The sequence below is a fragment of the Lithobates pipiens genome, unplaced genomic scaffold (assembly GCF_037356315.1).
Source record: "Lithobates pipiens isolate NorthernLeopardFrog02 unplaced genomic scaffold, aLitPip1_a1.2 Scaffold_1, whole genome shotgun sequence".
NCBI classification, from domain to species: Eukaryota; Metazoa; Chordata; class Amphibia; order Anura; family Ranidae; genus Lithobates; species Lithobates pipiens.
In genome coordinates, this window is record NW_027507685.1 from 53,009 (window position 1) to 197,187 (window position 144,179).

At 44.3% G+C, this 144,179-nt stretch overlaps 2 protein-coding genes across 4 annotated transcripts; one reads left to right on the forward strand and one right to left on the reverse strand.

Annotated features, from left to right (window-relative positions):
* The first annotated feature begins 26,531 nt into the window (after window positions 1-26,531).
* On the forward strand, window positions 26,532-34,431 carry LOC143987900 (olfactory receptor 6M1-like). 2 transcript variants are annotated; one of them, XM_077487070.1, is made up of 2 exons: window positions 26,532-26,590; window positions 32,560-34,431. In XM_077487070.1, exon 2 carries the CDS (start codon window positions 32,584-32,586, stop codon window positions 33,577-33,579), a length of 996 nt encoding a protein of 331 aa, XP_077343196.1. In that variant the 5' UTR covers window positions 26,532-26,590; window positions 32,560-32,583; the 3' UTR covers window positions 33,580-34,431. The 2 variants fall into 2 exon arrangements, with proteins under 2 accessions (XP_077343196.1, XP_077343204.1); XM_077487078.1 differs by having other exon boundaries at window positions 26,534-26,553.
* Window positions 34,432-51,368: 16,937 nt separating this feature from the next.
* Window positions 51,369-79,603, reverse strand: LOC143928101 (epimerase family protein SDR39U1-like). 2 transcript variants are annotated; one of them, XM_077453153.1, is made up of 6 exons: window positions 79,443-79,603; window positions 77,534-77,640; window positions 75,733-75,815; window positions 73,091-73,212; window positions 66,325-66,480; window positions 51,369-51,908 (listed from the first exon to the last, which is right to left on the reverse strand). In XM_077453153.1, the coding sequence occupies exons 1-6, from the start codon at window positions 79,456-79,458 to the stop codon at window positions 51,490-51,492; spliced, it is 903 nt and encodes a 300-aa protein (XP_077309279.1). In that variant the 5' UTR covers window positions 79,459-79,603; the 3' UTR covers window positions 51,369-51,489. The 2 variants fall into 2 exon arrangements, with proteins under 2 accessions (XP_077309279.1, XP_077309529.1); XM_077453403.1 differs by lacking the exon at window positions 66,325-66,480.
* Between the last annotated feature and the right edge of the window lie 64,576 nt (window positions 79,604-144,179).

The window sequence follows — 144,179 nt, forward strand, 5'->3', positions numbered from 1 at the left end:
AAAGAGTAACTCCACTTTTGTTGAGGAAAAAACATTCCCCTCTGGGTGATCTGTGTACATTGCAGGGATTTTAACAAACTTAGAAGAAATAGCTTTTTCTCGGTGTCCACATTCAAATTGAATGTTAATGGGAGTGACTTTATAGTTATCAATCAGCTGATACACTTTCAGGGTTCTAATGAGGAAAGTGTCAGGGACTGCATCGCTCTAGATGTGATTAATTCTTTGGTAGTAATCTATCCACAACTAAAATGTTTGTTGCACAGGATACGAGTATGGTCCAAATCGGACTTGTATCATAGGGCAGACTTCTGTGAAAATCAGTAAGATAACCACATAAGTAGAAAATTCAATTTCTGGGGATTGTTCCTTAGACCATCTGTGTGCAGAATGCTTCCAGATTGCCATATTGTATTGCATTTTACAGAAAATTCCAGTGCTGCAGATTGGAAAGGTAATTTTTATCAATGTTATATTACAATTAGGCTTATGTTGCAATTGTATATGATATATTACTTTTTTTTTTTGTGATATTTTTTTCAAAAAAGTGGAGTTACCTTTTAAATGAAGTTCAAATTATGGAAAAACTAACTACAAATGTCTATAACATGTTAAATTAATTAAATGCAGTCTGGAGTTTCTGGGACGCGTATTTGCTAAAATGTCGCTGATACATCCCCAGGTCTTTGGCTGGAGACATTGACAGCAGATGGCTTGCTCTTCCTCCTTTACCTTTTTTTCCCCTTTTATTCACCATCTTTTTTTCTGACAACCTTATTCCTTATCTGTATTGTCTCTACACAGGGTTCTCTAGCACTGCTTGACTGAATGCAAAGAAAACACTGCAGTACTGGTCATGCCTTTACTCTTTAGTTATTTATTACAGAGCCATGCATTTATGCAAACTTTACAGTGCTTTGAAAAAGTATTTATATCCATTGAGATTTTATACATTTTGTCATGTTACAAACAAAAACGTAATTGTATTTTATTGGGATTTTATGTGATATACCTACACAAAGTGGCCCATAATTGTGAAGTGGAAGAAAAATGATAAATGGCTTTCAACATTTTTTACAAATAAATATGTGAAAAGTGTGGCGTGCATTTGTATTCCCCCCACTGAGTCAATACTTTGTAGAACCACCTTTCACTGCAATTACAGCTGCAAGTCTTTTTGGGTTTGTCTCTACCAGTTTTGCACATCTAGAGAGTGACATTTTTGCCCATTCTTCTTTGCAAAATAGCTCTAGCTCTGTCAGATTGGATGGAGAGCATCTATGAACAGCAATTTTCAAGTCTTGCCACAGATTCTCAATTGGATTTAGGTCTGGACTTTGACTGGGCCATTCTAACACATGAATATGCTTTGATCTACACCATTCCATTGTAGCTCTAGCTGTATATTTAGGGTCGTTGTTTTGCTGGAAGTTGAACCTCCGCCCCAGTCTTTTGCAGACTCTAATGCCTTGTACACACAACGGGTTTTCCCATCGGAATAAACTCTGAAGGTTTTGCGTCAGGATTACGCAGAAACTGTCTTGCGTACACGTGATCACACCAAAGTCCGACCATCAAGAACACAGTGACGTACAGCACATACAACGGGACTAGAAAAAGGAATTTCAATAGCCACTGCGCCACCCTTTGGGCTCCTTCTGCTAATCTTGTGTTAGTAGAAGTTTGGTTAGAGACGATTCAGGCTTTTCAGACTTCAGCTTTTTCAGATCGTTTTACTGTTTCTCAGTTTGTGCTTGTGGGTTTGCATCTGGTTTTCAGTGCTTGCAGTCAGTTTGTATCTGTTTTTCAGTGTGTTGTTATCCACTCGTTGCTGATTTTCAGCTCGCTCTTCACAGGCCTTGCTGTTCTTCAATGCGTTCTGTTAAATTCGTTCTGACCAGCCGACCTTTTTGAAACCATGTTGTGGGTACGTACTCATCGTACAGTTCGTGCTGTGTGGGGGCTTGGTGTTGGGGTTTATACTTTGACCCAAGTCCAGTCTTTGAACAGGGTACGGAGGAGTTCATGGACCAAGAATTGGTTACTTCGGCATGACCAATTCTCTCATATGCCTCTGCTGCGTGAGATCCAGGAGAATAATCCTGATGATTTCAGGAACTTTCTTAGGATGATGGACCCCATTTTTCACCATCTGTTGGCTTTGCTCACCCCTTATATTAATAAGCAGAGGCTAGTTGCCACCTTGTGATAGTTGACCTCAAGTTCTCTACAGGCATCTCCCCCATGCTCTGGGGATCATTATTCCAGAGACCTGTTCTGCTACTATTCAGGTCCTGCAGAAGGACTATATTAGGGTAAGTTTTCTCCTTGAACATCACATTATATGTATTTAATGTTTGCTAATGTATTTTATTAATTTCATCATTCCCTAATTACCATGATTAGAATATGCTGTGAATGTCCCCTTTGTCCTCATGCATGCTGTGAGCTTTTAATGCTCCTTTTTTTACTTTCATGCATATTTGCCTTCATTAACCTCCCCGGCATGCTATCGTGGATACATATACACCTATAGTCTAGTCCCTTAACAATGTATTTTGTCAGCTCCATTGTAGTGCTTTAGCCAATACACCCCCTAAAATGTGTACAAATGTTATGTGTATCCTTAAATTGTGCTGGAGGCTTTTTTTTTGGGCTCCCAAAGTCACCTCAAACCCTCCCCCCCTAAAAATGCTTATGATATAAGTGGGCCTTAGATTATTGTCTTGAAATACTCTTTAAAAAAAATGTTATACTGATGTCGGCCAAGAATGCTTTTGTTTAATCTGCTTACAATGTTATGTGCAAAAGTAATTATATATTTTTTTCTGTTTTGACCCCACAATTTCCTTCAAGGCCACAGGAATGGCAGACTGTGGCATCCCATTTTGCCAACTATTGGGACTTTCCCAACTGTGGAGGGGCTATAGATGGGAAACACGTCCACATTGTGCCACCACCCCATTCAGGGTCTTACTATTATAACTATAATGGGTTTAATAGTATAGTGTTAATGGCGGTGGTGTCGGTAACACTATGAGTTCCTCTATGTGGACGTGGAATGGCCGGATGTCCTATGGAGGAGTCTTCACCCAGACGGAGCTTTACCAATGTCTCCAGACTGGTGGCCTGGCATTGTCACCTGAAGCAGATAACGTCTTTCTTGCTGATGAAGCATTCGGCCTGGGCGAGCACCTGATGAGGCCATTCCCCCAAAGGACGGTTTTTAACTACCGGCTGGCCAGAGTGAAAAGAGTTGTTTAGAATACCTTCGGGATAATGGCCAGCTGGTTCTGCCTGTTTCTGACAGCAATCCATATGGTGGACTACAAAATCAACCATATCGTCCTATGCTGCTGCATATTGCACAATTTTTTAAGGAGAAATGCCCAAAATTATATTGCCTCAGTTGGGCCTGAGGCCAGGCTTCCTATTAATCCCCTGACGGACCTGGATACTGGCCGCACTGGCTTGGCCCCCCAAAACGCCTTTGAATTTGGGAAGAAATATGTAAATTATTGTATGGGTAGGGAGGCCATTGCTATGCCAGACAATGTCTAAAAAAGTTTTTTAATAAAAAAAATCTGATAAAATCTTGATTTTTCTTTATTGCTTGTGTTTGTTTTTGGTTTGTCTCCTAGGTTTTCCAAGTGCACTTGTAGTGCCAAGTGGATTTTCCTTTAGTAAATAAGCCCCATTGTCACTGTAAACACAAAATTACTTCAAAAACTGGTATTGACCATTGAAATAAGAATCCACACATTGTTGATGAGCAAAGTTTTTACTCTGTGCACATTCACACGTGTGCGTTTTTAAATTTATGGGTAAAAAAATAGTTTTTGTATTTTTTCCATTTTTTTTTTTTTTTTAGTTATTTGTTAAAAATAATTATGTTTAATAGCATATACGTAACATAGAAAACTCTGGAACTTACATAGTTCAACGTAGAAAACCAGAAGGAAATATCAGACATTAGAGTATGTCTGAAATGTCTAGATATTGCCTTCATCAGATGGGCTGATGTCACCCCTGTAAAGGCCAAATTTTGAAGATGCACACAATTTGGGAGTCAAAATGGGTATTTCCCTCTTGGGGATCAATGGACTTGTTTTGGGGGTGCAACCCCTTCTTCTCACCTACTTTATTTGGGAGGAAGGGGTTTCACCCACAAAATGCATACATTCAAATCCCCTGATGGCAGATAGCACATGTTGACACACTGTGTGCATCTTTAAAATTTGGCTTTTATTAATTACAAAAAAAAGTGTTTTTAGAACAATAATTAAAATGTTTGCATTTTGAAGAACTTTTAAATTCTCCCCAACACATCAGTCATGTTCTTCATTTGTTGTTCAAGAAAATTTAGTTTGTTTCTTATGATGTCGATTTCACGATTCCACGTTATGATCATTATTATATCATACAGGATTTATATAGCACTAACAGTTTATGCAGTGCTTTACAATTTGAAGGTAGACAATACAAATACAATACACTTTAATACAGTAGGAATCAGAGGGCCCTGCTCTTTAGAGCTTACAATCTAAGAGGGAAGGTCAAGAGAGACAGGAGGTAATAACAGTGGGGGGTGTGCTGATGGAGAAAATACATTTACAATTGTTAGGTGGGGCCAGATAAGCTTCTCAGAAGAGATGAGTTTTCATGGATCGTCTGAAAGTGGACAAAGAGGGCGAAAGTTGGGCAGATTGGGGTCGGGTATTCCAGAGGATGGGAGAGTCTCTGGCGAAGTCCTGGAAGAGAGCATGGAATGAGGTGACAAGGGTTTTAGAAAGCAGGAGGTCTTGGGAGGAGCGAAGAGAACGATTAGATTGGTATTTTGAAACTAGGTTAGTGGTGTAGCTGGGGGCCAGGTTGTGAATGGCTTTGTAAATTATTGTTAGTATTTTGAATTTAATTTGTTGATTGAATGGCAGCCAATGGAGGGATTGGCATAGGGGTATAGCAGAAGCCGAGTGGTTTGTAAGGTGGATGAGCCTGGCAGCAGTGTGCATAATGAACTGAAGTGGGGATAGCCTATTTAGAGGTAAGCCAGTGAGGAGGGAGTTACAGTAGTCAAGGTGAGAGATGACCAAGCAGTGGATTAGAAGCTTTGTGGTGACATTGCTTATGAAGAGGCAAATATTGGAGATGTTGCAGGGGTTGAAGCAGCAAATTTTGGATAGCGATTGGATGTGGGGCCGAAAGGTTAGTTCAAAGTCCAGGATTACACCTAGAAATTTGGTGTGAGGGGGACATGTTGATGGTTGAGCAGTTGATATTGCCGTAGAAATCAGGGGAAGTGGCACGTGAGACAGGAAATATCATGAGCCCAGTTTTGGATAGGTTGAGTTTGAGAAAGTGATGTGACATCCAGGCTGATTTGTCTTTTAGTAAGTTGGTGATGCGTGAGGAGACAGATGGAGAGAGTTGGGTGGTGTGGAGAGATAGATTTGCATGTCATCAGAGTAGAGAGGATATTGAAAGCCATGGGAGGCAATCAACTGACCCAGAGAGGTGGTGTAGATTGAGAAAAGGAGAGGTCCAAGAACAGAACCTTGGGGGGACCCCAATGGAGAAAGGAAGAGGGGAGGAGGGGGTAGAGTTGTGACACTGAAGGAGCAGTGGGATAGGTAGGATGAGAACTAGCGAAGAGTACAGTCACGGAGACCAAAGAAGTGGAGTTTTTTTGAGGAGGAGGGGGTGGTCCACTGTGACAAAGGCAGCAGAGAGGTCCAGGAGAAGAAGTAGTACAGAATAGTATCTGTTGTTTTTAGCCATTAGTAGGTCATTTGTGAGTTTAAGGAGACTAGTTTCTGTGGAGTGTTGAGGGCAAAATGCGGACTGAAGGAATAATGTCCTGGATTAGGAGTTGTGCACTTGCACTTGTGAAATTTTGAGCTTGCTCTTCCACAACCAGCAAATCACCTAAAAATTTTGGGAAAACATGTATTATAAATATGTAGGCATACATATATTACCTGAAGCTGGGGTGTCAGACACTCACCTGTTGTGGTGACAAGTTCGCCCACTTTCTTCCTCCAGATCCTCGGGATGTGGTGTTTTTTTTTTTTTGGGAGTTCCCCTTCTTTGTCAGGTGGGGGGTTCCTGGTGTCCTCTGTTGAGTGGTGTCCTCCAAGTCTTTTGCCCCCTATGAGAATGAAACAAAAGGTATACTTTAGCACACAGATATAACCCAAAATTTGCGTGCAGATTCTTCACAACTTTTGTCATGATTTTGTCCTTTCTCACATTCGGGTTGGTGTACGTTCCATTCTTGCCATCATAGTTGCTCCTCCTCAAGATATCCACCATCTCAAGAAAGTCCATATTTGTAGCCTTAAATTGTCGCCTCTGGGATCGGGACGTTTCTGCCTCCGGGCTTTCCTCCTCCTTGTTATTATTCCAATTAATAACAGACACCTTCTCTGTCTCCGTCATGTCACTCCTACTGCGTGCCGAAGAGGGGCAGGGGATACACAAGAAAGAACATCAGGGGCGGGCAACGCATGCCCAGTGTATATAAATTAACGCGCGTGTGTCGTACGTATGTTCAGTGTGCTGTGGAAGGAGGACGAACGTTCTAACGAAGGTAAAATCTTAACTTTGGTACATCAGTAGCCTATACTGCTTCAAGATTGAGACCTATATTGGGATAAGATTATGAGAGTTTAGGCTGACATTAGTGTTTTTGTCTTGTGTATTGTCTTACAGAAAATATGAATTACTTTAATGACCCAGAATTTATGGCCAGTTTCACTGACAATTACAGGGAGATGAGGAATTTGTGGGAGGTGAAACACAGCTTATATTATAATAAATTGGCTAGGAGGTCAACGCTGGAGAAACTTCTGGAATTTGTGAAGACTCGGATTCCTGATGCAACCATCGTGTTCTTGGAGAAGAAAATTGGGATCTTGAGGAACATGTATAAGAAGGAGCATAATAAGATCCAGAAATCACTCAGATCAGGAGCATCAGTAGCGCAAGATTTTGTCCCCAGGCTGTGGTACTTCAACAAACTGCGGTTTCTGGATCACCAGACTGAAGGCAGGGAATCACTTTCTACCCTTCCCTGCAGCCTTCCCTCCACCCTTCCCTCAACCCCAGCAGAGGCTGACGAGGAACAACCCGGTGGATGTGCCCAGCTGGAGCCAGGTATATTCTTTTTAGATATATTTATTGTCCTAATATTAATGATGTTAACTAGATGTTATAATTGATAACAAATTAATGATTTAAAAAAAAAAGTGATGTATACATATCAATAGACAGTAGGGGCCAAAAATGTTTGGGAGAAGAATGAAAAATGCTGGGGTCAGAATGATCGATGTCTTTTCTATTTCTTAACATTCAATTTGCAAGTCATGAGCTGAAAATTGTGTGTGATTGATGAACCAAAATCTAAAACTATGTCCCTTTTTTATACACAGGATGAGCTCAGCCAGGAGAAGGGTCTGGAAAGTGGCAGCCAGGAGGAGGCCCGTCCCCAGTGGCAGCCAGGAGGAGGCTGTACCCAGTGTCAGCCAGGAGGTGGCTGGGCCAAGTAGGAGCCTCACTCAATCCTAGGGGCCTTCCCTCATTAGGGAAGCAAGCACTGTCCTCAGGAGCCCCCTCAACACTGAAGAGGCCTAAGAGGGCCAATGCCTCCTCTATGAGGGAATTATTTATTTTTGAGGCCCTTCAGAAGGGGTTGAGGGTCCAGCTGACTGAGAACAGCCACATATATTAGCAAGCCCATCCTCCTCCTCCTGCCACAAGTCCACCACCAGAGGCACAGCCTCCAAGGAAGGCTGTAGGGAAGTGTGGAGGGAAGGCTGAAGTGAAGAGAAGAAAGTGATGACCTGGCTTCAGTCTGGTCTGACAGAAGACACAGGCTGTTGTAGTACTACAGCCTGGGGACATATATGTCATCTGCTGCTGGTCCTAATCTCTGGGATTCCTGGCCCAGATTGTGCTCCAAATTATATGGACTTCTCAAGCTACCAATTTTCTTTTCCACAGACTTGATGTGTGCCCTGGGGGCCAAAAGGCTTCGCAACTTCCAAAAGTTTCTCCAGCATCGCCTCCCTCTTTATTTTGTTACCCAGAATAAATGGAGATTTTATTTTCTGAAAATACTTGCCTATGTGTTTTTCTACAAATATAACAGTTTGTTTGTGAGTAGGCAAGTACATTTCTAAAAGACTATTTCAAATTAACAAGGGACACCAACCTCCTTGAGGTTAATAAAAAATACAAGATAATGATGTTATTGTGGGAACTTGACACACAAAAAATAAAATTATATATGGAGATCACTAGAAAAAATTTTTTCAATACCAAAAAAAGGAGATCTTGATGAAATAAAAAAAAACAGTGTGTCAGTGAAGAGTGAGTATAGTGTAGTGTGAGTATAGTGTAGTGTCAGTGTAGTCTGAGAATAGTGTAGTGTGAGTGTAGTGCTTTGTTTAACAGCATTACATTACATTTAGTGTCTTTTTTTTTTTTTTGTCCCCTGCCTACCCCCTTTTTTTAAATTGTCAGCTGCAGTTTTTCTTTTCGATGCTGGTGTTCTCCCTTTTTTATTTATTTATCTTTTTAATAGCTGATCAATTTCTGTCAGTGGCAGTCCTCAATTTAAACTGCACCAAACACTATTTTTCATTCAATAAAGTGCATCTAATCACCCATTTCCTAGTATTTATTAAATGTGGGTAATAAGCCCCCAACCCCATGTCATCATGTATGTAAAACCAACAAGCAGAGGCAAAAATTCCCATGCCACTATGAAGGGGCCAGCAGCGCCTGTGTCCACAGCCAAAGGTGGAACGTGGTCTGCCCTCTAGCAGGGCATGTTTGTCTCTGTTTAATGATGTTGCCCATGCTATCCAGCCAAAGCATGCAGAGGAGGTGGTGGACTGTCTATTCTGCTTCCTTGTCCACAGCTACTCCTGCCATAGCCTCACTATCATGCACGGAGGAGTCAGCTGAATTATTTGAACACAGTGTCATAGACTTGATTCTTGAGAATGCACGGTCATTACTTGATTCTAATGTTGGTTCTGAGTTTGAGGAAGGGAGTAACATGAGCCTATACAGAGGGGAGAACATTAATAAACAACAAATTGGCAGTTATGTTCCCCCAGCCGCAGCATATTGCCAAGTTGGCTCCAGTGATGATTAGGATGGAGGGGATGATCATGATGAGGTCACTGACTTGACCAGGGGCGGTCTGATAGAGCAGAAGAGGAAAGTGATGGGTAGGCAGAACCCACAATGAGACAGTATGTCCTCCAGAGGCAGCCATCATGGAACAGTAGGGAGCAGCCACCCTATTCCATCAGAATTGAATACTCTTATCTCCCGGCCCACTTCCCACAGCTCAGCTGTGTGGGTTTTTGTTAGAACATGTGCAGCAGATCACACTGTTGCAATTTGCAATCTCTGCCACAAGCAGATCAAGCGTGGCAAAACACCAGCCATTTGGGTACTACGTGCTCACAAAGGCATTTAATACTCCCACCAATCAGTCCATTGTCAAGAGCACCTGAAAGCTACATAAAAAAGGGACATGCTTCTTCTCCTCACTCTGTATCTCATGATGATGACCTCTTAGTAGCCTCCACTGACAGGGATGATGGTATAGCAAAGGGTGTCACAGGTCCTTGCAACAAGTCTGCCAGCAGAACAAAACTAGCTGTAGAGTATAGCAGGCAAATTTCTCTGCCCCAGCTGCTGCAGCGGGAAAAAAAATACACCCCCTGCCACCCACATGCCCAGCTTCTAAATTCCAGCTTGATCATATTGCTGGCTTTACAACTCCTGTCTTTCTGCCTGCTAATTCTTTGAATGTAAGGCCATTCCAGCTCTGTACCATCACAGGGAAAGCAAACAAACTGAGAAATACTGAACCCCCCCCCCCCCCCCATCAATTGCAGACTCACTGTGCCTATCATATGTAGCCACTTGTGCCCATTAAACGCAGCCACTTGTGCCCAAATGCAGCCACTTGTGCCCATCAAATGCAGCCACTTGTGCCCATCAAATGCAGCCACTTGTGCCCATCAAATGGAGCCACTTGTGCCCATCAAATGCAGCTACTTGTATCCAGTATATGCAGCCACTTGTGCCCAATATATGCAGCCACTTGTGCCCATTAATTGCAGCCACTTGTGCCCATCAATTGCAGCCACTTGTACCCATCATATGCAGCCACTTGTACCCATCATATGCAGCCACTTGTACCCATCATATGCAGCCACTTGTACCCATCATATGCAGCCATTGAGCCTATCATATGCAGCCACTTGTGCCTATCATATGCAGCCACTTGTGCCCGTCAAATGCAGCTACTTGTGTCCAGTATATGCAGCCACTTGTGCCCAGTATATGCAGCCACTTGTGCCCATTATATGCAGCCACTTGTGCCCATCAAATACAGTCACTTGTGCCCCAGCAAATGCAGCCACTTGTGCCCTTCAAATGCAGCCACTGTGCCCATCATATGCAGGCACTTGTGCCCATTATATGCAGGCACTTGTGCCCATTATATGCAGCCACTTGTGCCCATCAAATGCAGCCACTTGTGCCCATCAAATGCAGCCACTTGTGCTCAAATGCAGCCACTTGTGCCCATCAAATGCAGCTACTTGTATCCAGTATATGCAGCCACTTGTGCCCAATATATGCAGCCACTTGTGCCCATCAATTGCAGCCACTTGTGCCCATCAATTGCAGCCACTTGTGCCCATCAATTGCAGCCACTTGTGCCCATCAATTGCAGCCACTTGTACCCATCATATGCAGCCACTTGTGCCTATCATATGCAGCCACTTGTGCCTATCATATGCAGCCACTTGTGCCCGTCAAATGCAGCTACTTGTGTCCAGTATATGCAGCCACTTGTGCCCAGTATATGCAGCCACTTGTGCCCATCAAATACAGCCACTTGTGCTCCAGCAAATGCAGCCACTTGTGCCCTTCAAATGCAGCCACTGTGCCCATCATATGCAGCCATTGTGCCTATCATATGCAGCCACTGTGCCCATCATATGCAGGCACTTGTGCCCATTATATGCAGGCACTTGTGCCCATTATATGCAGCCACTTGTGCCCATTATATGCAGCCACTTGTGCCCATCAAATGCAGCCACTTGTGCCCATCAAATGCAGCCACTTGTGCCCATCAAATGCAGCTACTTGTATCCAGTATATGCAGCCACTTGTGCCCAATATATGCAGCCACTTGTGCCCATTTATTGCAGCCACTTGTGCCCATCAATTGCAGCCACTTGTGCCCATCAATTGCAGCCACTTGTACCCATCATATGCAGCCATTGTGCCTATCATATGCAGCCACTTGTGCCTATCATATGCAGCCACTTGTGCCCGTCAAATGCAGCTACTTGTGTCCAGTATATGCAGCCACTTGTGCCCAGTATATGCAGCCACTTGTGCCCATCAAATACAGCCACTTGTGCCCCAGCAAATGCAGCCACTTGTGCCCTTCAAATGCAACCACTGTGCCCATTATATGCAGCCACTGTGCCCATCATATGCAGCCATTGTGCCTATCATATGCAGCCACTTGTGCCCATCAAATGCAGCCAATTGGGCCCATCAAATGCAGCCAATTGTGCCCGTCAAATGCAGCCAATTGTGCCTGTCAAATGCAGCTACTTGCTGCAATAGGATGCCCTGGCACTTTGGCCTATCAGGAAACAGGTCTGACGACCTGCCTTTCTCACTGTCGGGGAGGAGCGTTAGTGTGAAAACAGCAAAAATTTATTCGCTATTGTCACACAATTGGGTGGTATCAGGGCACACTCTCTGCGCCCTGAGCCATTCCCTATTTTGAAGCCTATTAGAGCCTCTGGCTCTAATCAGGTGCTTCAAAAAGTACCACCCCCTCCCACCCCCGCCATTGGAATCCATGCGTACGGCGTCCTGAAAGGGGCTGGGTGCATGGATGGGGGGGGCGGCAGCCATGCGCCCACAATGCACAGGCCACCCCTGCCCCATAAGGGTTGAAGGGGTTATTCAACGAGTCAGGCTAAAAGATGCCATGCAGTGCTTCAGCTGGTCTGTCTAGGGAACAGGAGCCACAACAGGTCAGAGATTCTTTCAGCTCTGCAGGAGCAGGCCCAGAGGTGGTAACGCCACGGCACCTTGAGCCCAGAATGGTGGTGTGCAATAATGGCACTAACCTAGTGGTGGAGAAGGGTGCCGCCTAAGTGACGCACTTAAAAAAAAAATTTAGTCCTCAGTGCCCAGGGATGTCAGCTTCAACACCCGATTGGCAGCATCTGCATCATATGGTGGGAGATTATCTAAGGGCGAAAACAGACATGGAGAGCTTTTCAATAGATGATACACTAGGTTACTGGGTCATGAGAATAGACACTGGACAGAATTTGCCCAGTATGCAATTATGCTGCTGGGCTGCCCTGCATCCAGCGTTCTTTCCCAAAGGGCATTTAGTACTGACGGAGGTTTTCTGACAGATAAAAGAGTGTGTCTGTCCACAGACTTTGTTGACTGGCTGACATTTCTCAAAATAAATCAGTCCTGGATTAGCAGCAGCTATCAAGTCCCTGATGCCAATGTCGCTGATTAAATATGTTTGGGGTCTGGAATCTCTGCAGGACTGTCTAGGCTGCCCAGATTTGTGGGTGTTGATTTTTTCTAGAAGAAATTTTTTGGTATAGGTTTCACGGGCACAATTAACACCCAGGGACCAATTTTTCCACACCTGTTTGACAGGTGCATATAATTCAAAATGTTTACAGCAAGGCCAATTCTTTCTTTTAATCAAGACTACCTCTATAGGGTTATGGTGTGAAGGCACTACCAACACCCAAAGCCCAATTTTTCCCCACCTGTTTGACAGGTGCATATAATATAAAATTTTTTGCAGCATGGCCAGTTCTTGCTTTCATCAAGACTACCTCTATGGGGTTATGGTGTGAAGGCACCACCAACACCCCAGAGGCATAGATCTATGCGTTCCTTTAAACCATACCAAAAAAAGAAAAAAGGAAGAAACTTGTCCGACTTGGAAGCAGTTTCAATGTAAGAGAGCTAGAGTTAAAGTACAGAGGAGGTGATAAGAAGAGGTTAGGTGTGAAAGAAGACGGGAGGTGGAGGGGGGGACTAATAGAGGGGTATGTGGAAGGGTAAGAGGGGTTGTTGGGGTTGTTGGCATGCATGTCATCAAACTTAAAGTGACTAAAATTAGACCATTAAGGTCAAGCGAGAGAGAAATAAATCCTGTTCAGCAAAAAGATTATACATTTATATGAAGTAATTAATTAGAGGTGTTGGAATGGCAGTCTTTTGGGGTCTTTGACATGATCTCTTTGTAGCAGGGGGTGGACATAAATTTTATCCAAGGGGCCCAGATTAATTTATGTCGATTAGATGTGTCTCTGGTATTATGGGTAATATCTTCCATGAGATGAACCTCGGCAACCTTTTGCAGCCATATTTTCATGGGATTGTTGAGTGGCCCCAAAGAGTCGGTATTAGAGCCTTAGCCATGTTCAGCAGGTAAGGGATAAGTGCGCGCTTATATGTGCCAATAGAGTCTTTAGTAGCGTGGAATAGGATGGTCCATGGGTCATTGAGAAAAGAGATGTCTGCGATTTGAAGTATTAGGTTGAGGATATTGGTCCAGTAGGGACGGATGATTGCACAAGTCCACCATATGTCTGCATGAGTAGCTTTGTTCCCACAGTTCCTCCAGCACAAAGGGGAACTGGCGGGGAACATTTGATGCAATTTGGATGGTGTGTAGTGCCACCTGGTAAGTAACTTGTAGTTAACTTCCGCCATTTTTGAGGCAAGAGAGGAGACATGAGCCAACTGTAAGACTTTGTCTTTTTTGCTTATCTGTGAGGGGGGAGTTCAGATCCGTTTCCCATTTAGCCAAGAAGGTTGGATGAGCAGGGCTTTGAAGCTCGATGAGGGCTTTGTAGAATAGCGAGATGCAATGTAGAGGTGGGTCTTTTTGGTTGAACACTTCCTCAATGTTATTGAGGTCTGGTAATCCTTGTAGAGGTTGAGTCCGGAGGAAGCGTTGCATTTGATTAACTCTCCATTTGTCAATTTGTCCATAAATGTGATTATTTTGGAATGAAGAATGTCAGAAATCGGCTTAAGCCGCGTACACACGTAGCCGTCTGTCCGACGTACTTAGTTTGGCGGACTTCCCGCCAGACTGTCCGTCGGACTTTCCGAACGGGCTACTTGCCCACACACGGCACTATTTCAGCGGACTAATACGGCGGACTTAGTACGCCGTACTATCCGCCCTACTTTTGAAATGAACGGACTCGCCCACACACGCGGAGGAAAGTCCGCTCATTTTGAGCGGGTCTCCAGGTAGGCGGGGCCCGCGAAGGAGACGTCGCTGGCCCCGCCGCCTGGTATGGACTTAAAGGGGAACCCCAACGCCGAAAAAAATCGGCGTGGGGGTCCCCCCCAAGTCCACAACACACCCTTGTCCGAGCACGCTACCCGGCCGGCCAGGAAAGGGGAGCAAGCGAGCGCCCCCCCCCCCCTCCTGAGCCATACCAGGCCGCGTGCCCTCAACATGGGGGGTGCCACCCCAAAGCACCTTGTCCCCATGTTGATGAGGACAAGGGCCTCTTCCCGACAACCATGGCCGTTGGTTGTCGGGGTCTGCGGGCGGGGGGCTTATCGGAATCCGGGAGCCCCCTTTAATAAGGGGGCCCCCGGATACCAGCCCCCCACCCTATGTGAATGAGTATGGGGTACAATGTACCCCTACCCATTCACCTGTAAAATAAAAGTACAAAAAAAACACAACACACGAGATAAAATACTTTATTGCACAGCTCCGGGGGTCTTCCGTCTTCGGGGGTCTTCTCGCCGGACTCCTCCGCTATCTTCTTGTAGCTCTTTTGCTAGCGGAGGAGTCCGGCTTTCTTCCTCGCCGCCGGCCTCTTCTTCCGACTTCGGGGGTCTTGTCCCCCTCTTCGGTTCTTCTGCCGGGCCACCGCGCCTTCTTATAGCTCTTTTACAGGCGGTGGCCCGGTCTTCTGTCGCCGCCACCGCCTTCTGTTCTTCTCTTCTTCTTCTTCAGATGTTGCCTCGCCGAGTCCTCCGCTCACAATGACGGGGACCGGGCACGCGGCGACTTATATAGGGACAAGGGACGGGGTCTTCGGTGGATGTCACATGGGTTCATGTCACATGGGTTCATGTCACATGGCGACAGTCCCAGCATCCTCCGGGACTGTGACATCGTAAGGGGGCGGGGTCACCATGTGACATGAACCCATGTGACATCCACCGAAGACCCCGCCCCTTGTCCCTATATAAGTCGCCGCGTGCCCGGTCTCCGTCATTGTGAGCGGAGGACTCGGCGAGGCAACATCTGAAGAAGAGAAGAACAGAAGAACGGAAGGCGGCGGCGGCGACAGAACACCGCCTGTAAAAGAGCTATAAGAAGGTGCGGTGGCCCGGCAGAAGAACCGAAGAGGGGGACAAGACCCCCGAAGTCGGAAGAAGAGGCCGGCGGCGAGGAAGAAAGTCGGACTCCACCGCTGGCAAAAGAGCTACAAGAAGATAGCGGAGGAGTCCGGCGAGAAGACCCCCGAAGACGGAAGTCCCCCGGAGCTGTGCAATAAAGTATTTTATCTCATGTGTTGTGTTTTTTTTGTACTTTTATTTTACAGGTGAATGGGTAGGGGTACATTGTACCCCATACTCATTCACATAGGGTGGGGGGCTGGTATCCGGGGGCCCCCTTAAATAAGCCCCCCGCCTGCAGACCCCGACAACCAACGGCCAGGGTTGTCGGGAAGAGGCCCTTGTCCTCATCAACATGGGGACAAGGTGCTTTGGGGTGGGGGGGCCAGCAGCCCCCCCTTTCCCAAGGCACCCACCTATGTTGAGGGCACGCGGCCTGGTACGGCTCAGGAGGGGGGGCGCTCGCTCGCCCCCCCCTTTCCTGGCCGGCCGGGTAGCGTGCTTGGACAAGGGTCTGTTGTGGACTTGGGGGGGACCCCCACGCCGATTTTTTTCGGCGTTGGGGTTCCCCTTTAAGTCCATACCAGGTGGCGGGGCCAGCGATGTCTCCTTCGCGGGACCCGCCTACCTGGAGACCCGCTCGAAATGAGCGGACTTTTCTCCGGGCGGGAAAAGTCCGCTCATTTCAAAAGTACGGCGGACTGGCATACACACGGCCGGATTGTCCGCCGAAATGCGAGTCCGGCGGGAAGATTGGAGTGTAACACGGCATTCTAAGTCCGCCGTACTTTCGGGTCAAAAAAGTATGCCGGAGGCTACACACGGGGGGATTGTCCGGCGGACTTGAGTTTGCCGGACTTTTCCACCCGCTTGTTTGATCGTGTGTACGCGGCATTACGAGTATTGAATTGGAGAAGGTGGAAAATGCTGACATTAAATTTGGGAGTTAGGTGCAAGGTTGTTGGATAAAGAATAGAATGTCATCAGCATAAGCTGCATATTTATGAATTCTATTGTTTACCTTAATGCCATGTATGTTAACATTAGGACTAATTGTGGCCAGGAAAGGTTCTAAGGTGATGGCAAAGAGGAGGGGGGATAGGGGGCAACCCGGCCTAGTACCTTTGTGTAGGTTAAAGGGGTCACTCAGTATTCCATTTATGCAGATTTGTGCAGTGTGATTGGAATAAAGGGAGGAAATACGATGGAACATTTTAGGACCTAATCCAAAGTGAGGTAGAGTCATCTTAAGATAGTCCCAATCCACCCTATCAAAAGCTTTTTCAGCATTGGTGGAAAGGAGTAGGGTGGATTGGGCACATCTAAGTACATATTGGATCAGGGAAATGGTCCGTAGGGACTTGTCGTTGGTTTCTCTGAGGGGTATGAAGCCAGATTGGTCTGCAGAGATCCATCTGGGCAGTGAAGGATTTTAACCACCTCAATACAGTGCACTTAAACCCCCTTCCTGTCCAGACTAATTTTCAGCTTTCAGCGCTCTCACAGTTTGAATGACAATTACTCAGTCATGCAACACTTGAAACTTGCGTCCTTTTTACCACACAAATAGAGCTTTCTTTTAGTGGCATTTAATCACTAGTGTTTTTTTATTTTTTGTGCTATAAATAAAAGAAAATTACATTTTGTGAAAAAAAAATGCCTTTTTCTTTGTTTCTGTCATAAAATTTTGCTAGTTAGTAATTTTTCTTCATAAAATTTGTCCAACATTTATACTGCTACATATCTTTGGTAAAAATAACCCATATTAGTGCATATTATTTGGTCTTTGTGAAAGTTATAGAGTCTACAAACTATGGTGCCAATCACTGAAAATTGATCATCTGATCAGGCCTTCAGTACATCAGGTGTATCTCATTTCTTGAGACACTAACAAGTCAGGAAAGTACAAATACCCCCCAAATGACCACTTTTTAGAAAGTAGACATTCCAAGGTATTAAGTAAGTAGCATGGTGAGTTTTTTTAAGTTTTTATTTTTTCCCACAATTCAATGCAAAATAAAGATTTTTTTTAATTTTTTTAATTTTTTTTTTTTTACAAATTTGTCACATTATCAGGTTATTTCTCACACACAGCATACGCATACAACAAATTACACACCAATATACATTCTGCTACTCTTCTAGAGTATGGTGATACCACATGTGTGAGACTTTTACACAGCACCAACATGGAAGTAGCACCTTCAGGCGTTCTACGAGCAAAAATTACATACTGTATCTCATTTCACAACCACCTATTATACTTTTGAAGGCCCTGGAGTACCAGGACAATAGAATTGCCCATAACATTACCCCATTTCGGAAAGCAAACACCCCAATGTATAATCTATGAGGCATAATGAGTCTTTTGAACGGTTCATTTTTTTCCAGAAGTTTTTGGAATATGTGGAAAAAAATGAAAACTCATTTTTTTTTTTTTACACAAAGTTGTCAATTTATAAGATATTTCTAACACATAGCATGTATATAGCAAAAATTACACCCCAAAACACATTCTGCTACTTTTTCTGAGTATGGCGATACCACATGTGTAGGACTTTTACACAGCCTGGCCACATAGAGAGGCCGAACACTGAAATAGAGCATAAATTACACATTTCATTTCATTCCTACCTATCACACTTTTGAAGGTCCTTGAGCACTAGGACAATGGAATTACCCACAAAATGACCCAGTTTTGGAAAGAAAACACCCCAACGTATATTCTATGAGGCATGGGCTGCAAATAGGTACTCGGGTACTCTGATGGGCTGCAGATAGTTACTAGGGTACTTTGATGGGCTGGTGACAGTTACTCGGGTACTCTGATGGGCTGTGACAGGTACTCTGGTACTCTGATGGGCTGTGACAGGTACTCGGGTACTCTGATGGGCTGTGACAGGTACTTGGGTACTCTGATGGGCTGTGACAGGTACTCGGGTACTCTGATGGGCTGTGACAGGTACTCAGGTACTCAGATGGCCTGTGACAGGTACTCAGATGGCCTGTGACAGGTACTCAGGAAGTCTGATGGACTGCGACAGGTACTCAGGTAGTCTGATGGCCTATGACAGGTACTCTGATGGCCTGGTGAAAGGTACTCTGATTGCCTGGTGACTGGTATTCGGGTACTCTGAAGGGCGGTGATAGGTACTCAGGTACTCATATGGACTGTAACAGGTACTTGGGTACTCAGATGAACTGTGACAGGTACTCATATGGACTGTGACAGGTACTCATATGGATTGTGACAGGTACTCAGATGGACTGACAGGTACTCAGGTACTCTGATGAACTTTGACAGGTATTCAGGTACTCATATGGACTCATATGGACTTTGACAGGTACTCAGATGAACTGTGACAGGTACTCGGGTACTCAGACTGACTGGGACAGGTATTCGGGTACTCAGATTGCCAATGGCTGTTTACCAGCATCGGTGATGAGCAGTGTTCCCAGGAACACGCCGCCACCCACGTGCACACTCGCCGTGCACAGTAGGGGTGGAACCATCTGTGATCTGTGACCCAATGGCTGTTCACCCCCCTCGGTGGTAAACGGTGTCTCCGTGACACTCCGCCACCAAAGAAACAGGGATGCATGCGCACGATCGCGCACATTCCCTGTTTAAATGGGAGGCCCTCATATGGCCTCCCGCCACAAGAGCCACGCCGCCTGGCCGTCATTTGACAGCCGGCGTTCGGCAACCAGTTAACATCAATATTTAACAAGGAAATTGACCTGCAACTGCCACAAAGGGTGGGGTCCTTACCGGGTTTGGGGATAACGGATATGTGGGCTGAGAGGGATTCCTGATGCAAACCTGAGGAGTGGGTAATTGAATTGGCATAGGCTGTGAGACGTGGGATTAAGATGTCGCTAAAAGTTTTATAGTATAAGGGCTTTTCCTGAGGGAGAGGATTTCAAACCGCTATTAAATTCTTCGTTGGCTTCCATTTTTTTAAGGACCGATCTAGGTAATTGAGGTAAACTAGTCTCTTTCAGGTATGAGAGCAAGCGACTGCGCTTCTCTTTTTGAGACAGAGAGGAAAGACCATTTTGCACAGTATTCTCTGAAGGCTTTGGCAACGTGCGGTGGAAGTTTAATTTTAGGGATAAATGAGTTAGATTTCTTTACCCTAAGGGATCTAGCAAGTTGTTTATCAGGTTTATTTCCCCATTCATAGAGTTTTTATGATATGAACTGGAATTTTCTTTTTGTATCTAGGTCAAGGAGGTTTTTCAATTCCTTGTGTTTAAGTGTGAGGGCTTCAAGATATGTGAAATGTTGAGTGAGTTTGTGTTGTTCGTCGAGGTCGGTTATTTGTTGCAAAACCTGTGAAATATGCTGACCAAATATTGTGTTAGAGGATAACATAGAGATCTTCGTTTTGGTTAGAAAGGAGAGAGTCGTCAAGTCTCCAGTTATAGGATCGATGCGTTAAGGTAGGGCATGTTCAGACACATTGACACAGGGGCGTGATCTGATAAAGTCGCAGTTCCTATGCTAGATGATCCTAAGAGAGGGAAATGAAAGTAGTCTAACAAGATATTGTCTATTCTGGAATAAGACTGATGCGTTTTGGAGAAATGAGAGAAATCTTTTTCTTTGGGGTGGAGTAAGCGCCAGACGTCTATTAGCTGGAGGTCAAGAAGCCTCTTTTTGACAAATGCCAAACGTTTGAATGAGATGTTGGAGTGGCCCTGGGATGTGTCTAGTGAGGGGTCAATTGGCACATTCATGTCACTTGCGAGGATAATTACACCTTTGGCGAATTGCGATAATTTAGTAAGGGTATGTAAGAGGAAGGTAGGTTGGTTATGATTAGGACAATAAACATTTGCTAGGGTACACTGGGTGTGTAAAAAGGAAAAATAACACAATAAGGGAGCCCTTAAAGCTGCATAACCCATAAGTATACAAAAAACACAGGAAACAGACTTGTGGGAGGGTGGATTGGGTGGGGTCCTACACCTGCAGACAATGGACAAATCATGCAGATACTTTAAAATCCCACAGCTCCCAGGAGATCCTGAGGTGTTCCCTGGTAGTGCTGTCATACACTAATACAAGACTGATGGAGTGCTTCGTAAGTGCAGCTTTTGGAATGATTCTGACTGGGTAATCCTTGTACTTATGTGACACCCATTCATTTACTAACATTGCTATTTACCCACACAAAATTATTCTTTCGTAATATAACCATAATCCTACTCCCTCACTTTATGCATATAGCATTCAGTGTCATATCACTTGTGTTTGGCACCTTGATCCATCTCACTTTCACCATCTGATTTAATTATCCCCCTTTTTCCTCACACACACATACACGCATACACGCATGCATTATCCCCTTCACACTCATCTAGTTGCCCACACTTGTCACTTTACACTTCCAATATTTTGTTGTTTCAGTTTTCTTTTTCAGCACGTATGGTTTTGTTTTGTTTTCACTTTCACACCCCTCATCAGTCTCCCTCACATCTTGCATTTTCACTTCACCTGCCACATCACCACACCCCATCCCTCACCTACCTTGTTTTCACTGTCAGCTAATCCCTCTTATAATCAATATAACCAACGAATAAACTATGCCATGCTATGTATAACTAGTTTAATTCTTCTATAATATGAATCCATTAATGATCAAGTAATAATAAGTCTACAGCTGCCAAGCACTTTTATATACTCCCTCTACTATTATATTATTTAATGACGACTTCCCAAAAGTTTTTTTTGCATGTCCATCTGCAGGTGTTTTACCCCACCCCCCATCCTCCTCTCTGGGTCCCAAAACGTGGCCCCCTGTAAGCTCAGTGGACTATGCACCCACCCAGAGGGCGCAGGGGGAACATGTGGCAGCGATGGGATCACTGGACGGCTATAATCCTGCAATGTCGGTTTGTGCGACACATCCTCATGTCCTCATCCACCCACTGGTAACTATACCTCTATATGCATGGAGACATAATTTCGCTTAATTTGAAATACTATACACATATATATATATATATATAGTGCCTTGAAAGTCTTCGGCCCCCTTGAACTTTTCAACCTTTTGCCACATTTCAGGCTTCAAACATAAAGATATAAAAATTTTATTTTTTGTGAAGAATCACCAACAAGTGGGACACAATTGTGAAGTGGAACGAAATCTATTGGATTTTTGAAACTTTTGTAACTAATAAAAAAATGAAAAGTGGGGCGTGCAAAATTATTTGGCCCTCTTGCGTTAATACTTTGTACAGCCACCTTTTGCTGCGATTACAGCTGCAAGTCGCTTGGGGTATGTCTCTATCAGTTTTGCACATCGAGAGACTGAAATTCTTGCCCATTCTTCCTTGCAAAAAAGCTCGAGCTCAGTGAGGTTGGATGGAGAGCGTTTGTGAACAGCAGTTTTCAGCTCTTTCCACAGATTCTCGATTGGATTCAGGTCTGGACTTTGACTTGGCCGTTCTAACACCTGGATACGTTTATTTGTGAACCATTTCTTTGTAGATTTTGCTGTATGTTTGGGATCATTGTCTTGTTGGAAGATAAATCTCCGTCCCAGTTTCAGGTCTTTTGCAGACTCCAACAGGTTTTCATCCAGAATGGTCCTGTATTTGGCTGCATCCATCTTCCCCTCAATTTTAACCATCTTCCGTGTCCCTGCTGAAGAAAAGCAGGCCCAAACCATGAGGCTGCCACCACCATGTTTGACAGTGGGGATGGTGTGTTGAGGGTGATGAGCTGTGTTGCTTTTACGCCAAACATATCGTTTTGCATTGTGGGCAAAAAGTTTGATTTTGGTTTCATCTGACTAGAGCACCTTCTTCCACATGTTTGGTGTGTCTCCCAGGTGGCTTGTGGCAAACTTTAGACGAGACTTTTTATGGATATCTTTGAGAAATGGCTTTCTTCTTGCCACTCTTCCATAAAGGCCAGATTTGTGCAGTGTACGACTGATTGTTGTCCTATGGACAGACTCTCCCACCTCAGCTGTAGTTCTCTGCAGTTCATCCAGAGTGATCATGGGCCTCTTGGCTGCATCTCTGATCAGTCTTCTCCTTGTCTGAGCTGAAAATTTAGAGGGACGGCCAGGTCTTGGTAGATTTGCAGTGGTCTGATACTCCTTCCATTTCAAAATGATCGCTTGCACAGTGCTCCTTGGGATGTTTAAAGCTTGGGAAATCTTTTTGTATCCAAATCCGGCTTTATACTTCTCCACAACAGTATTACGGACCTGCCTGGTGTGTTCCTTGGTCTTCATGATGCTCTCTGCGCTTTCAACAGAACCCTGAGACTATCACAGAGCAGGGGCATTTATACAGAGACTTGATTACACACAGGTGGGTTCTATTTATCACCATCAGTCATTTAGGACAACATTGGATCATTCAGAGATCCTCGCTGAACTTCTGGAGTGAGTTTGCTGTGCCGAAAGTAAAGGGGCCGAATAATTTTGCACGCACCACTTTTCAGTTTTTTATTTGCTAAAAAAGTTTAAAATATCCAATAGATTTCGTTCCACTTCACAATTGTGTCCCACTTGTTGGTGATTCTTCACAAAAAATTAAAATTTTATATCTTTATGTTGGAAGCCTGAAATGTGGCAAAAGGTTGAAAAGTTCAAGGGGGCCGAATACTTTCGCAAGGCACTGTATATATATAATTTTTTTTTTTTTATATTGTCCAAAGTCTCTAATTAGATATTTTGACATTTCCCTAGAATATAAATCCCCCTGAAGAGACCGGAAATCGCAAGGGTCGAAATGCATCGGGGTTTTTCATGTGGATACAAATGTTCTGAATACAATTGGCAAACCATGCCTGTACATAGAGTTTTTTTGCTATGAGTGATGTTCCATGTTTGTTTTTGTCGCACTACCTATATGGATGATGTATTATTGTTCATTTGGAATTACTGTTGTCTGTTAAATAAATTTTTTTTTTTTTTTACATCAATTATTCTCACACCAACTCTCTGCTGCTAAAAAACCCCTGGGGAAATTTCCTGTGTTTTTTGGGTACACTGGGTGTTACCTAGAAAGCCCCTAAGAAAGAGAAAGCGACCATGATCATCCGCTAACATATCTGAACAGCAAAAGGGTACACATTTACTGAACCCAATGGCCACACCTTTGGCTTTGTTAGTGTCTGAAAGACTATAGTACCATTGAGGAAAATGAGGGGAAATCAATTTGACAGATGTTAAGTGCGTTTCCTGAAGAAAAGCAATAGAGCATAAAGATTTATTTCATTTCACGTAGGACTTGGTGTCGTTTTGTGGCCATGTTTAGACCGCTAACATTGTATGAGGTAATTGCTAGTGTAGCCATTATACCAGTGGCGTGTGACCCTTTAGCTTATTCAGTCATGTATGCCAACAAGAAGGGGGGAGGGGAGATAAGTCCTTACATTTAAAGAGCACCTGTGATTTCAGATCCATTAAAGCGGTAGTAAACCCGCAATTTTTTATTTTTTTTTTTAAACCTGCAAAGCAAAAATGCATAATGAGCTAGTATGCACCGCATACTAGCTCATTATGAAATACTTACCTTAGAACGAGGCCCCGACATCTGGCCCGATCCACGCCGAGGGAGCCGACATGCTCCCTCGGCGTCTCTTCCTGGTATCGCGGCTCCGGCGCTGTGAGTGGCCGGAGCCGCGATATCGTCACTCCCGCGCATGCGCGCGGGAGATTTCAGTCCGGCCGCACGAGTGCTGCTGGATTTTCACGGAGAGAACCCCCTTGTGCGCATGCGCCGCTGCAGTCAGCGGCACATACCGAGGGGAATATCTCCTAAACCGTACAGGTTTAGGAGATATTATTTTTACCTACAGGTAAGCCTTATTATAGGCTTTCCTGTAGGTAAAAGTTAAAAAATCGACCATACTACCACTTTAAGGTCCCGCCTGCTGCTGCCGCCACGTCCCTCACCTTGTTGTGTCACTACCACATCACCAGCTGTCCCATTAAAGTGAATGGGACCGTCGGTGAGTCAAAAGCAAGTCAGAGGAGGAGCCACTGCGGGACAGAGATGACAGTTGCTCTTTAACCACTTAACAACCGACCCATAGCCGAATGACGGCTACAGGGCGGTTGTTTAACTCTGGGAGGCCGTCATATGACGTCCTCCCAGAATTCCGCTCTCGCGCGCCCCCTGGGGCGCGCACTCGAGAGCATCCGTGGCCGCCGGGTCCTGTGGCTCATCGCGGCCGTTTACCACGTGATCGCTCCATCAAATGACGGAGTGATCACTTGTAAACAAACCCTCCCTCTCTGTGCCGATCGGTACAGCGGAGGGGGAAGAGATCGGTGTCAGCAGCGATGTGGGCTGCATCTGCAGTGCCCACATCGCTGCTCACCGAAAATTAACCCCTCAATTCCCTGCCAATACTCTGCAATGCCAGCTAATACCCTGCCATTACTCTGCAATACCCTGCCATTACTCTGCAATACCCTGCCACACCCGCCAATACCCTGCAATGCTCTGCAACACCCGCCAATACCCTGCAACGCTCTGCAACACCCGCCAATATCCTGCAACACTCTGCAATGCTCTGCAACAACCGCCAATACCCTGCAACACTCTGCAATGCTCTGCAACACCCGCCAATACCCTGCAACGCTTTGCAACACCCGCCAATATCCTGCAATGCTCTGCAACTCTCTGCAACTCTCTGCAACACCCGGAAACACCCGGCAACACTTGGCAACACTTGGCAACACCCGGCAACACCCGGCAACACTCTGCAACACCCGCCAATACCCTACAACACTCTGCAATGCTCTGCAACACCCTCCAATGCCCTGCAACACCCGCCAATACCCTGCAATGCTCTGCAACGCAATACTCTGCAACGCCATACTCTGAGATACCCAGCCATAGTCGGTGATACCCTGCAATACCCAGCCATAGACATCCCCCCGCCCTCCGGTGCTTCTACCGACTCGCCAATACGATCAAAGCCAGAATCCTTTTTTTTTTTTTTCAGGCTTCCCAGCTTAGAGGTGAGATGTGGGGTCTTATTGACCCCATATCTCACTGTAAAGAGGACCTGTCATGCCATAATCCTATTACAAGGGATGTTTACATTCCTTGTAATAGGAATAAAACTGATCAAAAAATTTATTTTTGGGGAAAAAAATATAAAAAATTTTTTAAAGCGCCCCTTTCCCCATGTGCTCGCATGCAGAAGCGAACGCATACGTGAGTTCCGCCCACATATGAAAACGGTGTTCAAACCACACATGTGAGGTATCGCTGTGAACGTTAGAGCGAGAGCAATAGTTCTAGCCCTAGACCTCCTCTGTAACTCAAAACATATAACCAGTAAAAAAAAATTTAACTCGTCGCCTTTGGGGATTTTTAAGTAGCGACGTTTGGCGCCATTCCACGAGCGTGTGCAATTTTGAAGAGTGACATGTTAGGTATTTATTTACTCAGCATAACTTCATCTTTCACATTATGCAAAAATTGGGCTAACTTTACTTTTTTTTTTTATTATTATTTATTTATTTATTTTACGCACAAAACTGTTTTTTTTTTTTCCAAAAAAAGCATTTGAAAAATTGCTGCGCAAATACCGTGCGAGATACAAAGTTGCAACGATCACCATTGTATTCTCCAGGGTGTTTGCTAAAAAAACATATATAATGTTTTGGGATTCTATATAATTTTCTAGCAAATAAATGATGATTTTTACATGTAGTAAAGCCATATCTTTTTCTACACAAAAATATGAATAAAAATATTTAGGTGTACAAAGGTCATTATAATCAAAATGAGTAATATGTTTGACCATGTGACGTTGTCTTGAAAAGCCAACAAAGACATCAAGGCCAATAATTAGCTTTAAACATCCCCAAATGGAGGACATTCAAGCTTTTTACTTGCTATACATCTCTCAAATGGTAAATGTTAGAATAATGAATCCCATGTGTAAAGATTTATTATAGGCTATTATTATTGTTGTTAAAGAAGGTAAATTATGTACAGGTTTGATTTCCCAGGACCTGAATTAAAATCATATAAATAAGCATAGGTAGAAGGTAATCAGAATATGCTTTCACATTATGAATATTAGCAAAGGTGGGAACAAGAGAAGCCATCAAGAAGAAGTGGCAGTGTATGTAAAAGTGAGATTTTAGATGAGGAGAGAATGGGTTGGTGGAAGGGAGCAGTAAGAGAGCAGGGAGAGTAGTTAGTATAAATCAGGTCTGGATTCATGCTACATGTAGTCCTAGGCAAAGCAATAGCTTTAGGATCCCCATAAATAACTAATTATTAAAAATAATAGTAGACTAATGCCCATTTCACAAGGGGCGGACTCTGTCAGAAGTCCACCTACCCAGCGGGGAATATGCCCACTGATCCACACTGAACAGACGGATGGCTGGTCTGTGTCTGCTCCGCTTATACAGAGCAGACAGATACAGCTGACTCTCCTCTATGGGTGGTTGGATGTAAATTGACCACCTGTCCGTTTACACCCAACTGCCATCTGATCTGATACGCTAGACAGATGGGGAAAAGATCCCCATCCGTCTGTTATCAGATTGGATGTTGGTAGGTGTAAATAGACATGTCCATTTACATCCACCACTCCATAGAGGATAATGGAGGGTCCGAATAGGACCAGATCGGTCTGCTCATGTGAAAGGGGCCTATAGCTACCTGCAAGTACCTTTACTAGTAAGCACAACGTTAGCAGTTAGTGCTTCTGTCTTGCAGCACTAGGGTCCTCAGTTCAAATCCCAACTAGGACACGATCTGCATTGAGTTTGCATGTCTTCTTTGTGTTTGCATGGGTTTTCTGTGGGTACTTTGGTTTCCCCCACACCCCAAAGACATGCTGGCGGGTTAATTGGCTCCTGGATTAATGTTACATGGGGCTCTATGCAGAGCAATAGCTATGGTATCCACATCAATACCTGATTACTGATGTATATGTACAATATGTAAAGTGTTGTGCAAATTTGTTGCCATTTTATTATGACCTGTAAGAATAAGTAACTAAATCCTTCCTGGACACTTGGGAGATCTCCAAAACTGTAATGGAAATTTGTAGGTTCTGTACATAATTGTATTCTATTTTATATGTATTGCACAATGCCCTCACTGTGCACACGGCACTAATATTGTTTTCAGTACATGTTTTGCATTCTTTCAAGTCCTGATTAGAATTAGCCTGCCTATGTAACGCCCCTTGTTACCATAAACGTACAATTGTAATATTAATGTGATACCTACGTAATCATGTGTATAAAAACCTTCACATGCGTCATAATAAAGAACGGTTATTTGGAAAGATGCTGAGCGTATCTTTTGTGTCTGTTCCCTACTGCAGTAGTTAATATTAATTTGGAACCACTAATCAATATGAGGATAGGAGTTGCCTATCTATAAAATATCCATTTCAACTTTGCCTTTTACTTCAAATTTGAGCTCTGGAATATCCCTGGTCTGTAAACCAAGACTGTCCTTTGATTGCCATGACAGACAAAAAAAGAGACTTATCCTCTAAAGAAAGAGAGAGACTGTTCTCTATAAGGTTCAGTTCACACTGGATGCCGATGCAACTCCCAGCAGGGGTCTTGTGCTTCCTGGTTCACCATTTCAGGTCCGATTTCAGCCCGAATTTATGGCTGAATTCAGAGCTGAAATGGAACAAAAGATGCACAGGGCTCTGTGCAAATTTGCTCCGGAGCCTCATCGGAGATATGTGAACCAGCTCCATAGAGAGCCGGTCACATTTTCCTGCTATTGCGAATTTGATGCGGGGATTCCACATCCAATCCACAATAGTGTGAACCAGCCTAAATGCGCCCCATCATCAGAGGGAGAGGCTGTCTAGCTGCATAAGAGAGAGGGAACTTCCTTGCACAGTTCTGCCCAACAGGTGAAAGGCCCAGTAAACCAGTGTGTCTTTATCAAGGCCCATTCTCACCTACTAGACCCCAGAGAGCTACCTATGTTGGAGCAGAAAAAGAAGAGTGACTGAAAATATAATGATCTAAAGGAAGCAGGGTTGAAGCACATTTGGGATGGAACAAGGGGGCAAAGGAAGAAGGAAAATAAGAGCAGATCTGGAAAGCAGGGTCAAGTCTTTTGCAGGATAGAATACAGAGGGGCTAAATTAGATGCATGATGGAGCGCAGGGGGTGGAAGCAGGATGGGATTAAATTTAGGAGGGGGGTGGCCCACATTAGCAGTGATTAGCAGTGGAGGCTTCTGCCCCTGGGACAGTTTCCTTTTACATTGGTAGTTCAGTGGCATGATGAGCTTATGACAACCCCTCAATCAGCAATCCCCAGAACTGGTGACCAGCACAGTGGCATTGATGCAATCTTCCGTCTCCATTTTGGCAGTTTCTGTCAGAGTAATGACGATTCTTGTCTCTTATAGGATCCCCCAAAATGATGACAGTAGATGAAAGTGGAGAGTATTTCCTGCTGTGCTTGTCATTTGATTTCTGTTTGCTAGTCTGTCCTCCCCCAGCACACTTTCAAGCACACAGGCTCTCAGGCAGGCCCGGACTGGGAAAAAATAGACCCGGGCATTTTAGACTGGGCAGACAACTTTTCCAGGGACCGGGGGGGGATTTGGTAGACATTCGCGGGGGTGGCTGGTGTGTCGGTCCTCCACACTGTAATGTGCAGGGACACGGTGATATAAAGGGAACTGCACTGTAAAGGGGCACTGCAATGATTACAGTGCAGCCCCCTTTATATTACAGTGTCCCAGTCCTATTGTGGCCATACAATGCTAGTACTGTCTGTCTCCTATTGTGCCCACACTGCCCAGTGACACTGACCTGCTCTCTTTTTGGTGGTGCGGTGCAGTGTGTTTCTCTCTCTGGTGGTGCGGGAACAGCATGGCGCTCTCTCTCTGGTGTGGTGTAGTGTGGCGCTCTCTGGTGGTGTGGTGCAGCGTGGCGCTCTCTCTCTGGTGGTGCGGTGCAGCGTGGCTCTCTCTCTGGTGGTGCTGGGGCTATTAGTTCCCCAGCACAGTCCTCTCTTTCGTTTTTTATGTCTCCTGTAGTAGCTGCTACAGGCACTTCTGCTTGTTTCCAGGTTTTTCTCTGCCTCCCCCCCCAGCAGTGTGTAGTCAGCTCCCTGCTGAAAACAATTGGGCTACCTTTCTCTGGGACTACATTTCCCATGATGCCCCTCTAGGTCTCCGATTGGCCCTCTGTTGTGGCCAATGGTGAGGGAAGCTTTCTCCTCACATATGCTGCCAACAAGAGAAGGGGGGGCGCGAGCGGGGGGAATGTCTTGACAGCAGCCCCGCCCCTTGCCTCACCGTGCGGACACCTTGGCTGGAGGAGGAGGAGCAGCCCCTGGGATCAGAGAGCGGAACTGTCAGCGCGGCGCTGAGGCTGAGCTGTGTTTAACCCCCCTGGCGGTGTTCCCGAGTCTGACTCGGGGTGGATTTTTCATACCAAAAGCGGTATCCCCGAGCCAGACTCGGGACTGCATCGCTGGATCCAGGAGGAGGTTTACTTACCTTCTCCCTCGGATCCAGCGTTGTCTCCCCGCTGTACGAGCGAGCCGTGTCTCGCTCGATGCATTACATCGCCGATCTCCGTGCCCTGCGAGCGTTGCGACGCACGGGCACGGAGATCGGCGCCAAATTCAAAAAGTGAAACAAACAGTAAACATACAGTATAATGTAATCTTACAGATTACATTGCTGTATGTAAATATTTCACATCCCCGTTGTCCCTAGTGGTCTGCCCAGTGTCCTGCATGCAGTTTTATATAATAAAAACTGTTCTTTATGCCTGGAAACTGGAGATTGCCCATAGCAACCAAAACTGTCACTGTACATCAAAAATGATTTTAGACCAGCTAGAAAACAGCGATAATAAATTAGAATCACTCTCAGAATTGAGCGATAGCGATTTGTGGGGAGATCCGTCATCAAATACTGAAAAGTAATGACAGCGACAATTCTGCAACTGAGTAAATTTCAGTGTTTTTGATTTGATTACATTATTGAATAATTTTTATTAGTGTTATATTATTATTTGGTACAATTATTTATAATTATTTATTATATTATAATTTATGATTAAATTTTTCAAACTTTATCATACCCGGGATGTCTGCTAGACTCTGGTTTGGACAGATTTAAGAGAGTTATTCCTAAGAATTGCAGGACTACAATATAAAACGCCAAATTTTCATGCAAAATAATGGTACCGCTTTTAGCACCTAAAATCCGAAATAATCGTACCGCCAGGGAGGTTAAGAGAGACACACAGCTCAGCCCATGCAGCCGCCAGTTCTGCCGGAGGAGACACGGAACGGCCGCATAGCGGTAGCGGCGAGCGGCGGCCATGTCCTGTGTTAACCATGTTCAGGCCGCAGTCGCTGCTTAACTTCCCGCTGTGTGGCCTAAACAGCAAAGTTCTATGGAGCGGGCGGCCCCGGCCCACCGGGCAAATGCCCAGTCTGCCCTATGGCCAGTCCGGGCCTGCTCTCAGGCATATTTAATGGAAACTAAAATTACAAGAAATCTGTGCTTGTGTGAGCGTCACTTGTGTATTTTTTGCTTATCCTTCCTTCAGTGTTTGCAAGTACCAGTTACAATAATAAATAGCGCTGTTTTTATATACACTACACTAAGCCGGATCCTTTGTTCTTTTCCCTTATGTTTAATAAGCTGATAGTGTATCTCCTTTCTGGTGGTTGAACACTGAAGCTGGTTCATGTATCCTTTGGAATCTCACTTTGTGGTCACTGATTTATATGGACTTTTTTTATTTTATTATAGATTTGCACATTTATTTTACTTTCACTTATAAATTCAGTTAATGTCACTTGTTATTGATTTTCCCTATGGACAGCACAATAAAATGTAAAATGGAAAGACAAAAAAGTAGTAGTAACTATTAATTACCAGTTCAGCCCTTATAAGCTTTTCATTCCCTTTGTCCAAATGAGGTGGGGGACCCAACACAATATTTTGCAGAGGAGCCCAAACCTTAATCAGCACTGGTTGGAAGGGATGCAATACAAGCTGGGTTTTACATGATTTGGAGGATAAGCATAGAGCCCTTTGTAGAGATGCTGTGAGGAGGAGAGGTGTGGGACTGACTGTGCTCAGTGAATGACAAGAGTCTAAACTGACAATACATGGATTGAAATTCTCTTCTGTACTGGCTAAATTTTGATCCATGTGTGGGCTATCTGGTTGTACAGAAGTTGAGCTATTAATCGACTTCTGTACAACCAGCCTATCTGGTTTTTCCCTATAGCCAGCCATCCTGATCATTGTATCCTGCCAGCAGGGAAGGCTCCCCGCTGTCAGACTGCTAATAGCTCAGCAGGAGTTATTCCCCCATCCACATCAAATGTGTGGAAGGGGAAATAAGTTCTTTTTTTTTTTTTTCCTTTTTCATTCAACCTGCTGGTAGAACGAAAAAAAAAAAAAATCAATCATGTATGGCCTTCCTAAGCTCTGTGGCTTTGCATGCATTGTCTATAAAACCCAGGATACATAACTAAGATCTCTAAGCCCTTGTACACACGGTCGGACATTCTGATGGAAAATGTCCAATCGGACCGTTTTGTCGGACAATCCGACCGTGTGGGATTCATCTGACTTTTTCCGTCGGAATGTCCGATCAACAAAGTTTGAGAGCTGGATATAAAAAATTTCTGACAACATGATCCGATCGGACAAAGTGCCACGCATGCTCAGATCTAATTCCTAGACCAAAGCTATTGGCTATTAGCCTGAACGTAGTCCCGTCGTAACTAAATAACATCATCACGAACGATCGGATTTTCCAACAACTTTGTCCGACTGTGTATGCAACACCAGTTTCTGACAAAATTAGTTGGAAAAAATCAGACTGATTTCGTTGTCGGAATGTCCGATCGTGTGTATGGGGGCTTATAGTAGTGGTAAAGATATTTCTGCTACTAATACATTTCTATTTATAATTTGACAGCATGTTAGCAGGCTGTTAGCTACAAAGACTGCAAAGCATACCCTTTATTTTTTTATCTTTTTTAAATCAAGCTTTATGTTTGATTTCAGAGAAAGTAAAGTGTTAGAATTTGATCCTTTTCTTCTTCCCTGCAGGACTACCTTGTCATTCAGCTGATCATGCTGCCCATTTATGCATTACAAGGCCTTTCGAAAACTGAGTTTGTTTTATCGGACAAAAGAAATATGACTCTGGTGACAGAATTTATCTTGTTGGGTTTTATGTTTTCCTCCCACCGAGCAGAAATGTACTTTTTCTTTGTAATTCTATTTATCTACTTCTGTACAATGGCTGGGAATCTTCTGATCCTCACTTTGGTCTTCTCTGATCAGCGTCTACGCAGCCCTATGTATTTCTTTTTAAGTAACCTGTCTATTCTGGATATTTGTTTTATCAATATCACTGTCCCTAAAATGCTGCAAGGTTTGCTGCCTGGTGGAAAAAACATCTCATTGGTGGCTTGCCTTGCACAGTCCTTTTTATTCTTCTTAGTGGGAGTAAGCAATTTCCTTCTCTTGGCTGTTATGTCTTTTGACCGCTTTGTAGCTATATGCCACCCTTTGCATTACTCTACTATCATGCACCAACAACTATGTGTAAGGCTTATGTTTGGCGTATGGATGGGAGCTTTTTTCTCCATAGCAACCTCGGCTATTGGAATGATGCGATTATCATATTGCTCCAGTGTGTTAAATCATTTCTTCTGTGATGTCATGCCTCTACTCATGAATGCTTGTGTAAATACTGATGCTATCCAGCTGCAGGAAATCATCACATCGTCTATTATGTTGCTAACCTCTTTACTCATCGTGTTTGTATCCTATGCAAAGATAATGAAAGCAATTTTAAAGATTCACTCAGCTCAGGGAAGACAAAAGGCTTTCTCCACATGTTCCTCTCATGCCCTGGTGGTGTTGCTGGCTTATGGAAGTTGCATTTTTACATATGTAAGGCCAACTCAAGGCCAGTCTCCTGATTATAATAAAAAGGTGGCAATGCTGACCACTGTGGTTGTTCCACTTCTTAATCCTTACATATACACGTTGAGGAACCAAAGAGTAAGAGAGATATTGAGAGATAACTTAACAAAATCTGCCATTCTAAAGAAACTGTGAAATATAGATGTATATCATACCCTAGGACACATTTTGTAAGGCAAATGACCCAGCTGTGGGATCTTCTGTTGTTGTCAGCATTACCAAGGACCCAGCTGTAAAATTTTATAGCTGAGTTCCACTCAATGTATCAGGAGTGCTAACAGCAGCCTGTATGGGAAATTGGCAGCTATGCCCTACAAATTAGGGCCTGCATCAATGAGCTTGGAGCTTGTATCATTGGCAACCGTTTGAGATGCTTCTTAAATCATTAAGATTCATTTATAGGTGCATTTGACCTGCCTCAAGTAGGCTTTGCATTCCCGTACAAGAATGCGAAACTCACTGGAAGCTGTACAAAAACAAAACAAAATGAACAAAAGTTAACAACCAGTCTCCTTGTGTAATCTGTGGGTTTTGACAGCCAGGTACCGCTTTGTATATTGCAAACACAGAAAAAAAAAGGCTCAGTTTCACAGTGCTCATTATGACAAATGCACACTGCTTTAAAGGAGTTGTAATGCATTGAGATAACAACCCTTCTGTGTGTAGGAGACTCCCCAGCACCCCTTAATACTTATCTGAGCCCCATCTATTTCCAGTGATGTCCACAAGTGTCTTAGCCGTCTGGGACTCTCCTCCTGATTGACTGAGCAGCAGCGCCATTGGCTCAATCAAAGTCAGTCAATTAGAAGAGAGAGGGGCGGGGCTCCGTATCTGAATGGACACAAGGAGTTGTGACTCGGGTTGGGTGCTCCCATAGCAAGCCGCTTGCTGTAGGGGCACTCGACAGGATGGAGGGGCCAGGAGCAGCGAAGAGAAACCCGAGAAGAGGAGGATCTGGGCTGCTCTGTGCAAAACCGCACAATGGAGGTAAGTATAACATGTATGTTTTTTTTTTTTTTGTAAAATCTTTTTTATTGAGTTTTTTATTGGCATACAGACTGCCCACGTGCGGGCCAAACATTACCCACATAGGGGCACATTCCTGATGTGGCAATGGGCCACAACAGGGCACATCATATAACAGTCTACCTCTGAGGCAGCAACAGACTGCAACAGGGCAGAGCAACACAAGCTTAATCATGCCTATCTAAACCCCAATGTTGGGAGAGGTTAGCTCAGGAGATTCTGTGCACAATGGTAAAATAACAGGATAATGTGACATAAGAGTATTTGGGTCAGTCTATCCGCATACTAAAATCCCAATGTTAACCTAGGGGTTGTTTACTGCATCAGTTGCCGTAGTGTCATCGTCCAACCAGCAGGACCACACCTTCTCAAATTTTTGCGGGCAACCCCTGCCCGAGTAGGTGGCTTTATAAAGGGGCAAACTGGCGTTCACAAGGTTTTTCCAAAACTTGAGAGGGGGGGGGGGGGTCGATTGTTTCCAGTGCATAGCGATGAATTATTTCTGCTGTGTATTGTGATCTGTTGGTGTAGTGTTAGCTGTGTGCTGGCTGTGCACTCATCATCATCATCATCATCATCAGTGTCAAATGATTATTCTCAGTCACATGCTGTGTGTGTGTTCTTCAGTAGGGTGTGCTAGAAATTTTACTGCACATTATAGATATTTAATACCTGGCCAATCAGCAGGCCTGGGGAGCTTGCTGTGAATGCTGGGAGAGCTATTAAATATTTGAGTCATTTCCTGCTTTCTTTCCCTTGAGAGTATGTCTGTGTGATCCACTTATCTAGGCCTCAGGGCCCAGAGGTATGGAGTGTTGAGGGATCTCCTGTCATGGGAGGTGTCCCTAAGCTGCTGGCTGAGATGAAGTACTACTGGCCATTGGGGAAGCAAAGCTGCGGTTGTCCTACCACAGCGATGGCAAGTGACCGACCGTGCTGGGAAGTACCACATGAACTGTCCTACTGCTGTTCTGCCTTGTACCCTAAGACTGAGAATACACAGGAACCTCAGTTAACCAGGAGCCACATTTATGAGATGTATTCCATCCAGCAGAGTTCTGTGACAGAAGGATTGATATTAGTGAGAAGACCATGTATGTATGGGACCAGAGACTGTGTATTGTTAATGGAATCCTCAGGTATCCTGTGTTCCCTCCACCCATCTTCCCACTCGTCATGCATGTTCATTATTAAAACATCTAAAATGTATTCAAAGTGACTGGTGCCCTTAATTAATCCACCACCACCTGGAAAAAGGACTTTTACCCTGAGAAGGAATGTGCTTGGGACATTTATCACCAAGTGGATCTGGGACATTCACATGTACCTATTGGGTATCAGTGGAGCCAAATGTGCCAGGACTGGTTAACGATAGCGTTACACATAGTAAATTGCAGGCAGACATAATTGATAGGTGCATAGAGTGGTCATTGAGCTATAAGTCAATGCATGATGACAAAGGCATACATTAGCTATATAATACTTATACATTAAATGTACAAAGTAGAAAATGCAAACAATTCCGGTACAAAACAATAAGACACATATTTCAGGGTATATTAACTTTAAAGAAACAGATATAAGGAAGGTAGATAGCATAACTGTCTGTCAGATGACACTAGGCCCACCCCTTTTTCTATTTGCCAAGCATATGATTAGCAGAGAGCAGGTACCATTTCTGCATACTGGGCTGGGCTTGCCACTTTTGGTGGAAATGTGCAAGCATGGTCTGCGCAGTTTGAGTGATGGGGCGCAATTTGGCCTTTTTTGCCCATGTACACCTCCATCCATCCTCTCAGATATGTTGAATCTTTTCCATTTCACAAACAGCTAAACCCTCTTTTTAGTCTGCAAGTATAGACGTATGCTTGCCTACTGAATATGTCTGCAATCTTCGCCATGTTGTTTATGATCTAGAACAACAGCTTAAACCCAAATGGCATGCACTAACAATATGTTGCGTTTTTCAGCTGGATCAAGTAAGTCATCTCATCAGTTCATCAAAAGCTTGCTGTTTAATGGCAATCCACTTCAACAGAACTATCTTGTGGGTTAACTGTTGCAGGGGTTTACTAACAGTTGTCATATTTGGCGCAACAAATTCTAAATCCAAGAAAACAACTGTCAGGTACTCACCAGGGCCGAGTTGCTGAGAGCGGCTCCACTTGCAGCTGGGTGCACAGTACCCCTGAGGGTGGAACAGTGGGTACTGGGCACGGGTCTCTAGCAGGTAGGCGAAGCTTGCTGGAAGGTCTTTTGGTAGGAGAGAGACCCGTGCAGGGTGGATTTCACACTGGTTGGAGCAGGCCCGGCTGGCGCGCAAACACCTGGAGCTAGAGATGGAGCTTGAAGCATGATCAGATAAGGAGGCTGGGGGTCAAACACAGGAAAGTCTAAACAGGAACGAAATCTTGAAAACAATCCGGGATCGTACACAGTGGTCAAGCAGCAGGCCGAGCATCAAACACAAGGAGCAGGCAAAAACAGGTCCAGGAGGAAGCCAAGGGTCAAACACCGATTTCAAGCAGGTAGAGAAGTCCTTGAGGCAAGCCGAGGGTCAGGTGCAGGAGAGATTCGAGAGTAGTCAGGTCAATCCGGGTCACAACAGTTAGGCACAGGAAACACAGGCAAGGCAAAGGAACACTGGAGCTGAAAAGACAAACCAGCAATGACACAGGAAACAGAGCTGCCTTTTATAGGCCTGCCAGGGGGAATCACGTTGTGCGCACAACCGTGCGTGCAAAGGCCTGCTGTACCGTGTGTGCACAAATCCGCTTACTCACGCACCCTTATGCGCAGACCCGCTGCATTGGCAACCCATGTGCGCAGTTCTACCCCGCAGGCGCACAGGGAAGCGCTGACGCTGGCAGGGTGGATTTCTGTTAGTCCTCTGACAACAACACAGAAAAGTGATGGCATTCGAATTTGCCTGTTTGTTTTTTCCTTTTTTAAGACATATTTTGTATTTTTTTTTATAGATCTATGTTTGTCCCAAACATGTTTGAAGCCATTTTCTGTTGACTGTCTCACTACCTCTGCTGAAAGTTTTTTTTCCAAGCTTCAACTACCCTTTCAGTAAAATAATACTTTCTAAGATTAGTTTGTAATTTGCTTTCTTCCAGTTAGTTTGAGGTCATGTCCCTGTGTTATTGACTTTGCTTTCATATTAAAAAAAAAAAAACTGTCTTCCTGAACCTTATTCACCCATTTGATGTATTTAAGAGCACTTTCACTCTGAGGCGTCGGCTGTAAATGGCCACTATTTTTAGCTGCACTTTACCGTCGTTTTTAGCTGCGCTTTTAGCGGGGCACTTAACATTGATTTCAATGGGCATGGGCGCTTTTAGGAACGGTGTATACACCGCTCCTAAATCACCTCAAAGATGCTGCTTGCAGGATTTTTTTTGTTGACTCCTGCCAGCGCACCGCTTCAGTGTGAAAGCCCTCGGCCTGGGGAAAACCAAGCTGTCATGGTGCACGTTGGCACCAATGACAAAGTCAGAGGCAGATAGAGTGTCCTAAAGAACGATTTTAGGGACTTAGGAGCTAAATTGAGGAAAGGAATCTCCAAGGTAGTATTCTCAGGAATACTACCGGTACATTGAGCCACACCAGAAAGGCAGAGGGATATTAGGGAAGTAAACAAGTGGCTGAAGAGCTTGTGTAGTAAGGAGGGGTTTGGATTCCTGGAGGACTGGGCCGACTTCTCAGTCGATAACTGGTACTATAGAAGGGACGGACTCTGCACCTAAATGAGGAGGGTGCAGATCAGCTAGCTGGGAATGAACATGGGCAAAAAGTTAGAGGGGTATTTAAACTAGGCGCTGGGGGGGAGGGTCCAGAGGTAGAGATAGGCAGCACGGAACATATTCCAGAGGGTTGTACTGGGGGCATTAGTGGTAGGTTGACCAAAGGTAAGTATAGTAGCAAGTCCTAGTTGCAATCTTGGAACACCCAAAAAGAGGATAATATGTGACCCGTCTAAACTACGTGGCATGTTCACCAATGGCAGGAGCCTGGCGGACATGATAGGTGAACTAGAGATACTGTTGTACGAGGACAAAGGGACTTTGTCCCGAAATACGTTGGGTTGATTGGACCACGTGGGAATATAACATCAAGTTTTATTCAATTTTGTGATTGATTTTTGATATTTTGTATGATTTTGTAATCTGCATTTTTGTATATCGTTTAATAAAATTCTATGTGTTTTAAATTTTGTTGCCTTTAAAGTCCCACACCATTGGGGGGTATTTCCTTTTCTTTTTGGCTACTTTAGGGATGTTGGCAACTTTTTTGATATAGTTGGATGTTTCTTTTTATGTTCTGTTGTACGAGGAGGATTTGGATTTTGTGGGAATTTCAGAGACCTGGTTGAACAGCTCTCATGATTGGCTGGCAAACATTATACCTTTTATCGCAAGGATAGAGAGGGTAAAAAAGGGGGAGGGGTATGTCTATATATCAAGAATAATGTACAAGTGAGTGTGAGAGATGACATCACTAAGGGAGCTAGGGAGGAAGTGGAATCCTTATGGGTAGAGCCCCAAAGGGATGAAGCTTAGGGGAAAATAATACTGGGAGTATGCTATAGCCCCCCTAACCTGAGGGAGGAAGGGGAGACAGATCTCCTATCACAATTTGGATTAGTAGCAAGTATGGGAAGTGTTATCATAATGGGGGATTTTTAACTATCCAGACATAGACTGGGCGGAAGGAACCGCACATTCATCTAAGGCTCACCAGTTCCTGAATGTCTTGCAGGACAAGTTTATGGGTCGGATGGTAGACACACCAACTAGAAAAAAAGTGTTACTGGATCCACTGATTACCAACAATACAGACCTGATCACGGATGTGGAAATATGTGGCAATTTTGGTAACAGCGATCACAGGTCAATTGGCTTCAGTATAAATCACACAAATAGGAAAAATATGGGGAATACATAGACACTGAATTTCAAAAGAGCCAACTTCCCTAAACTACGAGCCTTGCTAGAAGGCATAAATTGGGATAAAATCTTAGGAACAAAGAACACGGAGGAGGGATGGGTTTGCTTTAAGAACATATTAAATAAGGGGGCATTAGCCAATGCATCCCATTGGGTGATACATTTAAAAGAGAGAACAAAAGTCCTGGGTGGCTTAACTCCAATGTAAAAATGCATATAAAAGCAAAGGAGAAGGCCTTCAAAAAATACAAGGTTGAGGGATCATCATCAGCATTCAGACTTTATAAAGAATGCAACAAGAAATGTAAGGGTGCAATAAGGACGGCTAAGATAGAACATGAAAGACACATAGCAGAGGAGAGCAAAAAAAAATGCCAAGAAATTCTTTAAGTATGTAAACAGTAAAAAAGGAAGACAGACCATATTGGCCCTATAAAGAATGAGGAAGGACACCTGGTTACAAATGGTGGGGACCAGCAATTGCCAGCTTCTACCTTGCTGCACTTCTTGTGGATAGGTACAATGTTAGCTGTCTGCCAGTCCTAGGGAACTTATCCCGCTAGAAGAGATTGATTAAAAAGGTCTGTTAATGGCCTAACGACTATACCTTGAAGTTATCTTAGAACTCTGGGATGAATACCACCAGGGCCCATTGCTTTATTAAGATTTAACCAAGCCAGTTCCTCTGCTACCTCTGTCTTTAGAAATCCAAAAATGAACTGTCATTACTAGAACCAATATGATTCCCCAACTTGTGGTCAGTACAATTTTTTTCTGAGAAGACTGAACAGATGTAATTGTTTAAATAGTTTGCTACATACAGATCTTACTCAGCTTTAGTGTTGTGGCCAGTTTTCATTGTATTGTTCCCATTGTATTTTTTTCTTTCTATCATTAATCACTTGCCTACTGGGCACTTTTACCCCCTTCCTGCCCAGGCCAATTCTCAGCTTTCAGCACTGTCACACTTTGAATGACAATTGCATGGTCATGCGATACTGTACCCATATGAAATGTTTATCATTTTTTTACACAAATAGAGCTTTCTTTTGATGGTATTTAATCACCACTGGGTATTTATTTTTTGCTAAGCGAATGAAAAAAAAAAAAAGAAAATATTGCAAACAGGTAATTTTTCTCCTTCACTGATGTGTGCTGATGAGGCGGCACTGACAGGTGACACTGACGAGGAGTTACTGGTGGGCACTGATTGGCAGCATTGGTGGGTACTGTTGGGACTGCACTGATAATCACAAGCCAGTAATCGTCTCTCTTCTCCCCTCCTCATGCTGTCATCATGAAGAAAGGAAAGCGGATACCTGGATCACATCCTGATCAGCTGTCATTGGACACAGCTGATCACATGGTAAAGGACCACTGTGATTGGCCGAGTACGAAGAAGAGGGAGCGCGATCATGGACAGACATCATATGACAGCCTTCCGGCTCAGTAAGGCCATGCTGTAGCCGTCAGGGTTAATGTATCTAAAGCCATTTGCTCCTCTTTCTGTGCTTTGGCATTACTTTGGCCTCCTTTTGTCTATTTTTATATTCCTCTCTGTCAACTCCCATTTCCTTGAATCTTCTAAATGCTGATTTGCTTTCCTTTACTATCCTACTTACCTCTTTAGTGAACCATATTGTTTTTTTCTTCTGTTTATTCTTGCTAACTTGCTGTAAAATAATCTAGTTGCCTCTAGGATGGTAGACTTTAATAGTGCCCACTAATTACTCCAACTTTTCAACACATTTTTTTGAAATTTCCCCATTTCAGAAAAATGTGTCCATTTGAAATCTAAAACTTTTGTTTTTGTATATGATTTTTCAGTTCTGTTTAAATTGGCTGTAACAGGCATTAGAAATAGCTTTGATTTTACTAGGTTTTGCCAGCTAAAAAAAAAATCATGAAAAATAACAGCGTGGGGGTCCAACCAGGCCCTTGGGTCTAATATGGATTCAGAGGGGACCCCCCACGCCAACAAAAAAAAAAACGGCATGATCAACATCCATACCAGACCCTTATCCAAGCATACATTCCGGCAGGTCAGAAAAGGGAGGGGGATGAGCGAGCGCCCCCCCCCCCCGAACCATACCAGACCGCACGCCCTCAACATGGGGCCTGGGGAATGATGGGTCCGCCGTGACATCATGAGGTGGCGGGGCCTCTGGATGACATCATCCGATGACCACGCCCCATCATCATCTAAGAAATGCTTGACATCGGCGCAGACAGATCAGCAGGACGCAGCATCGGAGGAGTGTCAGGGGTGGGAGCGGCGGCAGAGGAAGAACACCAGACAAAGAAGACCAGAAGAAGGAGAAGCCTGGAGGAGGAAGAAGTGGGGAAGAAAACAACATTTTTAATAAAGGACACTACTTTTTTTTTGGTGAATTGGTAGGGGTACAATGTACCCCATACTCATTCACATACGAGGTAGGCCGGGATCTCTGGGCCCCCTTGTTAAAGAGGGCTTCTGGATTCTGATAAGCCCCCGACCACAGACCACCGACAACCACCGGCCAGGGTTTTCAGGAAGAGGCCCTTGTCAACATGGGGGCAAGGTGCTTTGGGGTGGGAGGCGCAGAGCCTCCCTGCCCCAAAGCACCCACCTCCCCATGATGAGGGCATGCAGTCTGGTATGGTTTAGGAGGGGGGGCATTGGCTCGTCCCCTCCCTTTCTTGACCTGCCGAGCTGCATGCTCGGATAAGAGTCTGGTATGGATTTTAGAAATGTTGGAGTGGGGGGTCCCCTCCGAATGCCTAGTAGACCCAAGGGCCTGGTATGCACCTAGCAATTTTTTTTAAGCTAGCAGTTCTTTTTTTTTTTTACATTCAGCTCTCAGCGGAGAAGCCTGTTGACAGCTGATGACTCATCGGTTGTTAAGGACACGGCGGCCAGCTTCCTGGCCCTCTTCTTAGCAACCAGCTATATACAGGGTAAAAAAAAAATATATCAAAATCGTGGTAACGCGGTACTTGCGTTTTGGATGTGAGTCCATTGAAGCCTATTACATGCAAAACGCTGCATTTTGCAGGAAAAAAAAGTCCCAGACCCTGTCCAAAAACGCAGAGGCACAAAAATGCATTAATGTTCCATAGGAACCCATGTTAAAAAAAACTCCCTGCATTTCTGAAAAATGCATCAAAAAACGAATTATTGTGACTTGAGCCTTAAAGTGGTTGTAAACCCTTACAGACCACTTTAACCTACAGATAAGCCTAGATTAAGGCTTACCTGTAGGTGCAAGAAATATCTCCTTAACCTACACGGTTAAGGAGATATTTTCCTAAAAACGAGCACCAATTTCTACGGCACATGCATTCCGCAGACAACGGTGCAGGCGCACTGAGCATGCCGTTAGTGAAGGCATCATGCCGTCACTGATGGCTCCCGTGCGCATGCCCTGGATTGACGCCATCGCTGCTTCGGCCAGTCACAGCGCCGGAGCAGCAATACCCGGAAGTCACTCCAGGAGATATGGCGGCGACGGAGGAGATGAACAAAGGTTGCTTCGATCTCAGGTAAGTAATTCATGAGCTAGTATGCTATGCTCATTATGCCTTTGTCCTGCAGGGTGTTTTTTTTTGTTTTTTAGAGTTTGCTTCCTCTTTAAGCACTCTAGTAATGCTCGGGGCCTCGATTATTTGAAACATTAGTCGTTTATGACTCTAGCAGCTGGGATTAACTCTGACGATAGCCCTATTAAAATTCTTATTTAGTGAAAATCTTTGCTTTATTTATCTCATGTACAAAATCCTCAAGAGCAGGATTTGGATGCCTTCTTCTAATCACTGCTTGATTAAAAAAAATCTCACAGCCACACAGGCACATTAACACATTGCTAACAAATACCACAGCTGCTAAGCAGGTCAATCCCTTTACTAGTTTATAAAGCATTCTGTGTGAATTGTGATTATCTGTTCAGTGGACTGGATTTCAGTGGCAATTACAGGTATGAAAGTGTAATAGAACAGGAGCACTGCACTTGGCCTGTAGATATTTTAAAAGAGTGAGATCTAAAATACATGAACTTTAATTCTCTTAAAGAATGTTCTGTGCAACAGGGGCAATGAACAAGCAACAAGTAAATATACTAAATTGTAGGAATAACACCCAGAAAACTGAGAATAAACAACAAAACTGAACAATGTAGGTTGTTAATGCTGGTCTTACCTTCTTTAAATGCTAGTTACCTTGCCAAATAAACATGCCCTTGAATGTAAGCATAGTAAGGACCAGGCCATGGGAACCTATTGCTGACTAGATCTGCTCTAACCTAGCCAACACGTATATTGTGAAAGATAAAGTTACGCCGAGTACCCAACATGTTACGCTTCAGAATTGCGCCCGCTCGTGAAATGGCGACAAACTTGCACCCTTAAAAATCTCCCTGCTGCAATTTAAAATTTCTACAGGTTACATGTTTAGCGCCACAGAGGAGGTCTAGTGCTAGAATTATTGCTCTTACTCCAACAATCGCGGCGATACCTCACGTGTGGTTTGAACACCATGTTCATATGCGGGCGCGACTTATGTATGCATTCGCTTCTGTGCATGAGCTTGGCGGGATGGGGCACTTTCATTTTTTGTTTTATTGATTTTACTTTTTATTTTTACTGTCCTTTAAAAAAAATGTTTGGGTCACTTTTATTCCTATTACAAGGAATGTAAACAACTCAAAAAGCATTAAAGGAACTCTTAAATATGAGATCTGGGGTCAAAAAGACTTCAGATCTAATTTTTACACTAGAATGCAATATAAAAATAATAATAAAAAAAAAAAATTGCCCTTTAAGAGCACTGGGTGGAAGTGGCATTTGATGTCACTTCTGCCCTCCGAGGCTATGGAGCCAAGCAGGGGCCATCTTTCCCTAACTCGGCATCCAGGCAGTGAGGGGGAAGGACCCGATCATCTTCGCTCCTACCGGCGATAGTGAGACCACTTATTTGAAAGAGGATCACCGGCTGTTTTTAAAAATACAGGGGTTATGGCAGCTAGCTGCTGCCATAACAATATTTAACGTCAAAGTAGCAACATATAACAACAGCAGGCGGTCCTTAACCACTTTAGCCCCAGAAGGATCTACCCCTGACCAAAACACATTTTGCAATTCGGCACTGCGTCGATTTAACTGACAATTGCGCGGTCATGCGATGTTGTTCCCAAACAAAATTGAAGTCCTTTTTTTCTCACAAATAGAGCTTTATTTTGGTGGTATTTGATCACCTTTTCGGTTTTTATTTTTTGCGCTATAAACAAAAAAAAATAAAGGGACAATTTTGAAAAAAAAACAAAGGCACTCTTTTTTACTTTTTGCTATAATAAATATCCCCAAAATTATATATATATATATATATATATATATATATATATATATATATATAAAAAGTTTTTCCCTCAGTTTAGGCCGATACGTATTCTTTGACATTTTTTTTTTTTTTTTTTACCAAAAATATTGCAATAAGCGTTTATTGATTGGTTTGCGCAAAAGTTATAGTGTCTACAAAATAGGGGATAGATGTATGGCATTTTTTATACATTTTTTTTTTTTTAACTCAATGTCGGAGATCAGCGATTTTTATTGTGACTGCAACATTATGGCAGACACATCAGACAATTATGACACATTTTTGGGACCATTGACATTAATACAGCGATCAATGCTATAAAATGACATTGATTACTGTAAAAACATCACTGGCAGTGAGGGGGTTAACCACTAGGGGGCGGGGATGGGTTAAGTGTGTCCTGGGGGAGTGTTTCTGGCTCGGGGATAGGCTAGAAGTGACACAACACTGATCGCTGCTCTCGATGACAGGGAGCAGACGATCAGTGTCCTGTTACTAGGCAAAACGGGGAGATGCTGTGTTTACATCGGCATCTCCCCGTTCTTCAGCTCCATGACACGATAGTGGGTATCCCCACGAACATAGAGTCCGCGGGTCCCACGGGCAGTCAGGGATCGTGCGGTGCGCGCACGGGGGGAAATTCAAAGTAATGTACGGGTACGTTACTTTGCCCAGCCATGCCATTCTGCCGACATATATACAGGCGGCGGTCGGCAAGCCGTTAAGTGGTTAATGTGTACGGCTTTCATAAGAGAAATATCAGATACGAAAGACTGCGCTGATCAGAAAAAATAAAAAAAGCCTGTCTTTTTTTCGTTCATTATTTGTATCCTCAGTTCCGGAAAACCGGATGATCTTTCGCCAAATTTTCAGTGTGTACCCCACACACTGTATTTTCTTACAGTCTTAAAGTGGAGGTCTGCCCCTTTAAAAATTAAAAGATAGCTGCTGTCTTAACAGTAGGACACTTACCTGTCCTGGAGTCCAGCGATGTTGGCACTGCAGCTAAAGTATTCCATCAGCTGTCTAGTGCTTCCGCCGCCATTGCCGGTAAGGGAACCCGGCAGTGTAGCCTTTCAGGCTTCACGGTCGAGCCCCTACTTGCACACGCGCAAAGCAGGCTGCACTCTCTCCCTGGCCCTGCAGAAGGAGAGGGAGGAGGAGGGGGACCGAGCTGCTGACATACTTCGCTGCGGGCCAGTCTCCCAGAAGTAGTATCCGCTCCCCCCCCCCCCCCAAGGTGCCAAATGTGGCCCTGGGGGGGGGGGGGAACAGATAAGCAGACGTTCCATGGTTGGGTGGAACTCTGCTTTTAGCTCTCTCTTTCTCATTTGGCACAGTTGTAGAGGAAATACAATTAGCCATCACTACTATGTAGACAATACATCAGCAAACTGGTGTACCTGACACTTTGGGCTCTGCCAGCGCTCCAGATGGCTAGCCAGTAAAAAAAACACTGCAGGCTGCATGTAGATGTGGTGCTCTGTGGACTGGATATGATCACCCAGGTGCTGGTAACTAGGGATTGGCTGCTGGTATGAAGATTTGTCAAACAGCCAAACTAAATTGATGTTTTGTCAAGTCATAACTCAAGCAAAAGAGGGAGGTGAAATATTAGAAACAGTATTACTACTGCTAATAAATGTCACCGCTTTCCCTCAGGCTGGTTGTAAAAAGCTGGAATCCTAACTATGTCTCTTTCTTGCCCTTTCAGCTGTCAGAGAACTCTAGCTGACAGCGAAATATAAACAAAGGGGCAGGGATTTATTTGGGTCTGGTATGGGATTTGGGGGAGCATGCTGGGGTCTGCCTTGGCATCCATACCAGATCCTCATCAAGGATATGGGTCTGGTATGTATTTTTTAAGTGAAACCCCATTTTGTGCATGAAGGTCCCATATTAACACCTATATGAGATGCTCATCTAGGGTAAGGGTATAGCTCAAAGAAACCCATGGCTGTTTGCGGTCATTTAAATTTAAAGCGGAGTTCCAATAAAAAAAAAAAAATTTAAAGTCAGCAGCTACAAATACTGCAGCTGCTGACTTTTAATAATCGGACACTTACCTGTCCAGGGTCCAGCAATGCGGGGGAACGAAGCCCCGCTCATCTCGTCTCCTCTCTGCAGCGCTGCCACAGCTGGGCACGAGCTGCTCTGTGACTGGCTGGGCAATCATCTGGGACCTGTGACGTGCCCCAGATAATTGGTGAGAGGGAGGGGGGGAGTGGTGATCTCCCTTCTGGCACTGTGGTGACCCAGGAGGAAGTGGGAGCTGGAACCCGCTAAAAAGGTTTCCGCCCGCCACCCCCCCCCCCCCAAAAAAAAAAAATGACATGACAAATGTAGCATGTCAGGGGGTCACCTTCCCTTAAAGCGGAAGTTGCATTTTTGGGTGGAAATCTCCTGTAAACGTCACTTTTGCTGAGATAAGTTGTAAACATCAATACAGATGTGCCACTTTACAGGCACATTAAGGGCATTCCTAGTCATGTTATTTAGAAAAAAAATATTTTTAATGTTTAGTGCATCATTTGAGCATGTTCTCCACCAAATATAACTTTTTTTTGCTTTGGTACAAGTTCCCCAGGGCAATGCCCAGCCTCCCCCCTCCCCCGTGTTATTTATTTGACATACCCTTGAAAATGCACATCACGGTTTAAGATTTGTCTCCCATTTCAGTGGGGTTCCGATTCGGCACCTGAACTTATGTGAATATTTGCTGAGCCTGCCTCAAGCTGAACTTGAATATATTTATGTAATTTCTGCTGGCAACCCTGCTATAGTCCTCATTGTGTCTTTGTTTGCAAGCAGAGGTCTTGGGTAAGTATAACAAAACCTGGTTGTCTAAAATGGGAAGAAGACCTGCAAGTGGAGTTGGATCTTGAGAATTGGCACAAACTAGCCGGAAATACATCTGGAACATATATTAATACTTGCTTTAAAGAGGCAAATTACAAAGTGCTACTTCGATGGTATATGGTCCCAATGAGATTGGCTTCCTACATCCCAGGAGCCTCTCCACACTGCTTTAGGAGGAAGTTCCCAAGATGGTTCCTCCATATTTGGCGAGAATTCCCCAAAAGTCCTTTGATTCTGGATTCGGGTCTACAATTTTCTCTACTCATGAATGGGCACAGACCTTAAATAGAATACAGAAGAGGCCTCACTGGGCTGCCCAATTTAGCTCTGCGGTGCGTGAGGAAACTGACCTCTTGCCTTTTTGGTGGCCCGTATCTCAATACGTAGAAATCCCCTGTGAAACCGTTTGACCTGATTAAGGACATGTATGCATTACCTAAAATTTAGCAATAAAAAACTACTGGAATGAAAATCGGGTTTTCCAATAAAGTAAACCTGTGACATTTAAAACTGATGAATAAAATGCGTAGACAGCCATTACCTTTTGTGGAAGCCAATAGAATCAGTAGACAAAGCAGTAGCAGTAAGTATTGGCAACTAAATTTAATTGCAAATCTGGACTTTTACTGTAACACAGCTGACAACAGCAGCAACTGCTGACACTTTCATTTTGTCACTGTTACAAATTCTGCAAAGCATGGTGCTTTGCCACATGCTTAACAATCCAACACCTTTTAAAGAGAGATAAAAGGGAACAGTCACATCCAGGAGAAAAATCCTGCTGGCAATTTTATGATTGTTTTTTGTCTTTGGTATCTTCTGCCATTTCTGGCGTTCTATTTCTGACAATATAGCACTGTCCATTGTCATTGAATTATTTATGTTTACCTTCACTAATCACAATTTGATAAACACTATACAGCAGAGGGGGGCAATAATTTTCCCAAGGGGCCACATGAGAGACCGGTACTGCTGTGGAGAGAAAAACTTAATTAGGCTCTATATTATTTTGGACTTGGGAAGGTCCGCAATTACATAAACATATAGTAAACAAAACACCTGCCATTAGGAATAAAAGGTACGACTGCTACCTACAACTGCTGTACCACAGTTTTACGGCCCTCCCAGCCATACTGTAAAACAACAGCCAGACAGGGCTGTTCACGTGCCATGACTTTGATGCTTTGCGGCTGTGATGTTCTTAACTTGGGCTGCAGAGTTTGACAAGCAGCACCATTCGTCATGATCATCCATTTATTATACATGATTTATATAGTGCCAACAGTTTGCGCAGCACTTTACAATGTACATCTATTTACATCCGTATCAATCAACATCCGTTTTTTGAAATGGATCAAAGCTCTATTTTCCTTCCGTTAAAAAAACGGATTGCACAAAAAACGGATGTAAACCGGCAAACTATCCAGTTTCCATTGGTAAAGGATGTAAAAAACAAAACAAAAACACTGACAAATGGATGAGCAGCTGATGAAAAACGGATGACTACTTCATCTGTTTTAACGTGACAACTTATGAAATGAATGGTCCACATGTGTGAAAATGGCCTTACACTAGAAGAACTTGGCCAGGTAGCACAGTGGCAGGAGAGAATCAAGATGTCTCCTAGCCGATGCTCTCCCACCAGAACTGAGCCTCACTACTGTACCCTTTAGGCTCTCTACTTTCAGTTCTTGAAGCTCCCCACATGGACATCTGTCAGCATGCAAGCTGACAGGCTCAGACAGGCATGCCGACATTTTTTTTATTTTGCTCTATGACAATACAGTTGAGAATACAGCAGAACTTGAAAGCTTGTCTCGAATAAATGTTAGTGCAGATAAAGTATTACCAACCGTACACAGCTGTGTTGTAAATCTACTAGCGAGGCTACAATTGCTTTTCTTTGTGAAAATACACATGGCAAGCAATACCTGGCAAAAAAAAAAAAAAAAAAAAAAAACAGTGAAGTCAGCTTCTTCTATTTGATTTCTCTTTGTAACCAAATTTGGCCACTGTTCAATTAGGCTATTGAAAACAGTCTTCGGTGCGTTTTATGGTAAATAAACAGAAGGTTACGCCATTCCACTTAGCAGCCTTGATTAGAAATTCTTTGTACAGGAAGTAGTTTGGTGAAGCTACATTAACAATAATTTGGGAAAATTAAGAAATGGTATTACCTATTCCATTCCTCTATACGGACAGCAATTTTATTTCATCAGCAATGTCGTTATCAAATTATCACAATTACAAAGTGCAATAGTGCCTCCTCAAAGTAAAATATTTATTCTATGTGGGAGTATCTATATGCCTATCATTGACAATCTGTGATTGCGATTTTGGACCTAAGTCAAGGAGCACATGGGATGGAAAGAGGAGTTATGAATTTACATATTTTATTTAAGTAATAAACATGTACAAACACATTGTTAAAGAAAGCCAGGATGCACTCAGTATGTAAAGAGCTGGAATTGCACTTTTTTAACCAGACATAGGATTAATTGTAGAAATAATCTTTTTAAAGGAAATAAAATTACTGCTTTAGCATGCATTTACTACAATATAAATTACATACGTCTTGCAGAATACAGCTGAAGGCCAACCCTAGGCAATTTTTTCATTTGTTTTGGATAAAGTGGCACAGGATTGGAATCTCAAATTTTAATTTTAAAAGGTATCTTCCAGTTCGACGCTCGCAAGCCTAATTTTTTTTCTTGTGACATCTTTTTAAATCTGCAGCTTTTAATAAAATAATAGCTGGGAAACTTGTCAAGAAAAACGTTTTTTTCAGGCATATCCTGTTATAAAGTAATATTTGCTCCGTCCCTGTCTTCTAATAGCTCTAATACATCATTCCCCTGTCACAAGTGCTTCTGGTGGAGACTATGCACATCTGTGCTAATGCTCTTGATAATATGTAGCCCCACTGCAGTGCATTTATGAAAACAGAAAGTGAATGCTAGGAGGCTGGAAAAAATGAGCAGCACTAAGATGGAAAAAAAAAAAAAAAAAAAAAAGGGGATGAAAACAAAAGTAAACTTTTTATTTTTAAAATCAGAAGTACAGCCAAAGCTTTTTTGGCTATACTTCTCCTATAGTATCTCCACACCTGTGACAAATTTTCAGCTAACGCCCACTGTCAGCAAATGTCACTCAGCAGGTCCAGACTGGGAAAAGATCCTGACTTTACAGTTGGAATTCACCCAGATGTGTGGACCGGCAGCTGGCTCAGCTGCACTTTGAGAGACTAAGCCAGCCACTCCCTCCCCTTCTCAGCCCAGTACTCTATGGAGTGCTGGAGGGGCAGGGCAGATAGCAGCAACTGACAATCATGGCTCTCTGCTCAGGGCGGGGAACTGGGTGATCAGTGGTGTTTAATTGCTCAGTTCTCACTGTAGAGGCGGCGGGGGACAGATGCAGCATCGACGATAGATGGAGTTTTTTGTTTTGTTTTTTTAAAGCCTTACTTCTCTTTAAGGATAAAAAAAGGCAATTACTTCCGATACACAGTACTTTAGCAAACTGAATGTCTTGAGGTAAGGGTTTACTGCTATTTAAACCTATTCTTTGTTTAGGGTGGCAGGCCCTTGCTAATTGCCAGTGACCAATCAGCAGCAGTTTTGGGAACACAAGCTCTGCTTCTTTGCGCAGGGAATTAGAGGGCAATTGCCAGCGGACAGTCTCCAAAATAACCAAGAAAGGACACAGACCTAGAAATAAAAATGTAATCTCGAGTCATGTAAAGCAACCAGTCACCCTTTATATGCACAGTACAGCTCTCTTTTTAATAAATTTGTGATGACAAGTCACAGTTCAATATTGCACAGTATGACTGTTTAATCAACTAATGTAAATAGTCTTTCAGCTCAGGAGTTCAGCAAGTGCAGAGTCAAGATCTGGATATAGGAAGGTAAATCCACTTTGTAGAGTCCTCTCTGGGACAACTCTCTGCCCTTCGAGTAACATTGGAGCTCTGTCGTTTCCCAGTAGCAGCTGCACAGCAAAGGCTGGTGTGAAGAACAATGCAGGACGTCTCAATGCCTTACCCAGGGCTCGAGTGAAATCAGCATTAGTATCGTTGGCTGAGGAAGGAGACACTGCATTTAGAACTCCACCAACACCTTCTTCTTGCTCGACTGTGTGACATAACAATCTGCATAGGTCATCAATGTGAATCCAAGGGAATGGCTGCCTTCCAGAACCTACAGTACCACCAAGACACAACCGGAAAGGCCACAGCATGGTGGGAAGGGCACCCCCATTGCGACCGAGCACAACACCTTGTATAAAAAAAAAAAAAAAAAAAATTAATAAAACAGTACTCAATCAACTGACCACAATCTCAGTCTGATGGCTGGTTATCAGTATAACCAGGAGCCAAATGAGAGTGAACATTTCTCATCAGAACCTCTGTTTAGAATCTCAGAGAGTCCAGGGCATAAAGATAAATGAAGTAAAGGATAGCATGTAGATAATTAATTTTATTAAAACACATGGAATTTATCACTTATTACCACAAACTAAACAATGCTACTTAAGCTTCGAAAATGGTATTTAAATAGGATGCATTGCCTTGAGAGATTTTAAAAACTCATCAGAATTTAAAATATTCTCTCATAATAAACATCTAATGTGATAAAATGTTTATATGCAGGGGAACAGTGTCATCTGCTGTTAATAAGGTATACTGCACACAGTTTTGACTAGTGTGCTTTTTTTGTGTCTTGTATAACTCTAAGCCCTTGTACACACGGTCGGAGAATCCGTCGGAATGTGTCCTATCGGACCGTGTTGTCGGATAATCCGACTGTGTTTAGTATGCATCGGACTGATTCCGTCGGAATATCCGTCGGACCAAGTTTTCCAACTTGCTGGAAATATTTTCCGACAAACTGCTCCGATCGGATATACTCCGATCATGTGTAGAGAATTCCGATCGGACAAAGTGCCACGCATGCTCAGATCAAATTCCTACATCAAAGCTATTGGCTACTAGCCTGAACCGAGTCCCATCGTAACGAAATAACGTCATCACGTTCTGAAAGATCGGATTTTCAGACAACTTGGTCCGACCGTGTGTATGCAACAGTTTCGGAAACAATCCGGACAAAATCCGACGGATTTGGTTGGCAGAATGTCAGACCGTGTGTACAAGGGCTAAGTCTACACATTTCTAAGGTCTAACTTTTTTAGATCAAACTTGTTTTATGAAAATTAGTGAAAAATGTAGCGCTAATAACACAAACCATATGTTCATGTTGTAAAATAAAATGAACAATTAGAAATATTTTTTATATGTAGTTACTAATTAATAAGTCCAAAAAAAATGTTCATCAAAAAATAGAAGGAACCGCTACATAAACCGATCAGACTCCAGATGGATAACCTCAGCAGATATATGGACTTCTTTAATTTGATAACATCAGAAGAATGGTATAAGTGGATCTGCGTGTCATCAACACCAGATCGTATGAGCATATAAGGCTCTCAATCAATGAATTTTTCGTAAAAAAAAAAAAAAAAAAAAAAAAAAAATGGGACTTCAATTATAGTAAAGACTTCTAAAACAACTTTTTCTTGCCCTTTTAAATACAATATACAGAGCCCTAAAAAAGTATTCCTACCCCTTGAAATTTTCCACATTTTGTCATGTTACAACCAAAAACGTAAATGTATTTTATTGGGATTTTATGTGATAGACCAACACAAAGCGCCACATAATTGTGACGTAAAAGGAAAATGATAAATGGTTTTCAACATTTTTTTACAAATAAATCTCTGGAAAGTGTGGGGTGCATTTGTATTCAGCCCCCTAAGTCAATACTTTGTTGAACCACCTTTCGCTGCAATTACAGCTGTAAGTCTTTTTGGGCATGTCTCTACCAGCTTTACACCTCTAGAGAATTACATTTTTGCCCATTTCTTTTTGCAAAATAGCTCTGTCAGATTGGATGGAGAGTGTCTGTGAAAACATACATTAAACGCAACAGTATTTCTACAAACTCTACAGGACGGCACACCCGAGAGATGAGGGGCACCTCCCTACAGGAAACACAATCAATTGACAGCTTGTTATAAGTCCCCACCCATCCCCTTGCTCCTCAGTTTGTAACAAAGTACCCCTGAAACCAGTTAACAAAGGCAATCATTCCTCCTAGGTACGCTCCACCTAGTGTTCAACAATTTTCCCTCCTCCAATGGGCTGGAAGTAGTCCTGCTGTCCTAGAAGGTTCGTAGAAATAACGTTACCGTTAAGTCTAACGTAGATTTTCTCCTATCACCTTCCAGGATGTCAAACCTGAGAGGATAATAAAGTAACCACAGGCCTACCTTAGGGTGGGACCCCTGCCTGCAAGGCCTTTTTGACAAATGCCAGCTTTTGAACTCCACTCCATAATGCATGATGAAGGTATTCTATCTGGATCATGTAACTAATCTGCAGGTCTACTGCACCGAAGTCTCTGCCTGCTCTTCAGATGCAGGATCTAGGTGGAATGTAACTACTTCAATCAGAGACTTGTTCTGTGAAACAAGGAAATAATTTTGCATTTCTGAAGTGCAGCAAACTCGAGCTTTATAAAGGAATACAAAAACAGGAAGACACACCCAGTCTTTACTGTTGCATTTTCGGATGTACAGTCACCTGTAGAGCAGAGAAGACACAAACAAAACTTAAAATGTGCTACGATGATGTGAAAACGAGAAGGGACAGTAATGAATGGACAATTGATTCAAGTCTCTCTTGAGATTTCACTGAAGTGGCAAAAAAACTAAAAACTTAAAATTTTGTGTATTTCTAATGCTCATTAAGATACCTTCATATAACCTAAGCAAAGAGAAAGGACACAAACTTCAAAATGTGTGCTTCTGATGCTCAACAAGGCACGGTCATACATCCAACAGAAAGGACACTAACAAACGTCAATCTGGTGTTTTTATGCGCAACCAAGATGAAAAACAGACGACACAGACACCTTTCACTGTTGTGTATGCCTGATATTGAAAGTGTTATGGTCATATAACCAACAGAACCGATACTAATGCATGTTGTCTATTTCTGATGATCAAGAAGATGCAGTCGCATAGCCAGTATGACAACAGAAAAGACACATGCATCCTACAGTGTTTTGTATCCCTGGTGCTGGACCAGGTACAGTCATAACCGGCAGAGTGATACTAACACACTTCAACATTTCTGATTAGCAACAGTGTACAGTCACATAACCCACAGAAATGTCACCAATTATAATTCAATATTGTGCATTTATAGTGAGCCATAAGATAATCATAACAGAAAAGACACAAAACAAAACTTCCAATGCTCAACCATGCACAGTCAAAACAGAAAAAAAGACAAAGACAACTTATTGTTGTGTATTTCTGATGAGCAGTAAAACCACCAGAAAAGACACAGACTTCCACATTGTGAGTTTCTGATGTGGGGCCAGACAAGCATAATCTAGCCTAGGCATAGCCTGAAATCCAGATACTAAACACTTCACACAACAAGTCTGAGGAGTGTGACTATACAGTAGTGGCAGCTGTTACCATACTACTGCATAAGTATGAGTTGGTGTAGTTAGCCCACACACAGGTGGGAACGAGTCCACGCCTCCCAAGCATCTAAGGTCTTAACAAGCACAGACCCTGAGATTAAGTCATCCTCAGGAAGAGGTGATTAGGGCTGCAACTAATGATTATTTTCATAATCGATTAGTTGGCCAATTATTGTTTCGATTAATCAGTTAATAACTTTTAAAAAAATGTGGTGTATAATTTAGTTAATATGTAAAGTTTAAAAAAAAGGCAATTTATTCTTAAATATCTCTATATGCAGTGGTGACTATAAATAACCAACTATATGGTTAGGGAGCAAAATATCTAATCCACTCTGAGAATAACAGACAGAAGAGATATACTGTATATATTAGAGGGGGTATACTGTATATACTATTAGAGGAGAGATATACTGTTTATACTATTGAAGATATACTGTATATACCATTATAGGAGCGATATACTATATATACTATTAGAGGGGATATATACTGCATATACTATTAGAGGAGATATATACTGTATATACACCATTAGAGGGGATATACTGTATATACCATTAGAGGAAAGATATAGTGTATATACCATTAGAGGATATATAGTGCATATACTATTAGAGGAGATATACTGCATATACTATTAGAGGAGATATACTGCATATACTATTAGAGGAGAGATATACTATTAAAGGGTCAATCTGGTGAATATCATCAGACTCATTAACTTTAACCCCATTTTGTTACTGGCCGATTAATCGATTATGAAAATAGTAAATCGATTAATTTCACAATCGATTAGTTGTTTCAGCCCTAGAGGTGATCACAATCGAAAGCCTCATACACATGATCCGATTGTTGGCCAACTGAGCGTCTGATTTTTGTCCAAAGGGCGTGTGCCAGGAACTTGTCTTGCATACTAACAGTACACAATTGTCGGCAAACAAACACAAAAGTAGTGGCGTACTACGAGGAATTTCAGCTCTTGAGCGCCACTCTTTGGACACCTTCTGCTAATTTTGTGTTTGGTGAGCATTGATTCTGAGCATGCATGTTTGTACTTTCAACTTGTGTGTGACAGACTTGTGTGCTGCCTATATGAAAATCTGACAACAGATCGTTGTCCGCCAAAAATTTACTAGCCTGCCATCCAACATCTGTTGGGCAAAAGTTGGACAACAATTGTCAGAAGAAGCATGTTAACGGTCAGATTTTAGGCCAACAATCTGTCAACAGACAATCCTCTGTCCACAATCAAGTTGTGTGTACGAGGCTTTAGCCTGGAGGCAATGAGACATCTGTAGGGCTTCACACTAAATACAGGCTAATCTATGTAGCTCTAGCAGAGAGGTTTGAACCAGGAACTTGTCAATTAAGGGTTGCAGGATAGCATATTATGCTTCTCGTTCAGCCAACAGGTAGGCTGTAGCCCAAACTACAAGAGGTCTTGATTAGCTCTAATGCCCCATACACACGGTCGGACATTTTTGATCACAAAATCCATCAGATTTTTTCAGATGGATTTTGGCCAAAACTTGTGTTGTATACACAGTCGCACAAAGTTTTCGGAAAATCCGATCGTTCGGGACGAGGTGACATACAAAACATACAATGGGACTACGTAGAGGCCAGTAGCCAAGAGCTTTTGTCTCCAAATTTTTTCTGAACATGCGTGGCACTTTGTGTGTCGGAATTCTCTACACACGATCGGAAAAAAGTCTGATCGGATTTTGTTGTTGGAAAATTTTAGATCCAGCTCTCAAACTTTTTCCGTCAGAAATTCCGATGGAAAAAGTCCGATAGAGCCCACACACACGATCAGATTTTCCGACAACATAATCCGATCAGATTTTTTCTGTTGGAATTTCTGACCGTGTGTATGGGGCATTACACACCGATAGATATAGCAGCAGTGTAAAGAGGAAATAATAGGTTGGAACTTGTTGGGATGTTACACTTAACAAGCAACCCCCATAAGGATAATATGTTGACAAGGGTACCCCTTGCTGTGCCTCCCCACCCTATGGGTAATATTTAGGAGGCAGGCTTTTAAAAGCAAAAAAACTCTAAATGAACCATCTTCAACCGCTTTATAACCCTTTAGGAATGTTAAGTGGCAGTAACAACCTGCAAGGGACTCTGTGCCTAACAGGTCACACCTCTTCACTAGATTTACCCATATTGATGTACTATATCAGAGCTTATAGTGGAAGGTTGGTAAGATAGTTTTGCAATAACCACAGCATCGGAGTTACAAGCAAGCTGTGTACATTGGTCTAGCTGAAGCTTCTGAGCTATTTGTTCCCAGACACATGGGAAAGGATAGTAGTACCCTGAATTGAGGGAGTCCTATCTCAATGCCCCAAAACCACCTGGCTGTTATTAGGGATTCTGCTACTAATCTCCCAAGGCAAAGGGAAGTACTCACTGCCTGTTGCCTTTCCCGTTTTTTGCCACAGCCACAGGGCTCGCTTTCCCAACCTTGGGGTCACATAGGAGGAGGGGAATAAAGGCCAAAATCACTGCCTTCCAAGTAGTTGTCCCACCCGGAAAGCTGCAAAAAATAGGCTCACACTGCACCAGCATACATACACATACAACTCTTGGGATTCACACTTTTTCAAAAGGGAAGAGGCAAAAGCCAGGGCCATAAAAAGCTAGTTAGTGGCTAGCAGACAGCCTTGCTCTTCTGTTGTCCCCTTAGGGTTTTTGAGCTCCCCTCAGGGAAGGCACTTACCAAGTCCCCACTTGCGCTTGCCTGCAGCCACTGGCAATGCCTTTCCCTCCATCAGGGGTGGTTTAGGCAGTCACTCACTCCGCTGCACCATTTACTCACCCAGTAGCGATCTGGTGCCTCCTGGAGTGCTCTCTTCAGCTGCCACCTGGGTCAGCGTTTCCTCCAGCGACCGCAGCCGCCCTCCCTACCAGAGACTAGAAATCAGGCTCACCTGCAGGAGGAGGAAGACAGAGAGCCAGAGACTGCTGAGGGTTTCACAGTGGGGTTTCACACTTCCCTGGGACCAAATCGCTGCTACCATTTTGGGCTGACATGTGAGAGAACTAGAAGGCAAGTTTAGCCCTCCCTATGCCTGCCCCACAGAGGAACCATGCGACCATCCCTAGTCATCTGGTAAAGAAAATAAGAAAGATGCTGCTGTGTTTGGGAGAAACACAATCAATAATGAGGACCAAGGGGAAGGGACTTATAACAAGCTGTCAATCGATTGCGTTTCCTGTAGGGAGGAGCCCCTCATCTCTCAGGTGTGTTCGTTTTCTGCTACACATAGCGTTTTGCTTTTAGGACAAAAAGTTACATTTTGGTCTCATCTGACCAGAGCACCTTCTTCCACATTTGCTGTGTCCCCCACATGGCTTCTCACAAACGGGACTTTTTATGGCTCTGTTTCAACAATGGCTTTCTTCTTGTCACTCTTCCATAAAGGCAAGTTTTGTGGAGTGCTCGACTAATAGTTGTCCTGTGGACAGATTCTCCCACCTGAGCTGTGGTTCTCTGCAGCTCCTCCAGAGTTACCATGGGCCTCTTGGCTGCTTCTCCGATTAATGCTCTCCTTGCCTGGCCTGTTAAGTTTAGGTGGATGGCCATGTCTTGATAGGCTTGCCGTTGTGCCATACTCTTTCCATTTTCAGATGATGGTTTGAACAGTGATCCGTGAGATGTTCAAAGCTTGGAATATTTATTTTTTTAACCTAACCCTGCTTTAAACTTCTTCACTTTATCCCTGACCTGTGTGGTGTGTTCCTGGGCCTTCATGATGTCGTTTGTTCACTAAGGATCTCTAATAAACCTCTGAGGTCTTCACAGAACAGCTGTATTTATACAGAGATTAAATTACTCACAGGTGGGCTCTATTTACTAATTAGGAGACTTCTGAAGGCATTTAGTTCCACTAGATTTTAGTTAGGGGTATCAGAGTAAAGGGGCCGATTACAAATGCACGCCACACTTTCAGATATTTGTAAAAAAAAAATGGAAAACCATTTATCATTTCCCCTCCACTTCAAAATTATGTGCCACTTTGTGGTGGTCTGTCACATAAAATCCCAATTAAATACATTTATGTTTTTGGTTGTAACATGACAAAAATGTGGAAAATTGTAAGGCACTGTAAGGCCGCGTACACACGGGCGGACTGTTCGCCCAACTTAGTCCGCTGAACAGTGTTTCAGCGGACAGTCCGCTCGTGTGTGGGCTTCAGCGGACAGTTTCAGCGGACAGTCTGACGAACAAAGTTTTTCGGAATTTCCGTAAGACAGTCCGCTGAAACTTGGTTTCAGCGGACAGTCCGCTCGTGTGTAGGCTTGTTCGACAAACTAAGTTTCGCGCATGCTCAGAAAGGATTTACACGGCGAAGGTTGCATTGCAGTGTATTGGACGTCGAATTTCTCGTCCCGTCGTACGTGCCGTTCACGTCATCGCGCACGCTTTCAGCGGACTGTTCGTTCATCGTGTGTGGTCAAGTCCATTCATGCAAATTTTGAGCGGACTGTTTGTCGGATTGTTTGACGAACAAAGTTGGGCGAACAGTCCGCCCGTGTGTACGCGGCCTAAGAGTACAGACATGTAACCAGATTGGTGCTAACTGCAGCTTCTAGCAGCCAAGTTACATAGTTAGTCAGGTTGAAAAAAAAGACACACGTCCATCTAGTTCAACCAATAAAAAAAAAGTGGAAAATTATAAATATAAAAAACACAATAATAACAACAACAACAATAATAAATACAATCCCATATACACACAATCATGTAACACACAGTTGATCTAGAGGAAGGCAATAAACCCCAGCAAAGCATGATCCAATTTGGTCCAGCATGGAAAAAACTCCTTCCTGATCCCCAAAGGGCAATCAGATATTCCCTAGATCAACTTTACCTATAAATGTTAGTATTCAGTTACATTAAGAAAATAATCCAGGCCTTTTCAAAGCAATATACTGAGCTGGACAGAACCATGTGCCATCACCAAGTAACGTGGCTAATGTTTACATTAGCTGTCACTGAACATGTCGAGTACTGTATTGCACTGCTCTGTAATGCAAACATGTAACCAGAAGGGTGGTGACTGCAGCTTTCAGCAACCACATAAGATGTCTTTTTTTACATAGTATGTTCAGTGACAGCCAGAGCACCATATTGCACTGTTCTATAAAGCAGATATGTAACCAGATGGGTTCTGACTGCAGCATTTAGCAACCAAGTAAAGTGGCATTGTTTACATCAGCTGTCACTGAACATGTTGGGCACTGTACTGCACTGCTCTGTAATACCTCAATATATACATATGCCCAGAGCTAATGGAGTTCAGCAGCTCAGTCAGAGCCAATGTAAACAAAGCCACCATTTGAATAATCGGGGAATGACAAGAGACTTGCCATACCCCAATGATCTTTACCAGTAAGCCCTGGTTAACACTGCTGATTTGACATGTCAAATCGTACCAGCAACTGCCAGCAATGGCACCATCCTAAGCGGTGCAATGCTGCATTTGCGGCGCCGCACCAAATTTCAAAAAGTAGTTTCTGTACTACTTTTTGCAGTTTCGGGCTGCAATTTACATTGACATCTGTCCAAAATCGGGACTGACATGCGGGAGTGAAATCGTGCGAGTTCAGCTGAACTCGCATGGCTTCATTCCCGCAGCTCAGTGTGAACCTGGAAGACAAAAAAAATCTACATTATCTGAGAACACTAATAATTGTAGGTTTTTATTTAACCTGTAGTTTGTCAGGGCGTTTATTTTGCATTGTGATCTCAAAATTGTTACATAGTAGGTGGGGTCGAAAAAAAAAGACACAAGTCCAACCTATGTGTATGTCGTTCAGGTGCTTATCTAATAGTTTCCTGAAACTATCGATGCTCCCCACTGAGACCACCGCCTGTGGAAGGGAATTCCACATCCTTGAAGCTCTTACAGTAAAGAACCCTCTACATAGTTTAAGGTTAAACCTCTTTTCTTCTAATTTTAATGAGTGGTCTCTTCCGTAAAAGTTTTATCACTATTGTGGGGACACAAGTACGGTATTTGTAAATTGAAATCATATTATATTTTGCATTGTACTGTAATTGTGTTGTCTCCCCTATACATTGTAAAGTGCTGCGTAAACTGTTGGCGCTATATAAATCATTAATAATAATAATAATAATATCCCCTCTCAAGCGTCTCTTCTCCAGAGTGAATAAATTCAGTGCTCCCAACCTTTCCTCATAACTAATATCCTCCAGACTCTTTATTAGCTTTGTTGCCCTTCCTTGTACTCGCTCCATTTCCAGTACATCCTTTCCGAGGACTGGTGCCCACAATTGGACAGCATACTCTAGGTGCGGGCGGACCAGAGTCTCGTAGAACGGGAGAATTATCGTTTTATCTCTGGAATTAATCCCCTTTTTAATGCATGCCAATATTCTGTTTGCTTTGTTAGCAACAGCTTTGCATTGCATGCCATTGCTGAGCCTATCATCTACTAGGACCCCCAGGTTCTTTTTCTTCCTCGATTCCCCCACAGACTCTCCCTTAGTGTATAGACTGCATTCATTTTTTTTGCCACCCAAATGCATTATTTTACATTTTCTACATTGAACCTCATTTGCCATGTAGTTGCCCACCCCATAAATTTGTTCATGCAAGGTTTTCAAATCCTGTGGAGAAGTTATTGCCCTGCTTAGCTTAGTATCATCCACAAATATAGAAATTGAACTGTTTACCCCATCCTCCAGGTCGTTTATGAACAAATTAAACAGGATTGGTCCCAGCACAGAACCCTGGGGGACCCCCACTACCCACCATTTATCACCTCCCTCTGAACTCGCCCTTGTAACCAGATTTCAATCCATGTACTCACTCTATGATCCATGCCAACGGACCTTATTTCGTACAGTAAACGTTTATGGGGTGCTGTGTCAAATGCTTTTGCAAAATCTAGAAACACCATGAACACAGGCCTTCCTTTATCTAGATGGCAACTCACCTCCTCATAGAAGGTTAATAGATTGGTTTGGCAAGAACGATTCTTCATGAGTCCATGCTGATTACTGCTAATGATACCGTTCTCATTACTAAAATCTTGTATATAGTCCCTTATCATCCCCTCCAGGAGCTTGCATACTATTGATGTTAGGCTGACTGGTCTGTAATTCCCAGGGATGTATTTTGGGCCCTTTTTAAATATTGGTGCTACATTAGCTTTTCTCCAATCAGCTGGTACCATTCTAGTCAGTAGACTGTCAGTAAAAATTAGGAACAATGGTCTGCCATTTACTTGACCGAGTTCCCCAAGTACTCTCGGTTGCAAGCCACCTGGTCCCGGTGATTTATTAATGTTAAGTTTCCCAAGTGTAATTTTAATTCTGTCCTCTGTTAACCATGGAGGTGCTTCCTGTGATGTGTCATGAGGATTAACACTGCAGTTTTGGTTACTGAAGCCCCCGATTCCCTTGTGAAGACCGAGAAGTATAAATTCAATACCTTCGCCATCTCCCCATCCTTTGTAACCAGATGTCCTTCCTCATTCTTTTTGGGGCCAATATGGTCCGTCCTCCTTTTTTTACTATTTACATATTTAAAGAACTTCTTGGGATTTTTTTTGCTCTCCTCCCCTATGTGTCTTTCATGTTCTATCTTTAGCCATCCTTATTGCACCCTTATATTTCTTGTTGGATTCTTTATAAAGTTTGTATGTGGAGGATGATCCCTCAACCTTGTATTGTTTGAAGGCCTTCTCCTTTGCTTTTATATGCATATTTACATTGGAGTTAAGCCATCCAGGACTTTTCGCTCTTTTAAAATGTATTACCCAATGGGATGCATTGGCTAATACCCCCTTATTTAATATGCTCTTAAAGCAAACCAATCTCTCCTCAGTGTTCTTTGTTCCTAAGATTTTATCCCAATTTATGCCTTCTAGCAAGTTTCGTAGTTTTGGGAAGTTAGCTCTTATGAAATTCAGTGTCTTTGTATTCCCCTTATGTTTCCCATTTGTGTGATTTATACTGAAACCAATTGACTTGTGATTGCCGTTACCTAAATTTCCCTGTATTTCTACATACGTGATCAAGTCTGTATTGTTGGTAATCAGTAGATCCAGTAATGCTTTATTTCTAGTTGGTGCGTCTACCATCTAGCCCATAAAATTTCCTGCAAGACATTTAGCAACTGGGGAGCCTTGAATGCATGGTTCCCGTCTCCCAGTCTATGTCTGGATAATTAAAACCCCCCCATTATGATAACACTTCCCATCCTTGCTGCTAATCCAATTTGTGATAGGAGGTCTGTCTCCCCTTCCTCCCTCAGGTTAGGGGGCCTATAGCATACACCCAGTATTATTTTCCCCTTAGATTCATCACTTTGGAGCTCTACCCATAAGGATTCCACCTCTTACCTAGCTCCCTTAGTGATGTCATCTCTCACATTCACTTGTACATTATTTTTGATATATAGGCATACCCCCCCCCCTTTTTTTTTTTACCCTCTCTATCCTTGCAATAAAGGGTATACCCTTGAATGATTGCCAGACAATCATGAGAGCTGTTGAATCAGGTCTCTGAAATTCCCACAAAATCCAAATCCTCCTCGTACAACAGTATCTCTAGTTCACCCTAGATTGTATTTTGGTTTTGTTTTTAGTTTTGGATAGCGTGTGGTGTCCCTACTGGGCAGATTTACCTTCCCTACTGGAGGTTTTAACCATTCCCCACTCAAAAATAAAAAATAAAAACTTTATGTATACTTTTTAGTATTCCTGATAACCAAAGGTTAAGGCTTATATTTAGATTATCACATTTAGGTACAAAATGGAGTTTAACCACTTGCTTACTGGGCACTTAAACACCCTTCCTGCCCAGACCAATTTTCAGCTTTCGGTGCTCTCACACTTTGAATGACAATTACTCAGTCATGCAACACTGTACCCAAATGAATTTTTTGTCCTTTTTTTTCCCACAAATAGAGCTTTCTTTTGGTGGTATTTGATCACCTCTGGGGTTTTTATTTTTTGCGCTATAAATGAAAAAAGACCGAAAATTTTGAAAAAAAACGCATATTTCTTTGTTTCTGTGACAGAATCATGCAAATTATTAATTTCTCTTCATAAATTTTGGCCACAATTTATACTGCTACATATCTTTGGTAAAAATAACCCAAATTAGTGGATATTATTTGGTCTTTGTGAAAGTTAGAGAGTCTACAAGCTGTGGTGCGAATCGCACAAAATTGATCACATCTGATGTACTGGTGGACTATCTCATTTCTTGCGACCCGAACAAGTCAGGAAAGTACAAATACCCCCCAAATTACCCCCTTTTTGGAAAGTAGATATTCCAAGGTATTTAGTAAGAGGCATGGTGAGCTTTTTGATTTTGTCATTTTTTTCCCACAATTCTTTGCAAAATTAAGATTTTTCTTTTTTTTTTCTCCACAAAATTGTCATTGTAATAGGTTATTTCTCTCACGTGGCATGTGTATACCACAAATGACACCCCCCAAAAAATTCTGCTACTCCTCCTGAGTATTACAATACCACATGTGTGGGACTTTTTCACAGCCTGGCCACATAGAGAGGCCCAACATGCAGATAGCGCCATCATGTGTTCTAGGAACATAAATTACACATCTAACTTGTTGACTATTTATTACACTTTTGAAGCACCAGGACAATGACACGTGACACTGATGACAGATGGCACTGATACGTGGCAATAATGACACTTATACGTGGCACTGATGACACGTGGCACTGATGACAGATGGCACTAATATGTGGCACTGATGACAGATGGCACTAATATGTGGCACTGATGACATGTGGCACTTATACGTGGCACTGATGACACGTGGCACTAATACGTGGCACTGAAGACACGTGGCACTAATACGTGGCACTGATGACAGATGGCACTAATACGTGCCACCGATGACAGATGGCACTAATACATGGCACCGATGACGCGTGACACTGATGACAGATATTACAATACCACATGTGTGGGACTTTTTCACAGCCTGGCCACATAGAGAGGCCCAACATGCAGGTAGCGCCATCATGTGTTCTAGGAACATAAATTACACATCTAACTTGTTGACTATTTATTACGCTTTTGAAGCACCAGGACAATGACACGTGACACTGATGACAGATGGCACTGATACGTGGCAATGATGACACTTATTCGTGGCACTGATGACACGTGCCACCGATGACAGATGGCACTAATACGTGCCACCGATGACAGGTGGCACTAATACGTGCCACCGATGACAGATGGCACTAATACGTGCCACCGATGACAGATGGCACTAATACGTGCCACCGATGACAGATGGCACTAATACGTGCCACCGATGACAGATGGCACTAATACATGGCACCGATGACAGATGGCACTAATACATGGCACCGATGACGCGTGACACTGATGACAGATGGCACTGATAAGTGGCATTGATGACACGTGACACTGACAACAGATGGCACGTGACACTGACAGGTGGCACTGATGACAAATGGCACTAATACGTGGCACTGATGACAGATGGCACTATGTGGCACTGATGACACGCAGCACTGATGACAGATGGCACTGATGACAGATGGCACTGATGACAGATGGCACTGATGACAGATGGCACTTTTTACTTTACTTTTTTTACTTTTTTATTTTTTTTCAGCTCAAGGCAGAACGGCTGCCGCTGCAGCCGTTCATCTCTCCCCTCTCACACTGTCTGTGTGAGGAGGGAGAGCGGCGCTGAGAGATGATCTCATATGTTTACATATGAGATCATCTCCCATTGGATACGCCGATCACGCTGTAAACGGCCGCTGTGATTGGCCGTTTACAGCGATCTGTGTTTGCCTGTCCCCGGGGGACACGGCGAACACAGAACTTCCGCGATGCGCGCCCGCGGCGGCGCGCATTGCGGAAGTAAACATTAGGACGTCCAGGGACGGCCTCCCGGACGAACGCGCCTGCTCTACGCCCGTCATTCGGCTATAGGGCGGGCGCGAGGTGGTTAACAGAATTTACATTTTTTCCAAATAGGAGTACAGTTTCCTTACAGACAAATGATGTTTTCTAAGATTAACTTTATGGACTTTCAACTTTTTTGTATTTTATAAACTTCTGTTTACATACCTGATCGTACTTTTGTCAGCTGTGTCACAGATTTGCCATGAACTAGTGGAGGCTCTGCTACATCCTCCCAATCCTTTACCAGACGAGAGAGAAAGTCAGCATCTCCTCCAGGGCTATTCTCTGTATACTGTTGTGTCTGATTTGGAGGATAATACCCTGTAAAAGTACAGAAGATCAGATTTGCCAAGGATTCTATAAGCCCTGATCAATGAGGGGTTTCTACACCACTGTTCCACTAAAAACAGCAATGCAATGCTGCCATTGTGCCTAATATACTGCTTTCTTAGGGTCCACAGAGGAAGTAAATGGCTACAGTGCCTTCAAAATGTATTCACGCCCCATGAAAAATTTTCCACATTTTGTCATGTTACAACGAAAAACATAAATGTATTTTATTGGGATTTTAAGAGGCACATAATTGTGAAGTGGAAGGAAAACGAAACACGGTTTTCAACATTTTTTTTTTTTACAAATAAATATGCGAAAAGTGTGGTGTATATTTGTACTCAGTCCCCCGAGTCAATATTTGTAGACCCACCAATTGCAGCTGAAAGTCTTTTTGGAGGTGTCTCTACCAGCAGGGGTGGACTGACAACTCATGGGGCCCCCGGGCAATAGGAAATTATGGGGCCCCCAGGCAATCCGAGATTATGGGGCCACACAGTATACAATCACACACATATACACATACATGTACACACCGTATACACAGACATGTTTCTATTGGCCGAGAAAGTACTGGAGAGGTGGGGCAGCTATAATCTCAGGATTTTTAGACCAAAAGGATGTCGGTAAGGGACATTTCAGAGACAGATGTAAAAAATAAATAAATAAATAAATAAATAAATAAACACCACACAGATTTTTACATACTGTCCCTGGTTTTACTGAGGCTGGCAACCCTGATGCGGCACCCTAGTGGCTTGGGGCCCTCGGGCAGTGCCCGAGTGGCCCAATGGTCAGTCCGCCCCTGTCTACCAGCTTTGCACATCTAGACAGTGACATTTTAGCCCATTCTTCTTTGTAAAATAGCTCAAACTCTGTCAGATTGGATGGAGAGCATCTGTAAACAGCAATTTTCAAGTCTTGCCACAGATTCTCAGTTGGATTCAGGTCTGGGCTTTGACTCTAAACATGAATATGCTTTGATCTAAACCATTCCATTGTAGCCCTGTCTGTATGTTTCGGGTCGTTGTCTTGCTGGAAGGTGAACCTCTGCCCCAGTCTCAATGTTTTGCAGACTCTAACAGGTTTTCTTCTAAGATGACACTTTATTTGGCTGCATCCATCTTCCCATCAATTCTAACCAGCTTCCCTGTTGAAGAAAAGCATCCCTACAACATGATGCTGCCACCACACTGCACGGTGGGAATGGTGTGTTCAGGGTGATGTGCATTGTTAGTTTTGCTTTTAGGCCAAAAAACAGGATTTTTTTTAACAGTTTACCTGTAAAATCATTTTCTTTGATGTACATCAGGGGACACGGAGCCATAGTACTTACTATGTGGGTTATAGGGCCACTGATATGTGATGGACACTGGCACACCCTAAGGTAAGAAGTGTACTCCCTATATAACCCCTCCCACAACTGGGAGTCCTCGGTTTTGTAGCCAAGCAATACAAGTGTATACCAGGAAGGAAGGCACCTCTGTGTCCCATGTACATCAAAGAATAGGGTTTTTCAGGTAAGCTGTTATAAAAATCCAGTTTTCTTTTCTTACATTAGGGGACACAGAGCCATTGTTGTTACTATGTGGGATGTCCCATAGCAATGGCAACTGGAGGGAGACACAACAAAAAAGTAGGGCAAAAAAGGAGGCCAGAGGACTCATACTGCAGCCTGCAGTATACTGCACCCAAAGGCAATATCCTCATGATCTTTAATATCAATTTGATAAAATCTGATAAACGTATGAACCGAAGACCAAGTCGTGGCCTTACAGATCTGAGCCACAGAGGCCCGATGATGCACCACCCAAGAGGCACTAATCGCCCTGGATGAGCGTGCTCTAACATGAGAAGGAAGAATTTTCTTCTTTAAGCCGAAGCTTGAACAATCACTTGACAAATCCATTTGGAAAATAGTGGATTTTGATGCTGCCTGTCCACATTTTGGACCCTCTGGCAGTACAAACAAATCATTTGTTTTTCAAACCTGAGCGCCTTCTCTTCCCTAGATTGAGGCACTAGGGAGAAAGAAGGTAGAATAATATCTTGGTTTAAATTAAAACCTGTTACCACTTTTGGTAGGAATTCAGGATGAGCATATAAAACCACCTCATCCTTATGCATGATCAAATATGGCTCTTTACAAGACAGAGCCGCTAGTTCCGATACTTCTAGTAAAAGAAATGGCAACCAGAAAGATTATCTTTCTTGTCAAAATAACCAAGGGAATTCCTAGTAAAAGGCTCAAACGGCTGATTCAGCAAAGCTGATAAGACCAAATTTAAATCCCAAGGATTTAGAGGTGCCTTGATAGGGGGATTAATCCGTGTTACCCCTGAATAAGCTACGCACCAAGATTGGGAAGCAAGAGGCCAAAAAAACACTGACAAGGCCGGGATCTGGCCCTTGATAGAAGTCAAGGCCAGCTTCATATCAGATTCCATTTTGCAGGAAATCAGGGATCCTGCCTATAACATACTCCCTGGGCTGGCAACCCCTGGATCCACACCAAGAAACATATGCCTTCCACTCTCTATAGTAAATGATTCTGGAAGCCGACTTCCTGGCATTAATCAAAGTAGACACTACCGAAGCAGATCACCCACGATCCTTTATAAAGTGGGATTCAACCGTCAAACCTGTTAAATTTTTTGTCCGTAAGGTATGGAATACCGGACCTTGAGCGAGAAGGTCTGGCTACAATGGCAGAGTCCGAAGGACTCCTATTGCCATCTTTATGATCTCGGTAAATCAAGATCTTCTGGGACCCGCTGCAGCCACCAGAATCACCTCCTTTCATTCTTGCTTGATCCTACGGAGAAGGCACGGAAGTAGCAGAACTGGATGAAAGCATAGACCAGTAAAAGACTGATCCCATGGGAAGACTAATGCGTCTGTTCGGCCTGCTAGCGGATCCCTTGTTCTCTACACAAAGTTGTTGACATTGTTGTTGAATCTGGACGCGAATAGGTCCATTTCCGGAATACCCCAGCTCCGACATATCGCTAGGAAGATGTCGGGGTGAAGAGACCATTCTCCCGAAAATAATTGTTGGCGACCCAAGTAGTTCGCCTGACAATTCTCTATTCCCGGAATGAAATGAATGAATGAAATTGCAGACAGGCAAGGAATGTTGTGTTCTGCCCAAGCTAGAACATTAGGCTCCTCTTTTTGGGCTGCACGATTTCTCGTGCTTCCCTGGTGATTGATGCAAGCCACAGCCGTGGCCTTGTCGGACTGAATCCTGACAAGACAGTCCTGTAATCTGACCGTCCAAGATTCTAGGGCCACACGTAGTGCCCTAATCTTCCAAAATGTTGATAGGCAAGGTCCTCTAACCTGGACCGTCTCCCCTGGACAGAATCTTTTTCCAGGGCTTCTCCCCAGCCTAGAAGGCTGGCATCTGTTGTTAACACTTTCCAGGATACAGGTAGAAAGGATTTTCCCTTTTGCTGGATAATAATCACCTATATAGGCTCTGACTTACATCAGGAGCCAAGCGTATTTGGAAAAAAAACAAGGCCTGCATCTTTTTATTCCAGACCAACAGGATGGTGTTTTGAAGTAGTCTTGAGTGAAAACTGCGCGTAAGGGACGGCCTCCAAGGAGGCCACCATTTCCCCTAATGATCTCATGCACAGCTGAATGGAAGGATTTTTCTTTGTTTTGATAAGCTGAATTAGTCCTACAATGGAACTGGTTCTTGTCTGGGGGAAGAATACCTTCTTCTGTACGGTATCTATAACCAGCCCCAAGTACTGTAATCTCCTTGATGGTTTTAAGGAGGATTTTTCTAGGTTGGAGTATCCAACCCAGATATTCCAGGTAGTTTACAGCTGTGATCAGACTCTAGTTTAGACCTGAGACTGAATGATCTATTAAAAGTAGATGGTCTAAATAGGCTAGGACCGTTAAACCTTGAGCCCTTAATCTGGCTAAAGGAGGTGCCAGAATCTTTGAGAACACCCGTGGTGCTGTGGCTAGAACGAATGGCAGGGCCACAACTGAAAATGATGATTTTCTATTTTAAAGTGCAGAAATTTCTGGTGAGCGGGAAATATTGGCACGTGGAGATATGCATCTTTGATATCGACTGAAGCCAAAAACTCCCCTACTTGCAGGATGGACACAACTGATCAGACTCTATACGAAAGGATCAGATGTAAAAGTGCCGATTCAGATCTTTGAGCTGTAGAATGGGTCTTACCTCCCTGTTTGGTTTTGGAACCATGAAAAGGTTTGAATCAAAACCTGTGCCCTGTTCCACTAAGGGAACCTCTGATATCACCGACTGGAATAATAGATGATCCAGAGTCAGAAAGAGACTTCTTTTTCTCTGGATCCTTGGGAACATTTGACCTAAGAAAAAAAAACGAGGAGACGGAAACTCTCGGAACTCTAGTTGTAACCTAGAGAAACATACAGAAGCCACCCATCTATTTCTCTTTCAGAATTGCAGGAGCCTAAGCCCACACGAGTGAGCGGGGGCACCCCTTCATGAGGAGGCTTTAGCATCCTGCTTTGTGGGCTTTCTGCGCCAAGATCTCTTCTGAACCCTTGGGGTCTTGAACCTGATGGTTGAGGCCGTCGAGACTGCCTAGAGGCTGATGCCCCTGGCACAGGAGAGGCATTACGCTTAAAAGGAGAAATATTTGAATATTTGAAGAGAGCTTTTCCCATTAGAGATCCTTTGGATGTATTTTATCCAGATTGTTTCCAAATAGCCGTTTACCATGAAAAGGGGAAACTGGCTAGGAGCTTTTTACAGGGTGCTTTGGCTGACCAATTTTTTCAGCCATAGATCTCTGCGAGAATGCACTAGTCCAAGCGTAAGCCGTGAGGCTTAAACGATAGAATCTTTCATAGCATCTACTGTGATACAACTACTCTGATACACCAGCTCATTGCTGGGCCTGCTGATCAGGCAGAATTTTAAGTATCTCCACAAACTGTTCCTTAATGGACTGGGATACACTAATTGCAGCTAGAACTGGCTGCGCTACTGAACTTGCTAAAGACATATTGCTTTTAGAAAGAAGTTCCAACTTTTTATCTGTTGGATATTTTAACATAAGTGCATTATCCACCGGACATGTGAGATTCTTGTTTATTGAGGCGATTGCATCAATTGCTGAAACCCACATTTTTTTTTTTTTATAGAAATCCTCTTCCATAGGATAAAGTGTGGAGAATTCTTAGGAGGATAATGTTTATCTGGATGTTCCCATTCAGAATACATAAGCTTTTTTAGCCATGCACCAATAGGAAAAACATCCCCAGATGGGGGAGGTTCTAATGAACCCAAATTAGAGGTGGGTTTCGAAACCTTCAGGAACAGGGGAACCTCAGGTTACCCACAATCCTGGACCTGCGACAGCACCCTGCCACTAAAAAAACTTTATGGCCTTACTATCAAAAAGTACTGGATCCCAGGGTCCAGCTCTCTAAAAGAGAAGAGTTTGCAAGCAAAACCTTGTTTCTTCGGACACGAGGCCCGGGTACCATTCATTTAGCCCATGAAAAGGACATCAGAACAGATCTGGTCAGCATGGCTAGCCCCAGCAGGGAAACTTCCAGTGGAGCTCAGCACATCTTAACTTGTGACAAACACCTTAGACACTGGCAAAAAAAACTGAGGACTCCCAGTAGTGGGAGGGGTTATATAGGGAGTACACTTCTTGCCTTGGGGCGTGCCAGTGTCCATCCCCTATCAGTGGCCCTATAACCCACATACTAACTACTATGGCTCTGTGTCCCCTGATGCAAGAAAAGAAAGTTACATTTTGCTCTCATCTGACCAGACCACCTTCTGCCACGTTTGCTGTGTCCCCCACATGGTTTCTCACAAACGAGAATTCTTGTGGCTTTGTTTCAACAATGGCTTTCTTCTTGCCACTTGTCCATAAAGGCCAGATTTGTGGAGTGCACGACTAATAGTTGTCCTGTGGACAGATTCTCCTAACTGAGCTGTGGATCTCTGCAGCTCCTCCAGAGTTACCATGAGCTTCTTGGTTGCTTCTCTTATCAATGCTCTCCTTGTCTGGCCTGTCAGTTTAGGTGGACAGCCGTGTCTTGGCAATTATGTGCCACTTTGTGTTGGTCTATCACAAAATCCTCCAAAAAAAAAAAAAAGACATGTTTTTGGATGTAACATGACAAAAATGTGGAAAATTCAAGCGGTATGAATACTTTTTCAAGGCGCTGTAAAGGACAGTCAGTCATAAAATCTGAACTCACATAATGCCCATTCCTAGATGACACAACCTACTGATTCTCATCTTGTGTTTGAAAGGCAAATACACAGCAAACTGTCTTAGACTGGATTGACACCTATGCATTTTTAGTGCTTTTTGCATTTTGAAGATTTGCACTACAGTCCATTTACCATGGTTTCCTATGGAACACGATCTGTAGTACAAATCTGCAAATGCGAAAAGCACTAAAAATGCATAGGTGTGAATCCAGCCTTAGTGTCCTGTATGTTTCAGATGCACTGACATATGAAAAAACACAAGGTGATTGCATTTGACTGTTGTGTTCATGGCCGTGCGGCAAATGAAATGGTGGCTGTAAACTAAAACTAAAAAAATATATTTACCCACTCCAGTGACTACCACCCAAGAGTGAGGGGGGCTTTCTGACTTGGCAATAGCTTCACTGAGGGTACGTGTAGTTTCAATTCTACTGGCAATAACTTCCTGTTTAAACTGTTCTGTCCACCTAGTAGAAAGAAAAATAAAAAAAATGATCACACCGTGCATTTATCAACACATATAATTTACATGTATTTGGAGTATTGGGACAAGACAGACACATCAAAAATGAAATAAATCGCTGAGGTAGACACAAAGAACATTATTGTGTTTGCTATTTTTTAAGCTTAAAGTTTAAGACATTCCTGCAATACTGCTAAAAATCCTACATGAGTGTAATAATACACTTGCTGATTTAAAGAAGTGAAGAGTGTGACTAATAAAATGATTTCAACTCAACATTGCTAAACATGTAGGTGTTCCAGCTGGTATGTTAATAGAGAAATTCCAGGTATAGATATTTTATATAGATTTTGTTTGGCCCAGTGTAATTTTGTATATTTCATACCTGGCTGATGCCCCTGGGAATCACTGAAGAAGCGGTGTCTACTTCAGTGATTTTCAGCTTTCCAAGGCATCAGCCAGGTATAGTATTTGCACATTGGGTCAAGCTAGACCAATATAACCATATATAAAATATCCATACCTGGAATTTCTATTTAAAGGATAAGTTCACCTTTGTTAACATATGCATTAAAGGAAAACTGAACCAAGAGAATATGGAAGATACCATTATGGACACTGACCTTGCCTAAATATGCAGACCAGAAGTTCTGACATCACTTTTTTAAATAGTATTTGTTCAAGGAACAAAACTCTGGCATATGAAAAAGGTGGGTCAAAACACCACAAGTCTCAGGTGAAAAAGGTAAAATTTAGAAACTATAGCAACAATATCTCTGTTAAAATATCACCAGCTGACTAGATTCTTCCATTAATTAAAATGTTATTTTTGAAAGGCCTGACCCTTTGAGTTATGCTAAAAAGGTATAAACTATTATTATGCGCTAGCTTAACCACTTCCCACCCGGCCAATGCACATATACGGCCGGGTGGGAGTCGTCTACTTCCGATAGGACGTTCAGGAACGCCCTTCAGAAGGCGCGGGATCGTGCGCCCACGCAGAGGCGCGATCCCGATGTGCTCGTGTCACCCGGACACGGCGCATCTCAGATCGGCAGGAGGGCTCTGTGATCGGCCGTCATGTGATCAGGAGGGCCATGTCCAATCACGGCCATCATGTGATGTAAACAGCCGGTTGCTAGGCAATCGGCTCCTCCTCTCCTCACACAGAAGTCATCTCTGGAGGAGAGGAGAGCAGATCGCTGCAGCCGGCTGATGATCAGTGAGTATGAGCTCTTTTTTACAGCTTTTTACTCACTGATCACCAGTCTAGTGTAAACACACAACACACCACACAGTATAAACACAGTCCCTACATATGTCCCCAAAACACACATGTCCCCAAATAATAAAAACATGTCCCCCACATATGTCCCACTAAAATCACATGTCCCAATGATTAGCTGCACACATATGTACATGATCATTTGCGTACATATGTCCGTGATCACACAAACCAATTATTATACACTTAACGGAATTTTCTTTACCAAAAACATGTAGCAGAATACATTTTGGCTTAAATTTATGACAAAATTAGATTTTATTGGATTTCTTTTCAAATAGAAAAAAGAAAATATTGTTTTTATTTCCAAATTTCCGCTTTTTTTGCGCTTATATCGCAAAAAATTTAAAACCGAGTCGTGAATAAATACCACCAAAATAAAGCTCTATTTGTGCGAACAAAATGATAAAAATTTCATTTGGGTACAGTGTAGCATGACCGCGCAATTGTCACTGAAAGCGCTAGAGCGATGAAAGCTGAAAATTGGGCTGGGAAGGAAGGGGGCGAAAGTTCCCTGTATTGAAGTGGTTAAAAGTCACTGACACAAGGAAGCACAATGACAGGGCCACGAGGATTGATAAAATCACTGAGGTTAACACTTTATTGAATAAAACACACTTACATAGTAAAAATGTATGGTCCAACCCAGAGTGGTGGCATAAGATGGAACAGACAGTGTGATCATCAAAGGAGCAGATCAGACAGCAGCCCAGTTCCACTTTAAACCACATTAGGAGATCTGAGTTAAGCTCTGTACACACAATTTGTATTATTTCTGTTAAAAGTCACAGCTATCCAAACTTATAATTTAGACTTGGAGTGGTTGTTGTCAAGCTGCATCACAAAATGTTGACATACTTTTGAATGACATTCGTCAAGCCATGGAATACACTGAGAATGTTTGTATGAAAATCTGATAGCGTGTAACCAGCTTTAGATATTACAGACAGAATTCTCAGTTCTATGATGGCTTCTTCATAAGGTACAATACATATATTACTGTGAAATCCAGCTTGAAGGCGACAGTTTTATTAATTGAAGATGATGGAAACAACTATGTGCGAGTGAAAAAGCTAATGTGTCAGTTTTTGCTAAAGATGGGTTAAGGTTCAAACTGTTTGGATGCTGGTATTAAAAAAAAAAAAAAAAAAAATCCACAGGATTATCATCATGTTGGCATTATATAACCATTTTACAACAGTAAAAAAATGACATGCATATTGATCGCACATTTCTCACCTTCTTAGGGGATTCAGAACATTCTCTCCGGCAAGGTTAACGACTGCATCACATGGTGGTAGTCCCTTTTTGGTGACATCTACCTGTCAAACCACAACATTACACACAAGTAAGAATCAAAAAGCAAACAAACAATCTCTTCTATTACTTTGCAGCTTGCCCCTGCACCTTACCACACTCTTCAAAAACAGTTAAAGCTTTGTTAACCCCAAAACAAAAAAAGGGGAAGAAGAAAGGGGATAGAATATTATATTATATTATATATATATATATATATATATATATATATATATATATATATATATATATATATATATATATATATATATATATATATATATATATATATATATATATATATATATATATATATATATATACACACATACACATACACACACACGCACGCACACGCACACACACACACATATACTGTTTCTTCTTTAAAGCATATTATACAGTACAGTGCTTATGTTGTGTAATTTCACCCCCACCTGATTGATCCTGCCAGTTTCTGCGCTCTCTTATGTAAACTGACTACGGTGTATCATGGCTGCTGAGCCCTGTCACCGTGGTCAGTTTACGTGCCTCCATTATCCGCAGCCCGCTATCTGCTCTCCCCTCCCTGACTGTCAGCTCTGTGTGTGAGCCGTATCCTCCCCTCCCCTTCTATCACAGTTGCGAGCAGCTCGCACATACTGCTCCCAATCAGATGCATTTACATGTGATTTGACTTTTTTTTTTTTTTTCGAGCCAAAACGCCTCTCTTGAACGCACAAGTGATGTTTTTTTTTTATGCCTTTAAACACCCCTGTAAATGCCTAGATGCTAAAAGATTATGCTATGAAAATGCTATTTATAATAAAAATTATTATTTTGTATTTCTTTATTATGTACATAGATCACTTTGACTTTACCATAAAGTATTTTTTTCCCCATGACGGCTTTATCTTGCATACAAGTCCCCTAGCAATGTGCAGTTCTTTGAGAACTCATCTTATAATCCAACAGTACAAGGCTGTACCCTCCTTTTAAAGAAAAGCTATACAAATTTAGGGTCAACTTTCAATTTTTTACTTGTTTTTAAGGATACCCGTACTGACAGAAAAATAGAGGATGTCATTGTAAGCTTCTTTGGAAAATGCCAGTTGCATGGTTGCTTCTGGATTCCAAGCTTACCAAGCCACCAAGGTAGATTAAACATACCTCAAAAAAAAAAAAAAAAAAAGCCACAGCTTCTATCTGAATACCTGTATACTGAAAATTTATTTTCGGTAAGTGACCGATGATTTTAACAGTTGGGCAATGAATATTTTAAAAGCATTTTCGAACTGACAAACTACGAGCGTTACCTCATTTTCACATCATCTTCCATCTGCCACAACAACAAAAGTAAGAAGGTAAATGGATGCTATGGGGGTGCAGACACATATGACAAAGATAAGAATCAGATTTCCCACAACCTGTAAAGTGGTGGACAGTGTACAGGTGGGAGCTGTAGCATCAATTTGAAGGCATCAGAACTGAGAATAAATCATGGCAGTCTTCAAGGTGGAAGCTGTGGTTTATGTTATTTAGAGCGGCTTTCCAAGAATATTTCAAGGTAGTGAAAGGCCTCCATCGGGGTACAAAGTCCTCACAGTGTCCTTTCACACCCATGAAGCATTATTGATATGCACCCCTACATAAAGCCTCACTGCATATTTTATACCAGGAGCACTGACAACTTCAGTGTTCACTTTCATACTGTTCTTATTAATGATTTTCGAAACCATGAAAGGTATGTCATAAAAACTCTCACCCATGTAATCCTCTGTTCTCCAGGTTTTCGGGAGATAATGGTAACTTTATGACCTCTCTTCCTTAATAACTGCGACAGTGACTGTCCAACAAACCCACTGCCACCTCCTATGTAGACAAAGGGAATGCATCAGAAAAATGTCAGGAATCAAACAACTAATCACTGAAGAACAACCTAAGGAAATATGAAATAGTAGCTAATTAGGTCAATCTGAATATCAGGATAAGCAAATACTGTCTAAAGCAGCATTTGAATTTTTCTTCAATCTTGGTGGACTTTGTGTACTTCTTCTAGATCTGTGCAGTAATCCAGTGTGAAATTTTACCAATAAAGACCGGTCACTGCTCTCTCTTCTTGTGGAGGTGGACTGGTCTCGTCACCGCCCCCTCCTCTAGCAGCCTGTAGTGGGTATGACCTTCACAAAGCTCTGCTCAAGCTTTGTGCAGTACAGTGATGGTGTTCGCACAGCCCACATGTAGAGCCTGCCAAGAATTTGGCACTGCGCTAATCACAGGCAGTGAGACATTTCCCGATCTCTGCAGCCGCACATATAATGCCTCATTGCCTGTGATTACCGCAGCGCCGACTTCCTGGTGGGCTCTACGAACATGCCTGAGCTCATCCCTAAAGCGGGGGTTCCCATTTAATAAAAAATAATTAAATGTCATCAGCTACAAATACTGCAGCTGATGACTTTTAATAATTGGACACTTACCTGTCCCGGGGTCCAGCAATGCGAGGGATCGAGGCCACGCTCGTCTCCCCCCTCCATTAAGCGGTGCCGGCATTGTAACTGTGGGTGCCCGGCTGTGGCTTCATTGCACAGCCGTGATTGGCTGTGCAATCATCTGGGACTGGTGACATGTCCCAGATGATTGACAAGAGGGAGGGGGCAGAGCTGAACCCTTCCTGCGCTGAGGGGGAAGTGAAGTCAAGAGCCCAGGCAGACTATGAGGGACCCCCTAGCAACAGCCATTTAGAGGTGAGTAAATACATTTTTTTTTTTTTTTTAAGGGGTGGAACACCACTTTAAACTGCTTTGTGCATCCAGGTGGAGTATACCTTGTTTCTTGTCTGAATTTGGTGCTAAAAGGTAATGGATATCTCCTGGTTTTTATTATCAAAGAAAAACTGGCCCTACATAGTAAACAAAAAAAAAAAGTATATATGTATTGTAATGTAGCTGTATATTTCTTGTTACTACGATAACCTACCACCAAAAGACCCAAAAATAAATTCTGCTGCTCCTGGCGATCGCTGTGATACCACATATATGTATGTCAGTTGTTGTTTGTACCCGTAGTACAGCCCAGAAACAATAGTGTGCATTTTTTTTTTTTAAATCCTACCTAAAAACACAAAACTGATATTAATTTAAAAGAAAAAAAAATCCTGTCCAAAAAAAAAATACTGACCCTGACTAAGCTTGGCACTGATCACACCTCGAGGAGCGCCAGCTGTGTCCCAATAGAAATGAATGGGATGCCGGCAACACCTGTACATCCCCGTGCTGGGAATACACAAACCTGTGCAGGGCCCACAGTAATGGGTCCTTGCTGGTCAGATCATCAGGAGAAAAGAAAAACAAAAATAGAAAACAAATGCAGCCATCATATATAACAATTGGCAAGCTGCATTGTGATAAATGTTTGTTTTTGAGTTGAATGCCCTTTTAAGAAGGAAACGCTGAGTCACTGTCCTAAGAACCTGCTGTGCTGGATTTAGTTTCCTATTAACCACCCTGAAACATTGGAGAAAAGTGAACATACAGCTTAACCAGGTATTAAATCTGAACACATTCCATATTATAGAGGACATAGTGTGACTATGAGAGGAACACGTCTGTAATGCAAGTACAATGTCAGCAAAAAAAAAAAAAAGTGACCGTCACTCATCACATGACCCTCACCGATAAGAACCCTCATGGCGTTCAGAAGACTACACGAACACTCCGCTCACACTCTCTTCTCCAACATCCCATCCACTTTACTATGCCTGCAAGAGCGCCTCCACTTCTTTGTCTCCGAACATGAGCCATGTTAGCGTGCATTGCCTGAATGCAATACAGCGTATGCCTGGTCTCTAAAAACATGGCCGCCACCGTACAAAACAACAGACAACTTAGCCCCTATATTATTATACCTCTTTTTGCCCTAGCAATGCAGTAGTGGAAATACCCATCGAGCATGCGTAGGAATATTCTGAGGGTGTTATAGAACGACGAGCTGATGTGTGAGGGCGACCTCGTGTGTTCACTTAGGTGCATTGCATTGCATCTCAGATTACTATTTCTGACCTCATTTGAAATGGAAATTTACTTTGACAATGTGCTGTATGTGTGTTGTGTTGGCAGTTTCTGATCCTCAGTTACAGCTATACAACCCAAATGTCCCTGATTTGGAGTAATGTCCCTCTGTCCCGCATTCCTCCTCATTTGTCCCTCATTTTGCTAAACTTTTCATCCAAATTCTAAATTGTTGCATTTGTAAATTTTAAAAGTCAATATAAAGGAATAATAGTAGTAAAAGAAAAGCCCTTGTGGATTTAATTAACTTTTTTTGTTGTTGTTAATTCTCCTTTAAGGGGGTGTGGTAGGGGGGAGTGTCTTATGCCTACGTATATTTGATAGTAGGTGTCCCTCATTCCCATCTCAAAATGTTGGGAGATATGCCCACCATGTACAGAGGTAATAGTCCTGCATTACAGATGACGATGCACCAGGCCCGCTCAGAGCTGGGAGTCAGGTAATACAATTTTTTCCTCTACCCCACGTAACAAGCATTTAAAGAGGAAGTAAACCCTGATGAGTTTACTTCCTCTTTTTTTCCCTGCAAAGGTAAAGCATAATGGACTACTATGCATCGCATAGTAGCCCATTATGTGTCACTTACCTGACACAGGAGCCAGCGAAGTCGCGATGTCCCCTGTAGTCCGCCGCATCCATCTTGCTGGTGGCGTCTCGCAGCTCCGCCGCTGTCATTCGGCGAAGCCGCAATGACGTCACTCCTGCGCATGCGCACGGGAGTCGACAAATGCGGCAGCTCCATTTTTGGAACTGCTGTGCCCGTTTTCGGGCAAATATCTCCTAAACCATATAGGTTTAGGAGATATTGCTTGGACCTACAGGTAAGCCTTAATCTAGGCTTACCTGTAGATCAAAGTGGTTTGTAAGGGTTTACAACCACTTTAATGGCCCTACTTAACACAAAGGGTTTGTTGGGGCCCAGATTTGGGTTTGAAAGCCCACCTGTGAGCTAAATGTGTATTAGAAAGTGCAGCAAACCAGAGCTGTGCCTCATGCAGTATGTCTTCTTTGACATACCATGTTCTCTGTGTTCCATGTTGAATGATGCCCAGCATCTGTGGAAAGATTGAGTACATACTGTAAGTTCAGAGTTTCATGGCTCTGTCCCTGTTACCACTGCACCCTTTATTTGTAGGCTGCTAATGTCATCACTTCAAACCCTCTGTATTGGTTAGGACCATCAAGCCCAGAGGAGAGGTGAAGAGGTCCCTGAAGTATCATGTAACTGGCCTAAAGAGGTCAGAAAAGATAAGTGATAACATAGTTGCCAAGTGTCTTGGGACTTTGAACACTGTCTTGTATTTTGTATATTGACAAAGTGCCTAGTAGTCACAGTATAGTTTGAACCAGCGGAGGCAGATCACTGGAGTTCAGGTAAGTACATACATATTCTTGCTTCCATTGACACCAATTTCAGGTTTAATTTGCTTCCATTACCGCTAACAATATGAGGCCTGTTTTATCTCACTGACATCAATAATGAGGGTATTTTATCCCACTGACACCAACAATGGGGGTTATTTTATCTCATTGAGATAGGTAGGAGGAGAACCAGGATAAAGCAGAATCACGGAGGCCAAGGGAATGTAGTTTGCTGAGGAGGAGCAGGTGGTCAACTATGTTGAAGGCAGCAGAGAGGTCTAATGCCTCGTACACACGGTCGGATTTTCAGACGGAAAATAATCGATGTGAGCCTTTTGTTGGAAATTCCGACCGCGTGTAGGCTCCATCAGACAGTTTCCTCCATCGGAATTTCCGTCGCACAAAGCTTGAGGTCTGGTTTTCATATTTTCAGCCAACAAAATCCGTTCACCCAAATTTCTATCGTGTGTACACAATTCCGACGCACAAAGTGTCATGCATGCCCGGAATCAAGCAGAAGAGCAGCACTGGCTATTGAACTTAATTTTTCCTCGGCTTGTCGTACGTGTTGTACGTCACTGTGTTTATGACGTTCGGATTTTCCGACCAACTTTGTGTGTATGCAAGACAAGTTTGAGCCAACATCCGTTGGAAAAAAACATGGGATTTTGTTGTCGGAATGTCCTATTGTGCGTACGCGGCATTAGAGTATGAGTATGGAGTAATGGCCATTGGTTTTAGCAGTTAGTAGGTCATTGGTTAGTTTATTAGTCTCGATGTAGCACCCTGATGTTTAGGCAGGATTTCTAGTGAATTTACCTGGCAGGTATAGTTGCCTTGGCCAATTGATGGGAGATCAATTGATTCCACCCTAATTCTGAATTTGCTGCACTTCTCTCTTCTGTCACTAGATGGGCGGGTATCTAGTGGCACTAGATAAGACAAGGGCATTACAAGGACAGATTAGGAACAGATGGGGTATCTCAGCCATTGGGCGGGGATCTTCTTGGGTCCCTTGGCCTGCTGGGAGAGCCTATTTATTTAGGTGAGGTGAGGCGATCAGGGTTCTGTGCCACCTGGACAGCTGTCTGGGTGGACGTGTGTTGTAATGCCCCGGGCTGCTAGGCCAGATTCTGAAGCCTATCCCGGGGACATCTGGCTGACAGGCTTTCTGAGGGATCTAGAAATAAGAGAGCAGCGTAGGCTTGGGATTGCGGCTTGCAGTCCAACCAGAAGTGACGGTTCTGCCGGCCGGAGAACCTGTCGTGGTCAGATGTGGAGGGGAAGCTGTCGCCACTAAGGGATCAACCACCTTACTACCAGGGACCACAGTGAGTAGCTGAAGCAATTACCAGAGCAGTGTTTTCACCAACCGGGGACAGTGAAGATATAGGAAACTTCATCAGGTGTCAAGCCAGGGACCCAGCCAGCGGAGGTGACTCTTGCAGAGCAGCTTTGTGTGCCAAGCCAGGGACCGGGGAGGCCAGTGGGGTAATGCTTGAGGAGTATCTGTGAGTGCCAAGCTAGAGACCCAGCAGGGAAGTGGAGGTGACGCTTGAGGAAGATACTCTGTGAGAATGTGGTAGGCATACCATTGTGTTCCTGCCATATCTTACAAAGATGGCAGTAAGAGAGGCTAAATTTGATCTTAAAGAATATGTAAAAACACAACATTTCATATTCCTAATATGTGCCTGCTGTGCCATGTACTTGTATAAAAAGTACCCTATTCTCTTGGTATTGCTTTCTTTGTGTGAAATCCCTGGTGTTCCTGCCAGTCCATTTGCTTTCCTATTTTAAAAAACAACTGACCACACCAGGCATGAAAGCACAGCATGGTCAGTTTTCTTACTGTCCCGGGAACTCAGCCTGCTCTGCTCCGATGATCAGACTTGTCCTGACACGCCACCCCTCCTTGCACAGCCATTCACCGGGAAGCCCAATGTGTGGCTGTTTCTCCTCTAGCTCTTGTGCAGCTTAGAACAGAGATTATGTGATCACTTATAAAAAAAATATATATATTATATCTATACACAAATGTTTTGTCTTTTATTTCTGTTTTAAACTGAGGTTGGGTTGTTTTACAAGGTAAGGGTTTACATATACTTTAAACTTTGAATCGGTTTTACAAAGAATTGTATTGAAGTACAAAACAGTAAGTAATGGATTCAGCTGAACCGGATTCTCTGTTATGGCCTAAATAGGTGCTTGAATATATGACGCAATGAATTCTTGTAAAAAGGCCTTCACAGGAACATGTGATCAAGTAGCTTCATTGATAATTTTCATAGTAGCATCACATGAGATATACTAGCGAAGTGTGGTAATTTCTTAAATTCATTGGGTGCTAGAAATGCAGATGTGGAAATAGTTATGAAAGTCAGCAGTTGTACTAATAAGGTAAAATATCTTACAAAGTGCTAATTGAAATTATATGCTGATAACACAGCGAGGCTCCTAGCCAATGGTCAGAATTTGCATACCAAAGCACTACAGGATTTGGGGTTTCAGGGTAATTAGTAGGAAATGTATAGAGACCTGAAGGTTGGTGGTATTCCATAACAGCAGCCATAACGTGGAATTAAACCTCTAAGAAAAAAATTGGAAAACCGGGCCCCAAGAGCTTTAAAGCAGAACTCCGGTCATTTTTCCATGTCCTTATTGCTGATCTTCTACCTTCACCAACTTTGCCATCCATGTACTTCTGAGCTCTGTAGTTCCTCTAATAGGCTGCTAAACTTGCTGAAAAACTTTATTGCTTGCTGACATTCTGTTTGTAAGACCGCTGGCTTCTATCCCTCTCCTAAGCTCAGCCAACAGTCTGACACGCTCCCGGGCAGGGAGTTCTATTTCCTTTAGTGGGTGGAGGTGGTCCCCAAGCCCCCCTAGTCTGTGGTGCCCATGGAGGAGGTGTCCTCCTCCTCTCTCCCCTCTCCTCCCTCCTCCTCCTCTGCTCCCTGACAGTCACTGCCCTGCCGCACTGCCCCGCCTGCTATCTCTGTTCAGAGCGGGGATTATTATCAGTAATCACTTGTATGACACAGCGGGAATCTCCTGCTGTGTCAGGTATAGCAGTGGTCATCGACCCTGTCCTCAGGGCCCACTAACAGGCCAGGTTTGCAAGATAACTGAAATACATGACAGGTGATGTCATTTGCTGCTCAGTGATTGCAGTATTCTAGCCTGCATCTCCCCAAGGTAATATATAAAACCCGGCCCTTTAGTGGGCCCGGAGGACAGGGTTGATGACCACTGAGGTATAGTATACGAGAGCACCACTCGTGGATGCCCCGCCTCCCGCCGTTATGATTCACAGCCCACTGTGCTAATTGTGCCGCTATTGGCACAGTGCGCTGTCAATCATAATGGTGGGAGGTGGGGCATCAGTGAGAGATGTTCTCGTATACTATACCTGACCCAGTGGGGCATTCCTGCTGTGCCATACAAGTGGGACTGACATGAGGCACTGGTGGGACTGACAAGCTGCACTGGTGGCACTGACAAGCTGCACTGGTGGCACTGACAAGCTGCAATGGTGGCACTGACAAGCTGCAATGGTGGCACTGACAAGCTGCAATGGTGGCACTGACAAGCTGTACTGGTGGGACTGACAAGCTGTACTGGTGGGACTGACAAGCTGTACTGGTGGGACTGACAAGCTGTACTGGTGGGATTGACAAGCTGTACTGGTGGGACTGACAAGCTGTACTGGTGGGACTGACATGTGGCACTGGTGGGACTGACATTCGGCACTGGTGGTCCTTGACATTCGGCACTGGTGGTCCTTGACATTTGGCTCTGGCGGTCCCTGACATTCAGCACTGGTGGACACTGACATGTTGCACTGATTTGCATTATATTAAAATGCTTTGTATTTATAAGTCTGTAACCTATCATACCGTGTGTTATGTATGGCTTGCTGGCTGCAGAATGAGGGGTGTGATTTATGTTGAAGTGGGCTAGTTCACATTTACATGTACAAGCCTAGTGTGCCTCCCACATTCACTCCAATCCCAAGGATTCATGGGAAATGTAGTCTGATTACAGTTTACAGAGAGAGAAGAGAATATGATGCAGTCACTGTTCTAAGAGATCCTACCTGCCAGAAAAGATGATGCATTTTTTGAATCACAAGCTGACTTCCTGAAAATTAAATCAGTCATATTTCTTAAACGGGAATAAATTTCACAAATGTAATAACTATTTAGTGTTTTGTATGGGGGCGTGTACTAATTGGGGATTTTTTAAAACCTGGAGTTCTGCTTTAAAGTTGAACTACATTTTGCATATAACAGGGGAGGGTTATAACGCCTGGCAGATTTTTTTCCTACCATCTGTGTTCCATTGTGGGGATTTCCCTTAAAGCGTAGTTCTGCTTAAAAAAACAAAAAAAACAAATACAGCAGCTGCTGGCTTTTAATAATCGGACACTTACCTGTCCAGGGTCCAGCGATGTGGGGGAATGAAGCCCCACTGGTCTCCCCCTCCTCTCTGCGGCCCTGGCATTGTAACTGTGGCCGCCCGGCTGTGGCTTCACAGCCAAGCACCCACTGCTCATGCGCAAGCCACGCCACACACCGTGACTAGCCGGGCAATTATCTGTGACATGTCCCAGATGATTGCCGAGAGGGTGGAAGGAGAGGTGATCTCCCTTCCGGTGCTGCGGTGCGCCGGGAGGAAGTGGGAGCTAGGACCCTCTGAAAAGAGGGTAACGGCTCCCCCCCAAAAAATTACATGCCAAATGTGGCATATCAGGGTGTCACCTCCCTTAACCACTTAAGCCCCGGACCAATTTGCAGCCAAAGGACCATGCCCCTTTTTGCGATTCGGCACTGCGTCTCTTTAACTGTCAATTGCGCGGTGGTGCGACATTAATCCCAAACAAAATTGGCGTCCTTTTTTCCCACAAATAGAGCTTTCTTTTGGTGGTATTTGATCACCTCTGTGGTTTTTATTTTTTGCGCTATAAACAAAAATAGAGCGACAATTTTGAAAAAAATTCAATATTTTTTACTTTTTGCTATAATAAATATCCCCAAAAAATATATATATAAAAAAAAATTTTCCTCAGTTTAGGCCGATACGTATTCTTCTACATATTTTTGGTAAAAAAAAATCACAATTAGCGATTATTGTTTGGTTTGCGCAAAAGTTATAGCGTTTACAAAATAGGGGATAGTTTTATAGCATTTTTATTAGTAATGGCGGCAATCAGTGATTTTTATTGTGACTGCGACATTATGGCAGACACATCGGACATTTTTGACACATTTTTGGAACCATTGTCATTTATACAGCAATCAGTGCTACTTAAATGCACTGTAAATGACACTGGCAGTGAAGGAGTTAACCATTAGGGGGCAGTGTAGGTGTTATGTATGACATTATGTATTTTTTTTTTATTGTAGGGGGCGTGGCCTGGCATGTGACGTCACTGATCGTCCTTTCCTATAAAAGGGAACAGACGATCGGTGACAGCCACACAGGTAAGCACGGGGAGAGGTTTGTTTACACAGACCTCTCCTCGTTCTTCAGCTCTGTGACCCGATCGCGGGACACCAGCGGAGATCGGGTCCGCTGGTCCCGCGGCCACGGTCATGGAGCACAGGACCCATGGCTGGGCACTTAAAAAGCAACGTACAGGTACGTGCTTGTGCTCAGCCATGCCATTCTGCCAACGTACATCGGCGTGAGGCGGTCCTTAAGCGGTTAAAGCAGAACTTCCATTTTTGGGTGGAACTCCGGTTTAACTTCCTGTCTCATAGCCAAACCGAAAGTGAGAGGAAATCACTGAAAATTAAGGGAATTCCTTGGGGAATCCAAGGTCACCAGAACTAGTGTCCCCATTGGAAGTTTTCCCCTCTATTACTTTTTTTTTTATTTCAATAGATTTTTGAGTTTTTCAGAGAAAATACAAAGAATGCCATGAGTATGTTATAACACAATAGCAAAAATAATAAAGATGGAGACATAGTATTGACATCTGCTCTTGCGTGTTACCGAGCTATTGTAAGCATTTACACAGAGTGTACACTAATGAGTCTCCTAGTGAACTGTTTATAGGCAGTGCACCGTCTTTTTATGGCAGGAGGGTGGCCACCCCCCCCCCCCCGACACCCCTTCATGGGTTCACACTGTGTCCCAGAGGGAGGCATCCCCCCCTGCCACATTTTTTTATGTTTCAACAGTTTTGCTGAATAGAGACGACGGCTGTACATTTGCATTTGCACAACAAATCAGTGGCAGAGTTGCCAGTCAAAGCCAGGCTTCTCAGGCCCCTGACTGTCGTTTTTATGCGCATGATAGCATATTCATACAAAATTTGGAATCAATTTCTCTATTATTGGTAAGAAAAGTCCAGAAAAGATAAGAAAGGAAAGGGTGACTTAGACAAAATGTTAACAGTCACCTTAACATGAACAGTAACAGTCAAGGATGTTTCCCATTTGCAGTTTGAAATTTAAAGCCGCGCTTGTTAACCATAAAGATTCTATACGTGTTTGTTTCTATACCAAGTATTCCATGGGTCCCAAAGTTTATGTACCTTTGTGTATTTCCCCATTGCTGAAGCATGCATTACCTCATAGGAACCATTAGTATGGGTGATTTGTATCACTTCTGTGAGTGTCGGTGGGGTCGCTGCTTTCCAGTGTCTCAATATAGTCAGTCTGGTTGCCAACAGGATGTGTGAAATCACCACCCTGTAGGGTGCCATTATGTGTTGTAAGTCTAACGACAGAAGTGCCAGCCCTGGCAAAAGTGCCAATGGAGTACCTGTAACCTCCGACATCAGCCCCTCCACCTGAGCCCAAAGAGCTCTTAGCCTGGGACAGGACCACAATATGTGGAATAATGTGCCCATGTTTCCACATGCCCTCCAACAATCTGAGGACACACCCAGAAACATCCTGGCAAGGCGGTGGGGGGGGGGGGTCAAATACCATCTAAGTGTAATCTTTTGGTGCATTTCGCTCAAATTAGTGCTCTTCGTAGAAGAGTATAATAAGCGCAATGATGTTTCCCATTGCTGTGTTGTGTATTCCATGCCTATTTCCCGCTCCCAGGCCACCATGGGTGGAGTTTTAGTACATACGTTTTTTTCCTGGAGGCTCGAGTATATGAGCGAAATGCCCCTACCCTTCTCGGGATTGGATTGAAAGAATTGAGTTCATTTAGCTGGTAGCTCTATAATGAGATGGGAATTTTTCCTCACTAGGTGGACTATCTGCGAGTGTTTATAAAGTTCTGATTTCGGTAGATGGTACTCAGTTTGTAAACTTGTAAATTGTTTAACTTCAGGACCCACCATTATTTCATTCAGCCATTTAATGCCCCCCTCTCTCCATTTCGACATGTTGATATCTGGTATTAAGTGAGTTAGTGCAGATATGGGGGTCTGCAGGGGTAGCATAGCCCCCCTCCTCTCCCTCTCTCCGCACAAATGTCGCCATGCTCTAACCGTTGCCAGTATTGTCCTATTTAGAGATTGATTATGTAGAGAAGTTAGAATAAAATCTCTAAGGTTCCCTTGTGATATTTGTGTGGTTTCTATATCTTTCCAAACTACCTTTAGAGTCCTCTCTCATCCAGTGTTGAAGTTGGGCTAGAATAGCCGCACCCTCTATTACTTTTTTGGAGGCAACACATAATTTGGGATTAACTTTCACTTTCAAAGATAACGGTAAATAGGACAAAAAGGGTGAATCTCCTCAATGAGTGCACAGACAGCAATATCAACTGACAAGCATTCTAACCCGTGTCCAAAATAATAGAAAAAAACTTTTAGCACATTATGGTAGACTTACCTGGCAAGCTATACACTCCATTGCTGCTCTGTCAGTGCTCCAGTTAGTCACAGGCTCTTCTAGTTTCTCTTTTGTATTTCTTCCTTGTTCTAAATTTTTGACTACTGGATTGAGATGACCTCTTTCCCTTGAATGTGCAAAGGAGTCACATCATCATGGCACAGAAATATGCTGTAAATGTAGGTACGCAAACACTGACAGGCAGAGAGAGTTTAAAAATAATATTTTCTTTTTTTCTGTTAGGCCTCATTCACACAGCGTACCAGTGAGTATCCACCATGCAATAGGCTGTCTTCAACCACCTGGGATGCTAGGTGTTCCATGAAGTCAGCCTGCTGAAATCAATGACCGGCATTTGGCGACATAGACCTCCATGCACATCCCAAAGTGTACATTTGTGCAGGTCTGATGCACACATCAGAACGCATTGAGGCCTTAATTTCACCTGTTTATATGAATAGTCCGTTTTTTTAAAACTTCCTTTAAGAGACTACGCAGTCCAGTAAATGTATCAGTTATAGGGATGAGACAAACAACCATTTACCACTAACAGGGGTGATTACAATAATCAGCTTTTATTAATTCATATAAGGCTGGGTTCACACGTGTGCAGCCGCGGGTCCGTGCCTGGGGTTTGGTGCGTGTCTGTCTGTGAATTCAGGCAAAAATTCGGACTTGAATCGCACCTGAACCGGACCCAAACACTCACATGACCATTTTTTAATCTTTGCCATGGCCAGCCCAGACATATCTGAGCCAGCTCCATTTAGAGCCGGTCACACATGCATGTCATGTGAATTGGATGCATAAAACTATCATCTAATTCACATATGTGTGAACCCAGCCTTAAACCTTTATCCCAAAAGGAAAAAAAAACATTTTCTATTGGCTAGTCATGTCAATTTAAATCTGATAGGACAACTAAACCTGGTCATACAGTAGTAGAAGTTTGACAAAGAAATACAGCCATGTGGGGGGGGGACTTTGAGGCACCAATGACCAACAATTACAGTGGTGTGAAAAAGTGTTTGCCCCTCCTCATTTCCTGTTCCTTTGCATGTTTGTCACACTTAAGTGTTTCGGAACATCAAACCAATTTAAACAATAGTCAAGGACAACACAAGTAAACACAAAATGCAATTTGTAAATGAAGGTGTTTATTATTAAAGGTGAAAAAAAATCCAAACCATCATGGCCCTGTGTGAAAAAGTGATTGCCCCCTAAACCTAATAACTGGTTGGGCCACCCTTAGCAGCAACAACTGCAACCAAGCGTTTCCGATAACGTGCAATGAGGCTTTTACAGCGTCCTGGAGGAATTTTGGCCCACTCATCTTTGCAGAATTGTCCTAATTCAGTTACATTAGAGGGTTTTCGAGCATGAACGGCCTTTTTAAGGTCATACCACAACATCTCAATAGGATTCAGGTCAGGACTTTGGCTAGGCCACTCCAAAGTCTTCATTTTGTTTTTCTTCAGCCATTCGGTGGTGGACTTGCTGGGGTGTTTAGGATCATTGTCCTGCTGCAGAACCCAAGTTTGTTTCAGCTTGAGTACACGAACAGATGGTCGGACATTCTCCTTCAGGATCTCTTGGTAGACAGCAGAATTCATAGTTCCTTTTATCACGGCAAGTCTTCCAGGTCCTGAAGCAGCAAAACAGCCCCAGACCATCACACTACCACCACCATATTTTACTGTTGGTATAATGTTCTTTTTATGAAATGCAGTGTTCCTTCTACGCCAGATATACTTGGACACACACCTTCCAAAGAGTTCCACTTTTGTCTCATCGGTCCACAGAATGTTGTCCCAAAAGTCTTGGGGATCATCAAGATGTGTTGTGGAGAAATTGAGACGAGCTTTGATGTTCTTTTTGCTCAGCAGTGGTTTTCTCCTTGGAACTCTGCCATGCAGGTCATTTTTGCCCAGTCTTTTCATGATGGTGGAGGCATGAACGCTGACCTTAACTGAGGCAAGTGAGGCCTGCAGTTCCTTGGACGTTGTTGTGGGGTCTTTTGTGACCTCTTGGATGAGTCGTCGCTGCGCTCTTGGGGTAATTTTGGGCGGCCGGCCACTCCTGGGAAGGTTCACCACTGTTCCATGTCTTCGCCATTTGTGGATAATGGCTCTCACTGTGGTTCGCTGGATTCCCAAAGCTTTGGAAATGGCTTTAAAACCCTTTCCAGACTGATAGATCTCAATTACTTTCTTTCTCAATTGTTCCTGAATTTCTTTGGGTCTCGGCATGATGTGTAGCTTTTAAGGATCTTCTGGTGGACCTTACTGTGTCAAGCAGCTCCTATTTAAGTGATGCCTTGATTGTGAACAGGTGTGGCAATAATCAGGCCTGGGTGTGGCTATAGAAATTGAACTCAGGTGTGGACAACCACAGTTATAGTATGTTTTAACAAGGGGGGGCAATCACTTTTTCACACAGGGCCATGATGGTTTGGATTTTTTTTCACCTTTAATAATAAACACCTTCATTTACAAATTGCATTTTGTGTTTACTTGTGTTGTCCTTGACTATTGTTTAAATTGGTTTGATGTTCCGAAACACTTAAGTGTGACAAACATGCAAAGGAACAGGAAATGAGGAAGGGGGCAAACACTTTTTCACACCACTGTATATAAAGATTACAAAGATTTTAATTGAAATGTGATTAAAAAACACATAAAAAGTGTTATATAAAGAAAAAATTTGACTTTATTACTTTGAATTTGTCATGTGGGCTAAAAAGCCCAATAGTGACTAGCATTTCAACTCACAGAGTTTTCTTCAGGGGGGTTTCTGATGAACAGACTAGTAGTAGATTTTATAAAATAATATACATGTTAAAAAAAAAAAAACTTAGATACAACACTTTTTTAACCATAAATAATTGCACATTGAAATTTGAAATTTCAACTTGCAAAAAGTCAGCAGGAGATTCAGCATCTTATAGCATCGCTAAAGGGCATCCAAAGGGCCAAAATATCCATGGATAGCACAAGGGATAGAAGCCTAATAATATGAGGAATACCATTAATTAAAAAGGTGTTATCAATTCAGATAGAGTGCAAGCACAACCAGGAGTATATCAGAATCAAATTGGTACTTACTCAATCATGAATAAGAATACCAAAGAAGGAGGTTATGTAATCAGCAGGCATTGGAGTGATAAACCACACACAGTTTAACAGAAGCACCAATACGTGTGGAAAGGCTCTGATGTGGACACAGACATGCGGAAAGGCTCTGATGTGGACACAGACGTGTGGAAAGGCTCTGGTGGGGACACAGACGTGTGGAAAGGCTCTGACAGGCAAACAGATGACAGGCAAACAGATGTGCGGAAAGGCTCTGGTGGGGACACAGAAATGCGGAAAGGCTCCGATGAGATTATTTAAATATTATTTTTTTATAATCAACACATTTTTTAGGCCCGCGAATATTTGTAAAATCTACAATGTGCCCCTTGGGCTAAAAGGTTTGGAGACCCCTGTGATAACGGAAGCAGATGATTACGATGCCACATTTTGAGAGGCCCTAACTTTCCTTCAGGTTTGATTTGGTAAACTGGTAATCCTGGAAGCTTCTTACAGATGACATACGGTTGTGAGGCCACCAGCAATGAGCCAATTTATCCTTTCCTGGCACGCCTAAGTTCTTTAACAGTTGACTGCTTCAATGCTCAACACTATTCAAGCTTGGGAGGCTGGCCTTAGATGTAAGCGTTATCTTAAGGATGCAATGGTACCACATACTCCATTATGGTTTAATCCTACTCTTTTTCAATTTTAGAAATTACCTGAGCCTATTCCATGGACTAAGCATAATATCAAATTACTCTCTCAGGTGGTCACTGATCGGAAGTTGTCTACTTTTTTCTAAACTTGCTTCAACTTTTAACTTGCCTAGTTCTCATTTATTTCGATATTTTCAGCTTTCACATACCTTTCATGCCCAGTTTCCACAAGATAGTTTAAATATTATTATTCTCTGAATGCAGGGTAAACAAGAACGGCAATAGTTCTCTATCTCCCTTCTCATATCAGGCCAATAGAACCTATCTTTGACTAAGCCGAAAGTCTTCTCTATGCCCAAATGTCCACGTTCATTGTGCGATGTGCGAGGTGTGATGTTTTTCAGGAAAAGAAAGTTGCCATGTTTCCTCCAATTCTTCAGCAGGGCCCCTCCTATACAGCAGACCGACTCAGCTGCAACCGATTCCTCACTTGTGTAATATCTTGGTGTTGACTACAGGACTCTTCAACAGTAGCACTGGATCTTGCTTGGCCAGAGCTTCAAGAGCTAAGTGGCATTGAGGGTCCTGATCTTGATCAGTTTTTATATCTCTTTTTAAAAACCGAGGAAGACCCTCACCTCTCACTTGTATCAATCCACAGTAAAATTGAGGCACTCCAGGAGGAACTCGTTTAAATTCAGCTCCTACAGTCCCTTTCAGGAGCTGGACCAGACCTCTACAAAAAGCTTGCACTCCTTCTGTAAGTACAAAGGTCCATTCTCTGAATTCTTCTACTGGCCGATGAGACCTACGGGATAGGGCATCCGCATCTCTATTGCCAATTCCAGGCCGATACTTCAAACTAAACTGAAATCCGGCCAGTGCAGCTAACCATCAATGCCCAGTGGCTTCCAGCTTAGCAGAAGTCAAAAGATAGATCAAAGGATTATTGTCTGTCTTCACTACAAAATTGGCCTTATATAAATAATCTTTCAGCTTGTCAACTACCACCCATTTCAAGGCCAAAAACTCCAATTTGTGTACCGGGTAGTTCTTCTCAGAGTGGGTGATGCTTCGGCTCACATATGGCACTGGTTTGAGCCCACACCACTCCCTCGATATGAGCATTTTTCCTTAATCACTTGTTGACAGGCCTGGATCCCACTTGGCTGAACCATTTTCTCCCACCACAGTTGCTAACAGTCTTCTCACTAGATCTGTGTTAGTCCCAATCAACAGAGAGTTCTGTTCAGCTCCTGGAGGCCTGGTGCCACCACAGTCAAGGTGTCAAATGTCTCCATCTTCCCTGTGACTGCTGGCCCAAAGGAGATCTTTATGGGAATATATGCATCATATGGAAACTTATCAGTCCCAATTCCCCAAATTTCCAGCTCCTCAAGGTTGTTTACAGGAATGTGCTTCAAATATTGATCATAGAATTCCCAATAAAGTAAAGTGACTTATGCCCCCCGTATCTAACAGTGCCCTGGTGTAAACACCTTCTACCTGTACACACACAATTGGGGATGGCCCCACTAGCTTTTCTGGTAATCTTCCCGCTTCGGCTTTCTATTACCACTTTGAGAAATCCTAAGTATAGCCCTGGGTGGTGATAGGACATTAACTCCCTGTGCTCGAGTCCTAGACCCCAGTGATGGGTTACTTGATTTGGGAGATGCCACACTCTTCTTCTGGCCTTTCTTCTCCCTCACTGAGACCCCCTGAAGTTTCCCACCTTCTGAATTGTTAGTAACTGCTGTAATGCTCTCAGCAGTTCTGCAAGGAAGTTTGACTCTCCCTCTCTTTGGGGGGCACTGTCTTCCGAAAATGCCCCAGTTCCCCATACTGAAATCAACTTCTGGGACCAGTCTTGTCCAGCTGGGCTGTAGCTTGAGCTTCCATCACCCTCAGCAATGTCTGTTGCATCTGATCTTTAGCTTGAGCTACTTGTGTAAGCAATTTAACCGGGGTGTTCTCAGGAATAGGTGATAACTAAAGGGGTCTTGGGGCACTCCCATAGTCTGATTATTTCTCAATGTCCACTTCTGGAACCCCCTTCTCTATTTGCACAGGCTGGGCTGGTACTTTACTTGTCTTTGGGGGGACTTTGGTCCCTTCTCACGAACCTGCTTCTTCCCTGACCAGTTTCATCATCTTTGGATAGGTTGGGGCCGTCTGTGTCCCCTTTAACAGCAGATGAAGCACAATTGTGTGATTGGGTCTAGCCCCTTGAAGAATTCTTTCCAGCCTGAATTTATCAGCCTCTTTCCTGTCAATGCCTTTCTTCAGAATGATCTGAAGCAAAATTTGATCCACTCTGACAACATAAGCATCCTCTGGGACTGTGACATCATAATGGGCGGGGACATCATCTGGTGATGTCCCTATATAAGTAGCTGCGCCGCGTCCCTGCCATTGTGAGTGGAGGCAGCGACGAGGCAACATCTGAAGAGAAGAAGAGAAGAACAGAAGACGGCGACAGCGGCGACAGAAGACTGGGCCACCGCCTGTAAAAGAGCTAGAAGAAGGCGCGGTGGCCCGGCAAGAAGAACCGAAGAGGGGGACAAGACCCCTGAAGTCGGAAGAAGAGGGCGGCGGCGAAGAAGAAAGCCGGGCTCCTCCACTAGCGAAAGAGCTAGCAGAAGATAGCGGAGGAGTCCAGCGAGAAGACCACCGAAGATGGACAGAAGACCCACGGAGCTGTGCAATAAACTATTTTAACCCTTGTGTGTTGTGTTTTTTTATACTTTTTTTTACAGGTGAATGGGTAGGGGTACATTGTACCCCATACTCATTCACATAGGGTGGGGGGCCGGTATCCGGGGGCCCCCTTATTAAAGGGGGCTTCCGGATTCCGATAAGCCCCCCGCCCGCAGACCCCGACAACCAACGGCCAGGATTGTCGGGAAGAGGTCCTTGTCCTCATCAACATGGGGGCAAGGTGCTTTGGGGTGGGGGGGCGCACGGCCCCCCTTCCCCAATGCACTCCCCATGTTGAGGGCACGCGGCCTGGTACGGCTCAGGGGGGGGCGCTCGCTCGTCCCCTCCCCCTTTCCTGGCCAGCCAGGTAGCGTGCTCGGACAAGGGTCTACTGTGGACCTAGGGGGGACCCCCACCCAGATTTTTTGGCATAGGGGTTCCCCTTTAAGTCCACACCAGGTGAAGGGGCCAGCGACGCCTCCTTCGCTTGCCCCGGCTACTTGGAGACGGGCTCAAAATGAGCGGACTTTCCTCCGCGTGTGTGGGCGAGTCCATTCATCTCAAAAGTACGGCGGATAGTCCGGCGGACTTAGTACGCCGTATTACTCCGCTGAAAAGGTGCCGTGTGTGGGCAAGTAGCTAGTTCGGAAAGTCCGGCAACCAGTCCGGCAGGAAGTCCGCCAGACTAAATCCGCCGGATAGTCTGCTACGTGTGTACGCAGCATAACTCAGCCTTTCTCAATCTTTTCAACACAGAGTAATCCTTGAAATTGCTTTCAAGTCTCAGGGAACTCCTACTAAAAGTGACTATACTGTATCTATACTCATGATACATTAGTGGTATGGCCAGTGGGAAGAATGCTCCTTACACTTGTGGTCACAGGGAGGAATTCCCCCTTAGAGATAACTAATAAGATCAATGATGTGAGTGGGAACTTATCTGAGAGGCTGAAATTGCTCATTGCTCGGTCCAGAACACTCTCTCGCCACTCTATCAGGGCATAGGTGTAATCTTCCTTAAATTCAGGCTTCACATCCACAACACAGAAACCTTGCCCTGAAAAAGCCCTTCTTATCAGCTCTCTCACCTCTCTTTCACACCATCCAATTCCAGGCATCTTCAGCACGCTGGCCAGTTCCAACTGACTATCTTGCTCTAGTGCCCAACTGGTGGCAATGGCTGAGTCCATCTTCCCCTTCTCTCTGGGTTGGTTACAGGACTTGCTTGGGCTTCCCAAGTGGGGTATCCTGGATGAGCCCTCAAATGTAGAGATAAATCAGTACCCCTCCCTACTGCTCCTTCACATATAAATTGATAAAACATCAGATAAACAAGTACAACTTTAGCAAACAGGAACTGTATTACTATTCAATCTGCTCTTACAGAGTTCTTTGTGAACAGCAGTTTTACAAGCTTCAGCAAACAAATCCCTGAAGTGCGGGGGGGGGGGGGGGGGGGGAAGTAGTCCTGAGTTGCTGTTTGGCAATCTGGTCAACCTTCAGCTAGTTCTTAGGCCTTTAATTGCAGTCAAGAAATATTGAATGGTATAGCCAAATAGCTAATCCAATAGGTGAGGTATAACTAACAGACAATATTAATGTGTAAATCAGGACTGTAATTGGATTCCCAGTGATCACTGACTTAAAGATGTTAAAGCTTTGTGGAACTACAAGCAACAGCAATGGATGGCAAAGATGTCTATATATAGTGTCTATGATATGCTGGGATAGATCCTTGAACTAAAGGTGGTAATGAGTGTAGGAGACAATGATGTCTATATACAGTGTCTATAAGACTCTGCAATTGCCGCTTACCACACGGGAACAGAAGATCATGATGATAAAGATGATGATGATGGAGACAATGATCTCTCAGGAATGTGGCTCAAGTGATGTCATCCGACCTGCGCCGCACTGCACTATGGCTTACACAGATCCAATATCTCTGCAAGGTGTATGGAACAGGAGTGGCCTTTAGCAGTAACATTGGGAGGTGGGGCTAAGGGGAGCTGGAGGCCCGAGTGGGCCCTCAAAAAGCCCCGGATCTTGGGCAGTCAGTAATCTATTATTAGCCCTGAGCCCGAGCAGAGACCGATCTGACTCAGAGCGAGGCCACGTGACATAGCAGGTCCTGCCTTCTGGAGCCTATGATAGTCCTCCTACTGGTCCAATGCCGGGACCGCAGGACGTGTGACGTTCATCACAGGCGCTGCAGGCTCCAGAAGGCGGGAATTACAATACAGCCACAGCGTCCCTATGAGAAGATACCCACTCAGCACTTAGCGAGTGGCTCTCCTTTACTCTTCTGTCTCTGGCTGCCTGCTGTCTCCTGGGATGGGCACTACGGCTGAGCTGCAGGAGGAGCCGGAGGTCACTGTCATCTCAAGTCTGACGTCACTTGTAATGATCAGGTAGGTCAGGGTGGGTCTGGGTCAGTGTATGTTGTTAGTTAGGACAGTGTATGTTGTCAGGTAGGTCAGTGTATGTCAGGTAGGTCATTTTGCATCAGGTAAGGTCAGTATGGGTCAGGTAGGTCAGTGTAATGGTCAGGTGGGTCAGTGTGTGTTAGGTAGGTCAGTGTAATGGTCAGGTAGGTCAGTTTTTAGGTGGTCAGCATTGATGGGAACTGGTAAGCCAGGCAGCAACCAACAGGTGAGCTTACCCACCCCCGCCACACAACACCCCCCCCCCCCCCCCGCTGTTGGGTTAGGACTTTGGGCTGAAGCCCCTGGTCTTTTTCCCACCTAGCAACACCCCTGGCCTCCTGGCTGCTGCCAGACAGGGAAGGGGAACTGTTCGCAGGTGTTCTTCCAGATATCAGCTGGGTAACTCCGCCAGAGCAGGCCGCAACCCACACCGGTCCCAAGAGAGCATGCCAGGCTTCAAGCCTTCTTTCTTATAGTCCCTCCCAGCGGCCTACTCTTCCCCATCAGCTAGCTAGTATTTGTAGTTTCACATATCACAGCCAAAGGGCGAATCCTATCCATATGAACTACATGTCCCAAGATGCTCTGCCCCGACTTGTCTCTGAATGAACAAAATAGCAGGACATCCCATACTGGAACACTAGAGGAAAACAACTTCCCCCTAAAAAAATAGCACACAGCATCTTTTGATAGCAGGGATAGGTAGGTGTCCAGCTCTAGGCTACAGAGACTGGCCACACTTGTGCCAATCCTGTAACACAGGAACTGTTCATCATATGCTGTCAGTCACCCGTGGCAACCACGCTGGGTAATTGCACCCTGCTATTACTGGACACCTACCCTTGGATAAAAATATGTCCAGTGTTCTGCTAATGCTGGACATCATGAACTTATGCTTCAAACTTCTTGAAGTGTATACTGTTGCCCGGGGTGATTGGGGTCAGCCCGCGGGCAGGACTGTTCTATAAGTGTTCCCTTCAGTGAGGCATTAGTTACAAACTTTATTGTTGCTACCGGCAACCACTGGAAAAGTCAGCAGTCATTAGTTCCCATTTGCTTGTGCAACATGCCTGGACAAGTTCTGCTAGTATCAGCATGCCTTCTAACTTCAGTTAATCTAACAAGGGGTTACAGCAGCATGTCAGGGGAGGGGCCTGCCTATCTGTTTCACATACGCCAGCCTGTCTGGACCCAGCATTCCCTGCTAGCAGACACCACAAGGCAGAAGAGCAAGATAGTGGAGGGTGGTCATGTATACCCAGCACTTACCTGGTTTCCTGATCTTTAGGAGGGGACACTGGTGTCCGATTGGAGCATCGCGGGGGATTCGCCCTAGGGATGGTGGAGGTGACTGTGCGACTGTGCCTGCTTTGCCCAGAGTGCTGGATACCGACTGCAGTGGTCAGTGCATGGATCCTGTGTGGCCATTGCGGTAAACCACTTACTCGGCTTGCATATAGCCAACAAGAGCTGCAGTACTACAATGTGGACCTGCACTCAGGACTGAGTCGCGTGCAGCCGTGGAATTACAGGAAGGCTGGAGAGGGTCTGGAGTCATCCCTGAAAGGCGGAGCGGAGTCAGAGCCTAAATACCCTCTACAAAAATCAGTGACATGAGGAAGAGGAGTCTGCCGTGACGTGCGGCCTGGCCGGGGACCTGGTGACTGAGTACTGCCATGCAGGAGCCAGAAGTCCCTGAAATGCCAGTTGCCCTAGTGCCCATTGCTAACCCTTTCTGGAAGGAGCCAGTGCTGGAAGGGGATGCGCCTTCAGGTGAGCCAGAAGGGGAGTGCGAGGGCAAGGCCATAGACTGTGGTTTCCCCAGATTGAAAGTGAAGATTGGTTCCCTGAAGAGGCTGATGGAGTGATCATCCCATAGCAGCAGCTCAGAGAAGGAATAGGAGACAGGAGGCTCCCAGGTCCTAGAAGTCCAGTCTGAGGTTGGAGATGTGCTAGAGCCAGTTTTGGGAAGTGAAGACACTGCAGGAGCCCTTGTCAGCAGCAAACAGCTCTTTTTGAACAGACCTTCCACCACCCAGACCAGAGCACCTGCATACAGGTAATGGGTTGTGAGGTCCCAGGATGCTTGTGTCCTCACTGGAAGAGGAAACCCGTAAGAACTACCCAGGTTTTTCAGATTCCAATGGGAGATGCAGAGAAAAGTTGCTTTGGAGTGGGGTCTGGACTACCCTTTTGTCCATCCCGAGATCATGGACATCATAGAGAGCTCCTGGGGAGAGTGGGAGGATAATATGGTCTGGGACTATTTGCATATCCCCAAGCCTTTGCGGGTGCCAGATTGTGCTGAGACCTGGGCCCACTTTGAGGACATTCAGCATGAATGGAGGCTGGAAGGAGAAATTAATTGAGACTGGGTGCTTATCGTTAAGGCAGGATGGCCCAATGAAGAACTATTCAGTCTCCATAAGGGAGGAAGGGGGAGGTAGGAAGAGACTGCCGAACCCACATTTTTATGCCTGAAGAAACTGTGAGGAGCACAGTGGGTCATGAAAATGTGTCACATGGACTGATGGCAAGTAGGGATGAGCTGGGTGTTCGAGTCGAACAAATGTTCGACTCGAACATTGGGTGTTCACCCGTTCGGCGAACTTTATGGGTCGTTCACGCCATATTAGAGTGCTGCTCACGGCCCACAATTTACTGCAGCATCCCAGTGCATTGCTGGCTGATGATTGGCCAAGCATGCGAGTCATAGTTGGCCAAAAACAGCGCCGGCAGCAAGGAAAGTAATAATTGGCTGCCTGTGGCCAATTATAGCTCAGGGGGTTTAGTACACACCCCGCACTATATAAGGCCGCCTGCGCGGCGGCCTTGCGTAGTGTGTTGCGGTGGCTCATAGAGACAGATAGGTAGAGACAGTGTCTTCATGTCTTTTGAAACTAGTGCAATTACAGTCAGTGTATTGTGCCCCCTGCACAGTGTACACCTGAAGCTACTCCAATTACTGATGTTGTTCTGGTCCTATACCACAGACAGCTGCAGCAGTTACAGTCAATGTATTGTGCCACCTGCACAGTGTACACCTGAAGCTACCCCAATTGCTGGTGCTGTTCTAGTCCTATACCACAGGCAGCTGCAGCAGTTACAGTCGGTGTATTGTGCAACCTGCACAGTGTACACCTGAAGCTACCCCAGTTGCTTGTGTGGTTCTAGTCCTATACCACAGGCAGCTGCAGCAGTTACAGTCGGTGTATTGTGCCACCTGCACAGTGTACACCTGAAGCTACCCCAAATTGCTGGGGTTGTTCTAGTCCTATACCACAGGCAGCTACAGCAGTTACAGTCAGTGTATTGTGCCACCTGCACAGTGTACACCTGAAGCTACCCCGATTGCTGGTGTTGTTCTAGTCCTATACCACAGGCAGCTGCAGCAGTTACAGTCGGTGTATTGTGCCACCTGCACAGTGTACACTTGAAGCTACCCCAATTGCTGGTGTTGTTCTAGTCCTATACCACAGGCAGCTGCAGCAGTTACAGTCTGTGTATTGTGCCACCTGCAGTGTACACCTGAAGCTACCCCAATTTCTTGTGTTCTTCAGATCCTATACCACAGGCAGGCAGCTGCTATAATTACAGTCGTTGTACTGTGTCATCTGCTCAGTGTGCACCTAAAGCTACCCCAATTGCTGGTTTTCTTATCTCCCTGCAGGCCATTAGTATGTCTGGAAGGCCAACAAGGTGAGGCAGACAGTCACAAGCCAATAAAAGAGGGCAAGCAGGCTCTGTGTCTAGAGGAAATAATGCTGGTCGCGGACGCAGTGCATCGTCCTCAGCATGTGGCAATGGGACGCGCTTGTCCTTAGTTTCGGCAACTGGACTTGTTGAGCCACAACATGCCAAAGAATTGGTAGAGTGGATCACCAAGCCCTCCTCACCCTCCTCATCCTCTCTCACCCAGGCTCAGGGTACTGGTAAAGCAGCTGCCAACGTGGCCTCTTCCCTCGTTGGGATCTTCCCTCAATGGCATCAGTCACTCCTTCCCTAGACCCACCATGTCCTCCTGAGGAGTCCCCCGAACTGTTTGAGCACAGTGTTGGGTACATGCTCCAGGAGGATGCCCAGCGTTTTGAAGGTTCTGATGATGATACCCAGCTAGAGGAAGGCAATAGCGTGAGCCCAGAGAGAGGGTATGCCCAAGAAGGACAGCAGTCTGGCAGTCATGTTCCACCAGCTGCAGCATACTGCCAGGTTTGCTCCAGTGATGAGGAGGGAGGGGATGATGAGGTCACTGACTCCACGTGGGTGCCTGATAGGAGAGAGGAGAAGGAGGAGGCATATCTCCAACCCTGGAATGGAGTGCAGGAGAGCCAGGGTGGGGAAAACATAGCCCAGACACCGGACACCCCCTAGCTGTCATCGTAATCCGCTCCAGACTCCCACTGCAGAGATGATGCTGGGTGCAGACCAGCTGACAACTGACCTGTAGAGACATGTTAGTGTGGGCACTGGGGCTGTATAGAGTGAGGAGGCACCGCACAGCCATTAGAGACTCCACAACAACCACCAGGGGCCCCATACAGCCACCAGGGGCCCCACACAGCCACCAGGGACCCTGCACAGCCATTAGAGACTCTTCTACAACCACTAGGGGCCCCACACAGCCACCAGGGTCCCCCACACAGCCTCCAAGGACCCCGCACAGCCATTAGAGACTCCGCCTCAACCAACAGGGGCCCAACACAGCTACCAGGGGCCCAACACAGCCACCAGGGACCCCTCACAACCATTAGAGACTCTGCAACAGCCATTAGAGACTCCACAACAGCCATTAGATACTCTGCAACAGCCACCAGGGGCCCCACACAGCCACCAGGGATCCCACACAGCCACCAGGGACCTCACACAGCCACCAGGGACCCCACACAGCCACCACGGATTCCCCACAGCCATTAGAGACTCTGCAACAGCCACCAGGGAACCCGCACAACCATTAGAGACTCCACACAGCCATTAGAGACTCTGCAACAGCCATTAGAGACTATGCAACAGCCACCAGGGGCCCCGCACAGCCACCAGGGGCCCCGCACAGCCACCAGGGACCCCACACAGCCATTAGAAACTCCGCAAAAGCCACCAGGGGCCCAACACAGCCACCAGGGACCTCACACAGCCACCAGACACTATGCAACAGCCACCAGGGACCCCACACAGCCACCAGGGCCCCACACAGCCACCAGGGACCCCGCACAGCCACCGGGGGCCCTGTACAGCCACTAGGGGCCCCGCACAGCCACCAGGGGCCCCGCACAGCCATTAGAGACTCCGCAACAACCACCAGGGACCCCTCACAGCCACCAGGGGCACCGCACAGCCATTAGAGACTCCACAACAACCACCAGGGGCCCCATACAGCCACCAGGGACCCTGCACAGCCATTAGAGACTCCGCTACAACCACTAGGGGCCCTATGCAGCCACAGGGTCCCCCACACAGCCTCCAGGGACCCCACACAGCTATTAGAGACTCTGCCTCAACCAACGGGGCCCCACACAGCTACTAGGGGCCCCACACAGCAACCAGGGGCCCCACACAGCCACCAGGGACTCCGCAACAATCACCAGGGGCCCCACACAGCCAGTAGAGACTCCGCAACAACCACCAGGGGCCCCATACAGCCACCGGGGGCCCCACACAGCCACCAGGGACCCTGCACAGCCATTAGAGACTCTTCTACAACCACTAGGGGCCCCACACAGCCACCAGGGTCCCCCACACAGCCTCCAGGGACCCTGCACAGCCATTAGAGACTCTGCCTCAACCAACAGGGGCCCCACACAGCTACTAGGGGCCCCATACAGCCACCTGGAGCCCCACACAGCCACCAGGGACTCCACAACAATCACCAGGGACTCCGCAACAACCACTAGGGGCCCCACACAGCCACCAGGGTCCCCCACACAGCCTCCAGGGACCCTGCACAGCCATTAGAGACTCTGCCTCAACCAACAGGGACCCCACACAGCTACTAGGGGCCCCACACAGCCATTAACGACTCACCAACAACCACCAGGGCCCCTCACAGCTACTAGGGGCCCCACACAGCCACCAGGGGCCCCAAATAGGAAGGGGTAGGACAAATTTAGATGGGGCGCCCAATTTTAGTCTTGCCTAGGGCAGCACAAAACCAAAATACAACACTGGCTACACATATATTTTCCCTTTATTTAACCAGTACATTTAAAATAGTTTTCATTAATTTGCCTGTCAGTCCACACCATTTTCAAGGAAAAGCTCCTCTCGTAAATTCTGCCTGTTTATGTTGTTTCAGTGCTATTAACCCAAACATAAACCTCTTTCAATAGAAAATAAAAAGTTAAAACATAAACATGATAAACTTTTTCTGTGAACACAGTCCACAATAGTTAATGAAGTTAACGGATCATTGCACGCTTACATTATTTTCACAGCTTTTTTTCCTGGTATTATGTGTTTATTAACTGTATTTATGACTTGTTGGTATTAACTGACTGACACGAATGACACTGAATGGCAAGTTAGAAACACGTTCACTTTGCTGACTTTACAGATTTGAGCGTTGGACCGCTGTGCATTTTGTACAGAAAAACTAGGCTATTGTGTATAGTCCTTGCTTTTAATTTGACTGATCAGTTGCCATTTTCATGTTCTTTAGCATAGCAGGAGTGGAATAACCTACAGATAAGCCTGTACTCAGTTTATCTTCAGTATGTCCCAGTGTGGGTGTTCCTAGACATAGGACTAGGACCAGGGCTGGTGCAAGGATTTTTGACACCCTAGGCCAGTGATGGGGAACCTTGGCACCCCAGATGTTTTGGAACTACATTTCCCATGATGCTCCACTACACTGCAGAGTGCATGAGCATCATGGGAAATGTAGTTCTAAAACATCTGGGGTGCCAAGGTTCGCCATCACTGCCCTAGGCAAAACCTAATTTTTGTCTCCGACCCTGACTCCACCCCCTTTGCCCTGCCCATGTGAACAGGAAGCATTGGCTCTGTTTCTTCTAGTGATGGCTCCAGTGCTGCACTGCGCCTCTAATTACACTAGCGGTCGGATGAGCAGCTCCCTGAGACTGAGTTAGTTACATGCTGCAGCCTGCAGAGCATGCAAACACGGAGGCAAACCAACAGCCGGGCACCCCTAGGCAGCAGTGCGCCCTAGGCGGCTGCCTAGTTTGCCTAGTGATAGCACCATCCCTGACTAGGACTGTATGATATGGTGGTTTTGCGTTGAAGCAGGGACCTAGCACTTTGTGGTGCCTTGCTATTTGTTGTGAATGCATTAAAAATAGTAATAATACATTTAATATTTACTGGCAGAGATGTGAGAGTTGCTTAGGCCTCAAAAAGTAGATGAACAGTGGTTTGCAATAGTTGAACTGTTCACCTCTTGGAATCATTTAATGCAAAATAGGTGAACGCCTACGCTTTACAAAGCTTAATTCATCAACCATCTTTTAAAGTCTTACAAGCCTGCACTGAGACAGAAACTCAATGGAACAATAGTGTATCTCGTCACAAAACAAGGAGATATTTACCTGGTTTTAGTGGATAAACACAAACGACAAATACAGCCATAGAGACAAAAAGGTTATTTGGACGGTTATCATATAGCTTACACCTTGGCTAACATAACTCATTGTGTTAGAATTAGGAACTGTGTGAATAGCCAATCCATCTATAAACATCCATTGAAACTGTTCAAAGTTCAATTCAACACATGGTGGAAAAGATTTGAATGGTTATGCAATTCAGAAATATTTTAGAAGTACCTACAGTGCCTTGCAAAAGTATTCGGCCCCCTTGAACTTTTCAACCTTTTGCCACATTTCAGGCTTCAAACATAAAGATATAAAATTTTTATTTTTTGTGAAGAATTACCAACAAGTGGGACACAATTGTGAAGTGGAACGAAATCTATTGGATTTTTGAAACTTTTTTAACTAATAAAAAAATGAAAAGTGGTGCATGCAAAATTATTCAGCCCCCTTGCATTAATACTTTGTAGAGCCACCTTTTGCTGCATTTACAGCTGCAAGTCGCTTGGGGTATGTCTCTATCAGTTTTGCACATCAAGAGACTGAAATTCTTGCCCATTCTTCCTTGCAAAACAGCTCGAGCTCAGTGAGGTTGGATGGAGAGCGTTTGTGAACAGCAGTTTTCAGGTCTTTCCACAGATTCTCGATTGGATTCAGGTCTGGACTTTGACTTTGCCATTCTAACACCTGGATACGTTTATTTGTGAACCATTCCTTTGTAGATTTTGCTGTATGTTTGGGATCATTGTCTTGTTGGAAGATAAATCTCCGTCCCAGTTTCAGGTCTTTTGCAGACTCCAACAGGTTTTCATCCAGAATGGTCCTGTATTTGGCTGCATCCATCTTCCCTTCAATTTTAACCATCTTCCCTGTCCCTGCTGAAGAAAAGCAGGCCCAAACCATGATGCTGCTACCACCATGTTTGACAGTGGGGATGGTGTGTTGAGGGTGATGAGCTGTGTTGCTTTTACGCCAAACATATCATTTGCATTGTGGGAAAAAAGTTGGATTTTGGTTTCATCTGACCAGAGCACCTTCTTCCACATGGTTGGTGTGTCTCCCAGGTGGCTTGTGGCAAACTTTAGACGAGACTTTTTATGGATATCTTTGAGAAATGGCTTTCTTCTTGCCACTCTTCCATAAAGGCCAGATTTGTGCAGTGTACGACTGATTGTTGTCCTATGGACAGACTCTCCCACCTCAGCTGTAGTTCTCTGCAGTTCATCCAGAGTGATCATGGGCCTCTTGGCTGCATCTCTGATCAGTCTTCTCCTTGTCTGAGCTGAAAGTTTAGAGGGACGGCCAGGTCTTGGTAGATTTGCAGTGGTCTGATACTCCTTCCATTTCAAAATGATCGCTTGCACAGTGCTCCTTGGGATGTTTAAAGCTTGGGAAATCTTTTTGTATCCAAATCCGGCTTTAAACTTCTCCACAACAGTATTATGGACCTGCCTGGTGTGTTCCTTGGTCTTCATGATGCTCTCTGTGCTTTCAACAGAACCCTGAGACTATCACAGAGCAGGTGCATTTATACAGAGACTTGATTACACACAAGTGGATTCTATTTATCACCATCAGTCATTTAGGACAACATTGGATCATTCAGAGATCCTCGCTGAACTTCTGGAGTGAGTTTGCTGCACTGAAAGGGGCCGAATAATTTTGCACGCACCACTTTTCAGTTTTTTATTTGCTAAAAAAGTTAAAATTATCCAATAGATTTCGTTCCACTTCACAATTGTATCCCACTTGTTGGTGATTCTTCACAAAAAATTAAAATTTTATATCTTTATGTTTGAAGCCTGAAATGTGGCAAAAGGTTGAAAAGTTCAAGGGGGGGTGAATACTTTCGCAAGGCACTGTATATGGTGATTATAAGTCATTCGAATTATGTATGATATTGTAGGTCACAGAGATGATTAGAATTAGTATCTGATGATGTAGCCATTTTATGTAATAGTGATTAATCAAAATTATGCTAAGTGTATTTTATATTATGTCGGTTTACTAGCATCCCTGAATACTAGATATATATATTTGTTAGAACAAATATAAAAACGAATACACATTATAAAAAAAAATGTATTAACTTAAAGAGATAAACTCCAGACACATGTGAGACACCTAGCAGTTGAAGGTGCTATTACCTTAAAATCACTGGGCTCCTGGAAAAGGTTAATTATTAAGTCTTGCCTACCAATGAAAAAGCACCACATACCTTTTGGGCTGAGCATATTATAAGTTTTATGATCTTATTATCTAAGAGGGTATTTAGTAGTGATGGACGAACTTCCGACGGGACGTTTCGCGAAAGCGAAATGCGAACGGACCCAAACGTTCGCGAAACCGAACGTTCGCCGCGGGCCCCATTGACTTCAATGGGAGGCGAACTTTGCAAACCTTCATGTCGAATTTGCGGCCACGTGGTAATTATTAGGGGGTAAAACGTAGTCCCACCATCTGGACAATGACATAATACATGTATGAGGTGAATTTGGGATCGATAACTACAAGCATTTTTATTTTATTTGGGAAATTGTTCTAACAATTCAGGACTATGGAGCTAATGAAGGCAATGGAGGAGAGGGAAGGTCAGGGACCAGGGTAGGCAAAGAAGAGGGTGCAGGAGATGATCACCAGCAGCGTGACATACCGGAATGACACATGCACCGTGATAGAGGCATCTGACAGCAGCACCGTAATACAGAGCACTGACAGCAGCACCGTGACACACAGCGCTGACAGCAGCACCGTGACATACAGCGCTGACAGCAGCACCGTGACATACAGCGCTGACAGCAGCACCGTGACATACAGCGCTGACAGCAGCACCGTGACATACAGCGCTGACAGCAGCACCGTGACATACAGCGCTGACAGCAGCACCGTGACATACAGCGCTGACAGCAGCACCGTGACATACAGCGCTGACAGCAGCACCGTGACATACAGCGCTGACAGCAGCACCGTGACATACAGCGCTGACAGCAGCACCGTGACATACAGCACTGACAGCAGCACCGTAAGCAGCCCCAGGAGGAAGTCAGCACAGCACAGGGATGGTGTGATCCCCTCATAATAAGAACCCCCAGGAGGAAGTCAGCACAGCACAGGGATAGTGTGATCCCTTCATAATAAGAACCCCCAGGAGGAAGTCAGCACAGCACAGGGATATCATAAGCAGCCCCAGTAGAAATATGACACCGCTCAACCTCTTCAAAGAGGAGGGTAGGGGCATATAGTACGGTGTGCTTTTTTGGGTCAAGGAAGTGAGCCAAATGAATTAAGAAGGTCTGTGTGCTTGATTAAAAAAATAGTTTATAGACATATACATGGTCTACTGGTCACATGTGTTGAATTCCTCCGAGATCCATGCCTCATTCATTTTTAGAAATGTGAGGTAGTTAACACTGTGGTGAGCTAGGCGAGTACGCTTATCGGTCACAATCCCCCCTGCTGCGCTGAACGTCCTTTCGGACAGGACACTGGATGAGGGGCAAGCCAACAGTTCGATTGCAAATTGGGCAAGCTCTGGCCAGAGGTCAAGCCTGCCCACCCAGTAGTCTAGGGGTTCATCACTCCTCAGAGCGTCCACATCGGCCGTTAACCCAATGTAGTCGGACACCTGACGGTCTAGGCGTTCCCTGATGCTGGATCCGGATGACACCTGTCGATGGGTCGGCTGAAAGAATGACCTCATATCCGAAGTCACCAACACATCTTCAAACCGGCCTCTTCTTGCAGGCGCTGTTGGATTGGTACCCGCAAATCCTTCTCTGGGAGTGGGAATTGCTCCTCTGCCAGCGCACGCAAAAGCAGAATGCAGCATTTCTCGAAGCAAGGCCTGGAAGTGCTGCATTCTGACAGCCCTCTGCGACGGCGGTAACATTTCCGCCATTTTGTGTTTGTACCGGGGGTCTAAGTACGTTGCCACCCAGTACTGGTCCTTGACCCTCATGCTTTTTATACGGGGGTCCCTATTAAAACACTGGAGCATGAAGGCCCCCATTTGCACTAAAGTGGAAGCGGTGTGGTGGCCTGGCTCCTGCTCATCATCCAGGATAATGTCGTCCTCTTCATTCTCCTCTCCCCATCCTCGCACAACAGGGATCCCAGAAAGGTTTAAAGCATGCTCTTCTTGCTCCTGCTCATCCGCCCCGGCACCATCCTCCTCTGACTCCTCATCAGACTCCTGTTGTTGACTTGTCTCAGATAGAGTAGCCCCCCCCTGGGAATTCATCCAGCATTGCGACTTCCTCATCTTCCCGCTCCTGCTCCTCCACAGCCTGATCAATGACACGACGCAATGCACGCTCCAGAAAGAAGGCATAAGGTACCATGTCACTGATGGCGCCATGGCTGCGACTGACCAGTTTGGTGATCTCCTCAAATGGCCGCAGAAGTCTGCATGTGTCGCGCATGAGCAGCCACTGGCGCGGTGAAAAAAAACCCAGCTCCCCAGAACCGTTTCTTTCGCAGAGTTCATACAGGTAGACGTTAACTGCACGTTTCTGCTGGAGCAGCCTATCAAGCATATAGAAGGTTGAGTTCCATCGCGTCGGGCAATCGCAAATAAGACGTCTGACCGGCAGATGGTGTCGCCGCTGAATGTCAGCAAGGCGAGCCATGGCCGTGTAAGATCTTCTGAAATGGGCCGAGATTTTCCTTGCCTGCCGCAAGATGTCCTGGACCCCAGGGTATTTGACAAGGAATCGCTGCACGACCAAGTTTAAGACGTGTGCCATGCACGGCACGTGCGTGATTTTGCCCTGTTTCAATGCGCTAAGCAGATTGGCACCGTTGTCACACACCACTTTACCAACTGTCAAATTGAGCGGTGTTAGCCACTCATCTGCCTGTGAACGCAAAGCTGAAAGGAGTGCCGGGCCAGTGTGGCTCTTTGCTTCCAGGCACAACAGACGCAGCACGGCATGGCAACGTCTCACCTGGCATGTGGAATAGGTTCTGGGGAGCTTGGGCGGTGCAGTGGAAGAGACGCTAGCAGCGGAAAAGGAGGAGGCAGCTGAGGAGGAGAGGGAGGAGGATGGAGTAGGAGGAGGAGAAGAAGAGTCAGGCCTGCATGCAATCCGTGGCGGTAAAACCAAATCTACACGGGTGCCACGGGTTACATGCTTGACGGCCGTCAGAAGGTTCACCCAGTGGGCAGTAAAACTGATATACCTTCCCTGCCCGTGTTTGCTAGACCACGTGTCTGTGGTCAGATGTATCTTGGCACCGACACTGTGTGCCAGAGATACATTCACTTGCCGCTGAACATGGCCATGTAGCTCTGGGATGCCCTTCTCTGAGAAATACTTCCTTCCTGGGACCTTCCATTGTGGTGTTCCAATGGCCACAAATTTGCGAAAGGCCTCCGAGTCCACCAGTTTATATGGCAGTAGTTGGCGGGCTATGAGTTCTGACAAGCCAGCCGCCAACCGTTGGGCAAGAGGGTTATCCGGCGTCATCATTTTTTTACGCTCAAACATTAGGCCCACGGAAGCCTGCCTTTTTGCAGAAAAATGTGAGCTTGGCGTGATGGAAGGTGGAGTGGAGGACAATTGTGAGGAGAGAGGAGAAGGAGAAGTAGAAGACGAGGCTGGACGGTGAGAGCCTGCAGTGTGGCTTTGTGTGTTCCGTTGCTCCCACTGGGCTCGGTGATGGCTGCTCATGTGCCTTCTTAAGGCGGTCGTCCCTAGGTGAGTATTGGGCTTACCGCGACTAACGCGTTGACTGCAAAGATTGCAGATGGCAACGCTATTGTCAGCAGCGGACACGTTAAAAAAAGCCCACACTGCGGAGCCATGTGCCGGTGTCCTGGGAGCGCCAGATGTGACCGTACATGGTCGATGACTCGCTCCTGATACATTTGCAGTCTGCTTTGTCCCTGCTGTGCAATGTAAGTCATTGCTGCTTCTCCTCCCTATCTGCTGGTCCATATCTCCCTCTGAACTCCCCTCCTCTTCCTCTCTTGTGGGCACCCACGTGACATCACTAGACACGTCATCATCAACGTCACCTTCCCCACCGCTATAAGTAGAGATCTCGGAGTAGGCAGCAACACCGGGGACCAACCTCCTCCTTGGGCTGATCTGGGTACTGGCGTCAGACTGCTGAGTAGCGCTTGTTGCTACCTCCTCTTCCTGATCCAATACCAAGAGTGGCTGCGCATCAGAAATGTCCTCTTGATATGGATCGGAAAATAATTCCAGTGACTCAAGCGGAAGGTATGTGGTGGTGGTGGTGGTGGTCGTGTTGTTGGTGGTAGTGTCTTTGGGGGTGCACATAGCAGAGAGTGAAGAAGAGGGTGCAGATCGAGAGGATGAGGAGGGTGCAGAAGAGTAAGGCTGAGCGAGCCACTCAACCAAGTCTGGTGCATCCTTTAAAGTAATTGAACGCACCTTCTGCAACTTCCCACTTTGGCTCAAGCCTGTTGCTCCTGCCCTACCCCTACCACCCCTGCGGAAGGGCCTGCCTCTTCCTCTGCCTGTCATTTTTTAAATGACCCTGTGACAAAACTCTTAGTCCCTATACCGATGAAGGACTGCTGCAGTATAGGGCAGCGGTCAGCAGTGGTGCACGTCAACCCTATCTATTGTGGACCGATAGCGGTCCTTACAGAACAGCAGACTGTACCGCACTCAAGCCTATGTACCGTAGCACCCTATACCAAGTTACCAGTCCTTATAAGAACTTTTGTGGAACAAGCAGGTTGTGTGTTAGTGATTAGCAGACTGTACGTCAGTCCCTATACCGCTGAAGGACTGCTGCAGTATAGGTGAGCGGTCAGCAGTGGTGCACGTCAACCCTATCTATTGTGGACCTATAGCGGTCCTTACAGAACAGCAGACTGTACCGCACTCAAGCCTATGTACCGTAGCACCCTATACCAAGTTACCAGTCCTTATAAGAACTTTTGTGGACCAAGCAGGTTGTGTATTAGTGTTTAGCAGACTGTACGTCAGTCCCTATACCGCTGAAGGACTGCTGCAGTATAGGGCAGCGGTCAGCAGTGGTGCACGTCAACCCTATCTATTGTGGACCGATAGCGGTCCTTACAGAACAGCAGACTGTACCGCACTCAAGCCTATGTACCGTAGCACCCTATACCAAGTTACCAGTCCTTATAAGAACTTTTGTGGAACAAGCAGGTTGTGTGTTAGTGATTAGCAGACTGTACGTCAGTCCCTATACCGCTGAAGGACTGCTGCAGTATAGGTGAGCGGTCAGCAGTGGTGCACGTCAACCCTATCTATTGTGGACCTATAGCGGTCCTTACAGAACAGCAGACTGTACCGCACTCAAGCCTATGTACCGTAGCACCCTATACCAAGTTACCAGTCCTTATAAGAACTTTTGTGGACCAAGCAGGTTGTGTATTAGTGTTTAGCAGACTGTACGTCAGTCCCTATACCGCTGAAGGACTGCTGCAGTATAGGGCAGCGGTCAGCAGTGGTGCACGTCAACCCTATCTATTGTGGACCGATAGCGGTCCTTACAGAACAGCAGACTGTACCGCACTCAAGCCTATGTACCGTAGCACCCTATACCAAGTTACCAGTCCTTATAAGAACTTTTGTGGACCAAGCAGGTTGTGTATTAGTGTTTAGCAGACTGTACGTCAGTCCCTATACCGCTGAAGGACTGCTGCAGTATAGGGCAGCGGTCAGCAGTGGTGCACGTCAACCCTATCTATTGTGGACCGATAGCGGTCCTTACAGAACAGCAGACTGTACCGCACTCAAGCCTATGTACCGTAGCACCCTATACCAAGTTACCAGTCCTTATAAGAACTTTTGTGGAACAAGCAGGTTGTGTGTTAGTGATTAGCAGACTGTACGTCAGTCCCTATACCGCTGAAGGACTGCTGCAGTATAGGTGAGCGGTCAGCAGTGGTGCACGTCAACCCTATCTATTGTGGACCGATAGCGGTCCTTACAGAACAGCAGACTGTACCGCACTCAAGCCTATGTACCGTAGCACCCTATACCAAGTTACCAGTCCTTATAAGAACTTTTGTGGACCAAGCAGGTTGTGTATTAGTGTTTAGCAGACTGTACGTCAGTCCCTATACCGCTGAAGGACTGCTGCAGTATAGGGCAGCGGTCAGCAGTGGTGCACGTCAACCCTATCTATTGTGGACCGATAGCGGTCCTTACAGAACAGCAGACTGTACCGCACTCAAGCCTATGTACCGTAGCACCCTATACCAAGTTACCAGTCCTTATAAGAACTTTTGTGGACCAAGCAGGTTGTGTATTAGTGTTTAGCAGACTGTACGTCAGTCCCTATACCGCTGAAGGACTGCTGCAGTATAGGGCAGCGGTCAGCAGTGGTGCACGTCAACCCTATCTATTGTGGACCGATAGCGGTCCTTACAGAACAGCAGACTGTACCGCACTCAAGCCTATGTACCGTAGCACCCTATACCAAGTTACCAGTCCTTATAAGAACTTTTGTGGACCAAGCAGGTTGTGTATTAGTGTTTAGCAGACTGTACGTCAGTCCCTATACCGCTGAAGGACTGCTGCAGTATAGGGCAGCGGTCAGCAGTGGTGCACGTCAACCCTATCTATTGTGGACCGATAGCGGTCCTTACAGAACAGCAGACTGTACCGCACTCAAGCCTATGTACCGTAGCACCCTATACCAAGTTACCAGTCCTTATAAGAACTTTTGTGGACCAAGCAGGTTGTGTATTAGTGTTTAGCAGACTGTACGTCAGTCCCTATACCGCTGAAGGACTGCTGCAGTATAGGGCAGCGGTCAGCAGTGGTGCACGTCAACCCTATCTATTGTGGACCGATAGCGGTCCTTACAGAACAGCAGACTGTACCGCACTCAAGCCTATGTACCGTAGCACCCTATACCAAGTTACCAGTCCTTATAAGAACTTTTGTGGAACAAGCAGGTTGTGTGTTAGTGATTAGCAGACTGTACGTCAGTCCCTATACCGCTGAAGGACTGCTGCAGTATAGGTGAGCGGTCAGCAGTGGTGCACGTCAACCCTATCTATTGTGGACCTATAGCGGTCCTTACAGAACAGCAGACTGTACCACACTCAAGCCTATGTACCGTAGCACCCTATACCAAGTTACCAGTCCTTATAAGAACTTTTGTGGACCAAGCAGGTTGTGTATTAGTGTTTAGCAGACTGTACGTCAGTCCCTATACCGCTGAAGGACTGCTGCAGTATAGGGCAGCGGTCAGCAGTGGTGCACGTCAACCCTATCTATTGTGGACCGATAGCGGTCCTTACAGAACAGCAGACTGTACCGCACTCAAGCCTATGTACCGTAGCACCCTATACCAAGTTACCAGTCCTTATAAGAACTTTTGTGGAACAAGCAGGTTGTGTGTTAGTGATTAGCAGACTGTACGTCAGTCCCTATACCGCTGAAGGACTGCTGCAGTATAGGGCAGCGGTCAGCAGTGGTGCACGTCAACCCTATCTATTGTGGACCGATAGCGGTCCTTACAGAACAGCAGACTGTACCGCACTCAAGCCTATGTACCGTAGCACCCTATACCAAGTTACCAGTCCTTATAAGAACTTTTGTGGAACAAGTGAGTTGTGAATGTTTAGCAGACTGCAGCAGAAGGGCAGCAGTCAAGTATAATATCCTTTCTATATTTGGAAGAAAGAATATTATACATGTACAAGCCTATTACTGTACCACTGATACCAGTCCTGAAAAGAACCTTTGTGGAACTAATAATAACAGCAAGTCTTTAAAATTACCCTCACTGCCTGACAACACTGCTTCCTTCCTGTCCCTATACAAATTGGCAAAAAAAGAGAACGATTAGTGGTTACTGGAACAGCTCTTTTGTGGACCTTGATAGTAACAGCTAATGATGATGATGATGATGATGATGATGAAAGACTAATCTGGCTGTCCCTGTAGCATACACCGTCCTTTCCCTTTCTCTAAACTAACAAAAGACACTCAGGCTGCTGCAAGAATCAGCAGCACAGCAAACCTATCAACACCTAACACCTATACCAGTCCTGAAAAGAACTTTTGTGTACCAAATAGCTAGTGGTTTATCTCTCCCTACTCCACACAGGAACCTGTCCCTATCGTAACAGAAGAAAGAATGTAAAATGGCCACCGGATCGGGTGTATTTATAGGTTAGGGGGAATGTCCAAGTGTCCATGTGCTGTCATGTCTCAATTGGCTGTCCTGTATCACATGATAAACGTGTCACCAAAGGTTAAAGTTCTTGTATACATTAAACACGTAAGTCCGCCGCGGCGAACGACGGAAAAAGGCGTTCGAACGTGCGGACCGCGAATGTCGGAAATTCGCCGCGAAACGACCGCCGGGCGAAACGTTCGTCCATCACTAGTATTTAGAAGCAAGTAAGATGCCATGAAGGGTAGAAGGCTTATGCCCCGTACACACGAGCGGACTTTTCGACATCCAAACTCCGACGGACTGAGTCCGTCAGACTATCCGATCGTGTGTGGGCTGCAACGGACTTTAGCTTCGCTAAAGTCTGACGGACTTTAGAAATGAAGCATGCTTCAAATTTTCCCGACGGAACTCCGCCGGACCCGGTCCCCTTCGAAAAATTCGCTCGTGTGTGTGCTACTCCGACGGACTAAAACCGACGCTAGGGCAGCTATTGGCTACTGGCTATGAACTTCCTTATTCGAGTCGGGTCGTACGTCATCACGTTCGAATCCGTCGGAGTTTAGTGTGATCGTGTGTGGCCAAGTCCGTTCGGCCGAAAAGTCTGTCAGAACTCCGTCGGAACTCCGGCAGAACTCCTTTGGAAGTCTGTCGGACATAAGTCCTCTCGTGTGTACGGGGCATTAGGGACACACCCTGAGGGCGACACTGGGAGATACACAGACTGCCAGACAGACTGACACCCATGCACCATGCATGAATACATATTTTTACATTCATGAAGATTCCTGAACCCTGATCCTTGGAACTTGGAGTTCGCAAGAAGTAAATTCTCTTTAAGAGTATTCATTTTGGAAAACTCCAGCAACCATCTTAACTCTGGTAACCAGCTATTAGGAACAGTAGCCATCTTGGAATGGGTAATTATGTCATGTTGATTTTATCTTGTATGTTCACTCAAATATTGATGTATTGAATATTCTACAATTGATGATCATTCTCCCAAATCAATAACCACCTTTTAGATTTTTTTTCTCTAAAGATTACATTTTTCATTAAATTTTTCTTTTGCATAGTTGCCACTTTTATTGACAAAACAAACGTCTAATTTATTTCACATTGTTAACCAATTACTTACCTGCAGTATAGTAACGGTTGGGCGTGTGAAATACAGACATTCTGTTTAATTTTCACTCTCACAGGGTTATTGATGCTACCAAGAAGTTATCATGGCGGTGTTACGTCAAAGGTACTACGCTCCTATTTTGCAGGTGTTTCCATTAATTTTCAAGATGTTCATGTGACACAATCGATATTTTAATTTCATGTAAATATTTGTTTTTCTTTGTCAACCAATAAATGTAACTATTTTGTATGATCACTTGTCTCCGTGAATAAGTTTTATATGTATAGACTGTGTCATATAGATTGATTTTGTATCTTAAAAATATCCTCGTTAAAAATTACTTAATAATAAATACTGTGTGGGAAAACTGTCCTTAAAAAGCACAACATATTGTCTGGACTATGTGACAAGGGGTGTTAGCCAATATAAAAATATAATTGGGTAGGAAATGCATTTTAATAAGTTTCACTCTTTGTCAACCAATAAATGTAACTATTTTGTATGATCACTTGTCTCCGTGAATAAGTTTCATATGTATAGACTGTGTCATATAGATTGATATTGTATCTTAAAAATATCCTCGCTAAAAATGACTTAATAATAAATACTGTGTGGAAAAACTGTCTTTAACCACTTCCCACCCGGCCAATGCATATATAAGGCCGGGTGGGAGCCGTCTACTCCTGATAGGCCGTTCAGGAACGTCCTTCAGGAGTAGCGGGATCGTGCGCGCGCGCGCTCGCGCAGCGGCGCGATCCCGATGTGCTCGTGTCACCCGGACATGGCACATCTCAGATCGGCAGGAGGGCTCTGTGATTGGCCCTCCTGATCACATGACGGCCGTGTCCAATCACGGCCGTCATGTGATGTAAACAAACAGCCGGTTGCTAGGCAATCGGCTCTCCTCTCCTCACACGGAAGTCACCGCTGAGGAGAGGAGAGCAGAACGCTGCAGCCGGCTGATGATCAGTGAGTATGGGCTGCTTTTTACAGCTTTTTACTCACTGATCATCAGTGTAGTGTAAACACACAACACACCACACAGTACAAACACATTCCCCACATATGTCCCCAAAACACACATGTCCCCAAAACATACATGTCCCCAAATAATAAAAACACATGTCCCTAATAATAAAAACATGTCCCCCACATATGTCCCACTAAAATCACATGTCCCAATGATTATCTGCACACAAATGTACGTGATCACCTGCACACATATGTACATGATCATTTGCGTACATATGTCCGTGATCACACAAACCAATTATTATACACTTAACGGAATTTTTTTTACCAAAAACATGTAGCAGAATACATTTTGGCTTAAATTTATGACAAAATTTGATTTTATTGGATTTCTTTTCAAATAGAAAAAAGAAAATATTGTTTTTTTTCCAAATTTCCGCTATTTTTGCACTTATATCGCAAAAAAAAAAAAACGGAGTCGTGAATAAATAACACCAAAATAAAGCTCTATTTGTGCGAACAAAATGATAACAATTTCATTTGGGTACAGTGTAGCATGACCGCGCAATTGTCACTGAAAGCGCTAGAGCGCTGAAAGCTGAAAATTGGGCTGGGAAGGAAGGGGGCGAAAGTGCCCTGTATTGTAGTGGTTAAAAAGCACAACATATTGTCTGGACTATGTGACAAGGGGTGTTAGCCAATATATAAATATAATTGGGTAGGAAATGCATTTTAATAAGATTCACTCTGCCCATGAAATCCAAGGCAACCTGAGAAAAAGAGATACTATGTAACAGAGAGGAAAATCAGGGAGCAGAGTGAATTGTTGCTTTTGTCCTCTTCAAGCAGGACTATGTAATACATGAAAAATTAACCAGTGTTGGTGGCCAGAGGAAAAAAAAAATCCTGGTGTGATGGGAGGAAAAAATGTCCAGTGTCTGTGGCTAGAGGAGGGAAAAAAGCCAGTCGTTGGTGGGAGGAAAAAATACATGTCATTGGTGGTAAGCGGAAGAAAAATAAAGACCATCAACAGTGGTCCTTGGGAGGTATACACAGCTTGAATTTTCAGCCCTCTGAAATGCCAAAAGTTCAAAGCCGGGTGGAAATTGTTTGGTCGAACAGTAAGTGCATCCAATCAGATGTTCTGGTATTCAAGTATAATGTGAAATGTACTAAAGTTCTGAAATTAATATTTAAATGCGGTAAAAATAGAAAAAGAACGAAATAATTATGCTGCAACCATTTAAACAGTGTTTTGACACCATAAATGTGAATGAATACCAAGCTATTTTTGCTTGGTATTTATTCACGCTTATGGTGTCAGAACACTGTTTAACTGGTATTCAAGCAGCTGTGGGTGCAGTGTTGTGGATAAACCACCATACTCTTTTGTGCTATTAAGCGCCCTTCTAGCTATTCAGTATAATGCATCTTTGAACAACCCGTGTCTCCTGCATTTCCCCAATAAACAGACATAGTCATCATCTTAGCTCCATCATTCCTTCATCTGTCTCTCCTGGGCAGGGGCTCTTGGCTTTTATTCATGGACAACAAAACAAAGTGACAAAAAGGAGGTCATGGCCCCAACAGCCAATCACTTCATCAATACAAAATGATAACACAGGAAATGACACTAAAGGGGAGGGCATCCACAGGAGTGGGAGGGAGAAGGGCACGTCACATCCAATTGAGGCATGTACACTGCTCTCCGCCCAGCCACATCCACCATCTTAGTCAGCATGGAGCCCACTCAATACTGCTCAGAGTAACCAGTATCTAGTAAGATCATTCTACTTGTTCTTATAGACTTGAGAAGATCTGCGGGGACATTGCTACTGGTGTTGTCAATATACGGTACGAGTATATTAACAAGGCAGATATCAATGCCCTCTTATTAAAGCAGATATGTATCCAAAAGGGATAGCGTAGTCAGACACAGAGATATTATAATATGTTTCTCTCGTTTTGCGGACTTCGCTTTTCTAATGTGCATAGACATTTGAAGGCCAGAAGCCCAGCGCATTGCGCTTGATTCTTACAAACCGGCAAATGCCCACACATACAGAGAACATGTCTCCAAGCCCATGAGAAGGTTTTCATACTGACGGTTTTACCGCTGGTCCTGATTCAACCCAAGTGCACTCTGCTAGAGCGCTCCTTGGTTAAATCAGACACAGGGAGACAGATGACAACAATCCATAAAACACACATAATAAAATTTCCACAACAGGTCCTCCTTTTTGTCATATGCTCCCATGTGTCCCTCGGTGAATCTTGATCTTCTTAATCAGTCCTTAAGTCCATAAAAAGGAAAACACGGCTCGACTTGTAGACTCTGTTCTTCAGGAGGGATGACTTAGAGCAGGACATGAAGGTCTGTCAATCTGGGACCCTCTGTGTCTTGTACGTGGGTTAGGCTCCGGGGCTCTCAGAGAAGATGATGTGGTCATCTGCTCGGGCTCTGTTCAATGGTCCAATCAGGCAACAGTAGCGCCTCATCACGGCATATAGAAGGAATAGAAACAAAAACAACATGAGTATATATACCCCTACTTCCTTCAACCATGATCTGCTGAAAAATGAAAAATAAAATCCCCAAAGATTCCCTTAAAAGGACTTCAACCTAGCTATAGTTCTGGCTTTGCCTTGCAGGGATCTAAGCCTTATCCATACATCCATATGGGCCTGAATTTTAACACTAGTATCCCCGATCCAGGTACAACAATCTTTACCTATGAATTCACAGAAACCCCCCTTGGACTGTGGGATCTTCCTTGTGGCTTCAACAGTTACATTGAACATCCCATCTACAATGGATGAGAAATTGTTCAATCGTTTCATAAGCTAAAGCCCCCACCATGTACAAGCAGGAAACCATGCCCACACCCGGGCGGGGTTGGTGAACAATTCCCTTCTAGCTGTCCCTGCCGTTCTTACCTTCTCTCGCGCCATCAGATCCTCCAGATCGGCCGCGACATAAGATGCTGGGACGAGTTTCACAAGCATGCATGAAAGAAAATAGGATGAGATTGCGCTATGGAATGGTGTTGGAATAATACTAAAATAATACTAAATAATATAGGGTAAGAGCTGCCTCTACTTGATATGCCCCCCCAAAGCGGGTAGGGATTATTAGGATATAAAAGGAAAATCGGGTAGAGTTGGCGCTATACCCTTAAATTTGTTATATATATCACTTCGCAAAACTCTTTGCTCATTAGTGTTAAAAAAATATTACTTATCCGTGCATTTAGCTGAAAAGATTGTTATAAACAATGTGCCCAATAGTGGGGGCCTCGTGCTACTATAATAACCAAAAGTGCAAAAGTGCAACAACAAAAAAATATATATATATTATTATATATCAACCAGGTTGGGACACGAAGAGAGGCACTGCGAGGGAGCGTGCATGTTGCTGGAATTAGGAATGAGAATTTCACCCGTGGATGAATAACCAGATTCCCAGGGAGACGCCAGAGAGTGACACAGGGGCTAAACACTGTGAAGGCCGTTTTCCCCCAGTAGGGGCAAGGATCTGGTGAGCGCAATATAATTAATTTCCATCAAAGCGCACCAGGGATTTTCTTTGGATACTTGCACAAGTCACCATTTGGAAATGAAATGCTGGTTGTGAACTGCTTAACATACTATAAAGCACTTGCCAGCACTCTATGTTCATAGGATAAAAGGACTGGAGGATTTGAATTTCATTTTTCATTTATTTTAGTTTTTTGGACTTTTCACTTGTTATTTCACTTGCTAATTTTAACAAAAAACTCTGTGGTTTCTGATAGAATCACTGGGCATAATCGTTGATTTAAGTTTTGGTAGCATTAACAAATTTTCACATACATTTACCCACTATACAATAATATATAATATATATATATATATATATATATATATATATATTTGCACTTTTGGTTATTATAGTAGCACGAGGCCCCCGCTATTGGGCACACTGTTTATAACAATCTTTTCAGCTAAATGCACGGATAAGTAATCATTTTTTAACACTAATGAGCAAAGAGTTTTGCGAAGTGATATATATAACAAATTTAAGGGTATACCGCCCACTCTACCCGATTTTCCTTTTACAAGCATGCATGAACCTCTTGCATTAGGGGAATTACCTTATAAGCTGTAGATCCGCATTAATGCCAAACTAAAGTTGAAGCCCGCTTGTGGGCTACCTAGTTGTCCCGATACCAAAGCTGACAAGAATCAGAGCTAGCGTTAAAACTATAACTAATTTTACCCTTCAGAAATGTTAAAATCTATTGACAAGTAGACATGTGCATTCGTTTTCGTCCGAATGCATTTTCGTCCGAATTTCAGCTATTTTCGTTTTCGTTTTGACAAACGATAACGAAAGCACAGAATCCGAAAAACGAAAGATCCAACATAAATAAATGCTTTATTTTCGTTTTCCTTGTTACAACAGTTCGATATAGAATAGGAGATTCGACATGACTCTGACAATAACAATCTGTCTATAGAACCTGTGGTCGAATGTGCCTAACCTTACCTCTATTAGTCCAAGATTATATAGAGAAAATATTCGACAGAGAAAAAAGATTTGACAGAGAGAAAAGATTCTGCAAATGACTGTCCTAAAAAGTGTTTGGGGACTCGGGTCCTGCCCCAGGGGACATGTATCAATGCAAAAAAAAGTTTTAAAAACGCCCGTTTTTTCGGGAGCAGTGATTTTAATAATGATTAAAGTGAAACAATAAAAGTGTAATATTCCTTTAAATTTCGTAGGGGGGGGGGGGGTGTCTATAGTATGCCTGTGAAGGGGCTCATGTTTCTGGTGCTTAGAACTGTCCCTGCACAAAGTGCCATTTATGCAGGAAAAAAAGTCCTTTAAAATCACTCGCAGCTATTATGAATTGTCGGCTCCGTAATACAGAGAACACTCATTGAAAGTCATTGATAAAAAAATAAATAAATAAATTTAAAAAAAAGCGTGGTGGTCCCCCAAATTCAATTACCCTTCAGGTCTGGTATGGATATTAAGGGGAACCCTGCCTCAAATTTAAGAAAAAATTTGACGTGGGGTTCCCCCTAAATATCCATAACCAGACTCTTCAGGTCTGGTATGGATATTAAGGGGAACCCCTCGTCAAATTTAACAAAAAATTGACGTGGGGTCCCCCTAAAAATCCATACCAGATCTTTTATCCGAGCACGCAACCTGGCAGGCCGCAGGAAAAGAGGGGGGATGAGAGAGCGGCCCCCCCTCCCTCCTGAACCCTACCAGGCCACATGCCCTCAACATTGGGAGGATGCTTTGGGGGTCTGTGACCCCTCAAAGCACCTTGTCCCCATGTTGATGAGGACAAGGGCCTCATCCCCACAACCCTGGCCGGTGGTTGTGGGGGTCTGCGGGCAGGGGGCTTATCAGAATCTGGAAGCCCCCTTTAACAAGGGGACCCCCAGATCCTGGCCCCCCCTGTTTGAAATGGTAAGGGGGTACAAAAGTACCCCTACCATTTCACAAAGAAAGTGTAAAAAATAGTTAAATAAGACAAACACACTTTTGAAAAATTCCTTTATTAAAAATAAAAAATAAAATAATAAAAAAACACAGGCAGGTTTCCGTTACATCAGAGGGGGGCGGGGTCACCCATACGTCACAGGGAACCCCCGGGTTTCCCCTTGCGTCAGAGGGGGCGGGGTCAGGTGACGGGTGGCCCCGCCCTCCGTATATAAGAAACGTCAGACCGCCGGAATCCCTGAAGTGTCTCCTCCGTGGAGACAGAAGAAGGATGGATTCGCTGCGCTGGATGAGATGAGCCATCGCTGGAGAGATGACCGTCCGTCGCTGGATAGCAAGAGTGGATTACCACCGCTGGAATATTTTTTTTTATTTTTTTTATTTTTAATAAAGCAATTTTTCAAAAGTGTGTTTGTCTTATTTAACTATTTTTTACACTTTCTTTGTGAAATGGTAGGGGTACTTTTGTACCCCCTTACCATTTCAAACAGGGGGGGGCCGGGATCTGGGGGTCCCCTTGTTAAAAGGGGCTTCCAGATTCTGATAAGCCCCCCGCCCGCAGACCCCCACAACCACCGGCCAGGGTTGTGGGGATGAGGCCCTTGTCCTCATCAACATGGGGACAAGGTGCTTTGAGGGGTCACAGACCCCCAAAGCATCCTTCCAATGTTGAGGGCATGTGGCCTGGTACGGTTCAGGAGGGAGGGTGTTCTCTGTATTAAGGAGCCGACAATTCATAATAGCTGCGAGTGATTTTAAAGGACTTTTTTTCCTGCATAAATGACACTTTGTGCAGGGACAGTTCTAAGCACCAGAAACATGAGCCCCTTCACAGACATACTATAGACACCCCCCCCCCCCTACAAAATTTAAAGGAATATTACACTTTTATTGTTTCACTTTAATTATTATTAAAATCACTGCTCCCGAAAAAACGGGCGTTTTTAAAACTTTTTTTTTGCATTGATACATGTCCCCTGGGGCAGGACCCGGGTCCCCAAACACTTTTTAGGACAGTAACTTGCAAATTAGTCTTTAAAATTAGCACTTTAGATTTTGAACGTTGGAGTCCCATTGACTTTAATAGGGGTTCTAAAGTATGCTATACACTAGCTCCGTCGAATCTTCTTTATACATTCGACAGACACCATAAGCCTTCAAAGACAGATTCGACCGTAATTCATGTGGATTTTCGGACGAATGCAATTTTTGAACGAAAAACTAAATAAATAAAAACGAATTTCGGGAGTAACTAAATAAATTAAGTTATTATCCGAAATGAAATATTTTACTCTGCACATGTCTATTGACAAGTGTCTGTTTGGAGTTTTTACTAGTTTGTCAAAACTCCTCATACCAATATGAACATCATATATAGCATGTACTGCTGTCATCGCTGGGGTATTAAAGCTCGGTGGAGATTCAGAGTAGACTAAGCAATTGGTCCCGTTTGCTTTCTTAGCTAGTTGGAGAATACACTTTAAACAATAAGTTGGGATTCTCTTCGTCATTGCCCTTGCCAAAATATACTAAAATAAAAAATATAATATATAAAAAAATATAAATAAACAAAGATACTTGGTGTAGTTGAGCAGCTTCTTGCAGTGGCTGGCATAGATCCAGTTGTCTCCTCCCTCAAGCTTCTTTACAATGACCCAGTCACCTGGTTGGAAAAAATGTAAACCGCTAATTGTGTCAGGGTCCAGGAGGGACTCATGAACCCTGTGATGGACCTTTTGAAGTTCATGTTACAGTGACTACAGAGAATGTCAACAGCTGCTGAGGAAAGTACAACCCCGTTTTTGGTTGACTTTCAAACATACCTAACTCTCTGTAACGCTTATGCCGCGTACACACTATCGGACTATCTGGCGGACCAGAGTCTGCCAGACAATCTGACTGTGTGTGGGCTCCGGCAGACTTTTTGTTCCCAAAAGTCCAGCGGACTTAGAAAGAAGTTTTGACTCAAAATTGTCCACCGGACTCGGCAGTCCGGCGGACAATCCGCTGGACTTTTGAAATGAACGGACTTGCCCACACACGGAGAAAAGGCCATTCATTTTGAATGTGACTCCAGGTAGCTGGGACTAGCGAAGGAAGTCAATGTCGCCGCCTTCATTGGCCAGATTGACACCTCACTGGCTCCGTCACCTGTTTTGGACTTCAAAAGTCCGGCGGACTCCCACCATAGTCCGGCGGATTGTCCGCAGGAACAGGAGCAGCAGTGTGGGATGAACCGCACACTGGACAAGCAGACATACTGCATTTTCTTTACAATTCCTGGTAAGGGGCCATCCGGCTATCTATATCACTCTCTTGAATGGGGTATAACATTGGAAGTGTTGAAATTGATCTATAGTCAAATGCATGATATTTGATATGTATGGATTATCCCACATAAGCAGGCTGTCTGACAAGTGAATGGCGCTGCACTCTGGAGACTGCTACACCTTTGATAGTTGTCAGAATTACAACAGCACCTTTGGATGTTTTTTATCCTCTTAAAGAGGAAGTAAACTCTTGTATAAAAACCCCCCAAAAAAGACAACCTACAAGACAAAAGCATAATGAACAGTATGCATAGCATACTAGCTCATTATGTATTACTTACCTCAGATTGAAGCCCCCGAAGCCACCCTCGTCTCCCCCTCTGGCCGCCGACATGTCATCCCGGAGTTATGCGCACGTGAGACGCCGATAACCTTGTGTCAGTTTGCTCTAGTACGCATGTGCCAATATCATCGGCACATGCAGGGGACAGGGGATAGCTCCTAAACCCGTGCAGGTTTATGAGATATCCTGGTTAGCTACAGGTAAGTACTAATATAGGCTTACATGTAGCATAAACTTTAAAAATAGGGTTTACAACCACTTTAATGATATGTGTTTCTAAACACTGTTAAAACACTGTTTTTGCGGGACTATATATACACATTTTTTCTTTTTACTTTTATTTCTTTAAAAGAGCATTTCACTATTTGTTTTTTTTTTTTGTGTTTTACCCCCCCCCCCCCTTTTTTTTTTTATAAAGGGTCAGGTTTTTCACCAAATTTAGAATTAGTTGTTATACTGATTTTTAGTCAGTGTTCAATCACTTGATTATTCATTTGCAATTTACACATCTTTTTTGTTTTATATTGTAGGGGATCAGAGAGGTGAAGAGCTGGCTCAGAGGCAGTCCAGTAAAATAAAAGTGGGCAAGCCTCCGGAACTGCCACAGGTGTGGGGCAGAGTTCTTGGACCCTCTGTCTGGTGACCAGCGCTTCAGCTGGGGAAGTTCCTTGCAACTCCACAGATTCTCTGGCAGGCTGCTGAACGTGTTCTAGCAGTTTCCTGTATGCCCTTTCCAGATGTTGTTCCTTCCTTAACAAATGGTCCAGATCAGGTTTAAGCTCTGCCAAGCTTATGCAAGATGCAAGATTTATCAGCTCCACCCCCTCGTCCATGCCCTCCTCTGCTACCACAAGTACCCACTAAGCGTTCAGCTGGTCTGTCTATGGGACAGGAGCCACACTGGAGCAAAGATTCTTTCAGATCTGCAGGGGCAGGCTTTGAGTGAAATTCACCTGAGACCACACTCTGGATCAAGTTAAGAAGTTTTCTTTATTTGAACTCATACGAGGAGACAAGTCACAACAAAAGGACAAATTTGCCTATTGGTTCTGACTGCCTGTCACCTGTGCAATAGGGCTGCATAGACAGTCAACCTGATAGACGCCTATCTGAACAGATAATTGCCCACTGGTTCTGACCTCTATGACTCACACAATAGGGCAATATACATAAAGTTCAGCCTTATGAGCTCCTATCTGACTTGTCTGTCTAACAATTGTAAAACTTGCATTTATATACCCTTTTACAAGCCATAGCTTAGCCATCTCTCCTAAATATGATTGGTTGCTAAAATCTACGTCAATGTAACTATCCATAAATCTGACCTGTTCTACATTCCTATAAGTTCATTAAAGTGATGTATAACTTGTTTTGTTTTGTCCAATTAAAAACACTTGTGTAGAGACAGTATGGCACCCAGCTGTGTTAAATCAAACACTCCTGGTACTGATAAAACTTCAAGGATAACCGATTTACAACTTTGGGAGAATGAACATTCAATAACCCCACAAAATGTGTTATGTCTTATTGTTTCTCACTATACAATTTAATGTGCATGTAAAAATATATGGATTTCACAAAAAAGTACTGTATTATCTACATAATAAACATATGCATACACATATTCTATATACATATACATACACACACACACATACATATACATACATCAGTGTTATCCCATTCAATGTATTTTAACATTTTTAAAGACGGCTCATGCACAACCTTTGTTTGACCCTGTAAAACTTAATTAATGTAATGTACATAACTTTCCCATATTCCACATAATTATTTCTAAACCACCTGTGTAAGATGAACTTATCTTATCTCTGTTATTTGTATGCATTTCAAGGACTCGAGACAATTCTGTATAACTTGAATCTATTCTAATGAACTTTCACCCAGTAAAAATATCAGCATGAAGCAGAGAGGTCATCTAAAGCCGCGTACACACGTAGCCGTCTGTCCGACGTACTTAGACTGGCGGACTTCCCGCCAGACTGTCCGTCAGACTTTCCGAACGGGCTACTTGCCCACACACGGCACCTTTTCAGCGGACTAATACTGCGTACTAAGTCCGCCGTACTATCCGCCCTACTTTTGAAATGAACGGACTCGCCCACACACGCGGAGGAAAGTCCACTCATTTCGAGCGCGTCTCCAGGTAGGCGGGGCCCGCGAAGGAGACGTCGCTGGCCCCGCCGCCTGGTATGGACTTAAAGCGTAACCTCAACGCCGAAAAAAATCGGCGTGGGGGTCCCCCCAAAGTCCACAACAGACCCTTGTCCGAGCACGCTACCCGGCCGGCCAGGAAAGGAGGGGCGAGCGAGCGGCCCCCCTCCTGAGCCGTACCAGGCCGCGTGCCCTCAACATGGGGGGTGCCTTCGGGAAGGGGGGGGGGGCGCGCGGCCCCCCTACCCCAAAGCACCTTGTCCCCATGTTGATGAGGACAAGGGCCTCTTCCCGACAACCCTGGCCGTTGGTTGTCGGGGTCTGCGGGCGGGGGGCTTATCAGAATCCGGGAGCCCCCTTTAATAAGGGGGCCCCGGATACCGGCCCCCCACCCTATGTGAATGAGTATGGGGTACAATGTACCCCTACCCATTCACCTGTAAAATAAAGTACAAAAAAAACACAACACACAAGATAAAATAATTTATTGCACAGCTCCGGGGCTCTTCCGTCTTCCGGGGTCTTGTCCGGTCTTCGCCGGACTCCTCCGCTATCTTCTTGTAGCTCTTTTGCTAGTGGAGGAGCCCGGCATTCTTCTTCGTCGCCGCGGCCTCTTCTTCCGACTTCGGGGGTCTTGTCCCCCTCTTCGGTTCTTCTGCCGGGCCACCGCGCCTTCTTATAGCTCTTTTACAGGCCCGGTCTTCTGTCACCGCGCCGTCTTCCGTTCTTCTTCTTCTCCTGGAGATGTTGACTCGACGTTCTCTCCGGCCGCAATTCCAGGGACGCGCTGCGCTGCGACTTATATAGGGACAAGGGGTGGTGTCACATGGGTTGATGCCACATGGGTTGGTGTCACATGGTGACCCCGCCCCCTTACGATGTCACAGTCCCAGAGGATGCTGGGACTGTCGCCATGTGACCAACCCATGTGACATCAACCCATGTGACACCGCCCCTTGTCCCTATATAAGTCGCAGCGCAGCGCGTCCCTGGCATTGCGGCCGGAGAGAACGTCGAGTCAACATCTCCAGGAGAAGAAGAAAAAGAAGAAGAACGGAAGGCGGCGGCGGCAGTGACAGAAGACCGGGCCACCGCCTTTAAAAGAGCTATAAGAAGGCGCGGTGGCCCGGCAGAAGAACCGAAGAGGGGGACAAGACCCCCGAAGTCGGAAGAAGAGGCTGCGGCGACGAAGAAGAATGCCGGGCTCCTCCGCTAGCAAAAGAGCTACAAGAATATAGCGGAGGAGTCCGGCGAGAAGACCCCCGAAGATGGAAGACCCCCGGAGCTGTGCAATAAATTATTTTATCTTGTGTTTTTTTTGTACTTTATTTTACAGGTGAATGGGTAGGGGTACAATACGATAAGCCCCCCGCCCGCAGACCCCGACAACCAACGGCCAGGGTTGTCGGGAAGAGGCCCTTGTCCTCATCAACATGGGGACAAGGTGCTTTGGGGTCGGGGGGGCCGCGCTCGCTCGCCCCTCCTTTCCTGGCCGGCCGGGTAGCGTGCTCGGACAAGGGTCTGTTGTGGTCTTTAAGTCCATACCAGGCGGCGGGGCCAGCAACGTCTCCTTCGCGGTCCCTGCCTACCTGGAGACCCGCTCGAAATGAGCGGACTTTTCTCCGGGCGGGAAAAGTCCATTCATTTTCAAAAGTACGGCGGACTGGCATACACACGGCCGGATTGTCCGCCGAAGTGCGAGTCCGGCGGGAAGATTGGAGTGTAAAACTACATTCTAAGTCCGCCGTACTTTCGGGTCAAAAAAGTATGCCGGAGGCTACACATGGGGGGATTGTTTGGCGGACTTGAGTTTGCCGGACTTTTCCACCCGCTTGTTTGATCGTGTGTACGCGGCATTAAGTTCAAGACTTTCTATAGCTACGAAATAACATAAAATATATATTGGTTAATATGAAATTCTACTACTTCTAAGCAATCTCATGCAAGCATTAATTCAATTAATATAAAATAACATAATTTCTCTAACACAGGCCACATAGGTGATTCACGGTGTGCCAGCTGGAGCCAGGAATGGTGGTGTGCGATAATGGCACAAACCTCCTGTCTGCCCTTAGCTAGGGAAAGTTGATACAGTGCCATGCCTGCAGCTGCACATGCAGAAGAGGGCCCTCAATGAGCACTTGTGTCGGTATGGCACAAGGACAGACTCAGGCTGGCTCAGCTTTTTTCCCCCAAGCCAATGGCTACTGATAAAGGATGCATGCAATGTACTGTCACCATTTGAAGAGGCAACAACGATGGTGAGCCAAGACAATGCATACATCAGTGACACAATCCCTATTGTATCCTTGCTGGAGCAGACTCTGCTTGACATTATGGACAGGGCACTCACAGCAGAGCAGTGGGAGGAAGAGGAGGACTTATTTTCCTCTCAAGGCTCACTTTACGCAGACACCATTCTTGCGACGCCACAAACACACATGAGGAGGAGGAGGAAGAGGATTCTGGCAGTTTTGGAGGTATTGAAGCAGAGGAAGACCTACGTTAAAACTTACAAGATGGTTTTCCATTCCCAGAACCCTATGGATTAGTACCTGGCTGTGAGGAGGCAGTTCCAGGTACTGTAATCCTCAGTGACCCCGGAGACTCTGCTTCTCATGCCTCCACAAATTTGTGGTGAATGGGCTCCCTCATTCTTAAAAACCTGTGAAAGGACCCGAGAATTTGTGGGATCAAGGAGAAGGATCACTATTGGTTGGAAACCCTCCTTGACCACCGTTACAAGGGGAGAGTCACAGAACTCATCCCATACTCACAGAGGGAGCAGAGGATGAAATATCTTGAGGACACTTTAAAAAGGAGTTTATGTAATGTCTTTCCAGACTCTGATAGGTTACAGTCTCATGGAAAGGCTAGTTTTGAGGCTTCTGATTATCTGAGAGCGAAAACATACATGGAGAGCTTTCCAGTTTATCCACTGGGTTATGAGAATAGTCATGAGAACTGAGTCATGAGAATAGACCACTGCTCAGAACTTGCCTAGTATAAAGTGAGCTGCTGGGCTGCCCCACACATACTTCCCTACATGCTGCAGCATTAGACCTGCTGCAGCATCAAACCAATGCCGCAAGCTGTTCCCCTCCAGCTCTAAGCAAGTGACCACTGATCACTTGGTCTTCCCTGAACAGAGAGTGGTAACTGTCAGCCACAGGCTCTCTGCTCTGGCCCTCCAGTGTTTACTGGAGCCTTGGACAGGAGCGTCTGGCTCATGCTCTCAACGGTGCGATGAGAGGCTAAGCAGCTAACTGTCATACATCTGGGTGGATCCTGATATTATTGTTGGGATCCCTACAGAGTCTGGAGCGAGCCTGTGATGTCAGCCAACAGCAAGCTTTAGCCCGCTGAAGTCAGATTTTGGGTCACAGGAGAGCAAAAGTGCACTGCTGTGGCCCACATGAGAAGTATGAAAAAAAGAACTTTGGCCATACTACTCTTTTAACTAGTTTGTTTGTGCCAAGCTGGCATGCTGGATGCACTGTATAAACTGTATGTAACTTCAGATTGTGGGACGCAAACATTCCATTCTACATCAAGAACAAAATTGAGTCAAGCTGAGTGGTGCTCAGCCATTCATAGGCAGCTTTGAATTCTCAGAATGACAGAGATTATAGTGTCAACTGCCTGTCTCTCTACCTCAAGCAATTAGAGGAAATTTTGTATGCTTTCAGAGAATACAAAGCGGCCCATGAATGGCTGACTCAATTTTGTTCCAAGTGTGTAAAAGGGTATTTACGTCCCACAGCCTAAAAACAGAGCTGTATACTGTATGTAGCAGAAACTACATAGAATTTATACAGCGCACCCAGCATGCACACCTTTTAGTGTAGGAAAAGTTACAAAAAGTTACAGTAAAGGTGAAAATCAGCTTTCAGCCTTGATTATTCAAAGTAATCTAAATGCATAGGAGTTACTGCAAACTCACACAGACACACTACTTGGTTGAAAATGTAAATTTTGCTGGGGTGTGCTTCAGTGCATTGTGTGTAGCTCCTCATTACAGCACTACTCCTGTGTAAGTGGGCCATAAAGCTAATTGTGTGTAAAATGCAAAAACCGGACAAACCTAGTCCACATCTTAGGGTACCCATTGAACTAACATGAAGAAGTGTAGTGCAGCATTTACTGTTCTTAGTATTGTTTCCTATCGCATGCAACATGCTAGAAAAACTCTGTGAGCAATGAGAAATGATTTCATTTTTACCATCAAAAAAACATAGTGTTTGCTAACCAGTAGAAAAGCTGTTTAACAGACACAACTGGTTTGCTAACTTAGCGGACTAGTCATTTAAGCTTTAAATAGGTCTTGGATTTACATGTCAGACTTAGAAAAACATCAGTTATGACTTGCAATTTTCAATTGTATCCCTCCAAAAAAAAAAGAAATATCTTTTTACTTTGGGGGGTTTATTGTTGCTCAAGTCAAAAAAAAAAGTTGCAATTTAGTTAGCGTTTGGCCAAGGAATTGTTGATATTAATTATTTCATTATTAGGAGGTTTGCACACAATCTAGTGACCATAATTTGTTATCATGAAATACTGATATCCGAAAAATACTGCATTATGGCCACTAGATGGAACTGATGAGTTCAGGAAATACACATATTAGACACATTACGGGGATTATCTGCAACAGCAGTGTAAACGCTGAGGCATTCACACAGTAATTTGTTTATAAATAGACCTGAAACTTTACTTATCATGCATGAATTTAATATGACACAGTTCATGTGATGCTAGGTAGACATGTACAATTCTTTTCGTAGCGAAAAATAATGAATTTCAACTAATACGAAAGAAATTATAGCGAAAACAACGAATGAATTTGACATGATTCGTTCATTCGTTAAAGGTCTAATTGACCAAAAGGTCGATTCAGACTTAGCCGTCTGACTCAGACTTAGCCATCTGACAAGTTGTGCTCCATGAATTGCAATGGAACTTTTTTAATAGGAGTGACTCAAGTCGCTCCGACTTACAAAAAGGTTCCTGTACTACTTTGGGGCGACTTCGGAGCGGCTTGTATTGACTTCTATACAGAAGTCGCTTTACAAGCCCAGCTGAAGTCGCGCTGTATGGAGCGGCTTCAGAGTCGGGCGACTTTGAAGCCGCCCCTGTGTGAACTGACCCTTACAGTCCAATCAGCTAATTAATTTTGTGCTGGAGGTTGGATTAGTGACAAAGTGCATTCCTGAGAACTGATTGAGAAAGGTGTTGTACTGTATTTGAGCAGAGGAGAAGAGATATTGTCATTGTGTGTGTTAATGAATTCAATAAACAAACGACTTTCCAAACTACGAATCGTTATCAGAATATATATATATATATATATATATATATATATATATATATATACACATACACACAGTATATATATATATATATATATATATATATATATATAATGTAGCCATGGTGTTGCACCTAGTAACAAACAATCCGTAACAAACTCCTGCACAAACTTAGTTACTGTATTGAAATATGACACATCCTCTTCTATTGAATAGTAGGGGCCCACTCTGAATAACCCACTGTGGTAACACTCACTGACCTTCCAACAGCCCTGAGTCCTTGATGAGGAACTTTGACTGGACCATGCATACCGATAGCTTCACCTGTCCCTCTGCTCCAGGAGTTCCCTGTGGTGGCAGAGACCGTGTAGAGGCAATGTTCCCTCACAGCTCTCCCCGGGCCTTCTCCTGCGATCGGCGCACCCCCTGCTGCTATCTAACATGCCATTCCTCACTTCACTCAACCAACTCTCCCCCCAGTGGCATATCACCTCAGCTTATATATGAGACCTGCCCCCTGCCAATACTGATTGGGGATTGGTCAGGGCTCACACAAAAGCTGCCTGCCACTAGAGTTCCAGGCCCAGTCCCCTTTCTAGAACATTCTCCTCAGAACAGAGTAGGGCGCCTCAGAACTGAAGTGCAAGTGGCCACACCCACTGCTACTCTGACCACTCCCAGCCCTCAGATCAAAACAGACAGGCCTAGCATGCAGCATAAGCCTGCCCAAATTTGCCTGTACTGGATAACGTAGTAAAAATAAACCTTACTAGCACCTACCTATTAGTAGAGGGTGCTACATTTACATACATAAATATCAAATCGCATCGATATACATACAAAACAAATCAATTCGGTATAACTAATATCGAAACTACAGGAATAACTAATTATCCAAAAACAAATTAACGTAACAAAATCAATATAACAGAACAAAATTATGTATTTTACAAATGAAAACAAAACAAAACAAAACTAAACAAAAATTTACCATTGCGCACAAGTCTAATACTAGGTTCCTGCTAAAAGTAAAAATAAAAAGTATAAATGTGTCAAATGCTACTGGAGAATTATGCTTGTTTCATTAGGCATGTTTTGAATGTTAGCATGAGGCCGCGTACACACGCGGGGACTGTTCGCTCAACTTTGTCCGTCAAACAGTTTCAGCAAACAGTCCGCTCAAAATTAGCATGGACGGACTTGCCCACACACGACGAACGAACAGTTTGCTGAAACCGTGCGCGATGACGTGAACGGCACGTACGACGGGACGGAAAATACGACGTCCTATACACTGCATTACAACTTTCGGCGTGTAAATCCTTTCTGAGCATGCGCGGAACTTAGTTTGACGAACAAGCCTACACACGAGGGGACTGTTCGCTGAAACCAAGTTTCAGCGGACAGTTTTTCGGAATTTCTGAAAAACTTTGTGCAGCAGACTGTTCGCTGAAACTGTCCGCTGAAAGCCCACACACGAGCGGACTGTCCGCCGAAACACTGTTCAGCGGACAAAGTTGGGCGAACAGTCCCCGCGTGTGTACGCGGCCTCACAGTTCATTCTGCAAGTGTCAGCGGAAACAGGCTATAATATCATTTTTTACATTGATGGCACTGTGATCACACTGGGCAATAATTAATATATGTCTGGTTGAAATCTGTCTTTATTGAGGCACACCAATATTTCTTAGAAACTTGAATGAACTATGAATTCCAGTGCAGATTACAATATGACCTTTTGCTACAGACAGGGCAACAAACTATGTAAATACATTCTTCCCTCAGGTGCCTAGTTAATTACAGTAAGTCAGCTCAGTGGTATGTTTTCAATGCAAAATAGCCTTATACAGTGGAAGGCTGCCAGACAAAAATATATTTGGCCTTTTCAGCATTTCTTTTAAATGCCATAGAAATTGAAATTTGCTGGCAGTTATACAGTGCCTTGCAAAAGTATTCAGCCCCCCCCCCCCCCCCCTGCCCCTTGGCTTTTTTCATGTTTTGTTGCCTCACAACCTGGAATTAGCATGGATAGTTTGAGGATTTGCATTTAATTTACAGAACATGCCCACAACTTTGAAGATTTTTTTTTTTTTTTATTGTGAAGCAAACAACAAATAGGACAAAATAACAGAAAAAGTCAATGTGCATAACTATCCCCCCCCCCTAAAGTCAATACTTTGTAGAGCCACCTTTTGCGGCTATCACAGCTCCAAGTCGCTTTGGATAAGTCTCTATGAGCTTGCCACATCTTACCACTGGGGTTTTTGACCATTCCACCTTGCAAAACTGCTCCAGCTCCTTCAAGTTGGATGGTTTGCGCTTGTGAACAGCAATCTTTAAGTCTGACCATAGATTTTCTATTGGATTGAGGTCTGGGCTTTGACTAGGCCATTCCAACACATTTACATGTTTCCCCTTAAACCACTCAAGTGTTGCTTTAGCAGTGTGTTTGGGGTCATTGTGCTGCTGGAAGGTGAACCTCCGTCTTAGCCCCAAATCAAACACAGCGTGGTACGGGTTTTGCTCTGACCAGTTTCCCAGTCCCGACTGCTGAAAAACATCCCCACAGCATGACGCTGCCACCACCATGTTTCACTGATGGTGTTCTTTGGGTGATGTGATGTGTTGGGTTTGCGACAGACATAGCGTTTTCTTTGATGGCCAAAAAGTTCAATTTTAGTCTCATCAGACCAGAGCACCTTCCTCCATACATTTTGGGAGTCTACCGCATGCCTTTTTGCAAACTCAAAAAAGTGATATTTTGTTTTTTGCTGAAAGTAATGGCTTTCTGCTGGCCACTCTGCCATAAAGCCCAACTCTATGGAGCGTACGGCTTATTGTCGTCCTATGTACAGATATTCCAGTCTCTGTTGTGGAACTCTGCAGCTCCTCCAGGGTTACCTTAGGTCTCTGTGCTGCCTCTCTGATTAATGCCCTCCTTGCCCAGTCCATGAGTTTTGGCGTGCGGCCGTCTCTTGGCAGGTTTGCTGTTGGGCCATGTTCTTTCCATTTGGTTATGATAGATTTGATGGTGCTCCTAGGGAACATTAAAAATTTCGATTTATTTTTTATAACTTAACCCTAACTTGTACTTCTCAAAAACATTGTCCCTTACTTGTTTGGAGAGTTCATTGGTCTTCATGGTAGTGTTTGGTTAGTGGTGCCTCTTGCCTAGGTGTTGCAGCCTCTGGGGCCTTTCAAAAAAGGTATGTATATGTAATGACAGATCATGTGACACTTAGATTGCACACAGGTGGACATCATTTCACTAATTATGTGACTTCTGAAGGTAATTGGTCGCACCAGAGCTTTTTATGGGCTTCATAACAAAGGGGGTGAATGCACACACACATGCCAATTATCAGTTTTTTATTTCTGAAAAATAGTTTTATGTATATATTTTTCTAATTTTACTTCACCAACTTAGACTATTGTGTTATGATTAATCACATATAATTCAGATTAAAAAACCATTGAACTAAAGGCTGTAATGTAACAAAATAGGTAAAAAGCCAAGGGGGATGAATACTTTTGCAAGGCACTGTATATTTAAAGCCCAGGGGCTAATGATGAATATCTCTTTAATGCTTGCAACACCTCAGCACAGGTGTGCACAATAAAAAAATGCGCACAAATACTCTTCAGAAAGGTGCAATATGCAGGAAAAGATCTTACAAAACATGCAAACGTAGTCCACCATCATTATACTAGTCTAACAGCTGTGCCAACCCTGGGGAAAAAAACACAACCTTACATTTAGATGGAAGCTGTTACAGCAGCCAAAACGAATTATCAACAAACCATAATACAACCACATTCAATCACTGTAGTTCATAATTACAAAACTACATATAATTACCCCATCTCTACAAAAAAAATATATGTTATTGAAACCGTGTCCTGGATTGTTTCCAAGCTGTTTTAATATTTGCAAAGTTTAATATCTGCAACTAATAAGGCTACATATGAATCCTCTTTTAGCCTTGCTTGCAGAAAATGTATCGTGAATGTTTTGTATGCTCATACAGTGTATTCTCCTTTTCTACCAGCAGATGGAGCAGATGGGTAATTTTCTCACTTTTTATCTATCTTGTTCTTGGCTATTGTTGTAAAAATCCTTCTGCCTATAGAAGTCAATAGCTCAACCTGAAAGTTACACATGCAAGTTGAATACAGTACTTCTAAAAGTAGTTATTTTTTGAGGTTTCAGCGAGAGACAGCATGCCCAAAGGAATAAAACGACTGCATTGTACTCTTGATAATCCATAGTGCTCTGGGAATCATTTGACATGAATTGCATGTTTATTTGTTAAACAAAGATTCCATGCATATGATAATAAAATAAATATAAAGGAAACAATATATACATAAATAGATTTAAACCCATAATGTTATCGTTTTCCTTTATTCATTTATTTTATAGAAAATTGCTATTGCCCAAATTGGCCAAATACTGTATTTTCTATTTAAATCAATGAAAGACATTCAACCAGCACAGGAAAACTTTGTATCTGAGCAGAGATCCCAGTCAGGGGATTCGTTAAGGTTGTCATAGACACCCTTTAGAATTCAGTCAGGGCATAACACCAAAAGTATTGGTGCTTGTGCCCAAATTATGTATCTGTCACAGGCAGGTACATGAATCTGTCCAAGTCTGCAATGGGGAAGGAGTGTCCACACTGGGCACTCCTTCCTTGGTGTACTTTTGCCCTCCCCTCCTAGCCGCTGCAACTGTCACACCAACAGGCATATGGCTGAGGAGTATTCTACAGGTATGTGCGGAGCCTAATGGGAAAATGAGAGACTAGTTCCCCATCCAATCTGCTTCACATTTATTTGACAGCACCTGGGAGCAGGGCAGCCATCAGAAATTGTTTAGCCCCTTACGCAGCTTTAGGCCTGGACTCCCCCCCAGCCTGAACACTAACACCAGGGCCTGCCCATGGGCCATCCCACCAAATCTGCACACCAGCCACCATCCACCTGTATGCACTCAGTCTCCCCTTCTCAATCCTGTATATATGTATATGTACTCAGCTTCCCCCACACCTGTATATACAGTATCTTACAAAGGTGAGTACACCCCTCACATTTTTGTGAATATTTTATATCTTTTCATGTGACAACACTGAAGAAATTACACTTTGCTACAATGTAAAGTAGTGAGTGTACAGCTTGTATAACAGTGTCAATTTGCTGTCCCCTCAAAATAACTCAGCACAGCCATTAATGTCTAAACCACGAACAACAAAAGTGAGTACGCTACCAGGGCCATCTTTAATGCAGGGCAAATGGAGCAGCTGCCCTGGGCCCTATCATTGTCGGGGGGCCCGCCAAAGCAGCTGTCGCTTGAGCCTGTGCTGACCACAAATTGGGGTCCCTTCCCAAGATAACACTGCCGAGCGCAGAGGATTACATCAGTGTATTCCCTGGCTAACAGAGCAGGGGTGAGGCGGGGAGCTCCACTGCCGCTTTGACCCCTGCCCATTTAGCCTGTATGCTCGGAGTTGAGATCGGAGTAGAACCACTGAGAGCTCTGCCTCCAGACCTTTGATAGTCCCACCCCCAGACATCTGAGAGCCCCGCCTCCAGATCACTGAGAGTCCCACCCCCAGACATTTGAGAGCCATGTCTCCTGACCTCTGAGAGCACCATTCCTGGATCCCTGAGGGCTCTGAACCTGTACTCCTGTGCGCCCAGCACCTGCACCCCTGAGGGCCCTGCACCTGAACCGCTGAGGGCCTCACACCTGGACCTCTGGAGGCCTGCACCTGGACCTCTGGGGGCCCCACACCTGGACCTCAGGGGGCGGGTGGTAAGCCCAGCTGGCTAGGTAGGTCCTTCTCCCCATAGAGTTCTCATAGACTGTTATCTTAGCATTAAACTGTTGTTTATGAACAGTATAGCTATACATTGCTGATAGGTAAAATTTTAAAATGGTTACTTAGTTGATCATGTCCAATACTAGATCCACAGTCTCTGGTTATCTCCTGTACTATATCTGCAGTCTCTGGTTATCTCCTGTATCAGATCTGCAGTCTTTGGTTATCTCCTGTATTAGATCCATAGTCTCTGGTCATCTCCTGTAGTACGTCCATCAGTGAGCAGTAATTATGTGCAGTAACCTCTAGCAATGAATGAGCAAGCAGAAATGATGTGTTGTAACCTCTAGCAACCAGTCAGTGAGCGGTAATATTATGCTGTAACATCTGGCAATCTAGTGCAATTGCTGCCTGATTTGCTGCAGTAAACTGATTTTGAGTCTTCCTGCTATATATTATATGTCTAAGAGCAGTTGGGGGGCCCAAGAAAATGTTTGCCCAGGGTCCAATTAATATTAAAGACGGCTCTGTACACCCCTAAGTGAAAATGTCCAAATTGGACCCAAAGTGTCAATATTTTGTGTGGCCACCATTATTTTCCAGCATAGCCTTAACCCTCTTGGGCATGGAGTTCACCAGAGCTTCACATGTTGCCACTAGAGTCCTCTTCCATTCCTCCAAGGCAACATCATGAAGCTGGTGGATGTTCAAGACCTTGCGCTCCTCTACCTTCAGTTTGAGGATGTCCCACAGATGCTCAATAGAGTTCAGGTCTGAAGATATGCTTGGCCAGTCCATCACCTTTTACCCTCAGATTCTTTAGCAAGGCAATGGTTGTTGTGGAGGTGTGGTTGGGGTCTTTATCATGTTGGAATACTTCCCTGCAGCCCAGTCTCCAAAGGGAAGGGATCATGCTCTGCTTCAGTATGTCACAGTACATGTTGGCATTCATGGTTCCCTCAATGAACTGTAGCTCCCCAGTGCTGGCAGCACTCATAAAGCCCCAGACCATGACACTCCCACCACCATGCTTGACTGTAGACTTTATACTCCTTACCTGGTTCTCATCACACACGCTTGACACCATCTGAACCAAATACGTTTATATTGGTCTCATCAGACCACAGGAAAGGGTTCCAGTAATCCATGCCCTTAGCCTACTTATCTTAAGCAAACTGTTTGCGGGTTTCTTGTGTATCACCTTTAGAAGAGGCATCCTTCTGGGAAGACAGCCATGCAGACCAATTTGATGCAGTGTGTGTTGTATGGTCTGAGCACGGACAGGCTGACCCCCCACCCTTTCAACCTCTACAGCAATGCTGGCAGCACTCATACATCTATTTCCCAAAGACAACCTCTGGATATGATGCTGGACACGTGCACTCAACTTCTTTGGTCGACCATGGTGAGGCCTGTTCTGAGTGGAACCTGTCCTGTTAATCTGGTGTATGGTCTTTGCCACCATGTTGCAGCTCAGTTTTAGGGTCTTGGCAATCTTCTTATAGCCTAGGACATCATTATATAGAGCAACAATTTTTTTTCTTCATATATTTGGAGAGTTCTTTGCCATAAGGTGCCATGTTGAACTTCCAGTGACGAGTATAAAAGAGTGAGAGAGAGATAAAACCAAATTTACCACACCTGCTCCCCATTCACACCCGAGACCTTGTAACAAGTCACATGACAATGGGGAGGGAAAATGGCTAATTGGGCCCAATTTGGGCATTTTCACTTAGGGGTGTACTCACTTTTGTTGCCAGCAGTTTAGACATTAATGCCTGTGCGTTGAGTTATTTTGAGGAGACAACAAATTTGCATTGTTATACAAGCTGTACACACACTACATTTCAGCAAAGTGTAATTTCTTCAGTGTTTAAAAAAATTAAAAATAAAATATTACAGCGCACACATGCAAAAAATACATTTACCTCCAGCAAAGCTTATTTAAAAAACCTAGAAATTTTCAAAAAACATTATCAAAAAATATGGGGATTTGGTCACACCATATTGTTATATGGTGCTTAAGCTCACTTACTGCAACAAAGTACCCCATGATTAGTGGGTCCTATACTATCCATAGACTGGGAGATCCTGCTTCTCTGAACCATGGGAGCCATACACTCCTCTATATGAGGTCTCCACCCATGACACAGGTAGACACTAATGAGAGGATTCCTGGGTGGACTGCGAGTGCAATGCTTTGCGCACCGAGTCCACCTTTTTTGAAGCCTATTAGAGCTTATGGCTCTAATCAAGTGCTTAAAAAAAACACCTCGCCGCTGGAATTCAGGCGTCCGGCATCCGAAAAGGGTCTGAATAGGGGGTGGCAGCGGCGGCCATGGATAGATTCATGCAATGCATGAATCTATTAGTCATAAGGGGGTGAAGTGACAGAGGGGGCGGCGCCAGTGTGCCCTTAATGGACAGGCCACCCCTGGCAATGACATCACCTGTATCCCCAGCCAACAGCTTAATGGGGCCAGGGATATAGCACTGTGGGAGAAGCTGGCAAAGAAATTCTGAGAAAGTCAGCCAGCGCCGCTCCACTAACCACGCCACTGGGCTTTGGTCATAGAGCCTGTATATAGCCTAACTTTTTTGCCCCGTCCCGGTAGGTGGGGCAGATTGCCTCAGGGTGGTTAATGGAGCAATGCTGGCTGAGGCTATCACACATACACTCACATGAATCAGATTGGGTGAGCGGCGTCTCAATTTTTCTTTGCCGGCACCTCTGGCTGAGTGATATTCGATGCCATCACACCTTTTCCTGAGCCCTAGCGGGGAAGCACATCTCACTTTTCCTTAGAATGGCTCTACAAGGTTTCAAAGGTCACTGTGAGAGAAGCTGTCACATACTGTACATGACAGCTTCTCAGCACAGGCACCTCCTCCTCTGAGTACTGGTATTGATCGTAATTACTGCCAGTTTCCTAATAATATAATAATAATTATAATGATAATTGGTGGTAATTCTTTAAAGTGGAGGGCCATCCTAAAAAAAAACAAAAAAAAAAAACCAAATAGCATTAATATTCTTAAAAAAAAATGTTTTTTTAACTTACCAGAAATCCCTGTCTACCATCTTCCTAATCTGCCTCATCCTACTCCACGGTAGGGATGAGCCGAACACCCCCCGGTTCGATTCGCACCAAAACTTTCGAACGGACCCCAAATTCGTACGAACTTTAGAACCCCATTGAAGTCTATGGGACTCGAACGTTCGAAATTAAAAGTGCTAATTTTAACGGCTAATATGCAAGATGCTGTCCTAAAAAGGGTTTGGGGACCTGGCTCCTGCCCCAGGGGACATGGGTCAATGCCTAAAATGTTTTTAAAAATGGCCGTTTTGGCGGGAGCACTGATTTTAATGATGATTAAAGTGAAAAAAAGTGAAATATTCCTTTAAATATCGTGCCTGGGGGGTGTCTGCAGTATGCCTGTGAAGTGCCACGTGTTTCCCGTGTTTAGAACAGTCCCTGCACAAAATGACATTTAACGGAAATAACATCATTTAAAAGTGCTTGCGGTTTTAATGTTATATCTGGTTCCTGCAATATGGTTGAAAATCATTGAGAAAAATGGCATGGGTAGCCCTCCCTGCCCATTACCAGCCCCTTTGGGTCTTGTACGCATATTAAGGGGAACCCCGTACCCATATTAAAAAAAGGAAATGCGTGTGGCCCCCAGGCCCTATATACTCAGAACAGCAATATACAGGCGGTGCAAACAAGACAGGGACTGTGTAGGTTTGTTGTGTTAAGTTGAATCTGTTTGTAATTTTCAACTGGTACATTTTTAAAGTGTAGCTCCAGTCAAAAAAAACTATTTTTAAGCTTTTTGGAAAACATAGGGAAGGGTTATCACCCCTGTATAATTTGTTTTGTCGTCCATCTTTTTTGATCTCACTTGCTGTTGTCTCCTTCCGTTTGCAAGTAGGAGACGTTTGTAAGTTGGATGTTTGAAAGTAGGGGCCTGTCCTATATGCTCTGCAGAAATGGCGGAACAAGGTGTTGGTTTTGCCACAACATTGTAAGCCCTCAAAGTGACTCTTGGTGGGCGCTGGAGCGCCCTGCTGTGAACGATTATATCAAGAATTGTAATTACATGCCATTGTTGAACAGTGGTAGAAAAATTGACCTTAGGTGGTTGTGGTGCTGGTGCCACAACACTATAAGTCCTCACAGTTACTCTGGGTGGGCACAGGAATGGGCCCTCCTGTGAAATATTATATCAAGAATTGTAATTACATGTCCCTGTTAAACAGGGGCAGAAAAATTGGGCCTTAGGCACTGGTGCTGGTGCCACGACACTGCAACCTCTCCCATATACTCTAGTTTTATTGCAGGAATTAGCCCTGCTGCAAAGCATTGCATCAAAAATTTTAATTAAACGCTCCTGTTAAACAGGGGCAGAAAAATTGGGCCTTAGGCACTGGTGCTGGTGCCACGACACTGCAACCTCTCCCATATACTCTAGTTGTAGTGCAGGAATTAACCCTGCTGCAAAGCATTGCATCAAAAATTGTAATTAAACGCCCCTGTTAAACAGGGGCAAAAAAATTGGGCTGATGGCATCACTCAGAACCAGAAATGTTCCTCCAACATATCAGCGGAGGAGGAAGAGGATAGACAATCAACATAACAGGACAGTCACTCAGCATCAGCATAGGCGGTCTTGAAGGGATGTGATATTTCAAAAATAATTATTCGGTTACATCAGCTTCAAGTGCTTGGTAGCTGTGGGTGATCCAAGACTGATTCATCTTGATGAAGGTCAGTTGATCAACTGATTCGGTGGACAGGCGCACCCTGTGATCGCTAACAAAGCCACCAGCAGCACTGAAGGTGCGTTCCGAAAGAACGCTGGATGCAGGACAGGCCAGTAGCTCAATTGCATACTGTGCAAGCTCTGGCCAGTGGTCCTCAAGACCCAGTAAGCCAGAGGATTTTCGGTGGGAAAGGTGTCCAATTCTGACCTTGCCCCTAGGTATTCCTGCACCATGTAAATCAGACGCTGGCAATGGTTGCTGGAACCGATCATACCTTGGGGCTGCAGACTAAAAAATTGTCTGAAAGCATCGGTCAGATGCTCCTTCTGACCGATGCCTCAGCAACACGTTGTCCAGG

Bases quoted from the DNA above. Each gene is read 5' to 3' on its own strand.
- LOC143987900 (XM_077487070.1), top strand. From the start codon at position 32,584: ATGCTGCCCATTTATGCATTACAAGGCCTTTCGAAAACTGAGTTTGTT.
- LOC143928101 (XM_077453153.1), bottom strand. The intron at 66,481-73,090 runs GTAAATATATTT...GTACTTTTACAG, and splicing joins GGTGGTAGTCACTGGAGTGG to GGTATTATCCTCCAAATCAG. The intron at 51,909-66,324 runs GTATGTAAACAG...TTTTTATACAAG, and splicing joins GCTGACAAAAGTACGATCAG to GTGTTGTGCTCGGTCGCAAT.